This window comes from Musca autumnalis, unplaced genomic scaffold (assembly GCF_047663935.1).
Source record: "Musca autumnalis isolate F117 unplaced genomic scaffold, ASM4766393v1 scaffold_1, whole genome shotgun sequence".
Taxonomy (NCBI): Eukaryota; Metazoa; Arthropoda; class Insecta; order Diptera; family Muscidae; genus Musca; species Musca autumnalis.
This window is the reverse complement of record NW_027411644.1, coordinates 34633895-34778073: the sequence shown is the minus strand read 5'-3', so window position 1 is coordinate 34778073 and position 144179 is coordinate 34633895. Positions and strand designations below refer to the sequence as shown.

The following is a 144179-nucleotide window of genomic DNA, read 5'->3' as shown; positions in this document are numbered from 1 at the left end:
ACTCATCACCCTTGAACTTTTCTATAGAAAAATTCATCACCAATAAACTTTTCTATAGAAAGATTCATCACCAATGAACTTTTCTATAGAAAAACTCATCACCCTTGAACTTTTCTATAGAACAATTCATCACCAATGAACTTTTCTATAGAAAAATTCATCACCAATGAACTTTTCTATAGAAAACTTCATCACCAATGAACTTTTCTATAGAAAACTTCATCACCAATGAACTTTTCTATAGAAAACTTCATCACCAATGAACTTTTCTATAGAAAAATTCATCACCAATGAACTTTTCTATAGAAAAATTCATCACCAATGAACTTTTCTATAGAAAAATTCATCACCAATGAACTTTTCTATAGAAAAATTCATCACCAATGAACTTTTCTATAGAAAACTTCATCACCAATGAACTTTTCTATAGAAAACTTCATCACCAATGAACTTTTCTATAGAAAACTTCATCACCAATGAACTTTTCTATAGAAAACTTCATCACCAATGAACTTTTCTATAGAAAACTTCATCACCAATGAACTTTTCTATAGAAAACTTCATCACCAATGAACTTTTCTATAGAAAACTTCATCACCAATGAACTTTTCTATAGAAAAATCCATCACCAATGAACTTTTCTATAGAAAACTTCATCACCAATGAACTTTTCTATAGAAAAATGCATCACCAATGAACTTTTCTATAGAAAAATTCATCACCAATGTACTTTTCTATAGAAAAATTCATCACCAATGAACTTTCCTATAGAAAAATTCATCACCAATGTACTTTTCTATAGAAAAATTCATCACCAATGAACTTTCCTATAGAAAAATTCATCACCAATGAACTTTTCTATAGAAAAATTCATCACCAATAAACTTTCCTATAGAAAAATTCATTGCCAATGAACTTCTCTATAGAAAAATTCATCACCAATGAACTTTTCTATAGAAAACTTCATCACCAATGAACTTTTCTATAGAAAACTTCATCACCAATGAACTTTTCTATAGAAAAATTCATCACCAATGAACTTTTCTATAGAAAACTTCATCACCAATGAACTTTTCTATAGAAAAATTCATCACCAATGAACTTTTCTATAGAAAAACTCATCACCCTTGAACTTTTCTATAGAAAAATTCATCACCAATGAACTTTTCTATAGAAAAATTCATCACCAATGAACTTTTCTATAGAAAAATTCATCACCAATGAACTTTTCTATAGAAAAATTCATCACCAATGAACTTTTCTATAGAAAAATTCATCACCAATGAACTTTTCTATAGAAAAAATTCATCACCAATGAACTTTTCTATAGAAAACTTCATCACCAATGAACTTTTCTATAGAAAACTTCATCACCAATGAACTTTTCTATAGAAAACTTCATCACCAATGAACTTTTCTATAGAAAAATCCATCACCAATGAACTTTTCTATAGAAAACTTCATCACCAATGAACTTTTCTATAGAAAAATGCATCACCAATGAACTTTTCTATAGAAAAATTCATCACCAATGTACTTTTCTATAGAAAAATTCATCACCAATGAACTTTCCTATAGAAAAATTCATCACCAATGAACTTTTCTATAGAAAACTTCATCACCAATGAACTTTTCTATAGAAAAATGCATCACCAATGAACTTTTCTATAGAAAAATTCATCACCAATAAACTTTTCTATAGAAAACTTCATCACCAATGAACTTTTCTATAGAAAAATGCATCACCAATGAACTTTTCTATAGAAAAATTCATCACCAATGTACTTTTCTATAGAAAAATTCATCACCAATGAACTTCTCTATAGAAAAATTCATCACCAATGAACTTTTCTATAGAAAACTTCATCACCAATGAACTTTTCTATAGAAAACTTCATCACCAATGAACTTTTCTATAGAAAAATTCATCACCAATGAACTTTTCTATAGAAAAACTCATCACCCTTGAACTTTTCTATAGAACAATTCATCACCAATGAACTTTTCTATAGAAAAATTCATCACCAATGAACTTTTCTATAGAAAACTTCATCACCAATGAACTTTTCTATAGAAAACTTCATCACCAATGAACTTTTCTATAGAAAACTTCATCACCAATGAACTTTTCTATAGAAAACTTCATCACCAATGAACTTTTCTATAGAAAAATTCATCACCAATGAACTTTTCTATAGAAAACTTCATCACCAATGAACTTTTCTATAGAAAAATTCATCACCAATGAACTTTCCTATAGAAAAATTCATCACCAATGAACTTTCCTATAGAAAAATTCATCACCAATGAACTTTTCTGTAGAAAAATTCATTGCCAATGATGTTTGCTGTAGGAAACTTCATCACCGAATAATTTTTCTTTGAAAAAATTGTCATCGATGAACTTTTCTATGAAAAAATTCATCACTGATGAACTTATCTATAGAAAAATTCATCACCAATGAACTTTTCTATAGAAAAATTCATCACCAATGAACTTTTCTATAGAAAACTTCATCACCAATGAACTTTTCTATAGAAAACTTCATCACCAATGAACTTTTCTATAGAAAACTTCATCACCAATGAACTTTTCTATAGAAAACTTCATCACCAATGAACTTTTCTATAGAAAACTTCATCACCAATGAACTTTTCTATAGAAAACTTCATCACCAATGAACTTTTCTATAGAAAACTTCATCACCAATGAACTTTTCTATAGAAAAATTCATCACCAATGAACTTTTCTATAGAAAAATTCATCACCAATGAACTTTTCTATAGAAAAATTCATCACCAATGAACTTTTCTATAGAAAAATTCATCACCAATGAACTTTTCTATAGAAAAATTCATCACCAATGAACTTTTCTATAGAAAAATTCATCACCAATGTACTTTTCTATAGAAAAATTCATCACCAATGAACTTTCCTATAGAAAAATTCATCACCAATGAACTTTTCTATAGAAAAATTCATCACCAATGAACTTTTCTATAGAAAAATTCATCACCAATGAACTTTTCTGTAGAAAACTTCATCACCAATGAACTTTTCTATAGAAAAATTCATCACCAATGAACTTTTCTATAGAAAAATTCATCACCAATGAACTTTTCTATAGAAAAATTCATCACCAATGAACTTTTCTATAGAAAAATTCATCACCAATGAACTTTTCTATAGAAAAATTCATCACCAATGAACTTTTCTATAGAAAAATTCATCACCAATGAACTTTTCTATAGAAAAACTCATCACCCTTGAACTTTTCTATAGAAAAATTCATCACCAATGAACTTTTCTATAGAAAAATTCATCACCAATGAACTTTTCTATAGAAAACTTCATCACCAATGAACTTTTCTATAGAAAAATTCATCACCAATGAACTTTTCTATAGAAAACTTCATCACCAATGAACTTTTCTATAGAAAAATTCATCACCAATGAACTTTCCTATAGAAAAATTCATCACCAATGAACTTTTCTATAGAAAAATTCATCACCAATGAACTTTTCTATAGAAAAATTCATCACCAATGAACTTTTCTATAGAACAATTCATCACCAATGAACTTTTCTATAGAAAAACTCATCACCCTTGAACTTTTCTATAGAACAATTCATCACCAATGAACTTTTCTATAGAAAAATTCATCACCAATGAACTTTTCTATAGAAAAATTCATCACCAATGAACTTTTCTATAGAAAACTTCATCACCAATGAACTTTTCTATAGAAAACTTCATCACCAATGAACTTTTCTATAGAAAACTTCATCACCAATGAACTTTTCTATAGAAAAATTCATCACCAATGAACTTTTCTATAGAAAAATTCATCACCAATGAACTTTTCTATAGAAAACTTCATCACCAATGAACTTTTCTATAGAAAAATTCATCACCAATGAACTTTTCTATAGAAAACTTCATCACCAATGAACTTTTCTATAGAAAAATTCATCACCAATGAACTTTTCTATAGAAAACTTCATCACTAATGAACTTTTCTATAGAAAAATTCATCACCAATGAACTTTTCTATAGAAAACTTCATCACCAATGAACTTTTCTATAGAAAACTTCATCACCAATGAACTTTTCTTTAGAAAAATTCATCACCAATGAACTTTTCTATAGAAAAATTCATCACCAATGAACTTTTCTATAGAAAAATTCATCACCAATGAACTTTTCTATACAAAAATTAATCACCAATGAACTTTTCTATAGAAAAATTCATCACCAATGAACTTTTCTATACAAAAATTAATCACCAATGAACTTTTCTATAGAAAAATTCATCACCAATGTACTTTTCTATAGAAAAATTCATCACCAATGAACTTTTCTATAGAAAACTTCATCACCAATGAACTTTTCTATAGAAAACTTCATCACCAATGAACTTTTCTATAGAAAACTTCATCACCAATGAACTTTTCTATAGAAAAATTCATCACCAATGAACTTTTCTATAGAAAAATTCATCACCAATGAACTTTTCTATAGAAAAATTCATCACCAATGTACTTTTCTATAGAAAAATTCATCACCAATGAACTTTCCTATAGAAAAATTCATCACCAATGAACTTTTCTATAGAAAAATCCATCACCAATGAACTTTTCTATAGAAAAATTCATCACCAATGAACTTTTCTATAGAAAAATTCATCACCAATGAACTTTTCTATTGAAAAATTCATCACCAATGAACTTTTCTATAGAAAAATTCATCACCAATGAACTTTCCTATAGAAAAATTCATCACCAATGAACTTTTCTGTAGAAAAATTCATCACCAATGAACTTTTCTAAAGAAAAATTCATCACCAATGAACTTTCCTATAGAAAAATTCATCACCAATGAACTTTTCTATTGAAAAATTCATCACCAATGAACTTTTCTATAGAAAAATTCATCACCAATGAACTTTCCTATAGAAAAATTCATCACCAATGAACTTTTCTGTAGAAAAATTCATCAACAATGAACTTTTCTAGAGAAAAATTCATCAACAGTGAACTTTTCTATAGAAAAAATCATCAACAATTAACTTTTCTACAGAAAAATTCATCAGCAATGAACTTTTCTATAGAAAAATTCACCAACAATGAACTTTTCTATAGAAAAATTCATCACCAATGAACTTTTCTGTAGAAGAAATCATCAACAATGAACTTTTCTTTAGAAAAATTCATCACTTTTGAACTTTTCTATAAAAAAATCATCACCAATGAATTTTCTATAGAAAAATTCATCACCAATGAACTTTTCTATAGAAAAATGTATCACCAATTAACTTTTCTATAGAAAAATGAATCACCAATGAACTTTTCTATAGAAAAATACATCACCAATGAACTTTTCTATAGAAAAATGCATCACCAATGAACTTTTCTATAGAAAAGTTCATCACCAATAAACTTTTCTATAGAAAAATTCATCACCAATGAACTTTTCTATAGAAAAATTCATCACCAATAAACTTTTCTATAGAAAGATTCATCACCAATGAACTTTTCTATAGAAAAACTCATCACCCTTGAACTTTTCTATAGAAAAATTCAACACCAATGAACTTTTCTATAGAAAAATTAATCGCCTATGATCTTTTCTATAGAAAAATTCATCAACAATGAACTTCTCTAAAGAGAAATTCATCAACAATGAACTTTTCTATAGAAAAATTCATCACCAAAGAACTTTTCTATAGGAAAAAACATCACCAATTAACTATCCTATAGAAAAATGCATCACCAATGAACTTTTCTATAGAAAAATTCATCATCAATGAACTTTTCTATAGAAAAATTCATCACCAATGAACTTTTCTATAGAAAAATTCATCACCAATAAACTTTTCTATAGAAAAATTCATCACCAATGAACTTTTCTATAGAAAAATTCATCACCAATTAACTTTTCTATAGAAAAATTCATCACCAATGAACTTTTCTATAGAAAAATTCATCACCAATGAACTTTTCTATAGAAAAATTCATCATCAATGAACTTTTCTATAGAAAAATTCATCACCAATGAACTTTTCTATAGAAAAATTCATCACCAATGAACTTTTCTATAGAAAAATTCATCACCAATGAACTTTTCTATAGAAAAATTCATCACCAATGAACTTTTCTATAGAAAAATTCATCACCAATGAACTTTCCAATAGAAAAATTCATCACCAATGAACTTTTCTACAGAAAAATTCATCACCAATGAACTTTTCTATAGAAAAATTCATCACCAATGAACTTTTCTATAGAAAGATTCATCACCAATGAACTTTTCTATAGAAAAACTCATCACCCTTGAACATTTCTATAGAAAAATTCATCACCAATAAACTTTTCTATAGAAAGATTCATCACCAATGAGCTTTTCTATAGAAAAACTCATCACCCTTGAACTTTTCTATAGAACAATTCATCACCAATGAACTTTTCTATAGAAAAATTCATCACCAATGAACTTTTCTATAGAAAACTTCATCACCAATGAACTTTTCTATAGAAAACTTCATCACCAATGAACTTTTCTATAGAAAACTTCATCACCAATGAACTTTTCTATAGAAAAATTCATCACCAATGAACTTTTCTATAGAAAAATTCATCACCAATGAACTTTTCTATAGAAAAATTCATCACCAATGAACTTTTCTATAGAAAACTTCATCACCAATCAACTTTTCTATAGAAAACTTCATCACCAATGAACTTTTCTATAGAAAACTTCATCACCAATGAACTTTTCTATAGAAAACTTCATCACCAATGAACTTTTCTATAGAAAACTTCATCACCAATTAACTTTTCTATAGAAAAATTCATCACCAATGAACTTTTCTATAGAAAACTTCATCACCAATGAACTTTTCTATAGAAAAATGCATCACCAATGAACTTTTCTATAGAAAAATGCATCACCAATGAACTTTTCTATAGAAAAATTCATCACCAATGTACTTTTCTATAGAAAAATTCATCACCAATGAACTTTCCTATAGAAAAATTCATCACCAATGAACTTTTCTATAGAAAAATTCATCACCAATGAACTTTTCTATAGAAAAATTCATCACCAATGAACTTCTCTATAGAAAAATTCATCACCAATGAACTTTTCTGTAGAAAACTTCATCACCAATGAACTTTTCTATAGAAAAATTCATCACCAATGAACTTTTCTATAGAAAACTTCATCACCAATGAACTTTTCTATAGAAAACCATCACCAATGAACTTTTCTATAGAAAACTTCATCACCAATGAACTTTTCTATAGAAAAATTCATCACCAATGAACTTTTCTATAGAAAAACTCATCACCCTTGAACTTTTCTATAGAACAATTCATCACCAATGAACTTTTCTATAGAAAAATTCATCACCAATGAACTTTTCTATAGAAAAATTCATCACCAACGAACTTTTCTATAGAAAACTTCATCACCAATGAACTTTTCTATAGAAAACTTCATCACAAATGAACTTTTCTATAGAAAAATTCATCACCAATGAACTTTTCTATAGAAAACTTCATCACCAATGAACTTTTCTATAGAAAACTTCATCACCAATGAACTTTTCTATAGAAAACTTCATCACCAATGAACTTTTCTATAGAAAACTTCATCACCAATGAACTTTTCTATAGAAAAATTCATCACCAATGATCTTTTCTATAGAAAAATTAATCACCAATGAACTTTTCTATAGAAAAATTAATCACCAATGAACTTTTCTATAGAAAAATTCATCACCAATGTACTTTTCTATAGAAAAATTCATCACCAATGAACTTTCCTATAGAAAAATTCATCACCAATGAACTTTTCTATAGAAAAATTCATCACCAATGAACTTTTCTATAGAAAAATTCATCACCAATGAACTTTTCTATAGAAAAATTCATCACCAATGAACTTTTCTATAGAAAAATTCATCACCAATGAACTTTCCTATAGAAAAATTCATCACCAATGAACTTTCCTATAGAAAAATTCATCACCAATGAACTTTTCTGTAGAAAAATTCATTGCCAATGATGTTTGCTGTAGGAAACTTCATCACCGAATAATTTTTCTTTGAAAAAATTGTCATCGATGAACTTTTCTATGAAAAAATTCATCACTGATGAACTTATCTATAGAAAAATTCATCACCAATGAACTTTTCTATAGAAAAATTCATCACCAATGAACTTTTCTATAGAAAACTTCATCACCAATGAACTTTTCTATAGAAAACTTCATCACCAATGAACTTTTCTATAGAAAACTTCATCACCAATGAACTTTTCTATAGAAAACTTCATCACCAATGAACTTTTCTATAGAAAACTTCATCACCAATGAACTTTTCTATAGAAAACTTCATCACCAATGAACTTTTCTATAGAAAACTTCATCACCAATGAACTTTTCTATAGAAAACTTCATCACCAATGAACTTTTCTATAGAAAAATTCATCACCAATGAACTTTTCTATAGAAAAATTCATCATCAATGAACTTTTCTATAGAAAAATTCATCACCAATGAACTTTTCAATAGAAAAATTCATCACCAATGTACTTTTCTATAGAAAAATGCATCACCAATGAACTTTCCTATAGAAAAATTCATCACCAATGAACTTTTCTATAGAAAAATTCATCACCAATGAACGAACTTTTCTATAGAAAAATTCATCACCAATGAACTTTCCTATAGAAAAATTCATCACCAATGAACTTTTCTATAGAAAAATTCATCACCAATGAACTTTTCTATAGAAAAATTCATCACCAATGAACTTTTCTATAGAAAAACTCATCACCCTTGAACTTTTCTATAGAAAAATTCATCACCAATGAACTTTTCTATAGAAAAATTCATCACCAATGAACTTTTCTATAGAAAACTTCATCACCAATGAACTTTTCTATAGAAAAATTCATCACCAATGAACTTTTCTATAGAAAACTTCATCACCAATGAACTTTTCTATAGAAAAATTCATCACCAATGAACTTTTCTATAGAAAACTTCATCACCAATGAACTTTTCTATAGAAAAATTCATCACCAATGAACTTTTCTATAGAAAAATTCATCACCAATGAACTTTTCTATAGAAAAATTCATCACCAATGAACTTTTCTATAGAAAAATTCATCACCAATGAACTTTTCTATAGAAAAATTCATCACCAATGAACTTTTCTATAGAAAAATTCATCACCAATGAACTTTTCTATAGAAAAATTCATCACTAATGAGCTTTTCTATAGAAAACTTCATCACCAATGAACTTTTCTATAGAAAAATTCATCACCAATGAACTTTTCTATAGAAAAATTCATCACCAATGAACTTTTCTATAGAAAAATTCATCACCAATGAACTTTTCTATAGAAAAATTCATCACCAATGAACTTTTCTATAGAAAAATTCATCACCAATGAACTTTTCTATAGAAAAATTCATCACCAATGAACTTTTCTATAGAAAAATTCATCACCAATGAACTTTTCTATAGAAAAATTCATCACCAATGAACTTTTCTATAGAAAAATTCATCACCAATGAACTTTTCTATAGAAAAATTCATCACCAATGAACTTTTCTATAGAAAAATTCATCACCAATGAACTTTTCTATAGAAAAATTCATCACCAATGAACTTTTCTATAGAAAAAATTCATCACCAATGAACTTTTCTATAGAAAACTTCATCACCAATGAACTTTTCTATAGAAAAATGCATCACCAATGAACTTTTCTATAGAAAAATGCATCACCAATGAACTTTTCTATAGAAAAATGCATCACCAATGTACTTTTCTATAGAAAAATGCATCACCAATGAACTTTTCTATAGAAAAATTCATCACCAATGAACTTTTCTATAGAAAAATTCATCACCAATGAACTTTTCTATAGAAACATTCATCACCAATGAACTTCTCTATAGAAAAATTCATCACCAATGAACTTTTCTGTAGAAAACTTCATCACCAATGAACTTTTCTATAGAAAAATTCATCACCAATGAACTTTTCTATAGAAAACTTCATCACCAATGAACTTTTCTATAGAAAAATTCATCACCAATGAACTTTTCTATAGAAAAATTCATCACCAATGAACTTTTCTATAGAAAAACTCATCACCCTTGAACTTTTCTATAGAACAATTCATCACCAATGAACTTTTCTATAGAAAAATTCATCACCAATGAACTTTTCTATAGAAAAATTCATCACCAACGAACTTTTCTATAGAAAACTTCATCACCAATGAACTTTTCTATAGAAAACTTCATCACCAATGAACTTTTCTATAGAAAAATTCATCACCAATGAACTTTTCTATAGAAAACTTCATCACCAATGAACTTTTCTATGAAAACTTCATCACCAATGAACTTTTCTATAGAAAACTTCATCACCAATGAACTTTTCTATAGAAAACTTCATCACCAATGAACTTTTCTATAGAAAAATTCATCACCAATGATCTTTTCTATAGAAAAATTAATCACCAATGAACTTTTCTATAGAAAAATTAATCACCAATGAACTTTTCTATAGAAAAATTCATCACCAATGTACTTTTCTATAGAAAAATTCATCACCAATGAACTTTCCTATAGAAAAATTCATCACCAATGAACTTTTCTATAGAAAAATTCATCACCAATGAACTTTTCTATAGAAAAATTCATCATCAATGAACTTTTCTATAGAAAAATTCATCACCAATGAACTTTTCTATAGAAAAATTCATCACCAATGAACTTTCCTATAGAAAAATTCATCACCAATGAACTTTCCTATAGAAAAATTCATCACCAATGAACTTTTCTGTAGAAAAATTCATTGCCAATGATGTTTGCTGTAGGAAACTTCATCACCGAATAATTTTTCTTTGAAAAAATTGTCATCGATGAACTTTTCTATGAAAAAATTCATCACTGATGAACTTATCTATAGAAAAATTCATCACCAATGAACTTTTCTATAGAAAAATTCATCACCAATGAACTTTTCTATAGAAAACTTCATCACCAATGAACTTTTCTATAGAAAACTTCATCACCAATGAACTTTTCTATAGAAAAATTCATCACCAATGAACTTTTCTATAGAAAACTTCATCACCAATGAACTTTTCTATAGAAAACTTCATCACCAATGAACTTTTCTATAGAAAACTTCATCACCAATGAACTTTTCTATAGAAAACTTCATCACCAATGAACTTTTCTATAGAAAACTTCATCACCAATGAACTTTTCTATAGAAAACTTCATCACCAATGAACTTTTCTATAGAAAAATTCATCACCAATGAACTTTTCTATAGAAAAATTCATCACCAATGAACTTTTCTATAGAAAAATTCATCACCAATGAACTTTTCAATAGAAAAATTCATCACCAATGTACTTTTCTATAGAAAAATGCATCACCAATGAACTTTCCTATAGAAAAATTCATCACCAATGAACTTTTCTATAGAAAAATTCATCACCAATGAACGAACTTTTCTATAGAAAAATTCATCACCAATGAACTTTCCTATAGAAAAATTCATCACCAATGAACTTTTCTATAGAAAAATTCATCACCAATGAACTTTTCTATAGAAAAATTCATCACCAATGAACTTTTCTATAGAAAAATTCATCACCAATGAACTTTTCTATAGAAAAATTCATCACCAATGAACTTTTCTATAGAAAAACTCATCACCCTTGAACTTTTCTATAGAAAAATTCATCAGCAATGAACTTTTCTATAGAAAAATTCATTAACAATGAACTTTTCTATAGAAAAATTCATTACCAATGAAGTTTTCTATAGAAAAATTCATTACCAATGAAGTTTTCTATAGAAAAATTCATTACCAATGAACTTTTCTATAGAAAAATTCATTACCAATGAACTTTTCTATAGAAAAATTCATCACCAATGAACTTTTCTATAGAAAAATTCATCACCAATGAACTTTTCTATAGAAAAATTCATCAACAATGAACTTTTCTATAGAAAAATTCATCAACAATGAACTTTTCTATAGAAAAATTCGTCACCAATGAACTTTTCTACAGAAAAATTCATCACCAATGAACTTTTCTATAGAAAAATTCATCACCAATGAACTTTTCTATAGAAAAATTCATCACCAATGAACTTTTCTATAGAAAAATTCATCACCAATGAACTTTTCTATAGAAAAATTCATCACCAATGAACTTTTCTATAGAAAAATTCTTCACCAATGAACTTTTCTATAGAAAAATTCTTCACCAATGAACATTCTTGGTAGAAAAATTCATCACAAATTCACTTTTCTATAGAAAAATTAATCACCAATGAACTTTTCTAAAGAAAAATTCATCACCAATGAACTTTTCTGTAGAAAAATTCATCACTTATGAACTTTTCTATAGTAAAAATCATCACTAATGAATTTTTCTATAGAAAAATCCACCACCAATGAACATTCTTGGTAGAAAAATTCATCACAAATTCACTTTTCTATAGAAAAATTCATCACCAATGAACTTTTCTATAGAAAAATTCATCACCAATGAACTTTTCTATAGAAAAATTCACCACAAATGCACTTTTCTATAGGAAAAAAATCACCAATCAACTTTTTCTGTATGAAAATTTATCACCAATGAACTTTTATATAGAAAAATTCATATCTGCGAATATGTTTCCTATAGGAAAATTATTTTCTGATTACATTTTCTGCAGGAAAAGCAATCCCCAATGATTTTTTCTATACGAACGATGACTTTTTCCTACAGGAAAATTTATCTTCGATTACATTATCTTTGTGAAAAGTAATCTCCTATGACATTTTCTATCAAAAATTCATTCCACTCCACCTTAATATTCCGCTTGTGGCAATCCAATATTGCAACTAAAAGAAAACAAAGCAAGGAAAAGACAAAACGGAACAATTATTGGGAGTTTTCCGCATTTGATGCTTGGTTATTGTAAGCGCCAAGCTGGCTTTTTTTCTTAGCCACCAAAAAACAAAAATTTGGATTAACTTCCGAAACAACATTTCGTGAGCAGCATTGCTGCTGGCGTTTACAATCGACATTATTTTATTTTTTGGTCATATCGCGTGTCGGTACTGGACGGAAGTATTTAATGGGTAAAATTTCAAGTTGGAATTATTTAATTGTAACACAAATAACAAAAACAATGAGAATACATATATAATTTGTACATATTAAATATTAATATGTTTACGCCAAAAGGCGTTTAATGGCTATTAAGAAACATAACCTCACTTTTGGAAATCTTTAATTAATTAGTTACAAATTTGTATCTTTTCAAAAAGGAAAGGAGTAGAATGTAATGAAGGGATGCATTATAATCTAATTTAATGAGAAACATTTTAATTTTCATTCATATTATATAAGGTTTCGGTGCTAAAATACCCACAATCTGTCAAGGAGAAATATTTATTGTAAAAGATTTCTTTTATCTTCCTCTTCTTTTCTCACTGAAAATAAGGAATTATCAGGTAGAAATTCCGCATCATTGTATTAATTAATTGGCTCCATTTAACAGATCAGTTCCTCAACAAGTTGTTTAATGGCTAATTAAAATAAAAATAAACTGCAATTAATTTAAGATATTTCAAAACTTTATTGAAATTAAAAACAAATATTTACAACATGGAAAATGAGGAAAATTGTTATTAGATTTCCATTGCCTCGTTTTTACTTCTTCTTATTCATGGCTGCCCAGTAGCATTCAAGTTCATTACCCTCCCAGTTGAGTGACTTGGTAAAAACACTTCTCGGCAACATTGAAGCAACAAGGAAGACCGCCGATAAGAAATAAATGAGAAAAGAAAGAAGGAAACAAATTTATTATTACAGCACAAAATAAACATAACAACAACAATGTTTTTGATATAATACTTTTTTTCAGTTTAGCATTGATAATGATCGTGAAATTTGTTAATAATGGAGATGTTAATGAAAGATTGCAAAAAAAAAACAAAAAGCGTTTATGGGCTACTGATCCGATCACACCAACGCCATAAAATGGTTGTAATTTGCAACAAGTTTGGTGTTTTTACAATGTAAACTGGCTGAAGTAGGGGTGGTCAAGGCTTGTAAAGAAGACTATAGTTGGAGAGTATGCATTTCAAGGATAAAGTGATTAAAACAATTTTTAAAAATTTCATCCTAGAATTTTTCCATTGAAAAAATCATTACGATTTATTTTTCTCGTACGAGATGACTTTTTCTGTAGAACAGTTCATCGGTGATGACTTTTTCTATAGAAAAGTTCATTTGTGATGACTTTTTCTATAGAAAAGTTCATTTGTGATGACTTTTTCTATAGAATAGTTCATCGGTGATGACTTTTTCTATAGAAAAGTTTATCGGTGATGACTTTTTCTATAGAATAGTTCATCGGTGATGACTTTTCCTATAGAAAAGTTCATTGGTGATGGCTTTTCCTATAGAAAAGTTCATCAGTAATGACTCTTTCTATAGAAAAGTTCATCTGTGATGACGTTTTCTATAGAAAAGTTCATCTGTAATGAATTTTTCCATAGAAAAGTTGATCGGTGATGAATTTTTCTATAGAAAAGTTCATCGGAGATGACTTTTCCTATAGAAAAGTTCATCGGTGATGACTTTTCCTATAGAAAAGTTCATCGGTGATGACTTTTCCTATAGAAAAGTTCATCGGTGATGACTTTTCCTATAGAAAAGTTCATCGGTGATGACTTTTCCTATAGAAAAGTTCATCGGTGATGACTTTTCCTATAGAAAAGTTCATCGGTGATGACTTTTTCTATAGAAAAGTTCATCGGTGATGACTTTTCCTATAGAAAAGTTCATCGGTGATGACTTTTTCTATAGAAAAGTTCATCGGTGATGACTTTTTCTATAGAAAAGTTCATCGGTGATGACTTTCCCTATAGAAAAGTTCATCGGTGATGACTTTTTCTATAGAAAAGTTCATCGGTGATGACTTTTTCTATAGAAAAGTTCATCGGTGATGACTTTTTCTATAGAAAAGTTCATCGATGATGACTTTTTCTATAGAAAAGTTCATCGGTGATGACTTTTTCTATAGAAAAGTTCATCGGTGATGACTTTTTCTATTGAAAAGTTCATCGATGATGACTTTTTCTATAGAAAAGTTCATCGGTGATGACTTTTCCTATAGAAAAGTTCATCGGTGATGACTTTTTCTATAGAAAAGTTCATCGGTGATGACTTTTTCTATAGAAAAGTTCATCGGTGATGACTTTTTCTATAGAAAAGTTCATCGATGATGACTTTTTCTATAGAAAAGTTCATCGGTGATGACTTTTCCTATAGAAAAGTTCATCGGTGACGACTTTTTCTATTGAAAAGTTCATCGATGATGACTTTTTCTATCGAAAAGTTCATCGGTGATGACTTTTTCTATAGAAAAGTTCATCGGTGACGACTTTTTCTATTGAAAAGTTCATCGATGATGACTTTTTCTATAGAAAAGTTCATCGGTGATGACTTTTCCTATAGAAAAGTTCATCGGTGATGACTTTTTCTATAGAAAAGTTCATCGGTGATGACTTTTTCTATAGAAAAGTTCATCGGTGATGACTTTTCCTATAGAAAAGTTCATCGGTGACGACTTTTTCTATTGAAAAGTTCTTCGGTGATGACTTTTTCTATTGAAAAGTTCATCGGGGATGACTTTTTCTATAGAAAAGTTCATCGGTGATGACTTCCCATAGAAAAGTTCATCGATGATGACTTTTTCTATAGAAAGTTCATCGGTGATGACTTTTTCTATAGAAAAGTTCATCGGTGATGACTTTTACTATAGTAAAGTTCATCGGGATGACTTTTTCTATAGAAAAGTTGATCGGTGATGACTTTTTCTAAAAAAAAGTTGATCGGTGATGACTTTTTCTATAGAAAGTTCATCGATGATGATTTTTTCTATAGAAAAGTTCATCGGTGACGACTTTTTCTATTGAAAAGTTCATCGGTGATGACTTTTTCTAAAAAAAAGTTCATCGGTGATGACTTTTCCTATAGAAAAGTTCATCGGTGACGACTTTTTCTATTGAAAAGTTCATCGATGATGACTTTTTCTATAGAAAAGTTCATCGGTGATGACTTTTTCTATAGAAAAGTTCATCGGTGACGACTTTTTCTATTGAAAAGTTCATCGATGATGACTTTTTCTATAGAAAAGTTCATCGGTGATGACTTTTCCTATAGAAAAGTTCATCGGTGATGACTTTTTCTATAGAAAAGTTCATCGGTGATGACTTTTTCTATAGAAAAGTTCATCGGTGATGACTTTTTCTATAGAAAAGTTCATCGGTGACGACTTTTTCTATTGAAAAGTTCATCGGTGATGACTTTTTCTATAGAAAAGTTCATCGGTGATGACTTTTTCTATAGAAAGGTTCATCGATGATGACTTTTTCTATAGAAAAGTTCATCGGTGATGACTTTTCCTATAGAAAAGTTCATCGGTGATGACTTTTTCTATAGAAAAGTTCATCGGTGATGACTTTTCCTATAGAAAAGTTCATCGGTGATGACTTTTTCTATAGAAAAGTTCATCGGTGACGGCTTTTTCTATTGAAAAGTTCATCGGTGACGACTTTTTCTATTGAAAAGTTCTTCGGTGATGACTTTTTCTATTGAAAAGTTCATCGGGGATGACTTTTTCTATAGAAAAGTTCATCGGTGATGACTTCCTATAGAAAAGTTCATCGATGATGACTTTTTCTATAGAAAGTTCATCGGTGATGACTTTTTCTATAGAAAAGTTCATCGGTGATGACTTTTACTATAGTAAAGTTCATCGGGATGACTTTTTCTATAGAAAAGTTGATCGGTGATGACTTTTTCTAAAAAAAAGTTGATCGGTGATGACTTTTCCTAAAGAAAAGTTGATCGGTGATGGCTTTCTTATAGAAAAGTTCGTCGGTGATGACATTTTCTATAGAAAAGTCCATTGGTAATGACTTTTTCTATAGAAAACACCATCGGTAATGACTTTTTCTATAAAAAGTTGATCAGTGATGACTTTTCCTATAGAGAAGTTCATCGGTGATGACTTTTTCTATAGAAAAGTTCATCGGTGATGACTTTTCCTTTAGAAAAGTTCATCGGTGATGACTTTTCCTTTAGAAAAGTTCATCGGTGATGACTTTTCCTATAGAAAAGTTCATCGGTGATGACTTTTTCTATAGAAAAATTCATCGGTGACGACTTTTCCTATAGAAAAGTTCATCGGTGATGACTTTTCCTATAGAAAAGGTCATCGGTGATGACTTTTCCTATAGAAAAGTTGATCGGTGATGACTTTTCTTATAAAAAAGTTCGTTGGTGATGACTTTTCCTATAGAGAAGTTCATCGGTGATGACTTTTTCTATAGAAAAGTTCATCGGTGATGACTTTTCCCTTAGAAAAGTTCATCGGTGATGACTTTTCCTTTAGAAAAGTTCATCGGTGATGACTTTTCCTTTAGAAAAGTTCATCGGTGATGACTTTTCCTATAGAAAAGTTCATCGGTGATGACTTTTTCTATAGAAAAATTCATCGGTGATGACTTTTCCTATAGAGAAGTTCATCGGTGATGACTTTTTCTATAGAAAAGTTCATCGGTGATGACTTTTCCCTTAGAAAAGTTCATCGGTGATGACTTTTCCTTTAGAAAAGTTAATCGGTGATGACTTTTCCTTTAGAAAAGTTCATCGGTGATGACTTTTCCTATAGAAAAGTTCATCGGTGATGACTTTTTCTATAGAAAAATTCATCGGTGACGACTTTTCCTATAGAAAAGTTCATCGGTGATGACTTTTCCTATAGAAAAGGTCATCGGTGATGACTTTTCCTATAGAATTGTTCTTCGGTGTTGACTTTTCTTATAGAAAGGTTCATCGTCGATAACTTTTCCTATAGAAAATTTCATCGTCGATAACTTTCCCTATCGAAAAGTTCATCGTCGATAACTTTTCCTATCGTCGATAATTTTTCCTATAGAAAAGTTCATCGTCGATAACTTTTCCTATAGAAAACTTCATCGTCGATAACTTTTCCTATAGAAAACTTCATCGTCGATAACTTTTTCTATAGAAAACTTCATCGTCGATAACTTTTTCTATAGAAAACTTCATCATCGACAACTTTTCCTATAGAAAACTTCATTGTCGATAACTATTCCTATCGAAGAGTTCATCGTCGATAACTTTTCCTATGAAAAAGTTCATCGTCGATAACTTTTCCTATAAAAAAGTTCATCGTCGATATATTTTCCTATAGAAAAGTTCATCGTCGATAACTTTTCCTATAGAAAAGTTCATCGTCGACAACTTATCCAATAGAAAAGTTCCTCGTCGATAACTTTTTCTATAGAAAAGTTCATCGTCGATAACTTTTCCTATAGAAAAGTTCATCGTCGATAACTTTTCCTATAGAAAAGTTCATCGTCGATAACTTTTCCTATAGAAAATTCATCGTTGATAACTTTTCCTATAGAAAAGTTCATCGTCCATAACTTTTCCTATAGAAAAGTTCATCGTCGATAACTTTTCCTATAGAAAAGTTCATCGTCGATAACTTTTCCTATAGAAAAGTTCATCGTCGATAACTTTTCCTATAAAAAGTTCATCGTCGATAACTTTTCCTATAGAAAAGTTCATCGTCGATAACTTTTCCTATAGAAAAGTTCATCGTCGATAACTTTTCCTATAGAAAAGTTCATCGTCGATAACTTTTCCTATAGAAAAGTTCAGCGTCGATAACTTTTCCTATAGAAAAGTTCATCGTCAATAACTTTTCCTATAGAAAAGTTCATCGTCGATAACTTTTCCTATAAAAAAGTTCATCGTCGATAACTTTTCCTATAGAAAAGTTCATCGTCGATAACTTTTCCTATAGAAAAGTTCATCGTCAATAACTTTTCCTATAGAAAAGTTCATCGTCAATAACTTTTCCTATAGAAAAGTTCATAGTCGATAATTTATCCTTAAGAAAATTCAATGTCGATAATTGTTCATATAGAAAAGTTCATTGTCGATAATTTCTCCTTTAGAAAAGTTCATCGTCGATAACTTTTCCTATAGAAAAGTTCATCGTCGATAACTTTTCCTAAAGAAAAGTTCATTGTCGATAACTTTTCCTATAGAAAAGTTCATCGTCGATAAATTTTTTTTATAGAAAATTTTATCGGAGATAACTTTTCCTGTAAAAACATTTTGCACCCATGGACTTGACCTCTTTCCTAACCATAACCATGCAAAACTGAATTTGTGACAAACAAAACATATTCCGACCCCAAAGTGAGTGGACACATGATGTGATGACAATGATAAAAAACGACACATATTATGCAATTGACAATGACAGGCATTACTAGCCTAGCTAGGCTAGGACAGTTTGTCTGTCTAGTTCAAACCAGTAACCATTTTAGCCATTTATGTTGACTTGTTTCATCTTCCTGGCAACACGTTTACATGGTACCCGAATTGCACAATTTCTTTGGCCATAGACATCGTGTCATTAGTGTGGTAAATGGTAATACTGAATGTTGTATATGACGGCCAGTGGTGGTGATCGTGATGGTGATGATGGTATTAAAGCATAAACCCGTTATATGACTACAGACTACTTTTCCCAATTTTCAATGTTTGTTGTTCGACTTACGTATCTTTTAGCAGCTGATACACTTCCTGTTCCTTTTTGTTAAGGCCACTGTAATGGGCATTCAAATTCGTGTCCAACAAGTGACGCGTCTGCATACCGACCAAAAACGTCGATGGTCCATCTAATTGCATAAAATGATACATGGCCAGTTTTCCAAGTTCGATATTTGACTCTTTACAAATGTTGGCCGCTTTCCGGCATAGCTGTTTAATTTCATCACTAGCCGGATGCCAGGGTTGAGGACCATGATTGGTTAGCAGGCCAACGCCGTGTCCAGCAGCACAAACAATGGCCAAATTTTGTTTTTGAAAGAATTCAATGTAAGATTTGAGGCTATCGTCGAGGAGGGTGTTGCGGGCGTATGAGAGAACGACCTATCAAAAATTCACATACATAAGTAATAGTTGGGAAATAAGTAAAGAAAAATTAACAAACGGTGACTTTTTCTCCAGAAACAATTATCTGAGAGGACTTTCCCTATAGAAAAGTTCAACCAGATTATTTTTCCACCAGAAAAGTTCACAGCAGATGTCTTTTCCTACAGAAAGGTTCGACGGATATTATATTTCATATAGAATAATCCAATGGAGTTGGTATTTCCTATATAAAAGTTCAACGGATATGATCTTTACTATAGGAAAAGCTCACTATCGATAACTTTTCCTATAGTAAAGTTAATCGTCGATAACTTTTCCTAAATGAAAGATCATCGTCAGTAGTTTTTCCTATAAAAAAGTTCATCGTCAATAACTTTGCCTGTAGAAAAGTTCACCGTCTATAATTTTTCCTATAGAAAAGTTCACCATCGATAACTTTTCCTGTAGAAAAGTTCATCGTCGATAACTTTCCCTCTAGATAAGTTCATCGTCGATAACGTTAGAAAATATCATCATCGATAACTTGTCCTATAGAAAATTCATCTTCGATAACTTTTCCTTTTGAAAACGTAATCGTCTTTTATCCTGTAGAAATGTTCATTGTCGATAACGTTTCCTCCTATAAAAAACTTCATCGTCGATAACTTTTCCTATAGAAAAGTTCATCGTCTATAACTTTTCTTATATAAAAGTTCATCGTCTATAACTTTTCCTCTAAATAAGTGCATCGTTGATAGAAAATATCATCAACGATAACTTTTCCTATAGAAAATTCATCTTCGATAACTTTTCCTTTTGAAAACGTAATCGTCGATCATCCTATAGCAAAGTTCATTGTCTATAAGTTTTCCTCCTAGAAAAAAATCATCGTCGATAACTTTTTCTATAAAAAAGGTCATCGTCGATAACTTTTTCAATAGAAAAATTCATGGTCGATAACTTTTGCTATAGGAAAGTTCATCGTCGACAACTTTTCCTGTAAAAAAATCATCGTCGATGACCACTCCTGTAAAACGGTTCATTGTCGATAACTTTTCCTATAGAGAAGTTCATCGTAGATAACTTTTTCTGTAGAAAATTTCTTAGTCGATAGCTTATCCTATAGAAAAATTCATAGTCGATCATTTCTCCTTTAGAGAAGTTCATCGTAGATAACTTTTTCTGTAGAAAAGTTCATCGTCGATAACTTTTTCTGTAGAAAAGTTCATCGTCGATAAATTTTTCTGTAGAAAAGTTCATCTTCGATAACTTTTCTGTAGAAAAGTTCATCGCCGATAACTTTTTCTGTAGAAAAGTTCATCGTCGATAACTTTTTCTGTAGAAAAGTTCATCTTCGATAACTTTTTCTGTAGAAAAGTTCATCTTCGATAACTTTTTCTGTAGAAAAGTTCATCGTCGATAACTTTTTCTGTAGAAAAGTTCATCGTCGATAACTTTTTCTGTAGAAAATATCTTCGTCGATATCTTTTTCTGTAGAATAGTTCATCGTCTATAACTTTTTTCTGCAGAAAAGTTCATCTTCAATAACCTTTCCTATAGAAAATTTTATAGTCGATAATTTATCCTTAAGAAGATTCATCGTCCATAATTTTCCTATAGAAAAGTTCATCGTCGATAACTTTTCCTATAGAAAAGTTCGTCGTCGATAACTTTTCTTGTAGAAAAGTTCATCGTCGATACCTTTTTTTATAAAAAAGGCCATCGTCGATAACTTTTCCTATAGAAAAGTTCATCGTCGATAACTTTTCCTATAGAAATGTTCATCGTTGATAACTTTTCTCATAGAAAAGTTCATCATTGATGACTTTTTCGGTAGAAATATTCATCGTCGATAATTTCTCCTTTAGAAAAGTTTATCGTCGATAACTTTTTCTGTAGAAAAGTTCATCGTCGATAGAAAAGTTCATCGTCGATAACATTTTCTGTAGAAAAGTTCATCGTCGGTAACTTTCCCTATAGAAAATTCATCTTCGATAACTTTTCCTATAGAAAATTCATCTTCGATAACTTTTCCTATAGAAAATTCATCTTCGATAACTTTTCCTATAGAAAATTCACCGTCGATAATTTTTTCTATAGAAAAGTTCGTCATCGATAACTTTTCTTATAGAAAAGTTCGTCATCGATAACTTTTCTTATAGAAAAGTTCATCGTCGATAACTTTTCTTATAGAAAAGTTCATCGTCGATAACTTTTCTTATAGAAAAGTTCATCGTCGATAACTTTTCTTATAGAAAAGTTCATCGTCGATAAATTTTCCTATAGAAAAGTTCATCGTCGATAAATTTTCCTATAGAAAAGTTCATCGTCGATAACTTTTCCTATAGAAAAGTTCATCGCCGATAACTTTTCCTATAGAAAAGTTCATCGTCGATAACTTTTCCTATAGAAAAGTTCATCGTCGATAACTTTTTCTGTAGAAAATTTCATCGCCGATAACTTTTCCTATAGAAAAGTTCATCGTCGATAACTTTTCCTATAGAAAAGTTCATCGTCGATAAATTTTTCTGTAGAAAAGTTCATCCTTGATAGAAAATATCATCAACGATAACTTTTCCTATAGAAAATTCATCTTCGATAACTTTCTCTTTTGAAAACATAATCGTCGTCCTTCCTATAGAAAAGTTTATTGTCGATATGTTTTCCTCCTATAAAAAAATTATCGTCGATAACTTTACCTATAGAAAAGTTCATCGTCGATAACTTTTTCTGTAGAAAAGTTCATCTTCGGTAACTTTTCCTCTTATAAAAAATACACCGTCAATAATTTTTCCTATAGAAATTTCGTCATCGATAACTTTTCTTATAAAAAAGTTCACCGTCGATATCTTTATAGAAAAGTTCATAGTCGATAACTTTTCTTATAGAAAAGTTCATCGTCGATTACTTTTCTTATAGAAAAGTTCATCGTCGATAACTTTTCCTTTTGAAAACGTAATCATCGTTCATCCTATAGAAAAGTTCATTGTCGATAACTTTTCCCCCTATAAAAAATTCATCGTCGATAACTTTTCCTTTAGAAAATTTCATCGTCGATAATTTTTCTTTTAGAAAAGTTAACCGTCGATAACTTTTCCTAAAGAAAAGTTCATTGTCGATAACTTTTCCTATAGAAAAGTTCATCGTCGATAACTTTCCCTGAAGAAAAGTTCATTGTCGATAACTTTTCCTATAGAAAAGTTCATCGTCGATAACTTTTCCTATAGAAAAGTTCATCGTCGATAACTTTTCCTATAGAAACGTTCATCGTCGATAACTTTTCCTATAGAAACGTTCATCGTCGATAACTTTTCTTATAGAAAAGTTCCTCGTCGATAACTTTTTCTTTAGAAAAGTTCATCGTCGATAACTTTTTCTTTAGAAAAGTTCATCGTCGATAACTTTTCCGATAGAAAAGTTCATCGTCGATAACTTTTCCTATAGCAAAAGTTCATCGTCGATAACTTTTCCTATAGAAGAATTCATCGTCGATAACTTTTCCTATAGAAAAGTTCATCGTCGATAGCTTTTCCTATAGAAAAGTTCATCGTCGATAACTTTCCGTTTAGAAAAGTTCATCGTCGATAACTTTTCCTATAGAAAAATTCATCGTCGATAACATTTCCTTTTGAAAACGTAATCATCGTTCATCCTATAGAAAAGTTCATTGTCGATAACTTTTCCCCCTATAAAAAATTCATCGTCGATAACTTTTCCCTTAGAAAATTTCATCGTCGATAATTTTTCTATTAGAAAAGTTAACCATCGATAACTTTCCCTCGTTCATCGTTGATAACTTTCCCTATAGAAAATTCATCTTCGATAACTTTTCCTCTTATAAAAAGTTTATCGTCGATAACTTTTCCTATAGAAAAGTTCATCGTCGATAACTTTCCCTATAGAAAATTCATCTTCGATATTTTTTTTCTATAGAAAATTCATCTTCGATAACTTTTCCTCTTATAAAAAATTCACCGTTGATAATTCTTCCTATAGAAATGTTTATCGTCGATAACTTTTCCTATAGAAAAGTTCATCGTCGATAACTTTTCCTATAGATTCCTATATATATCGTCAATAACTTTTTCTGAAGAAATGTTTATTGTCGTTAACTTTTCCTAGTTCATCGTCGATAACTTTCCCTGAAGAAAAGTTCATCGTCGATAACTTTTTCTGTAGAAAAGTTCATCGTCGATAACTTTTTCTGTAGAAAAGTTCATCGTCGATAACTTTTTCTGTAGAAAAGTTCATCGTCGACAACTTTTCCTATAGAAAGGTTCATCGTCGATAACTTTTCCTATAGAAAAGTTCATCGTCGATAACTTTTCCTATAGAAAAGTAAATCGGAGAGGACTTTTCCTATAGAAAAGTTTATTTTTGTCTTTAAAGGAGCCATTAAACTAGACTTCCACTAAATTCTACTCACATTGAATCTCCCATTGGCACGTTGAACACAATCCTTAAGCACCTTCAACGGATATCCGGTAACACCAATGAATTTGGCCTTTCCTTCTTTGACAATTTTTTCCAATTCCGGTAGGCATTCATTTAAAACAATATCCAAATCTTTGGCAAATTCTATATCATGGATCTATAAAATAACGAATTTCACAATTCCATTAAAAGGTGAAGGAAGTTAAAAAAATTTTCTTTTTAAATTATCCCAGTAAAATGTGATTTATATGATTGTTTTTCTTTTTATGATCAGCTGTGAGAGAGTCTTATGTTTACATTTTGCAATTTATTTTCATTTTAGAGAGACCAAATCAAAGTCTGGCTTAATCTCTTTTTCACACAATAAGTAAATTTCTCAATGGCCGATTTTGTTTATTTTTTCATTAATTTTTGGCTTGAAGAGAGAAAGAGCAGCACCTGATTTACTCTCCCAAAAAATTCAATTGAACAAATTTCAATGGAAAATTACCCTGACTCTTTTTGAAATAAAGTAAGTTCACCCTTCCTTACCTGTATAACATCAACATAATCCAAACCCAATAATTTCAGACTTTTCTCAAAACTCTCCCGGGTCTTTTTGGCCGAGAAATCAAACATCTTATCATAGGTTTTCTCATAACGTCCCACCTTTGTTGCCAAGTAATATGCCGAACGGGGTACAGTTTTCAATGCCTTACCCAATACCTCCTCGGAACGTCCCTGGCCATAATAGGGTGCCGTATCAATATAATTGATACCCACTTTAATTGCTTTATGGATAGTTGCGATAGCTTCCTCTTCATCGAGTTCCCTGTTTGTTCAACAATCAAAAACAGTTTATTTTTTATTTGGACTAATACTTGAGATAAACGAACCGACACTTGTTTACATACCCAAATAGAGCACTCAGTGTTCCACCGCCCAAGGCAACTTTTGACACTTTGATGCCGGTATGACCAAAATCACGATATTCCATTTTCCTACAGGCTTCTTCGTCGTGGAAACCCTTTTTAAAGGTTGCAGGTAATTCCGTGGAAGACATTCTTGTTCTGTTTTGTTAGAAAATATTTCTGTTTAAGCTATTGCAAATCTCTTTACGAACGCTCCGATCAACCAACCTACACTGATAACTAATCGAGAAGGTGTGTTTGTTTAAATATTTTTCATTCTATTTACATGAGAATAATTTGCAAATTTTATCAGCAAAATGCAATGTTTTGAGTGAAAATACTGCACTCTCATTCTAATTCTGTGAGTGGGGGGTAATTGCTAGCTGTGCACATCCACATGCATAACGCCAAAAGATCGATGATACTTAGATGAAGCAGTGGGGAGTGGGGAGGTTAATTCCGAGCACATTTATAGGTATTTGTTGGTATATGTGGTTTCAGTGACAAAGTTAAAATGAACTAAATCAATGTTCAAAGAAAAATTCATTTCATCTTGGATGCATTTTTCCATGGGAAAAGTCATGTCCCCTAAACTTTTCCAAAAGCGATCTACGATGAACTTTTATGTAAGAAAAGTTATCCCAGATTAACTTTTTTATATTAAAAGTTATCCCAGATTAACTTTTCTATAGGAAAAGTTATCGACGATGAACTTTTCTATAGGAAAAGTCATCTCCGATGAACTTTATATATAGGAAAAGTCATCTCCGATGAATCATCTCCGATGAACTTTTCTAAAGGAAAAGTCATCTCCGATAAACTTTTCTATAGGAAAAGTCATCTCCGATGAAATTTTCTATAGGAAAAGACTTTTCTATAGGAAGAGTCATCTCCGATGAACCTTCTAAAGGAAAAGTCATCTCCGATGAACTTTTCTAAAAGAAAAGTCATCTCCGATGAACTTTTCTAAAAGAAAAGTCATCTCCGATGAACTTTTCTAAAAGAAAAGTCATCTCCGATGAACTTTTCTAAAGGAAAAGACTTTTCTATAGGAAAAGACTTTTCTATAGGAGAAGTCATCTCCGATGAAATTTTCTATAGGTAAAATTATCTCCGATGAACTTTTCTATAGGAAGAGTCATCTCCGATGAACTTTTCTATATGAAAAGTCATCTCCGATGAACTTTTCTATATGAAAAGTCATCTCCGATGAACTTTTCTATGGAAAAGTCATCTCCGATAAACTTTTCTATACGAAGAGTCATCTCCGATGAACTTTTCTATAGGAAGAGTCATCTCCGATGAACTTTTCTATAGGAAATTTATCTCCGATGAACTTTTCTATAGGTAATTTATCTCGACGATGAACATTTCTATAGAAAAAGTTATCGACGATGAACTTTTCTATAGGAAAAGTTATCGACGATGAACTTTTCTATAAAAAAAGTTATCGACGATGAACTTTTCTATAAAAAGAGTTATCTCCGATGAACTTTTCTATATAGGAAAAGTCATCTCCGATGAACTTTTCTATATAGGAAAAGTCATCTCCGATGAACTTTTCTATATAGGAAAAGTCATCTCCGATGAACTTTTCTATAGGAAAAGTCATCTCAGATGAACTTTTCATCTCCGATGAACTTTTCTATAGGAAAAGTCATCTCCGATGAACTTTATATATAGGAAAAGTCATCTCCGATGAATCATCTCCGATGAACTTTTCTAAAGGAAAAGTCATCTCCGATGAACTTTTCTATAGGAAAAGTCATCTCCGATGAAATTTTCTATAGGAAAAGACTTTTCTATAGGAAGAGTCATCTCCGATGAACCTTCTAAAGGAAAAGTCATCTCCGATGAACTTTTCTAAAGGAAAAGACTTTTCTATAGGAAAAGACTTTTCTATAGGAGAAGTCATCTCCGATGAAATTTTCTATAGGTAAAATTATCTCCGATGAACTTTTCTATAGGAAGAGTCATCTCCGATGAACTTTTCTATATGAAAAGTCATCTCCGATGAACTTTTCTATGGAAAAGTCATCTCCGATAAACTTTTCTATACGAAGAGTTATCTCCGATGAACTTTTCTATAGGAAGAGTCATCTCCGATGAACTTTTCTATAGGAAATTTATCTCCGATGAACTTTTCTATAGGTAATTTATCTCGACGATGAACATTTCTATAGAAAAAGTTATCGACGATGAACTTTTCTATAGGAAAAGTTATCGACGATGAACTTTTCTATAAAAAAAGTTATCGACGATGAACTTTTCTATAAAAAGAGTCATCTCCGATGAACTTTTCTATATAGGAAAAGTCATCTCCGATGAACTTTTCTATAGGAAAAGTCATCTCCGATGAACTTTTCTATATAGGAAAAGTCATCTCCGATGAACTTTTCTATATAGGAAAAGTCATCTCCGATGAACTTTTCTATATAGGAAAAGTCATCTCCGATGAACTTTTCTATATAGTCATCTCCGATGAACTTTTCTATAGGAAAAGTCATCTCCGATGAACTTTTCTATAGAAAAGTCATCTCCAATGAACTTTTCTATGGGCAAAGTCATCTCCGATGAACTTTTCTATAGGAAAAGTCATCTCCGATGAATTTTTCTTTGGGAAAAGCCATCTCCGATGAACTTTTCTATGGGAAAGTCATCTTCGATGAACTTTTCTATGGGGAAAAGTCATCTCCGATGAACTTTTCTATAGGAAAAGTCATCTCCGATGAACTTTTCTATAGGAAAGTCATCTCCGATGAACTTTTCTATAGGAAAAGTCATCTCCGATGAACTTTTCTATAGGAAAAGTCATCTCCGATGAACTTTTCTATAGGAAAAGTCATCTCCGATTAACTTTTCTATAGGAAAAGTCATCTCCGATGAACCTTTATATAGGAAAAGTCATCTCTGATGAACTTTTCTATATAGGAAAAGTCATCTCCGATAAACTTTTCTATATAGGAAAAGTCATCTCCGATGAACTTTTCTATAGGAAAACTCATCTCCGATGAACTTTTCAACTCCGATGAACTTTTCTATATAGGAAAAGTCATCTCCGATGAACTTTTCTATATAGGAAAAGTCATCTCCGATGAACTTTTCTATATAGGAAAAGTCATCTCCGATGAACTTTTCTATATAGGAAAAGTCATCTCCGATGAACTTTTCTATATAGGAAAAGTCATCTCCGATGAACTTTTCTATGGGAAAAGTCATCTCCGATGAACTTTTCTATAGAAAAGTCATCTCCAATGAACTTTTCTATAGAAAAGTCATCTCCAATGAACTTTTCTATGGGCAAAGTCATCTCCGATGAACTTTTCTATAGGAAAAGTCATCTCCGATGAATTTTTCTTTGGGAAAAGCCATCTCCGATGAACTTTTCTATGGGAAAGTCATCTTCGATGAACTTTTCTATGGGGAAAAGTCATCTCCGATGAACTTTTCTATAGGAAAAGTCATCTCCGATGAACTTTTCTATAGGAAAAGTCATCTCCGATGAACTTTTCTATAGGAAAAGTCATCTCCGATGAACTTTTCTATAGGAAAGTCATCTCCGATGAACTTTTCTATAGGAAAAGTCATCTCCGATGAACTTTTCTATAGGAAAAGTCATCTCCGATGAACTTTTCTATAGGAAAAGTCATCTCCGATTAACTTTTCTATAGGAAAAGTCATCTCCGATGAACCTTTATATAGGAAAAGTCATCTCTGATGAACTTTTCTATATAGGAAAAGTCATCTCCGATAAACTTTTCTATATAGGAAAAGTCATCTCCGATGAACTTTTCTATAGGAAAACTCATCTCCGATGAACTTTTCATCTCCGATGAACTTTTCTATAGGAAAAGTCATCTCCGATGAACTTTTCTATATAGGAAAAGTCATCTCCGATGAACTTTTCTATATAGGAAAAGTCATCTCCGATGAACTTTTCTATATAGGAAAAGTCATCTCCGATGAACTTTTCTATATAGGAAAAGTCATCTCCGATGAACTTTTCTATATAGGAAAAGTCATCTCCGATGAACTTTTCTATATAGGAAAAGTCATCTCCGATGAACTTTTCTATAGGAAAACTCATCTCCGATGAACTTTTCATCTCCGATGAACTTTTCTATAGGAAAAGTCATCTCCGATGAACTTTTCTATATAGGAAAAGTCATCTCCGATGAACTTTTCTATATAGGAAAAGTCATCTCCGATGAACTTTTCTATATAGGAAAAGTCATCTCCGATGAACTTTTCTATATAGGAAAAGTCATCTCCGATGAACTTTTCTATATAGGAAAAGTCATCTCCGATGAACTTTTCTATATAGGAAAAGTCATCTCCGATGAACTTTTCTATATAAGAAAAGTCATCTCCGATGAACTTTTCTATATAGGAAAAGTCATCTCCGATGAACTTTTCTATATAGGAAAAGTCATCTCCGATGAACTTTTCTATATAGGAAAAGTCATCTCCGATGAACTTTTCTATATAGGAAAAGTCATCTCCGATGAACTTTTCTATATAGGAAAAGTCATCTCCGATGAACTTTTCTATGGGAAAAGTCATCTCCGATGAACTTTTCTATAGAAAAGTCATCTCCAATGAACTTTTCTATGGGCAAAGTCATCTCCGATGAACTTTTCTATAGGAAAAGTCATCTCCGATGAATTTTTCTTTGGGAAAAGCCATCTCCGATGAACTTTTCTATGGGAAAGTCATCTTCGATGAACTTTTCTATGGGGAAAAGTCATCTCCGATGAACTTTTCTATAGGAAAAGTCATCTCCGATGAACTTTTCTATAGGAAAAGTCATCTCCGATGAACTTTTCTATAGGAAAGTCATCTCCGATGAACTTTTCTATAGGAAAAGTCATCTCCGATGAACTTTTCTATAGGAAAAGTCATCTCCGATGAACTTTTCTATAGGAAAAGTCATCTCCGATTAACTTTTCTATAGGAAAAGTCATCTCCGATGAACCTTTATATAGGAAAAGTCATCTCTGATGAACTTTTCTATATAGGAAAAGTCATCTCCGATAAACTTTTCTATATAGGAAAAGTCATCTCCGATGAACTTTTCTATAGGAAAACTCATCTCCGATGAACTTTTCATCTCCGATGAACTTTTCTATAGGAAAAGTCATCTCCGATGAACTTTTCTATATAGGAAAAGTCATCTCCGATGAACTTTTCTATATAGGAAAAGTCATCTCCGATGAACTTTTCTATATAGGAAAAGTCATCTCCGATGAACTTTTCTATAGGAAAACTCATCTCCGATGAACTTTTCATCTCCGATGAACTTTTCTATAGGAAAAGTCATCTCCGATGAACTTTTCTATATAGGAAAAGTCATCTCCGATGAACTTTTCTATATAGGAAAAGTCATCTCCGATGAACTTTTCTATATAGGAAAAGTCATCTCCGATGAACTTTTCTATAGGAAAACTCATCTCCGATGAACTTTTCATCTCCGATGAACTTTTCTATAGGAAAAGTCATCTCCGATGAACTTTTCTATATAGGAAAAGTCATCTCCGATGAACTTTTCTATATAGGAAAAGTCATCTCCGATGAACTTTTCTATATAGGAAAAGTCATCTCCGATGAACTTTTCTATATAGGAAAAGTCATCTCCGATGAACTTTTCTATATAGGAAAAGTCATCTCCGATGAACTTTTCTATAGGAAAACTCATCTCCGATGAACTTTTCATCTCCGATGAACTTTTCATCTCCGATGAACTTTTCTATATAGGAAAAGTCATCTCCGATGAACTTTTCTATATAGGAAAAGTCATCTCCGATGAACTTTTCTATATAGGAAAAGTCATCTCCGATGAACTTTTCTATATAGGAAAAGTCATCTCCGATGAACTTTTCTATATAGGAAAAGTCATCTCCGATGAACTTTTCTATATAGGAAAAGTCATCTCCGATGAACTTTTCTATATAGGAAAAGTCATCTCCGATGAACTTTTCTATATAGGAAAAGTCATCTCCGATGAACTTTTCTATGGGAAAAGTCATCTCCGATGAACTTTTCTATAGGAAAAGTCATCTCCGATGAACTTTTCTATAGAAAAGTCATCTCCAATGAACTTTTCTATGGGCAAAGTCATCTCCGATGAACTTTTCTATAGGAAAAGTCATCTCCGATGAATTTTTCTTTGGGAAAAGCCATCTCCGATGAACTTTTCTATGGGAAAGTCATCTTCGATGAACTTTTCTATGGGGAAAAGTCATCTCCGATGAACTTTTCTATAGGAAAAGTCATCTCCGATGAACTTTTCTATAGGAAAAGTCATCTCCGATGAACTTTTCTATAGGAAAGTCATCTCCGATGAACTTTTCTATAGGAAAAGTCATCTCCGATGAACTTTTCTATAGGAAAAGTCATCTCCGATGAACTTTTCTATAGGAAAAGTCATCTCCGATTAACTTTTCTATAGGAAAAGTCATCTCCGATGAACCTTTATATAGGAAAAGTCATCTCTGATGAACTTTTCTATATAGGAAAAGTCATCTCCGATAAACTTTTCTATATAGGAAAAGTCATCTCCGATGAACTTTTCTATAGGAAAACTCATCTCCGATGAACTTTTCATCTCCGATGAACTTTTCTATAGGAAAAGTCATCTCCGATGAACTTTTCTATATAGGAAAAGTCATCTCCGATGAACTTTTCTATATAGGAAAAGTCATCTCCGATGAACTTTTCTATATAGGAAAAGTCATCTCCGATGAACTTTTCTATATAGGAAAAGTCATCTCCGATGAACTTTTCTATATAGGAAAAGTCATCTCCGATGAACTTTTCTATATAGGAAAAGTCATCTCCGATGAACTTTTCTATAGGAAAACTCATCTCCGATGAACTTTTCATCTCCGATGAACTTTTCTATATAGGAAAAGTCATCTCCGATGAACTTTTCTATATAGGAAAAGTCATCTCCGATGAACTTTTCTATATAGGAAAAGTCATCTCCGATGAACTTTTCTATATAGGAAAAGTCATCTCCGATGAACTTTTCTATATAGGAAAAGTCATCTCCGATGAACTTTTCTATATAGGAAAAGTCATCTCCGATGAACTTTTCTATATAGGAAAAGTCATCTCCGATGAACTTTTCTATATAGGAAAAGTCATCTCCGATGAACTTTTCTATATAGGAAAAGTCATCTCCGATGAACTTTTCTATATAGGAAAAGTCATCTCCGATGAACTTTTCTATATAGGAAAAGTCATCTCCGATGAACTTTTCTATATAGGAAAAGTCATCTCCGATGAACTTTTCTATATAGGAAAAGTCATCTCCGATGAACTTTTCTATGGGAAAAGTCATCTCCGATGAACTTTTCTATAGGAAAAGTCATCTCCGATGAACTTTTCTATAGAAAAGTCATCTCCAATGAACTTTTCTATGGGCAAAGTCATCTCCGATGAACTTTTCTATGGGCAAAGTCATCTCCGATGAACTTTTCTATAGGAAAAGTCATCTCCGATGAATTTTTCTTTGGGAAAAGCCATCTCCGATGAACTTTTCTATGGGAAAGTCATCTTCGATGAACTTTTCTATGGGGAAAAGTCATCTCCGATGAACTTTTCTATAGGAAAAGTCATCTCCGATGAACTTTTCTATAGGAAAGTCATCTCCGATGAACTTTTCTATAGGAAAAGTCATCTCCGATGAACTTTTCTATAGGAAAAGTCATCTCCGATGAACTTTTCTATAGGAAAAGTCATCTCCGATGAACTTTTCTATAGGAAAAGTCATCTCCGATGAACCTTTATATAGGAAAAGTCATCTCTGATGAACTTTTCTATATAGGAAAAGTCATCTCCGATAAACTTTTCTATATAGGAAAAGTCATCTCCGATGAACTTTTCTATAGGAAAACTCATCTCCGATGAACTTTTCATCTCCGATGAACTTTTCTATAGGAAAAGTCATCTCCGATGAACTTTTCTATATAGGAAAAGTCATCTCCGATGAACTTTTCTATATAGGAAAAGTCATCTCCGATGAACTTTTCTATATAGGAAAAGTCATCTCCGATGAACTTTTCTATATAGGAAAAGTCATCTCCGATGAACTTTTCTATATAGGAAAAGTCATCTCCGATGAACTTTTCTATATAGGAAAAGTCATCTCCGATGAACTTTTCTATATAGGAAAAGTCATCTCCGATGAACTTTTCTATATAGGAAAAGTCATCTCCGATGAACTTTTCTATAGGAAAACTCATCTCCGATGAACTTTTCATCTCCGATGAACTTTTCTATAGGAAAAGTCATCTCCGATGAACTTTTCTATATAGGAAAAGTCATCTCCGATGAACTTTTCTATATAGGAAAAGTCATCTCCGATGAACTTTTCTATATAGGAAAAGTCATCTCCGATGAACTTTTCTATATAGGAAAAGTCATCTCCGATGAACTTTTCTATATAGGAAAAGTCATCTCCGATGAACTTTTCTATATAGGAAAAGTCATCTCCGATGAACTTTTCTATATAGGAAAAGTCATCTCCGATGAACTTTTCTATATAGGAAAAGTCATCTCCGATGAACTTTTCTATATAGGAAAAGTCATCTCCGATGAACTTTTCTATATAGGAAAAGTCATCTCCGATGAACTTTTCTATATAGGAAAAGTCATCTCCGATGAACTTTTCTATATAGGAAAAGTCATCTCCGATGAACTTTTCTATATAGGAAAAGTCATCTCCGATGAACTTTTCTATATAGGAAAAGTCATCTCCGATGAACTTTTCTATATAGGAAAAGTCATCTCCGATGAACTTTACTATATAGGAAAAGTCATCTCCGATGATTTTTTCTATAGGAAAAGTTATCTCCGATGATTTTTTCTATAGGAAAAGTCATCTCCGATGAACTTTTCATCTCCGATGAACTTTTCTATAGGAAAAGTCATCTCCGATGAACTTTTCTATATAGGAAAAGTCATCTCCGATGAACTTTTCTATATAGGAAAAGTCATCTCCGATGAACTTTTCTATATAGGAAAAGTCATCTCCGATGAACTTTTCTATATAGGAAAAGTCATCTCCGATGAACTTTTCTATATAGGAAAAGTCATCTCCGATGAACTTTTCTATATAGGAAAAGTCATCTCCGATGAACTTTTCTATAGGAAAACTCATCTCCGATGAACTTTTCATCTCCGATGAACTTTTCTATAGGTAAAGTCATCTCCGATGAACTTTTCTAAAGGGAAAGTCATCTCCGATGAACTTTTCGATAGGAAAAGTCATCTCCGATGAACCTGTCTATAGGAAAAGTCATCTCCGATGAACTTTTCTATAGGAAAAGTCATCTCCGATGAACTTTTCTCTAGGAAAAGTCATCTCCGATGAACTTTTCTATAGGAAGAGTCATCTCCGATGAACTTTTCTATAGGAAAAGTCATCTCCGACGAACTTTTCTATAGGAAAAGTCATCTCCGATGAACTTTTCTATAGGAAAAGTCATCTCCGATGAACTTTTCTCTAGGAAAAGTCATCTCCGATGAACTTTTCTCTAGGAAAAGTCACCTCCGATGTACTTTTCTATAGGAAAAGTCACCTCCGATGAACTTTTCTATAGGAAAAGTAATCTCCGATGAACTTTTCTATAGGAAAAGTAATCTCCGATGAACTTTTCTATAGGAAAAGTAATCTCCGATGAACTTTTCTATAGGAAAAGTAATCTCCGATGAACTTTTCTATAGGAAAAGTCATCTCCTATGAACTTTTCGATAGGAAAAGTAATCTCGTATGAAGTTTTCTATAGGAAAAACCATCTCCTATGAAGTTTTCTATATGAAAAGCCATCTGCGATGAAGTTTTCTATATGAAAAGCCATCTCCGATGAACTTTTCTATAGGAAAAGTCATCTCCTATGAACTTTTCTATAGGAAAAGTCATCTCAGATGAACATTTCTATAGGAAAGTTCATCTCCGATGAACATTTCTATAGGAAAAGTCATCTCCGATGAACTTTTGTATTGGAAAAGTCATCTCCGATGATCTTTTGTATAGGAAAAGTCATCTCCGATGATCTTTTCTAAAGGAAAAGTCATCTCCGATGAACTTTTCTATAGGAAAAGTCATCTCCGATGAACGTTTCTAAAGGAAAAGTAATCTCCGATGAACTTTTCTATAGGAAAAGTCATCTCCGATGAACATTTCTATAGGAAAAGTCATCTCCGATGATCTTTTCTATAGGAAAAGTCATCTCCGATGGGTTTTTAAATAGGTAAAATCGTTGTCGTTGATCTCCATCTGTACTTTTAATTGAACCTCCCTCCTTTTTATTAAAAAACGCAACAAAATTACTTTTTTAAGGGTTTGTTTGTATTTTATTTTGGTTTTTCTTTTTCGTTCGCTATAAAATGAATACGTTTCCTTTTTCTCTCAAGTACAATATGTATGTAAATGTGTGTGTGTTTTTTTATTTCGATATTTATATAGCAAATAATCGAATTTATTGTGTTTGTGTTTTCGAAGGACTTAATAAATATTTGTTTTTTATATAAATATAAAATTAGAATATTCGGTTTTTATATATATTTAATTTCAATACGCCTACTGGTGATTTCAAGCTAATGGATTCCACCTTTGGCCAATTTCTTAAAATTTAGAAAAATAAATCACCAAAAATATCATCGGCATTTGGGAAATGTTGTTGGGGTCTTGGAACCTGTTGGCCACCATGCTGATGGTGGGTAAAGTGTGGAACATGTTGATGGTGTTGCTCCACCTGTTGACGTTGTCTCAGTTGGGGTACAATGACATCATTGATTTCATGGATAATGCCATTGGTGGCAATGTTATCACATTTGGTAATGCCGGCATTTTGAATCTTTGGACGTCTGTCGCGGGTAATGCGCAAATGATGACCATTGTAGGATTCAATGGAACGTACAAATGGCCAGTTGGTGGGTATGATGCCAGCACAACATACCACATCATTGACAATGTGGGTCTTGATGAGATTCTCCAATTCTTCTTGGTCTTTGGTCAGGGTATCTTCCAATTCCTCAAAGACATCATTTTTGGGTACCAACAAAGTGAAATCTTCCTCAGCATTGGCTAGGAGATCTGTCAAATTAGCCATGCGTACCAAATCCAAGAATTTACTGTAATTTGGATTGGATTCCAACATTTCCAACAAGTTGCTCTTGGGTGGCGCCAATGGTTTGTCGACTTGATGCAGAACAGAACCACAACTTTCATCATCGAAATGAATGAGACGGGCACAATTGGCCGTGGCACGATTCATAACATTGGAGAACAAGGCATGAGTTGAATAGAGATTAATGCGCACCTTGTCACCGCCAATTGTGGGCAGGAGTTTAACTTCCAAATCACAGGTCTTAATCATGGGGGTGGTTACATGATAGTTCAAGAATTCAATCAATTCCTGGTTATCTTTCAATTGTTCGGGATTTTCTTCCAGCATTTTAGCCCATTTGGTGTTTTGCAAAGCCTTGTCGGTGGGAGCAAATACCGTTACATTGTCCATGTCATCGAATTTATTATCCAAACCGGCAGCTTCCAATAATCTCTTGAAAATGGTAACATTCTTCTCTTGCATCAGCGAAGACATGGGTAGGGCAGATTCGGTGGGCATAATTGTGTCGATGACATGCATAACACCATTGCTACCCATGATATCGGCTTCCATAATCTTGGCAATACCATTGATAATGACCGGTTCTTCAGTCGCCTTGCTATCGTCCGATGACTTGGAACGATTGAAACGCATGGGTTCACCCAACAAGTTGTAGGCAGTTGTCTTGGCACCAGCAACGGATGCAACCGAACAGAAGGTCAAATCCAACATGTGATTCTTGAGAATGTCTGTAAAGAACATAAACGAACAATAAAGTTAGTAAAACGAAAGAAAATAAATGAAGGATAGTGAAATTTTCTATTAAGAAAAATTATCGATAATTGAATTTTTCTGTAAGAAAACTCAACGATAATTGACTTTTCTATAGAAAATATCAACAATAATAAGATTTCCCATTTGAAAAGTAATCGATAACGAGATTTCTTATAAGAAACTTTTTCGATAATGACTTTATGAAAAGTTATCGGTAACGACAATTCCTTAAAAAAATAATCAGCTAAAGAACATAAACAAACAATAAAGATAGTAAAATGAATGAAAATAAAAAAAAGATAGTTAAATTTTCTATTAAGAAAAATGATCGATAATTGAATTTTTCTGAAAGAAAACTCAACGATAATTGACTTTTCTATCGGAAATATCAACAATAATAAGATTTCCCATTTGAAAAGTAATCGATAATGAGATTTCTTATAAGAAACTTTTTCGATAATGACTTTATGAAAAGTTATCGGTAATGACAATTCCTTAAAAAAATAATCAGCTAAAGAACATAAACAAACAATAAAGTTAGTAAAATGAAAGAAAATATAAGAAAGATAGTGAAATTTTCTATTAAGAAAAATTATCGATAATTGATTTTTTCTGTAAGAAAAGTCAACGATAATGGACTTTTCTATAGGAATTGTCAACAATAACAAGATTTCGCATTTGAAAAGTAATCGATAACGAGATTTCCTATAAGAAATTTTATCGATAATGACTTTGAGAAAAGTTATCGATAATGACAATTCCTAAAAAAAAGTAATCGGGTATAATCTTTTGTAAAGGAAAAGTCATCGATAAAACTATAGATAATGTACTTTCTTAACAATCGATAGTGATCGTTATCGCAATTATATTTTTTATGAAAAAAAGTTATCGATAATAAATGTTCCCATAGAAAAAATTATTTGATTACGGAAACAATCGATAATTATATTTTCTGTAGCGAAAGTCATCGACAGTGAAGTTTTCAATAAGACAAATCACCGATAATGAGCTGTGTATATTTATGGCTATAGATAGAGTAATTCCCCTTAAGAAAAGTCTTCGATAACGAAATTTAAAATAAGAAAAGTTATGCATAATTGAATTTTTTTACAAGAAAATTTATCGATACTAAACATAAAAAGTCATCGATAACAAAGTTTTGCATTAGAAAAGGACATATTCTCTGAGAAACATAATCGATAATTATATTATTTATCGGAAAAGTCATCGATTTCAATTTTTGCTACAGAAACGTAATCGATAGAGTTATAATTTATAGTTTTTGCAACCGATAGTATGATTTCTTTAAAGAAAATTAATCGATAATCAAAATTTTTTAAAGAAAATTCATCAAAAAAAAAATTTTGTAAGGGAAAGGTTATCGTTAATGAGATTTTTATTAGAACAATTGATCGATAATGAAATTTCTAATAGGAAAAGTCGCCGATAATACTATATTATATATAAAGTACCACCGATGATAATTATTTGCACAGGAAAAGTCATCGATAATACAGCTTTGCATTAGAAAATCATTCGATAATCATATATCCACTGAGAAATGTTGTCGATAATTATATTATTTATCGGGAAAGTCATTAATTATGAAGTTTGCAGTAGAAAAAACACATTGATAATTACAGAAACATTATCGATAGTTATGTTTTATAGTTATTATAGTCTGTATTTTTAAAGAAAATTCATCAATAATAAGGTTTTCTTTAAGAAAAGTCATCGATAAATAAATTTTATATGGCAAAAGTTATCGATAATGAGATTTTTAATAGAAAAAAATTATCGATAATGCAATTTTTTATAGAAAAAGTCACCGATAATGGTATTTTCTTTAGGAAATGCCATCGATAATAAATTCGTTGCACTGGAAGTCATCCATAATTAGATTTTAGTAGGAAAATTCATAGACAATGAAATTTCCAATAGAAAAGTCACCAATAATAGTCTTTTTTTTAGAAACGCTATCGATAGTCTGATTTTTTAAAGAGAATTTATCAATAATAACATTTTCTATAAGAATAGTCATCGATAAATAAATTTCATATGGGAAAAGTCATCGATAATGAGATTTATAATAGAAAGAAATTATCGATAATGAAATTTTCTATAGAAAAAGTCACCGATAATGGTATTTTCTTTAAGAAATGTCATCGATAATAAATTTGTTGCACTGTTAGTCATCCATAATTAGATTTTTAGTAGGAAAATTCATAGATAATAAAATTTCCAATAGGACAAGTCACCGATAATAGTCTTTACTTTAAAAAACGTTATCGATAATAAATTTTCGCACAGGAAAAGTCATCGATAATAATGTTCTACATTAGAAAAGCGATTATTATATATTCTCTGAGTAACATAATCGATAATTATATTATTTATCGGAGGAGTCATCGATTATGATTTCCTTAAAGCGGAGTACACACGATCTGTTTTGACAAAATATTTTGTGGTTGCCTGATGACTGACGAAAATGAACGGACACACTGGCAAGCAACAGATTATTTGAGCAAAACTGACAGTCAAAACTGATCGTGTTTACCCCACTTTAAGAAAAGTCATCGATAAATAAATTTCATATGGAAAAAGTTATCGATAATGAGATTTTTAATAGAAAAAAATTATCGATAATGAAATTTTCTATAGAACAAGTCACCGATAATGGTATTTTCTTTAAGAAATGTCATCGATAATAAATTTGTTGCACTGGAAGTCATCCATAATTAGATTTTTAGTAGGAAAATTCATAGATAATAAAATTTCCAATAGGAAAAGTCACCGATAATAGTTTTTACTTTTAAAAAAGTTATCGATAAAAAATTTTTGCACATTAGAAAAGTTTTCGCTAATGATATATTCCCTGAGAAACATAATCGACAATTATATTATTTATCGGAAATGTCATCGATTATGATTTCCTTAAAGAAAATTTATCGATAGTGGAATTTTCTATAAGAAATGCCATCGATAAATATATTTCCTATAGAGAAAACCATCGATAATGAGATTTTTAGCAACATAACTTATCGATAAATTAATTTCTAATAGGAAAAAGTCAAGGGTAATCGTTTCTTTAAGAAAGCCACCGATAATAGTATTTGATTTATTTAACGCAATCGATAATAAAGTTCTCCATTAGAAAAGAATTCGATAATAATATATCCTCTAAAAAACGTTATCGATAATTAAATTAATTATCGTAAAAGTCATGAATTTTTGAATTTTTCTATAGAAAAACATATTGATAATTACAGAAACGTTATCGATAGTTATGTTTTCTATAAGAATGGTCATCGATAAATAAATTTCCAATATAGTAAGTCATCGACAATGAGATCTTTATTAGAAAAAATTGTCGATAATGAAATGCCCTATAGAAAAAGTCACCCATAATGGTAAATTTTCAAGACACGTTATCGATAATTACGTTTTTTTTATAGAAAAAGTCACCCACAATGGTATTTTTTCAAGACACGTTATCGATAATTACGTTTTTTATAGAAAAAGTTGCCGCTGAAATGAAATTTTCAGCAGGAAAAATCACCGGTAATAGTCTTTTCTTTAAGAAACGCCATCGATAATAAATTTTTGCACTGGAAAAGTCTTCGATAATAAAGTTTTGGATTCGATAATTATATATCCTCTGGGAAACGTTATCGATAATTATTATTTTTTTATCGGAAAAGCCATTCATTAAGAATTTTGGTATAAAAACACATTGATAATTACAGAAACGTAATCGATAGTTGTGTTTTATAGTTTCGGCTACCGATAACCTGATTTTCTTAAAAAAAATTCTTCGATAATGAAATTTTCTGCAAGAGAAGTAATCGGTAACGGCATTCTCTATAAGTAAACGTCATCCATAAAAATATTACCTATAGGAAAAGTCAGCGATAATGATACGTTTAAAGGCCATGTTATCGATAACCATACGTACTACAGAAAAAGTAACCGATAATCACATTTTCTTTAAAAAAAAACTTTATCGATAATGAAGTTTTTCCGTAGGAAAGTATTTGATAATCATATTTTCTTTGAGAAATGTTATCGATATACATATTTATCGAAATATATTTATCGGAAAAGCCATTCATTAAGAATTTTGGTATAAAAACACATTGATAATTACAGAAACGTAATCGATAGTTGCCTTTTATAGTTTTGGCTACCGATAACCTGATTTTCTTAACAAAAATTCTTCGATAATGAAATTTTCTGCAAGAAAAGTAATCGGTAAAGGCATTCTCTATAAGTAAACGTCATCCATAAAAATATTACCTATGGGAAAAGTCAGCGATAATGATACGTTTAAAGGCAATGTTATCGATAATCAGATGTACTACAGAAGAAGACACCGATAATCACATTTTCTTTAAAAAAAAACTTTATCGTTAATGAAGTTTTTCTGTAGAAAAGTATCGATAATCATATTTTCTTTGAGAAATGTTATCGATATACATATTTATCGAAATATATTTATCGGAAAAGCCATTCATTAAGAATTTTGGTATAAAAACACATTGATATTTACAGAAATGTAATCGATAGTTGTGTTTTATAGTTTTGGCTACCGATAACCTGACTTTCTTAAAAAAAATTCTTCGATAATGAAATTTTCTGCAAGAAAAGTAATCGGTGAAGTCATTTTCTATAAGTAAACGTCATCCATAAAAATATTACCTATACGAAAAGTCAGCGATAATGATACTTTTAAAGGCAATGTTATCGATAATCAGATGTACTACAGAAGAAGACACCGATAATCACATTTTCTTTAAAAAAAACTTTATCGATAATGAAGTTTTTCCGTAGAAAAGTTTTCGGTAATCATATTTTCTTTGAGAAATGTTATCGATAAACATATTTATCGAAAAATCATCCATAATGATTTTTCCTGTATAAAAAGTCATTTATAATGACAGAAGTGTAATCGATAGTTATGTTTTCTATAAGAAAATTATAGGAAACTATCTGTAATTAGTTGTTATCGACAATTTTTATATAAATCGTGATAACCGATAGGCTGTTTTCCTTAAAGAAAATTCTTTGATAATGACATTTTCTTATAGAAATATCGGTAAATAAATTTCTTATGAGAAATATCATCGATTGTGAGGAAAATAATAGGAAAAGTTATCGATAATGAAATGTCCTATAGAAAAGGTCACCGATAATGGTGTTGAATGCATAATTATGTTGAATGCAGGGAATCGATGATAATTATGTTAAATGCAGGGAAAGCCGTTGATAATCAAAGCCATCAACAATGGCGGAATAAGAAGGTGTTACATCGATAACAATAATCGGGCCATTTACCACACCAAACGTCAAAATAACGCATTACTATGTATGTAATTTTATTCACAATAAAGCATTTTGACAACTAATGTGATAATCAGCTGTCTTTGCCGATGTACCTGTATTATTGTGTCATGCCATCAACAATGCTATTTTCTTTGAGAAAGGTTATCGATAATTATATTATTTAGCGAAAATGTTACCCACAATGTATTTTCCAATAGAAAAACTAGTGAAACGGATTATGAGCAAGACGAACGGGAAACGTGAACCATAATGAAGTTTGATATGGAAGTTTTCTGTGAGAAAATTCATCGATAACAAATGTTTCTATACAAAAAGTTATCGTTACTATTTATTTTTTTAATTTTTCCAAAAAATACATTATCAACTTACTTGTAGCACAACCCTTGCCCTCCTTCAAAGCCCGACGCAAATGGGGTTCCAACTTATCGAAAGCACTATCGGTGGGTACAAAAATCGTAATTGGTTTTTCACCTTCCAGCAGTTCACTCAATTTGGTATTTTCCAAGACGGTACGCATGATGGACATATCACTACGTTCACGAATCATATCCATAACATTTTTGCTAACCGATGGCATAACTCCGGCCAATGTATGGACCATACCCTGTTCGGAAAGTTTATCACGTCTTACAATGGGCACACAATTGGCGGTATAGCGATAGGGTTCTCGACTCAAAGTCAAAGGCATTTGATAGCTATTGACGCGCACGGTTTGGCCATCGGCATGGGTTTTCAACACCTGTTCATTGCTGACATCTTCCAAATTGATTTCACCATCCACCACATGACGCAAGAATAATTGTTTTACACCATCATCGGATTTCATTTCCACCACATTCTATGAAAAAAACAAAAACAAAGATATAAAGATTAAATGAAAACGTGATTGAGATCACCATGGTGTTATTCTTACATTTTCACTTTGTGCTGCATCGCCATATGCATTGAAAGCCTCATCGAGTGGCAAGAAGACGGTTACATTTTTACTTGAGCTGATCATATCGGCTAAGCCGCTGTTTTTAGCTTTTGCCACAAACTCTTTGGCACCCATATCGCCAGCCGTTGTCTCAATATCTTTGATATCGATTTTCTCACACGGGGTTGCATAAGCGGCATTACGTGGACGGGCATAGCCATGACAGCACTGACGTGAAATAGTCAAAGTTTTCTTTTTGCCATTTTTGTTTACACTGCAAAAACAAAACAACAACAACAAACAATAATTAGATATTTTGATTTCAATTTTGTAGCCGTTTATTTTGGAACAGTGTTGGCTCATATGTGTTACCAAAACAAAAAAGACACCAAGTCAAGCCATCACTTTTCTAGTTCTTTTTCTTCGTCTTCGTTCAAGCCTGACATACTTACACTCGTGTACAGACATATTTGTTGGGCTTTTCAACGCATGAATTCAAACTGAAATGGAATTGTCCATAGGAGGGTTGTTTAACAATTTCAGTGCCCTCAGCTGTTTGGGTTTCTTCAGTTTCATCGGAGGCTTCCATGTCCTTTTCGTCTTCCTCCTTTTCGGTGCATACATTGGGTCTGAAATATAAAATAGAATAAAAAAATAATTAGAAATGTTGTGCAAGTGGGGAAGGTGTATAACAGTCATCGGAGTAGCTGAAGTTAGTCGTATAACAATTAATTTTAAAGTATAACACTTTTAGAAACCCTTAAAAATTTTCAATAATGAATTATCCGCAAATTAATAAAACTTTAAAAAACAAATTTTGCTGTATAACAGTTGATTTACGATGTATAACAGTTACACAAAACTGTTATACACTTACAAAATTCGAAAAAAAAACATATATTGCCAAAAATTAACACCCTATAACTGTATTTGAGAATATAACAGTTTAGCAAAAACTGTTATACTCACAAAAAAAGTAACAGTTTAGCAGAAACTGTTATACTGAAAAAAAATCGATATACTACAAACATAACATTGTACTTTATGAATTACCGATTTAATAACAAAAATTTAATTCTGAATACTAATGAGAATTTTCAAAAATTTTATTGAGAAAATATGGACACTTACAAAACCTGTTAGGCACCCAAAAGCAGTGCAAAAGGATCGGATATAATTTACGCTTAAAGCCTAAAAATTCTAAATCAACACATAATTTTAAGGTTCCAAGTGAATAGGGAATTATAACAGTTAATTTTGAAAAATAACACCTTCAGCTAAGTGTTATAATCTTCGAATAAATATTCAAATATTCAAAAATTCATATAATCAACAAATTTAATAAAAATGCTAAACAAATTGTTTAGTTATAGCATTTTTTTAGTAGTATAACAGTTCACTGAGTAGTATAACACTTATACAAAACTGTTATACACTAGAAAAAATGTTTAAAAATTCACAAAACGCAAATTTAGTTGTAACACCCTATAACTGTATTTGAGAATGTAACAGTTTAGCAAAAACTGTTATACTCACAACAAAACTAACAGTTTAGCAGAAACTTGTATACTAGCGAAAAAACCAACAGTTTACCAGAAACTGTTATACTGAAAAAAATTGATAACTACAACCATAACATTGTACTTTATGAATTACCGATTTAATAACAAAAAATTAATTCTGAATACTAATGAGAATTTTCAAAAATTTTATTGAGAAAATATGGGCATTTATAAAAACCTCTTAGACACCCAAAAGCAATGCAAAAGGATCGGATATAAATTACGTTAAAAGCCTCAAAATATTAAACCAACACATAATTTTAAGGTTCCAAGTGAATAGGGAATTATAACAGTTAATTTTGAAAAATAACACCTTCAGCTAAGTGTTATAACCATCGAATAAATATACAAAAATTCATATACATAATCAACAAATTTAATAAAAATACTAAACAAATTGTTTAGTTTTAACATTTTTTAGTAGTATAACAGTTTACTGAGTAGTATAACACTTATACAAAACTGTTATACACTTGAAAAAATGTTTAAAAATACACAAAAACGCAAATTTAGATGTACAACAGTATAGAAAAGTCTGTTGGCCTGTTAAATTAAAAAAATTAAACTGTTATAGACTCCAAAAATATTAAAAAAAAACTTATGATCAACAATTTTGTTTAAATTTAAAAAAATAGCGTAGTGTAAAATGTTTTTGGTAGTATAACAGTTATATTTATAGTATAACAGTTATATATGTATGTAGTATAACAGTTATGCAAATTTGGTTGTATAACAGTTTACCAAAATCTTTTAGACTGTCAGAAAAAATTCCAAATTTTAATAGGGAATTATAAACTTTTATACACTCAGAACTATTCATAGTCAACGCATAAATAACTAAATAATTCTAATTGATTTGAGAAATATAGCAAATCATTTTAAGGAATAACGTTTTGATAAACTGTTATAACCATCGAAAAATATTCAAAAATTAATTTTCAACTAATTTATTAAAATTATTAAACAAATTGTTTAGTATAATAATTATTTAGTTAGTATAACAGTTATATGAAACTGTTATACACTTGAAAAAATTGCTAAGCACACATTTAGTTGTACAACAATTTATTAGACTGTCAGATAAAATATTATTAAGAAAATATAAACTGTTATACACTCAGAACTAATGTAATAATGACAATCGAAATATTCAAAAATTAATTTTCAACTAATTTATTAAAATTATTAAACAAATTGTTTAGTATAATAATTATTTAGGTAGTATAACAGTTATATGAAACTGTTATACACTTGAAAAAATATTAAGCACACATTTAGTTGTATAACAGTTTACAACAATTTATCAGACTGTCAGATAAAATATTATTAAGAAAAAATATAAACTGTTATACACTTGGAACTAATGTAATAATGACAATGTAAATATTCAAAAATTAATTTTCAATTAATTTATTAAAATTATTAAACAAATTGTTTAGGATAATAATTATTTAGCTAGTATAACAGCTATATAAAACCGTTATACACTTGAAAAAATTATTAAGCACACATTTAGTTGTATAACAGTTTACAACAATTTATTGGACTGTCAGATAAAATATTATTAAGAAAATATATACTGTTATACACTCAGAACTAATGTAATATTGACAATCTAAATTATGTTTAAATATCAAATATTCATAATTAACGCATAAATGATAAATTTTAAATTAATTTCACAGTTAATTTTAAGGAATAAAATGTTGACAAACTGTTATAACCATCGAAAAAATATTAAAATATTTTTTATCAACAAATTTACTAAAATTGTTAAACAAATTCCTTAGTATAAGAATTATTTAAGTTGTATAACAGATGGTCAGGTAGTATAACAGTTATAGAAAACTGTTATAACTTGAAAATTTTTGAAAAATCCACAAATACAGTTGTAAAACAATTTATCAAAAACATATAAATGGTACATTTTGAGGAATAATACCCTTAGCGAACTGTTATAACACTCGAAAATATAAACAAATCTAATGAAAAAAATATTTTTAAACATATTATATAACACTTATTTAATTAGCAAAACAGTTGGCTATGCAGCATAACAGTTATAGAAAACTGTTATACACTTGAAAAAAAGTTTAAAAATCGACAAAATACAAATATTGTTCTATAACAGTTTACCAAAAATACTTGAAAGATGCATTTTGAGGAATAATAGTGTTATTCCGAACTGTCATGACCTTTGAAAAATATTTTATAAAATAATCAACAATAATTATTTACGTAATATAAAAGTTATAGACAACTGTTATATACCAGAAAACATGTTGAAAATTCTACAAAACACAAATTTGGTTGTATAACAGTCTACCAAAGACATATAAATGATACATTTTAGAGAATAACATCCTTGGAAAACTGTTATAAACTTCGAAAACTATAATCAACAATAATTTTAAACAAATTGTGTAATATAACAATTATTTAAGTTGTATAACACTTACTTATCTGGTATAACAGTTATTCAGAAATTTTATATACTTAAAAAATGTTTAAGAACAAAACTTTTGTTGTATAACAAATTAGCAAAAACTGTTATACTCAAAGAAATTATTGAGAAAAATTACAAATCTAATAAATATTTACATTTAGAAGCGATTTTGGTGTCAAATTATAAAATTCCATGGCATTATCGGCAAGTTATGTATGTAAATATGTGTATATTGTGTAATCTTAGATAGTGTCTCATCTAAGATCACGAGCCATTTTCGAATAAACCATGATGCTAAACACATAAATGTACATCGATATGATTATGTTTATTATTATAGATTATATGTTCGTATTTGTTTAATAAGCATAATAAAAGTTCATTGAACGTTTGAATTTTGTATGTAAAGAATGGAAAAAAATAATCGAAACCATTGTAAATATACATTATCTGATAATGGATTATGTCAACATTCAACTAATGTACATATTAATGTATACGAAATAAATATCTGTATGTATGTCATACAAAAATATTTCCTACACAGATGCTTGGCAGATGTGATTCTAAAGAAAATTGAAGAAAACAAAGCTTCCAGAACAAACCGCCGCTGAATAAAGCTGCTGATACGACTGACGGGTAATTATGGCAAATTGTTTGCGCTAGACAAGCAAGCAAGTAGCAGCCAACAAACAGCTTTGAAAGTGTTGAAAGATCAGGGTTAGCGGTCAGTGGCTTGTAGAGAAAGAGGTCTGATAATTGTATGTACCCCTACATACATACACACTTATATATTATAGTGGTACTTCTCTTTGTACATAGCAATTCCATTTAGTCATAGAATACTGCGAAATTGTAAGTTTGCACTACATTGCTGAATACATACAAAGATGAATTGCCAGTATATCCTCCCCAGTATAGTATTGGATGGATGGAAAGACTCACGGCAATGTAGTTTTTTTTTCTTCAAACACAGCGCAATACAATAAAATACAACACAAATGCTGGTGTTTGTCCAACCAGCATTTGCTTTATTTGCTCTCTTTCATCATTTAATTTAATTGAATTGGAGGGGAACTATTCAATTAAATAAATTTCAACCAGTTGAGTGATATCTGCTGATTTACTTACTATAAACTATGGCGACAGATCATATATGTGAATATGGTGATCACAAAAATATGGAAATATTTTATTTATTCCTTTTATTTATTCCATAGAAGCCTCTTACGGAGCTCTTCTATTCTATGAAAGCCTGCTATGGATACTTTCTATTCTATAGGCAACCTCCCACGGAGACCATCTTTTCTATAGAAGTCTCCTATGGATGCCTTCTTTCCTATAGAAGCCTCCTACGGAGCTCTTCTATTCTATAGAAATCTCCTACGGAGCTGTTCTATTCTATAGAAGTCTCCTACGAAGCTCTTCTATTCTATAGAAGTCTCCTACGGAGCTCTTCTATTCTATAGAAATCTCCTACAGAGCTCTTCTATTCTATAGAAGTCTCCGACGGAGCTCTTCTATTCTATAGAAGTCTTCTACGAAGCTCTTCTATTCTATAGAAGTCTCCTACGGAGCTCTACTATGCTATACAAGTCTCCTACGGAGCTCTACTATGCTATAAACTTCTCCTACGGAGCTCTACTATTCTATAGAAGTCTCCTACGGAGCTCTTCTAATCTATAGAAGTCTCCTACGGAGCTCTTCTAATCTATAGAAGTCTCCTACCTATCTCTACTATTCTATAGAAGTCTCCAACGAATCTCTACTATTCCATAGTAGTTTCCTACGGAGCTCTTTTAATCTATAGAAGCCTCCTACGGAGCTCTTCTATTCTATAGAAGTCTCCTACGGAGTTCTACTATTCTATAGAAGTCTCCTACGGAGCTCTTCCATTCTAATGAAGTCTCCTTCGGACCTCTTCTATTCTATAGAAGTCTCCAACGGAGCTCTACTTTTCTATAGAAGTCTCCTACGGAGTTCTACTATTTATCGAAGTCTCCTACGGAGTTCTACTATTCTATAGAAGTCTCCTACGGAGTTCTACTATTCTATAGAAGTCTCCTACGGAGCTCTACTGTTCTATGGAAGTCTCCTTCGGAGCTCTTCTATTCTATTGACGTGTCCAACGCAGCTCTTTTATTCTATAGAAATCTCCTACGGAGATCTTTTATTCTATAGAAGTCTCCTATGGATGCCTTCTTTCCTATAGAAGTCTCCTACGAAGCTCTTGAACTCTATAGAAGTCTCCTACGGAGCTCTACTATTCTATGGAAGTCTCCTACGGAGCTCTTCATTTCTATAGAAGTCTCCTATGGATGCCTTCTTTCCTATAGAAGTCTCCTACGGAGCTCTTCTATTCTACAGAAGTCTCATACTGAGCTCTTCAATTCTTTAAAAGTATCCTACGAAGCTCTTGAAATCTATAGAAGTCTCCTACGGAGCTCTTCTATACTATAGAAGTCTCCTACGGAGTTCTACTATTCAATAGTAGTCTCCTACGGAGCTCTTCTAGTCTCCTCTTCTATTCTATTGAAGTCTACAACGGAACTCGACTATTTTATAGAAGTCTCCTACGGAGCCCTTTTAATCTATAGAAGTCTCCAGCTCCGTAGTTCTATTCTATTGAAGTCTCCAACGGAGCTCTACTATTCTATAGAATTTCCTACAGAGCTCTACTATGCTATGGAAGTCTCCTACGGAGTTCTACTATTCTATAGTAGTCTCCTACGGAGCTCTTCAATTCTATAGAAGTCTCCTACGAAGCTCTTGAATTCTATAGAAGCCTCCTACGGAGCTCTTCTATTCTGTAGAAGTCTCCTATGGATGCCTTCTTTCCTATAGAAGTCTCCTACGGAGTTCTACTATTCAATAGTAGTCTCCTACGGAGCTCTTCTATTCTACTATTCTAGAGCTCTACTATTCTATAGAAGTATCCTAAGGAGCTCTTCTATTCTATAGTAGTTTCCTACGGAGCTCTACTATTCTATAAAAGTCTCCTATGGATCTCTTTTATATAGAAGTCTCCTACGGAGCTCTTCTATTCTATAGAAGTCTCCTACCGAGTTCTACTATTCAATAGTAGTTTCCTACGGAGCTCTTCTATTCTATAGAAGTCTCCAACGGAGATCTACAATTATATAGAAGTCTTCTATTGAGCTCTTTTATTCTAAGAAGTCTCTTATGGATGCCTTCTTTCCTATAGAAGTCTCCTAAGGGGCTCTTCAGTTCTATAGAAGTCTCCTACGGAGCTCTTCTATTCTATAGAAGTCTCCTACGGAGCTCTTCTATTCTATAGAAGTCTCTTACGAAGCTCTAATATGCTATAAAAGTCTCCTACGGAGCTCTACTATTCTATAGAAGTCCCCTACGGTGCTCTTCTTATCCATAAAAGTCTCCTACGGAGCTCTTCTATTCTATATAAGTCTCCTACGAAGCTCTTGAATTCTATAGAAGTCTCCTACGTCCTACGGAGCTGTACTATTCTATAGAAGTCTCCTACGGAGCTCTTCTATTCTATTGAAGTGTCCAACGGAGCTCTTTTATTCTATAGAAGTCTCCTACGGAGCTCTACTATTCTATAGAAGTCTCCTACGGAGCTCTTTTATTCTATAGAAGTCTCCTACGGAGCTCTACTGTGGTGTATTTCAATATATATTAATAGTTGATGGCAACCCTGTACTGTTAATATCTTCTACTCAATGCAAATGTATCTTTTGTACTAAATCGTTAATCGTTACTTTCAAGTAACAGCTTTTTGCTTTCTAGTTATTGTTAGCATAACTCACTGCCATTCTAACTATCAACCAGTACAAACCGTTCAACCTCCATTTTTGATTAATATTAAGATTTGTTGTGTTAAGTATTTAATAAAGAATTATTGAATTAAATCTTATTCATCGCGTGCTTCTTTTTATTTCAAAATACACAACAAAGATTGGCGACGAGTGTAAAGTCAATTTCAATAAACTTTGAATAAGAATCTGTGCATAAATTCAATAAATTTCTTCAACGTTTGCAACGCAAAATGGAGTCAGCTCAATTGGCGCAACTTCTAGAAGCCATTAATACAATGGCAACAGCTATGAAGAACCAACAAGCGTCGTCCACAACGTCTACCAGTGTCAACATTATTACAAACTTCGATCAATTTGAACCTACAAAAGAAAGCTTCAAAACGTATAAAGAGCGTTTAGAATTGCATCTGCAGTTAAAAGGTGTATTCGACGATAAAATAACTAGTGCTAAATTGTTGTTGCAATACATTGGGTCATCAACATATTCAACGCTAGCAACATTAGCAGCCCCAAGAAACATAAGTGATTTAAGTTATGATGACATAATTCAACTTCTAAATACACATTTTTGTCCGAAAAAGAATGTTTTGGTTGAACAACATAGATTCCTTTGTGAAGTTCAAAATGAGAACCAAAACATATCTGAATTTGTAGCAGTTCTACAACAACGTTCAAATTCATGTAAGTTTGAGTGCGAATGCAAAAAATCTGTGGCGGATATATTTTTGCGCTCTCAATTTATAAGAGGCTTGCGAGATACACATATACGTGAGCAGCTACTACAAACGCCGAATGCATCGTTTAAAGAAATAGTAGATAAAGCAACAACAATGGAAGCGGCAAAACTTGACAGCCAGGCTATTTCGCATAATACCCCATCATCAACAGAAATTAATCAACTTCATCAAAGCCGACAAAAGAAAAATCGAAGTCGCAGTCAACACCGTTCAAAATCAGCAACGAGAATAAACTACGGCGAATTAGGCTTGGAAGGGATGTGTCTGCGTTGCGGTCGTTCAAATCATATTGCAAATGAATGCAAAGTAAAAAAATCAATGTTAAAGTGTCGTGAATGTGGGAAAAGTGGTCACGTACGACAAGTATGTATACAAATGAAGATGAGGCAAAAGAAATCAACAACTGGTAAACACACACACACAGTCGATCAGTGCAATCAGCTGTTTGACTCTCAAGGCAGTTCAAGTGGATCTCACGGAACATACCCCATAAACGATTATTTTGGCATAAACAAAATTATCGATATTTATCAAAACAATCAACAAATGTCAAAAAGGGATACACAAAAATTTTATGCAAAAATACAAATAGAAGGAAAAGTGCAAAAGTTCGAAATTGATTCTGGTGCAGGATTTACGTTAATCCCTCAAAACGAATACGATAAATTGCAATTAAAAAACCCTGTGAGAAAAGCAGATATGGCATTTCGGTCATATACCGGAGATGTTTTTGTTCCAGTTGGTGTCGTTGATGTGGAAGTCAAATATAAAAACAAAACATCAACAGAAGAGATGTACATAGTAAATTCAAAACATTCTGCGCTGCTGGGTAGAGTGTGGATACGTCATTTACATATAAATCTAACGGATGTCGATTTAGAATGTGAAAAAGGTGAGCATGGTGCAATTTTCGAGGTGCGACCAGTGGAAGAAATTCTTAAAAATTATCCAGAAATTTTCAAGCAACAAGTTGGCTGTATACCTGATGCTATGTGCTGTTTGAAGTTGCAGAAAGGGGCAAAGCCAATGTTTGTGCGTGAGAGGCAAGTTCCTTTTGCTCTGCGAGAAAAGGTGGAGCGTGAATTGGACAGCTTAGAGCGAGATGGAATAATTTCAAAAATAAATACCAGCAATTGGGGATCGCCGTTGGTCGTCATTCCGAAGTCAGATGGTAATGTGCGTTTGTGTGTAGATTACAAAATTGGTGTAAATCCACAATTGGAACCTGCACACTACCCAATCAAAAGAATTGATGAAATTTTCAATACACTTAAAAATTCAACGTATTTTTGCAAGCTCGACCTATACAAAGCGTACTTACATGTGAGAGTGGATGAAGAGAGCAGGGATATACAAACAATTTCGACACATAGAGGTGTATATCGAATGAATAGATTGTCTTTTGGTATAAAAACTGCACCAAGTGAATTCAATCGGATTTTGGATCAAATTTTACAAGGCCTTGACGGCACAATATCGTATTTCGACGACATTATTATACATGGTGGTACAATATACGAATGCGAGACGCGATTAATCAAATGTTTGGAAGTTTTAAAAGCAAATCAACTACACGTCAACAAAAATAAGTGCGAATTTTTCAAAACCGAGCTGCAGTATTTAGGATATATTGTCAGCCACAACAAAATATCAAAGTGCCCAAGTAAAATCGAAGCCATAATAAATTTGCCAAGACCACAGAACGTTAATGAGGTGCGAACATTTCTTGGCATGATTACATATTATTCAAGGTTCATTCCGAATGCATCAACTTTAACACATCCGTTGCGACAATTGTTAGAAGAGGGGAAAAAGTTTGTGTGGACATCAAATTGTGAAAACGCTTTCAAAAATCTCAAAAAAGAAATTGTTGCTGATAGGGTACTTACACCCTACAACGAAACCTTACCTGTGACCTTGGCTTGTGACGCAAGTCCCACAGGTATTGGTGCTGTTTTATCTCATATTATAAACGGAGTAGAGCGCCCCGTAGCATTTGCATCCAGAGCCTTAACAAAGGCAGAACAAAATTACAGTCAATTGGACCGTGAGGCGTTGGCTATTGTGTATGCTGTTGACAAGTTTTTTTACGTATTTAATGGGAAGAGAATTCACCCTTATTACGGACAACCGTCCACTTTCAAGAATTTTTCACCAAAGTGCAAAGACACCAGCGATGACGTCAGCAAGATTACTCAGGTATGCGTCTTTTCTACAAAATTTTAATTACAAAGTTGTCCATCGTAGAGGCATCGACAATTCAAATGCAGATTGTTTGTCCAGAGCTCCAATGGAGGCTAATATCAAATTTCAACATTTTTTGGACGAAGAAGTCAAAAACATTCAAGATCAAATCATCAATCAAATATCGTCATCAACGGTTACCGCTGCAACAATAGCAAAGGAGACGGAAAGGGATCCCGAATTAGCAACTTTGAAAATAGACCTTCTGAGCGGGAAAAACTTGGATCCAAGCTATTCTTTGCAAGATGGAGTTATATTTCGTGGCGATCGGGTGGTCATCCCTCTAAACCTACGTCCGTATATTCTCAATGAACTACATCATACACACAGCGGCGTTGTCAAAATGAAGCAGTTAGCACGAAGATTTTGTTACTGGAAAAACATAGATTCCGACATTGAACATTTGGTAAGAGCCTGCCAAAATTGCGCACAGGTGAGGAAAAATCCTACGAAAGTAATAACACACCAATGGGAAGAACCAAGTGGAAATTTTCAAAGGGTCCATATCGACTACGCAGGACCATTTCAAAATCATTATTTTTTCGTGTTGGTGGACGCAAAATCAAAATGGCCAGAAGTTCGAGTGATTCGAGAGGCCCCAACCACTGAAAAAACTATACTTCTACTTCAAAACATTTTTTCGACTCATGGTCTTCCTCAAATCTTGGTTTCCGACAACGCCACAATTTTTCAAAGCAGCCATTTTAAACGATTTTGTATGGAAAATGGAATAATTCAAAAGTTTATCGCCCCAGGTCATCCAGCCACAAATGGGTTAGCCGAAAGGTACATTCAAACATTAAAGTGCAAGCTCAAGGCAATGGAAGGTGAAAAAGGTAACGTTTGTGAAAAAGTTCAAGATATTGTTTTACGTTACAGAGCAACGCCATTAGCAAACGGGAAGAGCCCCGCAGAAATGTATCTTGGTCGTGTTTTAAGAATTAAATTGGATGCAATTCGCCCAACGAAGCAGCGTTCAGATTCTCCAACTCGGTTTAAAGTACGCCAGTTAAGCCTGGGAGAGAGGGTACAGGTCCGTTGGTACGACAGAAATAAGCCTACGTGGAAGTTTGGAGTTGTCATACGTAAATTTGGAAATTTACATTATCAAATTAAGCTTGATAATGGATACGAGCTGAAACGTCATATTAATCAACTTTACAAATCCGAGGTGCCAAAGCCACAAAAATCTGTTACATTCGCTGAGGATGTGCAACCGAAAAAGAAACCTGCCTTTGATGAAATCAGAATTGAACAGACAATTGCAAATCCAGTCACCAATCCAGTCGTTACTCAGCCGCAAGTGTCTACACCAGAAACACCAACAGCGTTAAGGCGTTCGAATCGGATAAGAAGACCTCCTGCTCATTTGTCAGACCATGTCCAATTTTAGCCTGGGAGATTGTGGTGTATTTCAATATATATTAATAGTTGATGGCAACCCTGTACTGTTAATATTTTCTACTCAATGCAAATGTATCTTTTGTACTAAATCGTTAATCGTTACTTTCAAGTAACAGCTTTTTGCTTTCTAGTTATTGTTAGCATAACTCACTGCCATTCTAACTATCAACCAGTACAAACCGTTCAACCTCCATTTTTGATTAATATTAAGATTTGTTGTGTTAAGTATTTAATAAAGAATTATTGAATTAAATCTTATTCATCGCGTGCTTCTTTTTATTTCAAAATACACAACACTCTACTATTCTATAGAAGTCTCCTACGGAGCTCTACAATTCTATAGAAGTCTCCTACGGAGCTCTTTTATTCTATAGAAGTCTCCTACGGAGCTCTACTATTCTATAGAAGTCCCCTACGGATCTCTACTATGCTATAGAAGTCTCCTTCGGAGCTCTACTATTCTATAGAAGTCTCCTACGGACGATGACGACGCCTTTCTTATAGTAACCCTCTTAAAAAGCTAAAAAAAATATTCCCGCTTAAAGTTCCCTATTCTTCAATAATACCAAAATTTACTTACCCTTTCCACCAGGGTTCTTCCTGGGTGCCAATACCGAAACCGCCAAAACTATTGAAGAAATTGTTGCCCAAGAAGGGGAAGGATTGATGGAAGAATAGGCCAGGTTGGGCTTGGCCATTGCCGCCATTGACATCCGTGGTTATGACATCGACATCTGGAAAAGGGAGGAAGAGGAAATTAGTATGTTGCGAATTGACGAAGGGCAAAGGAAAGAATTAAGACGACGGGTATGACATTCATGGTTAAAGGCCTCGTAACATAAGAAGCATGGCATTCTTGCTTAAGCCACCTCTGGTAAAAGAATAAAGAACGGCCGAGCCATATTCGAACTTGTGTGCCCTTTGCCTTTTATACGTTTATCAGATATGACTTAAGCAAGAAACCCAGCCGCTTAGGTACCGAAACCTTGAGTCATTTCTCTGGTAAAGTGATAAAGAATTGTCGGAAACACATTTGAATTAGGTCGTACTTGTCATTTATGCATTTAGTAGAAATGACTTGAGCAAGAGTACCATGCTGCTTATGTACTAGAGCTGGCAAACCATCGATATTCCCAACATCGATTGATATCGATATTATCGTTAAGTTGTCATCGCCATTAATTTGGAGATGAAAATGGCGGAAATGTCAATGATTTTCTTGAAATTATGCAATAGTTCACAGAAATGTAAAGGAGAATAAACAATTGGTTTTATTTTTTAAAAATATTAAAAAAAAATGCATTTTACTTTTCCGAAAAATGTGTACGTGTAACTACGGACTTATACTATGTTTACATTTTCGAAATCCAATCGATTTCAGATGAGTTTTCATTTGACGTATACACAAAGGAATTGGCAGATGAAATCGAGTGGATTTCGTAAATGTAAACATAGTATTACTTTCTCACACACACATAACCGAAAAGCAGCGAAATTTCTATTTATTTCAATGGATTTCAGGTTAGGGGTTTTAATTCCGATAATATCGATAGACAAAACTATCTATCGATATTGAATTTTTAAATAATAATCGATATTATCAATAGTGCCATCGATTTTTTGCCAGCTCTATTATGTACCCTTCACCTGAAGATCGTCGAAAAAATTTTAAATTAAAAAGTCTTCACTTACCAAAAGGTTTCTCCTCGCTAGCACCATTGCTGGATGTTGCTGTCGTTGTCGAGGTTGATGTACGACCATGTGGATTATGAGGATTCTCGGCAGCTTCTAGTGGCACAAATTCCGCCTCAGGTTCATAGCTATTAAAAGCCGTATTAATTGGTAATAAAGTATTAAACAATTGTGGCCAAATGTAGCTTTGTCTTGAGGTAGTTGCTTGTGATTGATATGCTTGTTGTTGTTGTTGCTGATGGTGTTGTTGTGGTGATGGTTGTGTATAAAATGTTGTTGTTAGGGGTGGTGTTAGGGGTTCAAGAATGTGAAAACTTGGCGTTTGTAGGTGAGACATTAAACTACAAAAAAAGAAATGAAAACAAAACAAGCAAAACAAACAGATTTTTGACGGGGCATGCAAAACAGACAAACAAACAAAAAAACAATAATTTCAAATGCCAATTTAAAACAAAAACAAAACAATGTCATGCTTTGAAGATTTTCTGGTTGCCATTTTTTTGTTTGACATGATACTGAAAAATGCAAATGAGGAGGTTGATCCACATAAACACCAAATAAAACAGCAGCAGCACCAACACCAAATTCCAAATTAGCACCCAACTCCAAAAAAACACCAACGTTTTTTTAACTTTCCGCCTGGTTTAGCTTAAAATGACGGAATCCCAAAGTTTATGGTTCTTATTTTTCTTAAGAACAATTATTAAAAGTTGGAAATATTTGCCACATTACTTAATGTGTGTGTGTAGGGACAAGCTCCCGCTTTGAATACAAAGTGTATGGCATTTGAATGCGTAATAACACCCGCCGCAACTATGACAATTATGATGATGAAGCGATTCCATTACGGAAGCAGAATAACAAACGAACCGTTTTTGGCTATTAGTTTGTGGGGGGTTTCAACTTCGTTAGCTATTAATTTTCCTTAACTTGAAATCTTTAAAAAGCTGATAACAAGAAATCAGTGTCAGAATCACCATTTGGCAGGTTAAATAAAATCTTTTGATTTTAATTAGAATTCTGAAATGTTTCAATTACTTGTCACAAATTAGGCTTTACGTGGTATATTTTCAAAATTGTTAGTATTTTTTGAGAGATCCAAAGATTGGGAGAGAAAATATTTTTGGAATTCAGGTAAATCCATTATAGAAGTGTGTAATGGAAAATCGAAGGTATCTAAAACACTGTTGGGCAGAAATGCTCGGTCTCATACACAAAAGTGTAAAAAATACACGAGTCTCTCGCAATTTTCCCACCATTGATCTAAAAACACTTTAGTGCTTATGGAGAAGAATTTTTTGGGTCTTCTCTAGCAGACAAAAGACATTTTAATGTATTCAATAGTAGGCGGAAAACCTTTTAAAGTTTTCCCTAGTACACAGAAGACCTTGTAAGGTCTTCTATAGTATAAAGAAGTTCTTTTACAGTCATCTCTAGTAGGCCGAACACCCTTTAAAATCATTGCTACTAGACAGAAGACCTTTTGAGGGCTTCACTAGTAGACAGCAGACCTTATATAGTAGAAATAAGTTCTTTTATGGTCATACCTAGTACACCGAACACCTTTTAAGATCTTCCTTTGTAGATAGGCCTTTTGAGGTCTTTACTAGACTTTTAAGGTCTTCTATAGTAGACAGAAGACCTTTTAAGGTCCTCTATAGTAGACAGAAGACCTTTAGCGTCTTCTCCTGTAGATAAAAGACCTTTAAAGGTCCACCCTAGTAGTCAGAAGTCCTTTTAAGGTCTTCTATAGAATACAGAAGTCGTGTTAAGGTTTTCTCTAGTAGACAGAAGATCTTTTAAGGTCTTCCCTAGTAGACAGAAAACCTTGCAAGGTCTCCTACAGTATAAAGAAGTTCTTTTAGAGTCATCTCTAGTAGACCGAACACCCTTTAAAATCTTTCCTACTAGACAGAAGACCTTTTGAGGGCTTCACTAGTAGACAACAGACCTTGTAAGGTCTTCTACAGTAGAAAAATTTCTTTTAGGGTCATGCCAAGTAGACCGAACACCTTTTAAGATCTTCCTTTGTAGATACGAGTAGAAGGCCTTTTGAGGTCTTTACTAGACTTTTAAGGTCTTCTATAGTAGACAGAAGATCTTCTCTAGTAGACAGAAGACCTTTAGCGTCTTCTCTTGCAGATAGAAGACCTTTTAAGGTCCTCCCTAGTTCTTGTTTTTGTAACAGTGTTTTATTATTATGTTTGTATGTTCGTTCTCCTGTTCAATCTGGCTCTGGGTCTATATCCAGTTCCAGGAAGTTGGCTACTTCGATGGGATGTAACCACAGATCCACTGGAGTCAGATGAGTAGGCTTAGCGGGGCAGTTGAATAGGTGCATAGTATCGTGCGGGCCTATACCGCATACTGGGCAAATGTCTTGCACGGCGCGATCGATTCCCGCCCAATAGGAATTTAGGCGACTGCAATATCCCGAGCGTAATTGAGCCAAAACTACTCTGGTTTGTCGTGGCAGCTGACGCTCTTCAGCTGCGATAGATGGGGGATGTGCTCCGATGACTGCATTCACACAATAATTGCTTATGGTCTTAGCAACTGTGTCCGTGTGAATGCTGTTCAAACCTGCCTGATATGCCTGTTGATCTAGAGGTTCTCTCCTATATTGTTGGACCGTCGTCTCTAGAGCATGAATATCCTTCTTGATATGCCTGGGTGTATCGGTGGCCAGCAGATGGTGATTGGGATGGCTCTCACGGTAACACCCGAGCAAGTACTGCAACGATAGCATCTCATTATGTTGTCGTACTGGAAGAATCTTTGCCTCCTCATGTAGATGGTCCACTGAAGATTTGAGGAGGCACCCTGTCGCTGTTCTCAGGGCGGCATTCTGGCAAGTTTGAATCTTTTTCCAGTTCGAATCACACAATCTCGGGGACCAGACTGGAGCCGCATGGCTTACCACAGACCGAACTATCGCGTTATACGTGGCCAACAAGGTTTCGTTATCTGCACCCCAAGTGCTGCCGGCTAGGGACTTGAGGAGCTTGTTTCTAGTTCTCAGTTTATCGCAGATAGCTGTGGCATGCGCGGACGACGTGAAAGTGGTGTCGAATGTGACCCCTAGAATTTTGGGGCAGTTTGTGGTCGGATATCTGTTACCATCGACCCTGATATTCAACTCTCTTCCAAACTGCGCTGTCCATGTGGTGAACAGAGTGGCTGTTGATTTTGTGGCGGAAATCTGCATATTCCTCGAATGGAAAAAGGTGGTAAAATCGGTTAAATAGTTGTTCAATTTCTCACAGATGTCATCAGGATAGGTACCCGACGCCAGGATCGTGCAATCATCCGCATACGTTACGATCTCGATGCCGTCTGGAGGGGGCGGAATACAGGAGAGGTAGAGGTTAAACAGTTCCGGAGATATCACCCCACCTTGGGGAACTCGCAGTTTCACTCTACGGGGTTTGGACATCTTGTTCCTGAATTCCACGTACGACTGGCGTCCACACATATAATTGACTATCCAACGTTTCAAGCTTGGCCGGGGGGTTGTCTGCTCAATGTCCTCAAACAGCGTGGAGTGCCTGACTGTATCAAACGCTTTTGATAAGTCAAGCGCCACCATCACTGTTCTATCGCACGGCCGTCTCTGGTTGAGTCCTTGACAAATATGCGTGGTAATGGCGTGCAGCGTAGTTGTCGTGCTGTGCTGCTTACGGAATCCATGCTGATGATCAGCAACTTGATAGCAATTCTTGACACTGGGGAGGACTAAGGCCTCAAGGGTCTTTGCTACGGGCGACAGAAGCGAAATCGGCCTGTACGATTCACTTTTGCTGGCATGCTTGCCGGGCTTCCGTAGTGGGACCACCCTGCCAATTTTCCAGACTTCGGGAACAACGATGGTGGCTAGCGACAAGTTGAGAACTTTAGTGAGATACTCCACTCCCGGCTCATCCAGCATTACCATGGAGATTCCATCAGGGCCCAACGCTTTGGATGATTTAGCGTTCCTGATGGCATTGGCAACATCATCCATCGTGAACTGTGGTGGTTCCTCCTCGGCAGGAAGAGATCTGATGCGACGTAATACTCTTCTCTTCGCCCTGTCACTCTCGGGGTGCTCGACAAACTGTCGATTGAAATAACTTGCGCACCTTTTTGGGTCAGTCAACGTAACGTCGCCAAACGTGACTGAGGTCCTATCTTTCCTTCTTCCAGGGTTCGAGAGTGACTTAACCGTTGCCCACAATTCACCTATACCAGCTCCAATGTTGCAACTCTTCAGATGATTTAACCACTTGTTCCGCTTATGCTCGCCGACCAGCCTGTTAACTTCCAGTGTCAGCTCCCTGACTCTGGGGTCATTGGGGTTGGTTCGGCGAAGCTCATCACGCTCATTTGCTAATCCCGTCGCCCCTGCCGGGAGGTTTGGTCTTACTTCGGGTATTCGACCACAGGGACCAGCTCGCCATGGCTGCAGCATTGATGATGTCTCGGAACGTCCTTTCGCTACCCGAACATCAGAAGGATTGGGCAGTTCTCTGAAGCGGTGATTGGTGAACTCTCTGAAACCCGGCCAATCAGGTTTCTTATGATTGACGAATGTGCGGCGTTCAGAGGTAATGAAATCGGGTGGTTTGCTAATGGAGACAATTATGGGGAGATGGTCTGATCCAAGGGAAATGACGGGTCGCCAGGTAACGTCATTTGTCAGACCAGGTGACACGATGGTTATGTCTGGTGAGCTGTGATACTCTCCTCTAATTCTGGTAGGGGCGTCCTCATTGACCGTGCAAAACGAAGAGCTGTCAATCTGCTCATCCAGCGCATTAAAGTCCCCCAGGACCAGGCGATTATAACCTTCCAAACGCGGGCTAATATTAGGCACGTAATCTGAGATACAGCTATTTCTCGGCGGGATGTATACGTTCAACAACTCTATCTCGACAGTTCCACACCTGACTGCTACCCCCATACATCCCATGTACGGGTCATTAGAGACAGTCTCAAGCGAGATAGGTCTGTATTGGACAGACTGGTGCAATAGGAAAGCTAATCCCCCACCTCCACTTCTGGTGCGATCTTTTCTTAGCACATTGTAACCATCACAACGTTGTAAGCTACAGTTGTGGTTGAGCTTGGTTTCTTGAACCGCCGCGACCTTGATTTTCTTCCGACTCATGAAATCTACTATTTCCTCGATCTTACCTCGGAGTCCATTGCAATTAAATTGCAAAAAGGATGCATTATCTGGGATTGGGACAACAACAGCTGGTGTTAAAGGCTGCGTATGCGGTTGTTGTCGAGGGGACTGCGGGGGAGTTTCGTAGTCAGACGACGAGGGAGTTTCGTAATCCGACGACGACTCACTGGGGACTGTGTTCACGCAGCATGCAGCAACATAGTCCCTGTCGTAGTCCCTCACGCAGATAAGTCCAGAGCAACCCCTTAGATGCACCCACTCCTGACATCTATTGCATCTCACCGAAGGTTGGATGTGGGTGAAGATGCTGATGTGACAAACTGATCACAGATATAATGGTACTGGCTTTTCCTCCCTCCCGGCACAGACCAAAAGAATTCAGAGCAGGCATTCCGGGATATGCTGCTCCCAACACAGAAAAACGAAACAAATACAAACACATGTACACGAAAGAACCCGCTTCTGTCTACTACAGAAGACCTTAAAAAGTCTAGTAAAGACTTCAAAAGGTCTTCTGTGTACTAGGGAAGATCTTAAAAGGTTTTCGGTCTACTAAAAGGTCTTCTGTCTTCTAGAGAAGGCCTCAATAGGTCTTCTTTCTTCTAGAGAAGACCTTAAAAGGTCTGGTAAAGACCTCAAAAGTCCTTCTGTCTATTAGGGAAAACAAAAGGTGTGGTCTACTAGGAATGAGCCTAAAGGATCTTATTTCTAGTATAGAAGACTCTGCAAGCTCTTCTGTTTTCTAGAGACGACCTTGCAAGCTCTTCTGTTTTCTAGAAAATGCCTTAAAAGGTTTTCTGTCCACTAGGGAAAACTTTGAATGGCCTTCTGTCTACTAAATATTTGGAGATTTCGAAATATATGCCTCAGGATCTGCTTTTAAAATTTAAACATGCTCCCTTAAACTGGTGCAATGGTGTTGAACTTTTGTTGTGTAGGTACCTGAAGAACCAATTTTGGCAGTCATTCTTTACGATAGATACCTTGTCCATTTTTGGTCAACGTATTTCAAAACAAGGATTTTGTTTAAAGCTTATGGTTCATTATGGCCGAAAGCAGGGACTTGCCCACAACAAAAATTATATCGCTGTATGTAGAATCGAAAGAGCTACTTTCGGTAAAAAGTTCGACACTATCCTCGAACAGCCCTTAAAGTCAATTTAAGCGAAAAATTTTAACTTTTTTTTTTGAAGAGATGTCCGAATGTTTTTGTTTAAAATAGACCTTCTTAGAACTTGAAGTTTTTTTTGACGAAATTTTACTACCTGCAAAGCAATTGAAACCTCGGATAGAGCACTCTATTCGGGGTTGTTGAAAATGTCAGCCCTGTCCGAAAGTTGCCCCGAAACTTCACTTGTTCAAAGCGGTTTGGAAACACGTGTTGTTTAGGGGCACCTCTCGGATTGGGTTGAAATTTCCCCCACAAGTAGCCCTTGTTATCCTGATCACAACGATATATAGTTTTCCGGATGTAGGGGGGAAGTTCACACTTCCCGAGATACGGGTTATGATTTTTCGGAAATGTTTCACCTTAACACCATTCGTATTATGTTGTTCAAGGGAAGCCCTGAAATTTTGATAGGGACAAAAAGGCCTACTTGTGATTGAAAAAAAATTAAACCGATCCGAGGAGTGCCCATAAAAACCGTAATGGTGATAAAATAAAACATTTCCGAAAAATTCAAGACCCATATCCCGCGAAGTATGGACTTCCCCCGGTAAACAACATATCTTTGTGATCAGGATAATAAGGACAATCAATGATCAAAATTTCAAAGTGATCCGAGAGGTGCCTCCAGACGAGACTTGTTCCGAAAATTCCCCTTTTTAAAAGAAGCGATGAATTTCCCGACAAAATTTATTAGTACCAACATTAGGTCTGTCTGGTTACCCTAAAATTTGTACCAATTGTTGCTGGAAGTCGTCTGTTAACACAAAAAACCAGCAAAAGAGAGCAATTCGAGAGAGACATTTTGACAGTTCTTTCACTGAGAGTTTGCAAATTCTTGCTGGACAAATTGCTTCTAGCAAACATTTGCAACTCTTCTTCTTCCTAAAAACAATCAATCAGCAGTTTTTAATTATTCGTTGATTTATGTTTGTGCAAATTGAAAACAATTTTATTGTAGAAATAAGCAAGTCAATTGTTTTGTTTTTTTGGAGAAACAAGTTGCGAGGTGGAAAAATCCATTTTTGGGTCATTTTCTTTTTTTATTTTTAATAAAATACACATTTTTGCTTCAGTTGGTTCCTTCATTGGCCGACAAATTGTTCTGTTTTGACAAGTCAGCTGATTGCTTGCTGGTTCTTGCTGGGAAGGTGTCTGTTTACTTTTTATAATTTTCTAGCAAAGAGAATATAAAGTTCTTGCTGGACAATACTTGCTGGAAAAGTAACCAGACAGACTTAATGTTGTGTCAACTGGCCATAATTCTATTTTATTTATTGTCATCGTAAAATAAATACGAAAATTTCAACGATTCAAAAAGTTAGCGGTGCATTGAGCACGACTGCGCCACTGCGTTTTATTGGCAAAAGCAATGATTTCAACGGAAACCAAAATAAAAGGCGAATAAATATAATAACCGACAACAAAGAAAGACCCAATGGCAAATAGACTTGAAAATATATAAGAGAGTGTCATGACTCACATCTGACGAGGGTGGAATGTTTAGAAATGATTTGTTGTGGTTTGGTTTAAAAATATGTAATTCTCCAGCAACGATAAGCAATTGAAACCGCTGAATATGACCACGTTGGGTGTAAACGTAGGCTAAATACGAACTTACACCAATAGAGTTTTTAATAAATTGCCTCGATTCCGAAAATTTGACTTCTTCATAATTGAATTTTGATCTTCTTTGCAAACTTTTAATTTTCATTTCACCATCCTCTCTCTCCCTCTCTCTCTGTAAATTTGTTGCACATGGTTATTATTTTTATGTTTTGTTAATGTGTCAAACACAATTCTGAATCACCTCACCGTTTTGACAATGAAATTTGCCATTAATCCGCTTACAATGGCATTATCTCTTATTTCAAGCACGTCCATCTGTATGTAGGTGAAAACAAATTCCCATTGTTTTTATTTTACATTTTTGGAGAATATTCTTTATGCAATGACAGCATTGAATTTCATGCCTTGCTGTGTTGCACATTGTTTAGGTTTCAATTCTTTTCACTGTGATTTATTAAAAATATTATAATGTTGTAGTCATGACCGCAGCGACAAAGAAAAGTGCCCTTAAACTGTGGATTAAAGCGCAAACGGTTTGAACTTTTACGTGGGAGTTACTAGTACCGACATGATCCATCTTGGATAACAGGCGTGAATTTTAAAGATTTTTAGCACCTCATCCGAAGAGGACAATGGCGTGGATTTTTAAAGATTTTTAGCACCCCATCCAAAGAGGATAATAGGCGTGGATTTTTAAAGATTTTTGGCACCCCATCCAAAGAGGATAATAGGCGTGGATTTTTAAAGATTTTTGGCACCCCATCCAAAGAGGATAATAGGCGTGGATTTTTAAAGATTTTTGGCACCCCATCCAAAGAGGATAATAGGCGTGGATTTTTAAAGATTTTTAGAGCCCATCCAAAGAGGCCAATAGGCGTGGATTTTTAAAGATTTTTAGAGCCCATCCAAAGAGGCCAATAGGCGTGGATTTTTAAAGATTTTAAGAGCCCATCCAAAGTGGACATTAGGCGTGGATTTTTAAAGATTTTTAGCACCCCATCCAAAGTGGACAATAGGCGTGGATTTTTAAAGATTTTTAGAGCCCATCCAAAGTGGACATTAGGCGTGGATTTTTAAAGATTTTTAGCACCCCATCTAAAGTGGACAATAGGCGTGGATTTTTAAAGATTTTTAGCACCCCATCCAAAGTGGACAATAGGCGTGGATTTTTAAAGATTTTTAGCACCCCATCCAAAGTGGACAATAGGCGTGGATTTTTAAAGAATTTTAGCACCCCATCCAAAGTGGACAATAGGCGTGGATTTTTAAAGATTTTTAGCACCCCATCCAAAGTGGACAATAGGCGTGGATTTTTAAAGATTTTTAGCACCCCATCCAAAGTGGACAATAGGCGTGGATTTTTAAAGATTTTTAGCACCCCATCCAAAGTGGACAATAGGCGTGGATTTTTAAAGATTTTTAGCACCCCATCCAAAGTGGACATTAGGCGTGGATTTTTAAAGATTTTTAGCACCCCATCCAAAGTGGACAATAGGCGTGGATTTTTAAAGATTTTTAGAGCCCATCCAAAGTGGACATTAGGCGTGGATTTTTAAAGATTTTTAGCACCCCATCCAAAGTGGACAATAGGCGTGGATTTTTAAAGATTTTTAGAGCCCATCCCATCGAACTAATCATTTGCGACCATATAAAGTATATATATTCTTGCTCAGGATAAAGTTCTAAGACGATCTAGCCCTGTCCGTCTATCCGTCTGTCCGTCTGTTGTAATCACTGTAGCGTTTGCAATAATTGAGCTAGAGCGCTACATTTTTGCACCCGGAAGGCTTTTTTCCATAGGCTGGTCAGGTTCGAAGATTGGCTATATCGGACCACTTTTTGGTATAGCCCCCATATAACGGTACCTTCCATTTGTTGACCGAACTGCCTGTAATTTGACAGTTCACATAGGTCAATGTTTTGGTATAGCCCGCATATAACGGTACCTCCCGATTTTCGGTATTTTGGTGATTTTAGCTACATTTTTTGTCCGAACTGCCTGTAATTTGGAAGTTAAGGTTCCTAGTGGTCACAAAATATCTCCACCAAAAATTGTCAACATTGGTCCATGTTTTGGTATAGCCGACATATAGCGGTACCTCCCGATTTTCGGTATTTGAGGAGTTTAGCAAACATTTTACACCGAACTGCCTGTAATTTGACAGTTGAGGTTCTTAGTGGTCACAAAACATCTCCACCAAAAACTGTCAACATAGGTCAATGTTTTGGTATAGCCCGCATATAACGGTACCTCCCGATTTTCGGTATTTTGGTGATTTTAGCTACATTCTTTGTCCGAACTGCCTGTAATTTGGAAGTTAAGGTTCCTAGTGGTCACAAAATATCTCCACCAACAATTGTCAAAATAGGTCCATGTTTTGGTATAGCCCCCATATAGCGGTACCTCCCGATTTTCGGTATTTTAGCTACATTTTTTGACCGAACTGCCTGTAATTTGGCAGTTAAGGTTCCTAGTGGTCACAAAATATCTCTACCAACAATTGTCAAAATAGGTCCATGTTTTGGTATAGCCCCCATATAGCGGTACCTCCCGATTTTCGGTATTTTGGCATAGTACACTGGGCAAAATCATTGGTCGAGCACGGTGTTAAATTGCAACCCATATCCCGATAAACATGGACTTCTCCCCCAGAAATTTATATAAAGTTGAGATAATGATATCAACATCTGCCTATGGTAAAAATTTCAAACCGATCCAACAGATGCCACCAAACCAACATAAACAATCCCACGACGGCCGGTTCTATGTACCGGATTGAACCGAGGAACCATCTTCTCGGCCAGGGGCCGTCACCTCAGCAACTACTTGTTCGTGTTCGTCTTTATTTTTATCTTGGGAGCGGCATGTCCCGGAATGCCTGCTCCGGATTCTTTTGGTCCGTGCCGGGATTGAAAGTAACCCCAGGCCATGGTTCTGCACCGTTTGTCAACGTCTCATCCACTATAGGTCGGTGTCAATGAGATGCAACGGGTGCCAAGGATGGGTGCATTTTAGGAACTGTTCAGGCCTGACCTAACTGAGGGAGTAATACGACAGGGTTTATGTTGCCTCGTGCTGCGCCAATATGGAACTCCCCCGCAATCTCCCAGACAGCAGTATCAGCAGCAGCCATTAACACCGCGTATTGCTGTCCCAGTTCCTGAGGATGTAACATTCTTGCAGTTTAACTGCGATGGTCTTCGAACCAAGATCAATGAGATCGTGGACTTTATGAGTCGGAGAAATATTATGGTCGCGGCGATTCAGGAAACGAAGCTGAGCAACAACTGCAGTCTTCGGAGTTGTGATGGATACAACGTTCTTCGCCAGGATCGTACGAGAAGTGGGGGTGGAGGGCTTGCATTCCTACTGCACCAGTCTGTCCAGTACAGACCTATCTCGCCTGAGCTAGACTCTAGGGACCCGTACTTGGAGTGTATGGGGGGTAGCGGTAAGGTGTGGATCCGCCGAGATAGAACTGCTGAATGTGTATATCCCGCCGGTCAATAGCTGTGTCCCGCGTTATTTGCCTAACATCAGATCTCTGTTGCGAGGTGATAACCGGCTGGTCCTAGGGGATTTCAATGCACATCACGAGTTATGGCATTCAGCTCTAGGTAATGACCAGAGAGGTACAGATCTGGCTGAGCAAATAGATAGCTCCACATTCTGCACTGCGAACGAGGACGCACCCACCAGGATTAGAGGAGACTGCCACAGTTTACCTGACATATCCATCGTGGCAACCCGTCATTTCCCTTGGGTCGGATCATCTCCCAATCCTCATCTCCATAAACAGACCACCAGACTTCATAACCTCTGAACGCAGCACTTTCATTAATCATGGAAAAGCGGATTGGCAAGGTTTCAGAGAGTTCACTAATCAACGCTTCAGAGAACTGCCGAGTCCCTCCGATGTTCGGGTAGCAGAGGAAGTTCCGAGACATAATCACTGCTGCAGCCGCTCGCTTTATCCCTGCTGGTCGAATACCTGAAATAAGACCCAATTTCCCAGCAGAGGCGACGGGATTACCTAATGAGCGTGATGAGCTTCGCCTCACGAACCCTAACGACCCCATAGTCAGGGAACTGACAATGGTAGTCAATACATTAGTCAGTGAACACAAGCGGAAAAAGTGGCTAGAACATCTGAAGTGCTGCAACATTGGAGCCGGCTGTAATAAATTGTGGACAAAGGTTAAGGCGCTATCGAACCCTGGTAGGAGAGACGATCAGACATCTGTCACGTTTAACGGCGTGGCTGTGACAGATCCGAAGAGGTGCGCTGGCTATTTCTGACGACAATTTATCGAGCACCCCGATAGCGACCGGGCGAAGAGAAGTGTTTTGCATAGTTTGCGATCTCTTCCAGCCGAGGAAGAACCGCCACAATTTACGATGGATGATGTTGCAGATGTTATCCGAGGCGCAAAGTCATCCAAAGCGCTTGGACCTGACGGAATTTCTATGGTGATGCTAAAACAGCTGGATGACCCAGGAGTCGAGTATTTAAGTAAGGTCCTCAACTTATCGCTAGCCACCCTAATTGTTCCCGATGCCTGGAAGATGGGCAAGGTGGTCCCGCTGCTGAAACCTGGCAAAGATGCCAGTAAAGGTGAGTCGTACCGGCCGATTTCACTTCTATCACCAGTAGCAAAGATACTCGAGGCATTACTCCTTCCCAACATCAGAACGTGTTATCCAGTTGCAGATCATCAACACGGGTTCCGGAAGCAGCACAGTACCACAACAGCACTGCACGCCATTTCCACATATATTGGACGGGGACTCAACCAGGACAAACCATGTCACAGAACAGTGATGGTAGCATTGGATCTGACAAAAGCGTTTGATACGGTCAGCCATGCTAGGCTGTTCGAGGATATCGAGAATACTACCCTCCGGCCTTGTCTGAAACGCTGGGTCATCAACTATTTGTGTGGACGCCAGTCATACGTGGAATTCAGAGACAGGAAATCCAAACCCCGTACAGTGAAACAGGGAGTTCCCCAAGGAGGGGTGATATCACCGGAACTGTTCAACCTCTACCTTTCTGAAATTCCACACCCTCCCGACGGCATTGAGTTAATTACGTACGCGGATGACTGTACACTCATGGCATCAGGTCCCAATATCGGTAACGTTTGTGACAGACTAAATGCCTATCTCATTGATCTTGTAGAGTTTTTCCACGCGAGGAATATGAAAATATCCACCACTAAGTCAACAGCCACACTGTTCACCACATGGACGGCGCAAATGAAGCTCCCACTAAATGTGCAGGTCGATGGTGCAATTATTCCGACCACAAACTACCCCAAGGTACTAGGGGTCACATTCGATAGCATGTATAAGTCGTCCCAGCATACTACAGTTATCTGCGATAAGCTGAGAAACAGGAACAAGGTCCTCAAGTCCCTAGCCGGCAGCACTTGGAGTGCAGATAAAGAAACCTTGTTAACCACATACAACGCGATAGGTCGGTCTGTGTTAAGCTATGCGGCGCCAGCGTGGTTTGCTAACGTAAGTGATACGCAATGGGATAAACTACAAATCTGTCAGAATGCTGCCCTGAGAACAGCTACAGGGTGTCACCTCATGTCTGCGGTGGACCATTTACATGAGGAGACAAAGATCCTTCCTGTGCGTCGTCACAACAGGATGTTGACGATGCAGTACTTGCTTGGATGCTGTAGGCAAGACCACCCAAATCACCATCTGGTGGATATGCCTGAACTCCCAGGGAGGATTATAGAGATCTAGAGAAAGAGGTCCAAAGATATAAAAGAGAACCTCTAGATCAACGTGCATACCAAGCAGGTTTAAGAGACATTCATACTGATGCAGTCGCAGAGGCTCTGGCAGCCTACAGTGTGAATATCGTCCTCGAAGATCATCCACCACCCGTGGCAGCGGAAGAACCACAGTTGCAAGACAAACGAGCGTCGACTTAGATCTGGTTGGTGCAGCCGCCTCAATTCTTACTGGGCCAGGATTGATGGCACGCGGAATATCTGCCCGGCATGTGGCACCGGTCTGCATACTACGCAGCACCTATTTAACTGCCCAGCCAACCCGACTGACTTAACTCCTCTCTCTCTCTCTCTCTCTCATTGGACTAATCCTATTCAGGTGGCGTCCTTTCTGAACTTGGAGCTGGAGGCAGAGCCGAATCAATAAAATAAAGATGTACATGCACTTGTGGAAGCTGCTACAACAACAACAACAAACCAACATAAAGTAACATTTTTCTAAGAAGACGAAACACCTTTGGCATGACGGTATTGAGATAGAGAAGTTTTGATTGGTATAAGATTTTAATTTTGTTTGTATTGATTTCAGAAAATAAAACCTGGGTAAGGGCCAGTGTTTTAAATTGCGACCCATATCATGGGGACTATGGACTTCCCCCGGAAAACTAAATATCGTTGTGATCAGGATCAGAACTCCGCCTGGTCATATTTTATATGACCTTCCGGTCCCCAGCCCGGATAAAGGAGGAGGGGGACACGTCAGTGAAACCCTGAATGGCCTTAGCGCGTCTCAGGAACTAGGAGGATGTCAGCACATATTCCCTCTGAAACACGGTGTTCAAAACAAAACAAAAAGGTACCCTCACCTAGAGAAACAGGTTTTGATGTAGGCCAATAACCCACACAAGTAAAAAACATTATTACAGGAACGATTACAAATTCATATCAAACAACCTCTCTTACGATGACGACCTTTGGTTTTAAAAAACGGATAATGATTGATACATGGAACGTTAGAACTCTCTCGGAACCATCCAGACTACAACAAGTATACAGGGAGAATTGTTCATCTCATAAATTGGATATTCTTGATCTGAGTGAGACAAGACTGATACAAAGTGGGAGCATCCCACTGTCTAATGGCTATAAATTCCTTTATTCTGGCAACGTATCACACCGAATTCATGGGGTAGGACTACTCCTAACACGACAAGCTAGCGAGTGTTTGATTGTTTATCGTGCAATTTCAGACCGTATAATCACAGCTACATTCAATTCTCGCTTTCGGAAGATTTTCATAATTCAATGCTATGCACCCACACAACCTGACAACGATTCTGTAAAGGACGAGTTCTATTCACAGCTTGACGCCACCATGATCACAATCCCAGACGGATATATCAAAATTATAATCGGTGACTTCAATGCAAAAGTCGGGAACAATAACACCGTCATTCAAACGGTAATGGGGCCACATGGCCTAGGTGACCGACTCGTAGACTTTTGCTCACGACATAGCTTATATATTGGAGGCACTAGATTCAAGCATAAAGATATTCACAAATATACGTGGCAATCCCCTGACGGCAGAACTCGAAATCAAATTGATCACATCATTACGAGCAAACTTTTCGTGGGTTCATTAATGTATGTGAAGGCGAGACGAGGAGCAGACATGGATAGTGACCACCAACTGTTGGTTGGAACCTTCAGGCTTCGCCCTGCCGCCATCAAGGAGAAAAAGAAACCCCGCAAATACAACATAGAAAGACTGCAAAACCAAACCACGCGTGAAGCATACAACTCCGCATTGCGATCATATGAAGGAATAACATGGGAAACCATAGCACATGCCTGTAAGCAATGCGCTCAGTCTGTCCTTGGCTGTGCAACAGAACGCAGAAAACCATGGATAAGCGACTTAACATGGACTGAAATAAATAACAAAAAAGCACTAAAAACACGCATGGACTCTGTACGCACCGACGTCGAAAAAGCTGCATCAAAGGCGGAGTAGAGAAGATCAGCCGCAAGCGTCAAACATCTTGCACGCATCGACAGAGAACAATATTACAGCAACATCGCAGACGAAGCTGAGCAAGCCTCAAATATTGGAAACATGCGTCAAGTCTACTCGGCAATAAAAAAATTGGGTGGTAATAACATCAGAAGCACTGCCTCTATTAAGGATAAAAACGGGATTGAACTCACCACACCAACCGAACAGCTAAATCGTTGGCGCGAATTCTTTATGGAAAATCAACCAGCACACCACCAAAACGAATATCAAATAATCTCCTTGCTGTCGAGACGGAACCCAAGACGTGATATCCCAACTCATCCACCAACTTACGGGGAGATTAAAACAGCACTTGAAGCTTTGAGAAACGGCAGATCCAGCGGCCCAGACGATATACCGGCTGAACTAAGAAAATATGGTGCACCAACTCTGGCGGATATACTAACTCCCATCATTCGAAACGTTTGGGTAACCGGGCAAATACCAGACGATTGGAAAAAGGGGGTCATAATAACAATCCCAAAAAGGCGATCTAAAAGAGTGCAAAAACTGGAGAGGTATCACTCTATTAAACTCCATTGCCAAACTCATGGCAACATTGATCCTGCATAGGATACGCCCAGCTGTGGAAAATATGCTACGAGCTGGTTTTCGCCCAGGAAGATCTTGTGCTGACCACATAAACACTTTGCTCATTATAATTGAGCAGTCCAGAGAATACAACTCGCCATTATATTTAGTTTTTGTTGACTTCGAAAGAGCCTTTGACACTGTGTCACGAGACGCGCTATAGAACATCCTGGCTCTCAATGGTATTCCCAACAAAATAGTGGAACTTATTCGGGAGCTCTATGGAAACTCTAGCAGCTGCGTACGTTTTTATGGTGAAGAAAGCCCACCTTTTTCTCCTACTGCCGGTGTTAAACAAGGATGCATACTATCACCAACCTTATTCCTTATAATGCTCGATTATGTGATGCAAACAACAAATATAGAAGCTCCTTATGGCATTAGATGGAACCTCAACGACATTGACTACGCTGACGAAATTTGTCTGATGGCCCACCGTTTTGTGGACATTCAGGAAATACTAAACAAACTGGTAACAAACGCAGCAAGCATAGGTCTCAAGGTAAACATCAAGAAGACAAAAATGATGAGGATTGACACAAATGTAAGGATTCCTCTGACCGTAAATGGAACTGCTATAGAAAATGTCGAAACCTTCAGCTATCTCGGAAGCATAATATCAGCGAACGGCAGATCTGAAGAAGATATATTGGCTCGCATCAACAAAGCCCGAGTAGCCTTTCAAGCGCTCCATAAAATATGGCAATCCAATAACATAAGCCGCAAAACTAAACTCAGAATTTTCGACAGCAGTGTGAAGTCGGTACTGCTTTATGGCTCCACCACGTGGGGATACACACAATCCAATATAAAGAAGCTCCAAACGTTCATAATCCGATGTCTTAAAAAAATACTAAGCATATATTGGCCCAACGCAATAACAACATTCGAACTGCTAGAATGCACCAACAATGTACCAGTTGAGAAAGAAATAAAGAAGCGCAAATGGACATGGATCGGTCATGTTCTCCGAAGGCCTGACGATGATGTGACAAAATCAGCATTACACTGGAATCCTCAAGGCCAGCGAAGACCAGGAAGGCCACGAACCACTTGGATAAGATCGGTCAAACAGGAATACGAAGCCCACAACAAGACATGAAACCAAGTCAAGAATATCGCTAATGACAGAAGAAGGTGGAGAGAATTCGTAATCGCCCTATGTTCAACATGAACCTTTGTTAAATATATTTATTTTATATTAACAGGATAACAACGAATACCTATGGAAAAGATTTCGTGCGGTGCTGCTAAACGATACTTGTTTCGTTTTAGTTTTCCTTAGTCAATATTTATATTAGGCAATTTTCCTTGCGGCAATTGTCAGTTTGATGGAGAAAGAGGTGAGGTATATGGTAACCCTTTGCCTCTCAACACCCTCTCTCACCCACAAACTGACAATTGCAGCAAGTAAAATGGCCTAATGTAAATTGGGACTTAAAGAAACTACAGCCTATTCGAGGTTAATGCCATTTCAATTCAGTTTGTTTGTATAGAAATCTCTTTTTCGCAACTATATAATAATATGGGCGTATTGTACTTTATGCTACAATGCCATGAAGATAGCACCACCTTCTTCCATCCATCCATCCATCAACAACATCAGCATAAACTGATAAACGGCAATGAGACAAAACTTTCTTTTCTTTGGAAATTGGTATTGACACCTTACAAATTTGTAGCTGGAAATGGGGGATTTACTCCGAAGTTTCTGTGCAAATGAAATTTGTTTATTCTCATTTATTTACATAGTCGAGTGAAATTACCATCAATGGTTGATGATGAATGCTGGCTGGTGGTTGATGGCGGGTGCAAAAAAAAGAGAGATTTTTCAAAACAGAAACAATTTCTTTCTTTCTTTTCTGATAATTTTTTTTGTTTACTTTTTTAAGTTTTGAAATGACACTTTGGTCATAAAAAACAACATTTGTGTTGGAGTTGTTGTCAGCTGTTTATTTGACCTTAATTAATGATTAGCGGAATACTAAAAAGAAGAGGAGGGGAAATTAAAGTTTTATTGGAAGATAAGGAAACTCTTTCAAAAAAAAAAAAAAAACAATGAGGAAAATAACTGCACAAAAAACCAAGATGTTGCAATTTATTTTGCTTAAGACATTCTTCTGTTAAACCTTTTTTTTGTAAAATAACCGTTTTTTTCTGCACCAACAACAACAATATTTTTTGTTGTTACTGCTTCAATGATAGCATTAAACAACAAATCGTGCAAAACTTTACAATGTTTTGAAAAAAAATAAGCAAAAACCCTCCAAAAAGTAGAATGCTGAAGTCGAGGTTTTTGTGTTTTTTTTCCACTACCTAACCTACTACCCACCTCACTCACCTCTTTGGAATTTGTTTTTCTTTTTTTTTATTCTTTCATTTTTTTCAATTGTTTTTGTTTTTATTATTGTTGCAGTTGAATGTTTCATCTTCATGGCACAATGATTTTAACTGACGTTGCACAAAACTCCAAAATAAAGGCCGGCCAGCCAAGCCAAGCCAACACTCAGTCATCCATCCAGCTAACTCAGCTTAGTTCAGTTGAAAGAAAATTTCAGTTACCCAGCAGTTCTATGTAGGTTAGCGCAAAACATTGCTTTGCAATAAGAAACACACACATACAAAGCCAACAGATGATCGTGACAAGAAGTTGTGAGGTTGTTTAAATGATTATTGCAGAGTGGGGTCCCATCTTTTTTGGGTTATTTTACAAATGAAACAAAAAAAGGCAATTGGGATGGATACACAAGCAAATTGGGATAGCCTTTCCAATGGATTATAAATTTAGTCAACATTGACAGTCTTCAGTGGAAGGTTTGTTGTTGATTTTTTTTCCAGCAAACTAATTTAATACCGATCTTGCCGGGAAGCCACCGTCACAATTCTTTCTATCCATTCAAAAGGGTAAAGGCCAACACGAACAGCCAAAAAGTTACTGTCTTAAATTGCAACCCGAACAGCATGGACTTTCACCGGGGAACTACATATATAACTTTGTGATTTGGGGTACCAAGGACTTCCTATGGTAACAATTTCAAATGGATCACGCGATCAACATAGCCACGTTGATAAGTGGACACGCCTCAAAGAGTAACTGGCTTACCCTGCGTTTACAAATGCCAGTATTGGCAAGACAATAGCAAAAATACAAACCTTTTTCAGAAATACATTTATAAATTTTTAAATATGTATAGAGAAAAATATGAATGTATTGGTGAAAATGGTTTGTAACTTTGCTATTGTCTTGCCAATACTGTCTGTGTGTAAACGCCTGGTTAGTTACCAAGTACCTGTCATGCCAGTGGTGGACTGTGTCATGACTTCCTCTGTTCCCTTAAATACAAAATTCTCATGGAATTAAAACAAACAGGGCAATCATGAATATTATCCTCGGAATTTTTCCGCACGGAAAATAATTTAAAAAAGGTGAAATTCTTTAAAAATCAATATTTTTATTTAAAGCGTGGAAAACTACTAGAATCGCCTAATTATGAAATATTCTCGCCTAATCGACAAAAATATTCCCTTTTTGTACATAAATAGGGAAATAAAAAAAGTGTCAGTCGGCTTTGCTGACAGATATATACCCTCAGCCAATGTGAAGCGAAACTTTCACCTCCGGACAGATCGAATGTATTTAAGGTCTCTTCAGCATGTTGTGGCCCTTTTTGGACATTTGAACTGGCCGACAAAAATGTGGATTAGGAATTAACTGCACTAAGGCACAAAAGTTGAACTATAGTAGGGAGGACCGACATGGGCCATTTTAGAAGTTAAACTAAATTTTGATAAAATATTAGGAGATCCAAAGTTTGGCCCAAATTGGTGCCCCATTCAAGTGATATCGTCCTAGCATTTTAGTGACATTTTTTAAATATTGGGGAGAAGTACCGAAAGTTGTGGACCGGTATTGCCCATGAAACTAAGTTTGGATAGAATATGACGAAGACCAAATGTAGGACCAAATCGGTTGAACAGTTCGAGAGTTATCGTGCGCTCCGACCGCCACATATGGTGACATAGGGGTTTTTTACACCTTTCGGGCTGTTTTCCCAAGAAATATGGACTTGCCCCTGAAAAAACTTTTACCGTCGTAATGAAGGTAGCGAATGCAAATCGCTTCAACAAAAATCAAATTATGCGAAATTTCGTGTGAGAGGTACCAGAAGGAGTAGACAAATATAGTCCATATTCGAACCTGATCTATATCTGGTAGATATATTAGGATGTGCAAAGTATGGATTACATCGGTCACTCTCTTCAAGAGTTGTCGTGCGCAACATTTTCCAAAACATTTTTGAAGTTTTGTGGGGGAGGTACCTGAAGGAGAGGACCGATATGGCTTATCTTCGAATTTAAACTATGTTTGGACAAAGTATTACGAACGCCAAATTTTGGACCAAATCGGCAGATCCGTTCGAGAGTTATCTTGCGCTCCATCCACTACATACGGTGTCAAAGGGGCTTTTTGCATCTTTCAGGCTATTTTCTCGGGAAGTATGGACTTTGCCTTGATGAAACTTGTACCGTGGTATGGGGGGCAATGAATACAAGTTGTTGCGATTCGAGAGCAGGTCCTAAACTGAACATATCCGAAATTTTGTGTGGGAGGTACCCGAAGGAGTGGATCGATTGTGTCCATATTGGAACCTTATCTAAGTCTGGTAGAAATTTCACGATGTGCAAAGTATGGGTCAAATCGGTTACTCCCTTCAATAGTTATCGTGCCCACAAATTTTCCGAAAATTTTCGAACTTTTGGTGGGGAGGAGTGGACCGATATAGCTCATCTTCGAACTTAAACTAAGTTTGGACAAAATATTACGAAAGCCAAAATTTGAACCGAATCGGTTCATCCGTTCGAGAGTTGTCGTGCGCACCAGACAGACGGACGGACGGACATGGCTAAATCGACTCCAAATTGTCTGAAACGAATTTCTTCCAAACATACTTGAGGTCTAAAACCGTTATTTCCATGAGGCACATTTTTGGTCGTATCAAAGTGTATATACCCTTTCTAGCCTAAAGGCTGAAGTTATAATATACCCTTTCTAGCCTAAAGGCTGAGTGTATAAAAAAAATCTACGTTTAATATTCCTTAAAAATCCACGTTTATTGCCCGGAGAGTCCTTGAAAAAATATTCTTTAAAGATCCACGTTTATTGCCCGGAGAGTCCTTGAAAAAATATTCTTTAAAAATCCACGTTTAATGCTCTGAGGGTCCTTGAAAAAATATTCTTGAAAAATCCACGTTTATTGCTGGGAGGGTCCTAAGAAATATTCTTTAAAAAATCCACGTTTATTGCTGGGAGGGTCCTAAGAAATATTCTTTAAAAAATCCACGTTTATTGCTGGGAGGGTCCTAAGAAATATTCTTTAAAAAATTAACCAGGTTTATTGCCCTGAGGGTCATTGAAAAAATATTATTTAAAAATCCACGTTTATTGACCGGAGGATCCTTGAAAAAATATTCTTTAAAAATCCAAGTCTATTGCCCGGAGGGTCCTTGAAAAATTAGTTTCAAAAAAATCAACGTTTATTGCTCGAAGATTCCTTGAAAAAAATTCTTTAAAAAATCCACGTTTATTGCTCGGAGATTCCTTGAAAAAATTCTTTAAAAAATCCACGTTTATTGTCCATAGGCTTCTTGAAAAAATATTCATTAAAAAACTCCACGTTTATTGCTCGGAGATTTCTTGAAAAAATATTCCTTGACAAAAACTCTTTAAAAAGTCCACGTATATTGCTCGGAGGGTCCTTGAAAAAAAATTCTTTAAAAAATCCACGTTTATTGCCCGGAGATTCCACGAAAAATTTTTTTTTTAAATCGACTTTCAGAGGGTACTTAAATTTCTCTATAGAAAAGTCATTATCGATTAAATTTTCTATAGGAAAAGTCATCACCGATGAATTTTTCTTTGGGAAAAGTCATCTCCGATGAACTTTTCTTTGGGAAAAGTCATCTCCGATGAACATTTCTTTGGGAAAAGTCATCTCCGATGAACTTTTCTTTGGGAAAAGTCATCTCCGATGAACATTTCTTTGGGAAAAGTCATCTCCGATGAACTTTTCTATGGGAAAAGTCATCTCCGATGATCTTTTCTATGGGAAAAGTCATCTCCGATGATCTTTTCTATGGGAAAAGTCATCTCCGATGATCTTTTCTATGGGAAAAGTCATCTCCGATGATCTTTTCTATAGGAAAAGTCATCTCCGATGAACTTTTCTATAGGAAAAGTCATCTCCGATGAACTTTTCTATGGGAAAAGTCATCTCCGATGAACTTTTCTATGGGAAAAGTCATCTCCGATGAGCTTTTCTATGGGAAAAGTCATCTCCGATGAACTTTTCTATGGGAAAAGTCATCTCCGATGAACTTTTCTATGGGAAAAGTCATCTCCGATGAACTTTTCTATGGGAAAAGTCATCTCCGATGAACTTTTCTATGGGAAAAGTCATCTCCGATGAACTTTTCTATGGGAAAAGTCATCTCCGATGAACTTTTCTGTGGGAAAAGTCATCTCTGATGAACTTTTCTATGGGAAAAGTCATCTCCGATGAACTTTTCCATAGGAAAAGTCATCTCCAATGAACTTTTCTATAGGAAAAAATCATCTCCAATGAACTTTTCTATAGGAAAAAATCATCTCCAATGAACTTTTCTATAAGAAAAACATTTCCGATGAACTTTTCTATAGGAAAAGTCATCTCCAATGAACTTTTATATAGGAAAAGTCATCTCCGCTGTACTTTTCTATAGGAAAAGTCATCTCCTATGAACTTTTCTATAGGAAAAGTCATCTCCGATGAACTTCTCTATGGGAAAAGTCATCTCCGATGAACTTTTCTATGGGAAAAGTCATCTCCGATGAACTTTTCTATGGGAAAAGTCATCTCCAATGAACTTTTCTATGAGAAAAGTCATCTCCGATGAACTTTTCTATGGGAAAGTCATCTCCGATGAACTTTTCTATGGGAAAAGTCATCTCCGATGAACTTTTTTATGGGAAAAGTCATCTCCGACGAACTTTTCTATGGGAAAAGTCATCTCCGATGAACTTTTCTATGGGAAAAGTCATCTCCGATGAACTTTTCTATGGGAAAAGTCATCTCCGATGAACTTTTCTATGGGAAAAGTCATCTCCGATGAACTTTTCTATGGGAAAAGTCATCTCCGATGAACTTTTCTATGGGAAAAGTCATCTCCGATGAACTTTTCTATGGGAAAAGTCATCTCCGATGAACTTTTCTATGGGAAAAGTCATCTCCGATGAACTTTTCTATGGGAAAAGTCATCTCCGATGAACTTTTCTATGGGAAAAGTCATCTCCGATGAACTTTTCTATGGGAAAAGTCATCTCCGATGAACTTTTCTGTGGGAAAAGTCATCTCTGATGAACTTTTCTGTGGGAAAAGTCATCTCTGATGAACTTTTCTATGGGAAAAGTCATCTCCGATGAACTTTTCTATGGGAAAAGTCATCTCCGATGAACTTTTCTATGGGAAAAGTCATCTCCGATGAACTTTTCTATGGGAAAAGTCATCTCCGATGAACTTTTCTATGGGAAAAGTCATCTCCGATGAACTTTTCTGTGGGAAAAGTCATCTCCGATGAACTTTTCCATAGGAAAAGTCATCTTCAATGAACTTTTCTATAGGAAAACATCATCTCCAATGAACTTTTCTATAGGAAAAAATCATCTCCAATGAACTTTTCTATAAGAAAAACATATCCGATGAACTTTTCTATAGGAAAAGTCATCTCCAATGAACTTTTATATAGGAAAAGTCATCTCCGCTGTACTTTTCTATAGGAAAAGTCATCTCCGCTGTACTTTTCTATAGGAAAAGTCATCTCCTATGAACTTTTCTATAGGAAAAGTCATCTCCGATGAACTTTTCTATGGGAAAAGTCATCTCCGATGGGAAAAGTCATCTCCAATGAACTTTTCTATGGGAAAAGTCATCTCCGATGAACTTTTCTATGGGAAAGTCATCTCCGATGAACTTTTCTATGGGAAAAGTCATCTCCAATGAACTTTTCTATAGGAAAAGTCATCTCCAATGAACTTTTATATAGGAAAAGTCATCTCCGCTGTACTTTTCTATAGGAAAAGTCATCTCCGCTGTACTTTTCTATAGGAAAAGTCATCTCCTATGAACTTTTCTATAGGAAAAGTCATCTCCGATGAACTTTTCTATGGGAAAAGTCATCTCCGATGAACTTTTCTGTGGGAAAAGTCATCTCCGATGAACTTTTCTATGGGAAAAGTCATCTTCGATGAACTTTTCTATGGGAAAATTCATCTCCGATGAACTTTTCTATGGGAAAAGTCATCTCCGATTAAATTTTCTATAGCAAAAGTCATTCCCGATGAACCTTTTTATAAGAAAAGTCATTTCCGATGAACTTTTCTATAGGAAAAGTCTTCACCGATGAACTTTTCTATAGGAAAAGGCATCGCCGATGAAATTTTCCATGGGAAAGCCCATTACCGATGATTTTTTCTAAAGTAAAAGTCTTCACCGAAGAACTTTTCCGTAAACAAGACTTCTCGGATGAACTTTTCTGTAGGAAAAGTCATCTCCGCTGTACTTTTCTAAAGGAAAATTCATCACCGATGAAAATTTTCTATAGAAAAGTCATTATCTACGAAATTTTATATAGGAACAGTCATCTCCGATTAAATTTTCTATAGCAAAAGTCATTCCCGATGAACCTTTTTATAAGAAATGTCATTTCCGATGAACTTTTCTATAGGAAAAGTCTTCACCGAAGTACTTTTCTATAGAAGAAGTCATCTGCAATGAACTTTTGTCTAGAAAAAGTCATCTCCGATGAACTTTTCTATAGGAAAGGTCATCGCCGATGAACTTTTCTAAAGGATAAGTCATCTCCGATGAATTTTTCTTTGGGAAAAGTCATCTCCGATGAACTTTTCTAATGGAAAAGCCATCTCTGAAAAGTCTTGTTTCTCACTTCTTGAACTTTCATTGTGCTTTGTCACGCCTATTTTCCACCTGCTAAGCTTTGCTTTTAAACGGGTTAAGCAACAAGCAAATCGACGATAATTGGCTCCAACAAATCTTGTTTCTCGCTTTCAATTACTTTGTGGACTATAAACCAACCGTTCATTGCAAAATGGATTAGTATTGAAATAATTACAAAAAAATTTACAATTTTATAAAGCGGCATAAAAATGTTGGCGGCATACAAACAATAATGGAAATCACATGGCAAAATTAGTTATTTTTTTATTATTTTGGAAAAGTGTGCTAAATTTTTATGAGTGGTGTGTTGATGATACGAATCGGCGGCGATGGTGTTGTTTGGCATTACTTTGGTGGGTGACTGTTAAGCAAAATGTGCAATTTTTGTTTTCTTCTTTCAAAAGCAGACATACGATACGATGACATATAATTAAATAATTATAAGCATTACAGACAAATGTGATGGCATTGCATTGTTAATAAAAAGAAAAAAATTTTAAACTTACCTTCCAAAATATTGGCCATTAACATTGCTCGTGGCAATCAGCAACACGGCTGATAGTAGAAAACTTAAAGTAAAGCGCTTCATTGCGATAGTGAATGCGTTCAAAACGAGCTTCAAATTAACCGAAAGTTCTGGTACTTCCGTTACAATGCGTCGTGGACTGGGTTTAAAAATAAAATAAGAAAATTTTACGTTAATTTTTTGTTCACAATTTCAATTTGATTTTTTTTAATTTTGATGGCAATTTCTTTTTTCACAACTCACATTTTATTTCAAAAGAAAATTTTAAAAATTTGTGATCACTTGCTTTTTGTTCAGCACTTGTTTTTTTTCGTTAAAAGAAAAACTTTTCGCTTGCCTTTTCTTTTCAGAGATCTCAGTTGTGTACGGAACACAGAGCGAGAGTGTGTAAAATGCGCGTTTGCAAGAGTCTTTTTGTATTGGTTCTTTTTCACAGCACAGTTAAAATATTACTGAAGCCAGAACCTGAATTGAGCCGGTATTTATAATGTGGGCTGTGATGAGGCTCAGCCAGGCAGCCAACTCAACCTCATACCAACACTAACCAACAATACCCCAACCATATCTATCCATCTCACAAACACACTTGTCTGTCCGTCTGTCTTCAATGTTTTTGTTTATGGTTTTTATTTTTATTTCTCATTTTGTGGTGTGGAGTCCCCCATCATCTTCATCATCATAAACAAATGACGTTTTTAACACTCTGACAACCCAAGAGGCCTCTTCTTTTCTTCTTGCTGAGACTAATTCCTACACAAAGAAAAATTACAGGTAGTCAAATGCAACAACAGGTAATTTTATTAATTTGTAACATTTTTCAGGGATAAAATCCCTTAATCCCCTTCAACAGTTCCTTTGTTTTAGAATTTTTGAGGGATTTTCAAAAAAAGAAAATAATAAGTCAATGACGAAATGTTTAGGCCACGTCATTTATGTGAGTGTCCAATGTGTGTTTGGTTGATAAGGAGACAATTTATTGAAAGAAATTTATTTTTGATTAATACATTAACATTAAGCTATGAAGGGAGGAGGGGAACAGACTAAAGATGATTTTTTTCTAAAGAAAAAGTTATCAACGATGACTTTTTCTAAAGAAAAAGTCATCAACAATGATTTTTTCTAAAGAAAAAGTTATCAACGATGATTTTATCTAAAAGAAAAAGTCATCAGCGAAGATTTTTTCTAAAGAAAAAGTCATCAACGATGATGATTTTTTCTTTAGAAAAAGTCATCAACGATGATTTTCTCTAAAGAAAAAAGTCATCAACGATGATTTTCTCTAAAGAAAAAAGTCATCAACGATGATTTTTTCTAAAGAAAAAGTCATCAGCGAAGATTTTTTCCAAAGAAAAAGTCATCAACGATGATTTTTTCTAAAGAAAAGGTCATCAGCGAAGATTTATTCTAAAGAAAAAGTCATCATTTTTTCTAAAGAAAAAGTCATCAACGATGATTTTTTCTAAGGAAAAAGTCATCAACGATTATTTTTTCTATAGAAAAAGTCATCAATGATGATTGTTTCTAAAGAAAAAGTCATCAACGATGATTTTTTTCTAAAGAAAAAGTCATCAACGATGATTTTTTTCTAAAGAAAAAGTCATTAACGATGTTTTTTCTAAAGAAAAAGTCATCAACGATGATTTTTTCTAAAGAAAAAGTCATCAATGATGATTTTTTCTAAAGAAAAACTCATCAATGATGATGATTTTTTCTAAAAAAAAAGTCATCAGCGATGATTTTTCTAAAGAAAAACTCATCAACGATGATTTTTCTAAAGAAAAAGTCATCAGCGAAGATTTTTTCTAAAGAAAAATTCATCAACGATGATTTTTTCTGAAGAAGAAGTCATCAACGATGATTTTTTCTAAAGAAAAAGTAATCAAAGATGATTTTTTCTGAAGAAGAAGTCATCAGCGATGATTTTTTCTAAAGAAAAAGTCTAAAAAAAAGTCATCAGCGATGATTTTTTCTAAAGAAAAAGTCATCAACGATGATTTTTTTCTAAAGAAAAAGTCGTCAACGATGATTTTTTCTAAAGAAAAAGTCATCAACGATGATTTTTTCTAAAGACAAAGTCATCAACGATGATTTTTTCTAAAGAAAAAGTCATCAGCAATGATTTTTTCTAAAGACAAAGTCATCAACGATGATTTTTTCTAAAGAAAAAGTCATCAACGATGATTTTTTCTAAAGACAAAGTCATCAACGATGATTTTTTCTAAAGAAAAAGTCATCAACGATGATTTCAACGATAATTTTTTCTAAAGAAAAAGTCATCAACGATGATTTCAACGATGATTTTTTCTAAAGAAAAAGTCATCAACGATGATTTTTTTCTAAAGAAAAAGTCATCAACGATGATTTTTTCTAAAGAAAAAGTCATCAACGATGATTTTTTCTAAAGAAAAAGTCATCAACTATGATTTTTTTCTAAAGAAAAAGTCATCAACGATGATTATTTCTAAATAAAAAGTCATCAACAATGATGTTTTCCAAAGAAAAAGTCATCAACGATGATTTTTTCCAAAGAAAAAGTCATCAACGATGATTTTTTCTAAAGAAAAAGTCATCAACGATGATTTTTTCTAAAGAAAAAGTCATCAGCGAAGATTTATTCTAAAGAAAGAGTCACCAGCGAAGATTTATTCTAAAGAAAAAGTCATCAACGATGATTTTTTCAAAAGAAAAAGTCATCAACGATGATTTTTTCTAAAAAAAAAGTCATCAACGATGATTTTTTCTAAAGAAAAAGTCATCAAGGATGATTTTTTTCTAAAGAAAAAGTCATCAACGATAATTTTTTTCTAAAGAAAAATTCATCAACGATGATTTTTTTCTAAAGAAAAAGTCATCAACGATGATTCTTTCTAAAGAAAAAGTTATCAACAATGATGTTTTCTAAAGAAAAAGTCATCAACAATGATGTTTTCTAAAGAAAAAGTCATCAACAATGATTTTTTCTAAAGAAAAAGTCATCAACAATGATTTTTTCTAAAGAAAAAGTCATCAACGATGATTTTTTCTAAAGAAAAAGTCATCAATGATGATTTTTTCTAAGTCATCAACGATGATTTTTTCTAAGGAAAAAGTCATCAACGATGATTTTTTCTATAGAAAAACTCATCAACCATTATTTTTTCTAAAGAAAAAGTCATCAACAATGATTTTTTCTAAAGAAAAAGTCATCAACGATGATTTTTTTCTAAAGAAAAAGTCATCAGCGATGATTTTTTCTAAAGAAAAAGTCATCAACGATGATTTTTTCTAAAAAAAAGTCATCAACAATGATTTTTTTTCTAAAGAAAAAGTCGTCAACAATGATGTTTTCTAAAGAAAAAGTCATCAACGATGATTTTTTTCTAAAGAAAAAGTCATCAACGATGATTCTTTCTAAAGAAAAAGTTATCAACAATGATGTTTTCTAAAGAAAAAGTCATCAACAATGATGTTTTCTAAAGAAAAAGTCATCAACAATGATTTTTTCTAAAGAAAAAGTCATCAACGATGATTTTTTCTAAAGAAAAAGTCTTCAATGATGATTTTTTCTAAGTCATCAACGATGATTTTTTCTAAGGAAAAAGTCATCAACGATGATTTTTTCTATAGAAAAACTCATCAACCATTATTTTTTCTAAAGAAAAAGTCATCAACAATGATTTTTTCTAAAGAAAAAGTCATCAACGATGATTTTTTTCTAAAGAAAAAGTCATCAGCGATGATTTTTTCTAAAGAAAAAGTCATCAACGATGATTTTTTCTAAAAAAAAGTCATCAACAATGATTTTTTTTCTAAAGAAAAAGTCGTCAACAATGATGTTTTCTAAAGAAAAAGTCATCAACGATGATTTTTTTCTAAAGAAAAAGTCATCAACGATGATTCTTTCTAAAGAAAAAGTTATCAACAATGATGTTTTCAAAAGAAAAAGTCATCAACAATGATGTTTTCTAAAGAAAAAGTCATCAACAATGATTTTTTCTAAAGAAAAAGTCATCAACGATGATTTTTTCTAAAGAAAAAGTCTTCAATGATGATTTTTTCTAAGTCATCAACGATGATTTTTTCTAAGGAAAAAGTCATCAACGATGATTTTTTCTATAGAAAAACTCATCAACCATTATTTTTTCTAAAGAAAAAGTCATCAACAATGATTTTTTTCTAAAGAAAAAGTCATCAACGATGATTTTTTTCTAAAGAAAAAGTCATCAACGATGATTTTTTTCTAAAGAAAAAGTCATCAGCGATGATTTTTTCTAAAGAAAAAGTCATCAACGATGATTTTTTCTAAAAAAAAGTCATCAACAATGATTTTTTTTCTAAAGAAAAAGTCGTCAACAATGATGTTTTCTAAAGAAAAAGTCATCAACGATGATTTTTTTCTAAAGAAAAAGTCATCAACGATGATTCTTTCTAAAGAAAAAGTTATCAACAATGATGTTTTCTAAAGAAAAAGTCATCAACAATGATGTTTTCTAAAGAAAAAGTCATCAACAATGATTTTTTCTAAAGAAAAAGTCATCAACGATGATTTTTTCTAAAGAAAAAGTTATCAATGATGATTTTTTCTAAGTCATCAACGATGATTTTTTCTAAGGAAAAAGTCATCAACGATGATTTTTTCTATAGAAAAACTCATCAACCATTATTTTTTCTAAAGAAAAAGTCATCAACAATGATTTTTTCTAAAGAAAAAGTCATCAACGATGATTTTTTTCTAAAGAAAAAGTCATCAGCGATGATTTTTTCTAAAGAAAAAGTCATCAACGATGATTTTTTCTAAAAAAAGTCATCAACAATGATTTTTTTTCTAAAGAAAAAGTCGTCAACGATGATTTTTTCTAAAGAAAAAGTCATCAACGATCTTTTTTTCTAAAGAAAAAGTCATCAACGATGATTTTTTTCCTAAAGAAAAAGTCATCAACGATCTTTTTTTCTAAAGAAAAAGTCATCAACGATGATTTTTCCTAAAGAAAAAGTCATCAACGATGATTTTTTTCTAAAGAAAAAGTCATCAACGATGATTTTTTTCTAAAGAAAAAGTCATCAACGATGATTTTTTCTAAAGAAAAAGTCATCAACGATCATTTTTTCTAAAGAAAAAGTCATCAACGATGATTTTTCCTAAAGAAAAAGTCATCAACGATCTTTTTTTCTAAAGAAAAGGTCATCAACGATGATTTTTTCTAAAGAAAAAGTCATCAACGATGATTTTTTTCTAAAGAAAAAGTCATCAACGATGATTTTTTTCTAAAGAAAAAGTCATCAACGATGTTTTTTTCTAAAGAAAAAGTCATCAACGATGTTTCTTCTAAAGAAAAAGTCATCAACGATGTTTTTTCTAAAGAAAAAGTCATCAACGATGATTTTTTCTAAAGAAAAAGTCATCAGCGAAGATTTATTCTAAAGAAAAAGTCATCAACGATGATTTTTTCTAAAGAAAAAGTCATCAACGATGATTTTTTTCTAAAGAAAAAGTCATCAACGATGATTTTTTCCAAAGAAAAAGTCATCAACGATGATTTTTTCTAAAGAAAAAGTCATCAACAATGATTTTTTCTAAAGAAAAAGTCATCAACAATGATTATTTCTAAAGAAAAAGTCATCAACGATGATTTTTTTTTTAAAGAAAAAAGTCATCAACGATGATTTTTTCTAAAAAAAAAGTCATCAACGATGATTTTTTCTAAAGAAAAACTCATCAACGATGATTTTTCTAAAGAAAAAGTCATCAGCGAAGATTTTTTCTAAAGAAAAAGTCATCAACGATGATTTTTTCTAATGAAAAAGTTATCAACGATGATTTTTTCTAAAGAAAAATTCATCAACTATGATTTTTTCTAAAGAAAAGGTCATCAACGATGATTTTTTTCTGAAGAAGAAGTCATCAACAATGATTTTTTCTAAAGAAAAAGTCATCAAAGATGATTTTTTCTGAAGCAGAAGTCGTCAGCGAAGATTTTTTCTAAAGAAAAAGTCATCAACGATGATTTTTTTCTGAAGAAGAAGTCATCAGCGAATGATTTTTTCTAAAGAAAAAGTCATCAACGATGATTTTTTCTAAAGAAAAAGTCATCAACGATGATTTTATCTAAAGAAAAAGTCATCAACGATGATTTTTTTCTGAAGAAGAAGTCATCAGCGAAGATTTTTTCTAAAGAAAAAGTCATCAACGATGATTTTTTCTAAAGAAAAAGTCATCAGCTATGATTTTTTCTAAAAAAAAGTCATCAGCGAAGATTTTTTCTAAAGAAAAATTAATCAACGATGATTTTTTCTAAAGAAAAATTCATCAACGATGATTTTTTCTAAAAAAAAAAAGTCATCAACGATGATTTTTTTCTGAAGAAAAAGTCATCAACGATGATTTTTTCTACAGAAAAAGTCATCAGCGATGATTTTATCTAAAGAAACAGTCATCAACGATGATCTTTTTCTAAAAAACAAGTCATCAACGATGATCTTTTTCTAAATAAAAAGTCATCAACGATGATTTTTTCTAAAGAAAAACTCATCAACGAAGATTTTTTCTAAAGAAAAAGGCATCAGCGATGATTTTTTCTAAAAAAAACGATGATTTTTTTCTAAAGAAAAAGTCATCAACGATGATTTTTTCTAAAGAAAAATTCATCAACGATGATCTTTTCTAAAGAAAAAGTCATCATCGATGATTGTTTCTAAGGAAAAAGTCATCAGCGATGATTTTTTCTAAAAAAAAGTCATCAGCGAAGATTTTTTCTAAAAAAAAGTCATCAGCGAAGATTTTTTCTAAAGAAAGAGTCATCAACGATGATTTTTTCTAAAGAAAAAAGTCATCAACGATGATTTTTTCTAAAGAAAAAGTCATCAACGATGATTCTTTTCTAAAGAAAAAGTCATCAACAATGATTTTTTTCTAAAGAAAAAGTCTCAACGATGATTTTTTCTAAAAAAAAAGTCATCAACGATGATTTTTTCTAATGAAAAAGTCATCAACGATGATTGTTTCTAAAGAAAAAGTCATCAACGATGATTTTTTCTAAAGAAAAAGTCATCAACGATGATTTTTACTAAAGAAAAAGTCATCAACGATGATTTTTTCTAAAGAAAAAGTCATCAACGATGATTTTTTCTAAAGAAAAAGTCATCAACGATGATTCTTTTCTAAAGAAAAAGTCATCAACAATGATTTTTTTCTAAAGAAAAAGTCATCAACGATGATTTTTTCTAAAGAAAAGGTCATCAACGATGATTTTTTCTAAAGATAAAGTCATCAACGATAATTTTTTCTAAAGAAAAAGTCATCAACGATGATTTTTTTCTAAAGAAAAAGTCATCAGCGATGATTTTTTTTTTAAGAAAAAGTCATCAACAATGATTTTTTTCTAAAGAAAATGTCATCAGCGGTGATTTTTTTTTTCTAAAGAAAATGTCATCAGCGATGATTTTTTTTATAGAAAAAGTCAACAAAGATGATTTTTTCTAAAGAAAAAGTCATCAACGATGTTTTTTTCTAAAGAAAAAGTCATCAGCGATGATTTTTTTTAAGAAAAAGTCATCAACAATGATTTTTTTCTAAAGAAAAAGTCGTCAACGATGATTTTTTTTAAATAAAAAGTCATCAACGATTATTTTTTCTAAAGAGAAAATCATCAACGATGATGTTTTCTAAAGAAAAAGTCATCAACGATGATTTTTTCTCAAAAAAAAAGTCATCAACGATGATTTTTTCTAAAGAAAAATCATCAACGATGATTTTTTCTAAAGAAAAAGTCATCAGCGATGATTTTTTCTAAAGAAAAAGTCATCAACGATGATTTTCTAAAGAAAAAGTCATCAACGATGATTTTTTCTAAAGAAAAAAGTCATCAACGATGAGTTTTTCTAAAGAAAAAGTCATCAGCGATGATTTTTTCTAAAGAAAAAGTCATCAGCGATGATTTTTTCTAAAGAAAAAGTCATCAACGATGATTTTTTCTAAAGAAAAAGTCATCAACGATGATTTTTTCTAAAGAAAAAGTCATCAACGATGATTTTTTCTAAAGAAAAAGTCATCAACGATGATTTTTTCTAAAGAAAAAGTCATCAACGATGATTTTTTCTAAAGAAAAAGTCATCAACGATGATTTTTTTTAAAGAAAAGGTCATCAACGATGATTTTATCTAAAGAAAAAGTCATCAACGATGATTTTTTTCTGAAGAAGAAGTCATCAGCGAAGATTTTTTCTAAAGAAAAAGTCATCAACGATGATTTTTTCTAAAGAAAAAGTCATCAGCTATGATTTTTTCTAAAAAAAAGTCATCAGCGAAGATTTTTTCTAAAGAAAAATTAATCAACGATGATTTTTTCTAAAGAAAAATTCATCAACGATGATTTTTTCTAAAAAAAAAAGTCATCAACGATGATTTTTTTCTGAAGAAAAAGTCATCAACGATGATTTTTTCTACAGAAAAAGTCATCAGCGATGATTTTACCTAAGAAACAGTCATCAACGATGATCTTTTTCTAAAAAACAAGTCATCAACGATGATCTTTTTCTAAATAAAAAGTCATCAACGATGATTTTTTCTAAAGAAAAACTCATCAACGAAGATTTTTTCTAAAGAAAAAGGCATCAGCGATGATTTTTTCTAAAAAAACGATGATTTTTTCTAAAGAAAAAGTCATCAACGATGATTTTTTCTAAAGAAAAAGTCATCAACGATGATCTTTTCTAAAGAAAAAGTCATCATCGATGATTGTTTCTAAGGAAAAAGTCATCAGCGATGATTTTTTCTAAAAAAAGTCATCAGCGAAGATTTTTTCTAAAGAAAGAGTCATCAACGATGATTTTTTCTAAAGAAAAAAGTCATCAACGATGATTTTTTCTAAAGAAAAAGTCATCAACGATGATTCTTTTCTAAAGAAAAAGTCATCAACAATGATTTTTTTCTGAAGAAAAAGTCTCAACGATGATTTTTTCTAAAAAAAAGTCATCAACGATGATTTTTTCTAATGAAAAAGTCATCAACGATGATTGTTTCTAAAGAAAAAGTCATCAACGATGATTTTTTCTAAAGAAAAAGTCATCAACGATGATTTTTTCTAATGAAAAAGTCATCAACGATGATTTTTTCTAATGAAAAAGTCATCAACGATGATTGTTTCTAAAGAAAAAGTCATCAACGATGATTTTTTCTAAAGAAAAAGTCATCAACGATGATTCTTTTCTAAAGAAAAAGTCATCAACAATGATTTTTTTCTAAAGAAAAAGTCATCAACGATGATTTTTTCTAAAGAAAAGGTCATCAACGATGATTTTTTCTAAAGATAAAGTCATCAACGATAATTTTTTCTAAAGAAAAAGTCATCAACGATGATTTTTTTCTAAAGAAAAAGTCATCAACAATGATTTTTTTCTAAAGAAAAAGTCATCAGCGGTGATTTTTTTTTTCTAAAGAAAATGTCATCAGCGATGATTTTTTCTATAGAAAAAGTCAACAAAGATGATTTTTTCTAAAGAAAAAGTCATCAACGATGTTTTTTCTAAAGAAAAAGTCATCAGCGATGATTTTTTTTTAAGAAAAAGTCATCAACAATGATTTTTTTCTAAAGAAAAAGTCATCACCGATGATTTTTTCTAAAGAAAAAGTCGTCAACGATGATTTTTTTTAAATAAAAAGTCATCAACGATTATTTTTTCTAAAGAGAAAATCATCAACGATGATGTTTTCTAAAGAAAAAGTCATCAACAATGATTTTTTCTAAAGAAAAAGTCATCACCGATGATTTTTTCTAAAGAAAAAGTCGTCAACGATGATTTTTTTTAAATAAAAAGTCATCAACGATTATTTTTTCTAAAGAAAAAGTCATCAACGATGATTTTTTCTAAAGAAAAAGTCTTCAATGATGATTTTTTCTAAGTCATCAACGATGATTTTTTCTAAGGAAAAAGTCATCAACGATGATTTTTTCTATAGAAAAACTCATCAACCATTATTTTTTCTAAAGAAAAAGTCATCAACAATGATTTTTTCTAAAGAAAAAGTCATCAACGATGATTTTTTTCTAAAGAAAAAGTCATCAACGATGATTTTTTTCTAAAGAAAAAGTCATCAGCGATGATTTTTTCTAAAGAAAAAGTCATCAACGATGATTTTTTCTAAAAAAAAGTCATCAACAATGATTTTTTTTCTAAAGAAAAAGTCGTCAACAATGATGTTTTCTAAAGAAAAAGTCATCAACGATGATTTTTTTCTAAAGAAAAAGTCATCAACGATGATTCTTTCTAAAGAAAAAGTTATCAACAATGATGTTTTCTAAAGAAAAAGTCATCAACAATGATGTTTTCTAAAGAAAAAGTCATCAACAATGATTTTTTCTAAAGAAAAAGTCATCAACGATGATTTTTTCTAAAGAAAAAGTTATCAATGATGATTTTTTCTAAGTCATCAACGATGATTTTTTCTAAGGAAAAAGTCATCAACGATGATTTTTTCTATAGAAAAACTCATCAACCATTATTTTTTCTAAAGAAAAAGTCATCAACAATGATTTTTTCTAAAGAAAAAGTCATCAACGATGATTTTTTTCTAAAGAAAAAGTCATCAGCGATGATTTTTTCTAAAGAAAAAGTCATCAACGATGATTTTTTCTAAAAAAAGTCATCAACAATGATTTTTTTTCTAAAGAAAAAGTCGTCAACGATGATTTTTTCTAAAGAAAAAGTCATCAACGATCTTTTTTTCTAAAGAAAAAGTCATCAACGATGATTTTTTTCCTAAAGAAAAAGTCATCAACGATCTTTTTTTCTAAAGAAAAAGTCATCAACGATGATTTTTCCTAAAGAAAAAGTCATCAACGATGATTTTTTTCTAAAGAAAAAGTCATCAACGATGATTTTTTTCTAAAGAAAAAGTCATCAACGATGATTTTTTCTAAAGAAAAAGTCATCAACGATCATTTTTTCTAAAGAAAAAGTCATCAACGATGATTTTTCCTAAAGAAAAAGTCATCAACGATCTTTTTTTCTAAAGAAAAGGTCATCAACGATGATTTTTTCTAAAGAAAAAGTCATCAACGATGATTTTTTTCTAAAGAAAAAGTCATCAACGATGATTTTTTTCTAAAGAAAAAGTCATCAACGATGTTTTTTTCTAAAGAAAAAGTCATCAACGATGTTTCTTCTAAAGAAAAAGTCATCAACGATGTTTTTTCTAAAGAAAAAGTCATCAACGATGATTTTTTCTAAAGAAAAAGTCATCAGCGAAGATTTATTCTAAAGAAAAAGTCATCAACGATGATTTTTTCTAAAGAAAAAGTCATCAACGATGATTTTTTTCTAAAGAAAAAGTCATCAACGATGATTTTTTCCAAAGAAAAAGTCATCAACGATGATTTTTTCTAAAGAAAAAGTCATCAACAATGATTTTTTCTAAAGAAAAAGTCATCAACAATGATTATTTCTAAAGAAAAAGTCATCAACGATGATTTTTTTTTTAAAGAAAAAAGTCATCAACGATGATTTTTTCTAAAAAAAAAGTCATCAACGATGATTTTTTCTAAAGAAAAACTCATCAACGATGATTTTTCTAAAGAAAAAGTCATCAGCGAAGATTTTTTCTAAAGAAAAAGTCATCAACGATGATTTTTTCTAATGAAAAAGTTATCAACGATGATTTTTTCTAAAGAAAAATTCATCAACTATGATTTTTTCTAAAGAAAAGGTCATCAACGATGATTTTTTTCTGAAGAAGAAGTCATCAACAATGATTTTTTCTAAAGAAAAAGTCATCAAAGATGATTTTTTCTGAAGCAGAAGTCGTCAGCGAAGATTTTTTCTAAAGAAAAAGTCATCAACGATGATTTTTTTCTGAAGAAGAAGTCATCAGCGAATGATTTTTTCTAAAGAAAAAGTCATCAACGATGATTTTTTCTAAAGAAAAAGTCATCAACGATGATTTTATCTAAAGAAAAAGTCATCAACGATGATTTTTTTCTGAAGAAGAAGTCATCAGCGAAGATTTTTTCTAAAGAAAAAGTCATCAACGATGATTTTTTCTAAAGAAAAAGTCATCAGCTATGATTTTTTCTAAAAAAAAGTCATCAGCGAAGATTTTTTCTAAAGAAAAATTAATCAACGATGATTTTTTCTAAAGAAAAATTCATCAACGATGATTTTTTCTAAAAAAAAAAAGTCATCAACGATGATTTTTTTCTGAAGAAAAAGTCATCAACGATGATTTTTTCTACAGAAAAAGTCATCAGCGATGATTTTATCTAAAGAAACAGTCATCAACGATGATCTTTTTCTAAAAAACAAGTCATCAACGATGATCTTTTTCTAAATAAAAAGTCATCAACGATGATTTTTTCTAAAGAAAAACTCATCAACGAAGATTTTTTCTAAAGAAAAAGGCATCAGCGATGATTTTTTCTAAAAAAAACGATGATTTTTTTCTAAAGAAAAAGTCATCAACGATGATTTTTTCTAAAGAAAAATTCATCAACGATGATCTTTTCTAAAGAAAAAGTCATCATCGATGATTGTTTCTAAGGAAAAAGTCATCAGCGATGATTTTTTCTAAAAAAAAGTCATCAGCGAAGATTTTTTCTAAAAAAAAGTCATCAGCGAAGATTTTTTCTAAAGAAAGAGTCATCAACGATGATTTTTTCTAAAGAAAAAAGTCATCAACGATGATTTTTTCTAAAGAAAAAGTCATCAACGATGATTCTTTTCTAAAGAAAAAGTCATCAACAATGATTTTTTTCTAAAGAAAAAGTCTCAACGATGATTTTTTCTAAAAAAAAAGTCATCAACGATGATTTTTTCTAATGAAAAAGTCATCAACGATGATTGTTTCTAAAGAAAAAGTCATCAACGATGATTTTTTCTAAAGAAAAAGTCATCAACGATGATTTTTTCTAAAGAAAAAGTCATCAACGATGATTTTTTCTAAAGAAAAAGTCATCAACGATGATTCTTTTCTAAAGAAAAAGTCATCAACAATGATTTTTTTCTAAAGAAAAAGTCATCAACGATGATTTTTTCTAAAGAAAAGGTCATCAACGATGATTTTTTCTAAAGATAAAGTCATCAACGATAATTTTTTCTAAAGAAAAAGTCATCAACGATGATTTTTTTCTAAAGAAAAAGTCATCAGCGATGATTTTTTTTTTAAGAAAAAGTCATCAACAATGATTTTTTTCTAAAGAAAATGTCATCAGCGGTGATTTTTTTTTTCTAAAGAAAATGTCATCAGCGATGATTTTTTTTATAGAAAAAGTCAACAAAGATGATTTTTTCTAAAGAAAAAGTCATCAACGATGTTTTTTTCTAAAGAAAAAGTCATCAGCGATGATTTTTTTTAAGAAAAAGTCATCAACAATGATTTTTTTCTAAAGAAAAAGTCGTCAACGATGATTTTTTTTTAAATAAAAAGTCATCAACGATTATTTTTTCTAAAGAGAAAATCATCAACGATGATGTTTTCTAAAGAAAAAGTCATCAACGATGATTTTTTCTCAAAAAAAAAGTCATCAACGATGATTTTTTCTAAAGAAAAATCATCAACGATGATTTTTTCTAAAGAAAAAGTCATCAGCGATGATTTTTTCTAAAGAAAAAGTCATCAACGATGATTTTCTAAAGAAAAAGTCATCAACGATGATTTTTTCTAAAGAAAAAAGTCATCAACGATGAGTTTTTCTAAAGAAAAAGTCATCAGCGATGATTTTTTCTAAAGAAAAAGTCATCAGCGATGATTTTTTCTAAAGAAAAAGTCATCAACGATGATTTTTTCTAAAGAAAAAGTCATCAACGATGATTTTTTCTAAAGAAAAAGTCATCAACGATGATTTTTTCTAAAGAAAAAGTCATCAACGATGATTTTTTCTAAAGAAAAAGTCATCAACGATGATTTTTTCTAAAGAAAAAGTCATCAACGATGATTTTTTCTAAAGAAAAGGTCATCAACGATGATTTTATCTAAAGAAAAAGTCATCAACGATGATTTTTTTCTGAAGAAGAAGTCATCAGCGAAGATTTTTTCTAAAGAAAAAGTCATCAACGATGATTTTTTCTAAAGAAAAAGTCATCAGCTATGATTTTTTCTAAAAAAAAGTCATCAGCGAAGATTTTTTCTAAAGAAAAATTAATCAACGATGATTTTTTCTAAAGAAAAATTCATCAACGATGATTTTTTCTAAAAAAAAAAGTCATCAACGATGATTTTTTTCTGAAGAAAAAGTCATCAACGATGATTTTTTCTACAGAAAAAGTCATCAGCGATGATTTTATCTAAAGAAACAGTCATCAACGATGATCTTTTTCTAAAAAACAAGTCATCAACGATGATCTTTTTCTAAATAAAAAGTCATCAACGATGATTTTTTCTAAAGAAAAACTCATCAACGAAGATTTTTTCTAAAGAAAAAGGCATCAGCGATGATTTTTTCTAAAAAAACGATGATTTTTTCTAAAGAAAAAGTCATCAACGATGATTTTTTCTAAAGAAAAAGTCATCAACGATGATTTTTTCTAAAGAAAAAGTCATCAACGATGATCTTTTCTAAAGAAAAAGTCATCATCGATGATTGTTTCTAAGGAAAAAGTCATCAGCGATGATTTTTTCTAAAAAAAGTCATCAGCGAAGATTTTTTCTAAAGAAAGAGTCATCAACGATGATTTTTTCTAAAGAAAAAAGTCATCAACGATGATTTTTTCTAAAGAAAAAGTCATCAACGATGATTCTTTTCTAAAGAAAAAGTCATCAACAATGATTTTTTTCTGAAGAAAAAGTCTCAACGATGATTTTTTCTAAAAAAAAGTCATCAACGATGATTTTTTCTAATGAAAAAGTCATCAACGATGATTGTTTCTAAAGAAAAAGTCATCAACGATGATTTTTTCTAAAGAAAAAGTCATCAACGATGATTTTTTCTAATGAAAAAGTCATCAACGATGATTTTTTCTAATGAAAAAGTCATCAACGATGATTGTTTCTAAAGAAAAAGTCATCAACGATGATTTTTTCTAAAGAAAAAGTCATCAACGATGATTCTTTTCTAAAGAAAAAGTCATCAACAATGATTTTTTTCTAAAGAAAAAGTCATCAACGATGATTTTTTCTAAAGAAAAGGTCATCAACGATGATTTTTTCTAAAGATAAAGTCATCAACGATAATTTTTTCTAAAGAAAAAGTCATCAACGATGATTTTTTTCTAAAGAAAAAGTCATCAACAATGATTTTTTTCTAAAGAAAAAGTCATCAGCGGTGATTTTTTTTTCTAAAGAAAATGTCATCAGCGATGATTTTTTCTATAGAAAAAGTCAACAAAGATGATTTTTTCTAAAGAAAAAGTCATCAACGATGTTTTTTCTAAAGAAAAAGTCATCAGCGATGATTTTTTTTTAAGAAAAAGTCATCAACAATGATTTTTTTCTAAAGAAAAAGTCATCACCGATGATTTTTTCTAAAGAAAAAGTCGTCAACGATGATTTTTTTTAAATAAAAAGTCATCAACGATTATTTTTTCTAAAGAGAAAATCATCAACGATGATGTTTTCTAAAGAAAAAGTCATCAACGATGATTTTTTCTAAAAAAAAAGTCATCAACGATGATTTTTTCTAAAGAAAAATCATCAACGATGATTTTTTCTAAAGAAAAAGTCATCAGCGGTGATTTTTTTTTCTAAAGAAAAAGTCATCACCGATGATTTTTTCTAAAGAAAAAGTCATCAACGATGATTTTCTAAAGAAAAAGTCATCAATGATGATTTTTTTCTAAAGAAAATGTCATCAGCGATGATTTTTTCTAAAGAAAAAGACATCAACGATGATTTTTTCTAAAGAAAAAGTCATCAACGATGATTTTTTCTAAAGAAAAAGTCGTCAACGATGATTTTTTCTACAGAAAAAGTTATCAACGATGATTTTTTCTAAAGAAAAAGTCATCAGCGATGATTTTTTTCTAAAGAAAAAGTCATCAACGATGAATTTTTCTAAAAAAAAGTCATCAACGATGATTTTTTCTAAAGAAAAAGTCATCAACGATGATTTTTTCTAAAGAAAAAGTCGTCAACGATGATTTTTTCTACAGAAAAAGTTATCAACGATGATTTTTACTAAAGAAAAAGTCATCAACGATGATTTTTTCTAAAGAAAAGGTCATCAACGATGATTTTTTCTAAAGAAAAAGTCATCAACGATGATTTTTTTCTAAAGAAAAAGTCATCAGCGATGATTTTTTCTAAAGAAAAAGTCATCAACGATGATTTTCTCTAAAGAAAAAGTCATCAACGATGATTTTTTCTAAAAAAAAAGTCATCAACGATGATTTTTTCTAAAGAAAAAGTCATCAACGATAATTTTTTTCTAAAGAAAAATTCATCAACGATGATTTTTTTCTAAAGAAAAAGTCATCAACGATGATTTTTTTCTAAAGAAAAAGTCATCAACGATGATTTTTTTCTAAAGAAAAAGTCATCAACGATGATTTTTCTAAAGAAAAAGTCATCAAAGATGATTTTTTCTAAAGAAAAAGTCATCAACGATGATTTTTTCTAAAGAAAAAGTCATCAACGATGATTTTATTCTAAAGAGAAAGTCATCAACGATGATTTTTTTTCTAAAGAAAAAGTCATCAACGATGATTTTTTTCTATAGAAAAAGTCATCAACGATGATTTTTTCTAAAGAAAACGTCATCAACGATGATTTTTTTCTAAAGAAAAAGTCATCAGCGATGATTTTTTTCTATAGAAAAAGTCATCAATGATGACTGTTTCTAAAGAAAAAGTCATCAACGATGATTTTTTCAAAAGAAAGGGTCATCAACTATGATTTTTTCTACAGAAAAAGTCATCAACTAAGATTTTTTCTACAGAAAAAGTCATCAACGATGATTTTTTCTATAGAAAAAGTCATCAATGATGATGGTTTCTAAAAAAAAGTCATCAACGATGATTTTTTCTAAAGAAAAAGTCATCAACGATGATTTTTTCTAAAGAAAAAGTCATCAACGATGATTTTTTCTAAAGAAAAAGTCATCAACGATGATTTTTTTCTAAAGAAAAAGTCATCAACGATGATTTTTTTCCTAAAGAAAAAGTCATAAACGATGATTTTTTTCTAAAGAAAAAGTCATCAACGATGATTTTTTTCTAAAGAAAAAGTCATCAACGATGATTTCTTCTAAACAAAAAGTCATCAGCGATGATTTTTTCTAAAGAAAAAAGTCTTCAACGATGATTTTTTTCTGAAGAAAAAGTCATCAACGATGATTTTTTCTAAAGAAAAAGTCATCAACGATGATTTTTTCTATAGAAAAGGTCATCAGCGATGATTTTTTCTAAAGAAAAAGTCATCAACGATGATTTTTGCTAAAGAAAAAGTCATCAGCGATGATTTTTTCTAAAGAAAAAGTCATCAACGATGATTTTTTCTAAAGAAAAAGTCAACAACGATGATTTTTTCTAAAGAAAAAGTCATCAACGATGATATTTTTCTAAAGAAAAAGTCATCAACAATGATTAGTTCTAAAGAAAAAGTCATCAACGATGAACTTTTCTATAAAAAGAGTCATCGACGATGCACTTTCCTATAGGAAAAGTCATAAACTATTAACTTTTCTATAGGAAAAGTCACCTACGATGAACTTTTCTATAGGAAAAGTCATCTCCGATGAAGTTTTCTATAGCAAAAGTAATATCCAATGAACTTTTCTATGTGAAGTGTTCCGATTAACTTTTCTCTATATCCTGGTCCCTAACGTGTTAAATGTGTTTGAAACATTATTTGATTTCAGATATAAAAATGAAGACATCACGGCGTCTATGATCTCAGTGAGAGGCAGGCATTTCCACAATTGGAACAACAATTCAATTAGTTTGTTGAACATCCAAAAAAAAAAAACAAAAACATTTCAAATAAGTTCTAAATTTGAATAGATCGTTTTTTATTACAAATGCGTTGTCGTCGTCTTTTTTATGCGAAAAGATAATCAGCAGTGAATGCACCAATACATAAACATAATAAAGCAAGAGAAAGATCAAAGCCACAGAAGAGAAAGAGCAGTGAAAGTATGTTGCCGATACATATTCATATTTTTTACTGCTGCTATCAACTCTTTCTCTTTGACGATCATTCTCGACCAAACAAAATGAACTACAAAACCAAACAACAACAACTACAATGGATGCACTTCAAATTAATTTGAGGTGCGGACAGACAGAGGCACCTTAATTGGATTACGTGTTTTTTGCATACGCATCAAATTGTTGTTTCTTTTATAAATGAGTCAATGCATTCAAATACCCAGATGCATCAAGAACTTTCAGTTTTGTTTTTTTGCTAGCTATTCCAGAACCTTTAGAATGATGAAAATTTGTTTTAATTATCTTAAAAAGTCTTGTTTATTGTGATTTCTTTTCTGGGAATTTTTCAAAGACCAACAAATGTTTTGCATAATTAATTTTAATACTACCGTTACTCATATACCCCAATCACTCCCGTACTATGATAATTGCCCAAGCACCATCATGGACATGCGATAAGACCAGCCAGACATGTCATCTTTAAATGACAATTAGTTGTTCTGGTGAAAAACATTCTATCTTTGAACAGCCCCACACCTAGGTTATCGCTAATTTCTCGAAGGAGGGAAACTTTTATTAAACAATGTACTTTATTTGTTTGTATTTAAACAACAACACTTATCGCTTGTCGGCAATTAACCATTCTCGAAAAATCAATTGAGGAGATATTTCTTCAATAAGGAAACGGGAATAAGGAAGTGAACCTTCCTATAGAAAAATACATCACCGCTTAACTTTCCTATAGGAAAAGTCATCTCCGATGAACTTTACTATAGGAAAACTCATCTCCGATATGAACTTTTCTATAGGAAAAGTCATCTCCGATGAACGTTTCTATAGGAAAAGTCAACTCCGATGAACTTTTCTATAAGAAAATTCATCTCCGATGAACATTTCTATAAGAAAATTCATCTCCGTTCATCTACGATGAACTTTTCCATAGGAAAAGTCATCTCCGATGAACTTTTCCATTCATCTACGATGAACTTTTCTCTAGGACTTTTCTATAGGAAAAGTCAACCTTTCCATAGGAAAAGTCATCTCCGATGAACTTTTCTATAGGAAAAGTCATCTCCGATGAACTTTTCTATGGGAAAAGTCATCTCCGATGAACTTTTCTATAGGAAAAGTCATCTCCGATGAACTTTTCTATAGGAAAATTCATCTCCGATGAACTTTTCTATAAGAAAAGTCATCTCCGATGAACATTTCTATAAGAAAAGTCATCTCCGATGAACTTTTCTATAAGAAAAGTCATCTCCGATGAACTTTTCTATAAGAAAAGTCATCTCCGATGAACTTTTCTATAAGAAAAGTCATCTCCGATGAACTTTTCTATAAGAAAAGTCATCTCCGATGAACTTTTCTATAAGAAAAGTCATCTCCGATGAACTTTTCTATAAGAAAAGTCATCTCCGATTAACTTTTCTATAAGAAAAGTCATCTCCGATTAACTTTTCTATAAGAAAAGTCATCTCCGATTAACTTTTCTATAAGAAAAGTCATCTCCGATTAACTTTTCTATAAGAAAAGTCATCTCCGATGAACTTTTCTATGGGAAAATTCATATTCATCTCCGATGAACATTTCTATAGGAAGAGTCATCTCCGATGAACTTTTCTATAGGAAAAGTCATCTCCGATGAACTTTTCTATAGGAAAAGTCATCACCGATGAACTTTTCTATAGGAAAAGTCATCACCGATGAACTTTTCTATAGGAAAAGTCATCTCCGATGAACTTTTCTATAGGAAAAGTCATCTCCGATGAACATTTCTATAGGAAAAGTCATCTCCGATGAACTTTTCTATAGGAAAAGTCATCTCCGATGAACTTTTCTATAGGAAAAGTCATCTCCGATGAACTTTTCTATAGGAAAAGTCATCTCCGATGAACTTTTCTATAGGAAAAGTCATCTCCGATGAACTTTTCTATAGGAAAAGTCATCTCCGATGAACTTTTCTATAGGAAAAGTCATCTCCGATGAACTTTTCTATAGGAAAAGTCATCTCCGATGAACTTTTCTATAGGAAAAGTCATCTCCGATGAACTTTTCTATAGGAAAAGTCATCTCCGATGAACTTTTCTATAGGAAAAGTCATCTCCGATGAACTTTTCTATAGGAAAAGTCATCTCCGATGAACTTTTCTATAGGAAAAGTCATCTCCGATGAACTTTTCTATAGGAAAAGTCATCTCCGATGAACTTTTCTATAGGAAAAGTCATCTCCGATGAACTTTTCTATAGGAAAAGTCATCTCCGATGAACTTTTCTATAGGAAAAGTCATCTCCGATGAACTTTTCTATAGGAAAAGTCATCTCCGATGAACTTTTCTATAGGAAAAGTCATCTCCGATGAACTTTTCTATAGGAAAAGTCATCTCCGATGAACTTTTCTATAGGAAAAGTCATCTCCGATGAACTTTTCTATAGGAAAAGTCATCTCCGATGAACTTTTCTATGGGAAAAGTCATCTCCGACTAACTTTTCTATGGGAAAAGACATCTCCGATGAACATTTCTATAGGAAAAGTCATCTACGATGAACTTTTCTATAGGAAAAGTCATCTACGATGAACTTTTCCATGGGAAAAGTCATCTCCGATGAACCTTGCCTTGGGAAAAGTCATCTCCGATGAACTTTTCTATAGAAAAAGTCATCTCCGATATGAACTTTTCTATAGGAAAAGTCATCTCCGATGAACTTTTCTATGGGAAAAATCATCTCCCATGAACTTTTCTATAGAAAGTCATCTCCGATGAACTTTCCTATAGGAAAAGTCATCTCCGATGAGCTTTTCTATGGGAAAAGTCATCTCCGATTAACTTTTCTATAGGAAAATTCATTCCCGATGTACTTTTCCATGGGAAAAGTCAACTCCGATGAACCTTACCTTGGGAAAAGTCATCTCCGATGAACTTTTCTATAGGAAGAGTCATCTCCGATGAACTTTTTTATAGGAAAAGTCATCTCCGATGAACTTTTCTATAGGAAAAGTCATCTCCGATGAACTTTTCTATAGGAAAAGTCATCTCCGATGAACTTTTCTATAGGAAAAGTCATCTCGGATGAACTTTTCTATAGGAAAAGTCATCTCCGATGAACTTTTCTATAGGAAAAGTCATCTCCGATGAACTTTTCTATAGGAAAAGTCATCTCCGATGAACTTTTCTATAGGAAAAGTCATCTCCGATGAACTTTTCTATAGGAAAAGTCATCTCCGATGAACTTTTCTATAAGAAAAGTCATCTCCGAAGAACTTTTCTATAAGAAAAGTCATCTCCGATGAAATTTTCTGTAAGAAAAGTCATCTCCGATGAACTTTTCTATAGGAAAAGTCATCTCCGATGAAGTTTTCTATAGGAAAAGTAATCTCCGATGATCTTTTCTATAGGAAAAGTCATCTCCGAAGAACTTTTCTATAAGAAAAGTCATCTCCGATGAAATTTTCTGTAAGAAAAGTCATCTCCGATGAACTTTTCTATAGGAAAAGTCATCTCCAATGAACTTTTCTATCGGAAAAGTCATCTCCGATGAACGTTTCTATAGGAAAAGTCATCTCCGATGAACGTTTCTATAGGAAAAGTCATCTCCGATGAACGTTTCTATAGGAAAAGTCATCTCCGATGAACGTTTCTATAGGAAAAGTTATTTCCGATGCACTTTTTATATTTTATGAATGTTTATCATTCCTTTATTCCATATGGGGAGTGAATGGCCGACATAACATTAAATTAATCACCCTCTCTTCTTCTCATACTAAAAAAACAAATGAATTTTTTATTGTTCACACATTTTTTTCAAATATTTATCACTTACCCTTATGCAAAATAATTTGTAGTTAAATCCTTTATGTTGTTACTAATCCTTATATGTATCAACGAACAGGAACTTTATATTATTCCGTATGCGACTTTTGCAGTGATAATTATTTACATTTCATTTGTCATAGTTGCCAGATCTGAATGTGCCAAAAACATATGTTTATTGTCAATACAGGCATCCGTTATTTCAAAATCTGAATCTTTACACCATTTCCAGACAATATACTGCAGATTACAAAAAAATAAATCAATTACATATATATTCAATCTTTAAAATAGTAATGAATATAAAACAAAATTGGTGTCCCCATCCATAATTGATACCCATGGGAATTTAAAACACTTTTCTATTTTTAATTTACTTAAATTACATGTGTTTATTTTATTGTTTATTCTTTCATTTTTTATTTACCAACAAATCTGGGTTTTGGCTAAATCAGTTCATAAAACTTATTCCTTTTTTTCATTTGTATTCAAATCATTTAATAATCTAAAATTTATCGCAAATTAGCCAATTTGTTGTGATAAATGCTGCTTTTTTGTTTAGTTTTAAAGTCAAGAGTTGTTGTTGTTGTTATGGTTATAAACTTAAAATGTAAATAGATGCAGAGTATAAAATAAAAGAAGAATTGCATTTGATAAAATTATTTTGTAATTATTTCAAATACAAAAATTGTAAATTAAAACTAAAAACATAGTTGACTACTATTTTGTTTAGTAAGAAGAGTAAGAAGTGAGTGGTTGGGTTCAATGATAAGTGAGGTGGCCCGTTTTATGTATTTCAAGTTGTCTTCCAAGATCAATGCGTGGAGGGTGGTTATGGGTGGTGTCTTTCTCAAGAAGTTGGCATCATTATTTGATATATTTGTATGTGTACATTGGTTGATGATGATGACAAATTAATAATTCCTCCTCCTGCCGCCTTAACATTTATAAAAATTAGTTATTAAATACCAAATAAAATGACTAAGGGTGCTTAAATCTATATTTTCATATCGTTGACATAGGCATCCAATTCGGCATCAAGCTCTTCAGCTGTTGGTGTTGGTTTGTTGGCAGCACGAGGACCACCACCACCAGGTTTACGATTAGCAGGACCACCACGACGTGCACCACCACCAGCGGCTAAAAAAATAAAATTTAAAAGGATTAGATTCATATTTTTAAAATGGGAAAGAAAATGTTAAATGACTTACCGCCTGCTCTTCTATTACCACCAACAGGTTGTCTTCTTCTATTGGGGCTGGGACCAGCATTGTTACGTACAGGTGCTCTAGTAGCAGTAACTGCTGAGGCATCAGTCAAAAATTGTATACTCATTGGTCTACCATCCAGAGGCACACCATTGTATTGTTTGATGGCCTTCAAAGCATCTGAACGTCTTTCGAAGACAACATCAGCTGTGCCTGTAACGGAATATAAAGGGAATAATATTAGTTGAGTTCAACAGAGATGTCCTACAGAAAAGTTCGGAAGTGCTTATCTACTCCCTTCAAAAGATCATCTGTTATGATTTTTCCTATATATACCGGGGATGACTTTTCCGCAGAACAGATCATCAGTGAGTGATGACTTTTCCTATAGAAAAGATCATCAGTGATGACTTTTCCTATAGAAAAGATCATCAGTGATGACTTTTCCTATAGAAAAGATCATCAGTGATGACTTTTCCTATAGAAAAGAACATCGGTGATGACTTTTCCTATAGAAAAGAACATCGGTGATGACTTTTCCTATAGAAAAGAACATCGGTGATGACTTTTCCTATAGAAAAGATCATCGGTGATGACTTTTCCTATAGAAAAGATCATCGGTGATGACTTTTCCTATAGAAAAGATCATCGGTGATGACTTTTCCTATAGAAAAGATCATCGGTGATGACTTTTCCTATAGAAAAGATCATCGGTGATGACTTTTCCTATAGAAAAGATCATCGGTGATGATCATCAGTGAAGATCATCAGTGATGACTTTTCCTATAGAAAAGATCATCAGTGATGACTTTCCTATAGAAAAGATCATCCGTGATGACTTTTCCTATAGAAAAGATCATCAGTGATGACTTTTCCTATAGAAAAGATCATCAGTGATGACATTTCCTATAGAAAAGATCATCGGAGATGCTTTATTCTATAGAAAAGATCGGTGATGATTTTTCTCATAGAAAAGATCATCGGTAGGTAATGACTTTTCTCATAGAAAAGATCATCGGTAGGTAATGACTTTTCTCATAGAAAAGATCATCGGTGATGACTTTTCTCATAGAAAAGATCATCGGTGATGACTTTTCTCATAGAAAAGATCATCGGTGATGACTTTTCCTATAGAAAAGATCATCGGTGATGACTTTTCCTGTAAAAAAGATCATCGGTGATGACTTTTCATATAGAAAAGATCATCGGTGATGACTTTTCTCATAGAAAAGATCATCGGTGATGACTTTTCTCATAGAAAAGATCATCGGTGATGACTTTTCTCATAGAAAAGATCATCGGTGATGACTTTTCTCATAGAAAAGATCATCGGTGATGACTTTTCCTATAGAAAAGATCATCGGTGATGACTTTTCATATAGAAAAGATCATCGGTGATGACTTTTCTCATAGAAAAGATCATCGGTGATGACTTTTCTCATAGAACAGATCATCGGTGATGACTTTTCTCATAGAAAAGATCATCGGTGATGACTTTTCCTATAGAAAAGATCATCGGTGATGACTTTTCCTGTAAAAAAGATCATCGGTGATGACTTTTCATATAGAAAAGATCATCGGTGATGACTTTTCTCATAGAAAAGATCATCGGTGATGACTTTTCTCATAGAAAAGATCATCGGTGATGACTTTTCTCATAGAAAAGATCATCGGTGATGACTTTTCTCATAGAAAAGATCATCGGTGATGACTTTTCTCACAGAAAAGATCATCGGTGATGACTTTTCTCATAGAAAAGATCATCGGTGATGACTTTTCTCATAGAAAAGATCATCAGTGATGACATTTCTCATAGAAAAGATCATCAGTGATGACATTTCTCATAGAAAAGATCATCAGTGATGACTTTTCCTATAGAAAAGATCATCAGTGATGACTTTTCCTATAAAACAGCTGATCAGTGATGATTTTCCTATAGAAAAGATCATCAGTGATGACTTTTTTCTATAGAACAGATCATCAGTGATGACTTTTTTCTATAGAACAGATGATCAGTGATGACTTTTCCTATAGAAAAGATCATCTGTGATGACTTTTCCTATAGAAAAGATCATCAGTGATGACTTTTCCTATAGAAAAGATCATCAGTGATGACTTTTCCTATAGAAAAGATCATCAGTGATGACTTTTCCTATAGAAAAGATCATCAGTGATGACTTTTTTCTATAGAACAGATGATCAGTGATGACTTTTCCTATAGAAAAGGTCATCTGTGATGACTTTTCCTATAGAAAAGATCATCAGTGATGACTTTTCCTATAGAAAAGATCATCAGTGATGACTTTTCCTATAGAAAAGATCATCAGTGATGACTTTTCCTATAGAAAAGATCATCAGTGATGACTTTTCCTATAGAAAAGATCATCAGTGATGACTTTTCCTATAGAAAAGATCATCAGTGATGACTTTTCCTATAGAAAAGATCATCAGTGATGACTTTTCCTATAGAAAAGATCATCAGTGATGACTTTTCCTATAGAAAATATCAGTGATGACTTTTCCTATAGAAAAGATCATCAGCGATGACTTTTCCTATAGAAAAGATCATCAGTGGTGACTTTTCCTATAGAAAAGATCATCAGTGATGACTTTTCCTATAGAAAAGATCATCAGTGATGACTTTTCCTATAGAAAAGATCATCAGTGATGACTTTTCCTATAGAAAAGATCATCAGTGATGACTTTTCCTATAGAAAAGATCATCAGTGATGACTTTTCCTATAGAAAAGATCATCAGTGATGACTTTTCCTATAGAAAAGATCATTAGTGATGACTTTTCCTATAGAAAAGATCATCAGTGATGACTTTTCCTATAGAAAAGATCATCAGTGATGACTTTTCCTATAGAAAAGATCATCAGTGATGACTTTTCCTATAGAAAAGATCATCAGTGATGACTTTTTTTCTATAGAACAGATGATCAGTTATTACTTTTCCTATAGAAAAGATCATCTGTGATGACTTTTCCTATAGAAAAGATCATCAGTGATGACTTTTCCTATAGAAAAGATCATCAGTGATGACTTTTCGTATAGAAAATGTCATCAGTGATGACTTTTCGTATAGAAAATGTCATCAGTGATGACTTTTCGTATAGAAAATGTCATCAGTGATGACTTTTCGTATAGAAAATGTCATCAGTGATGACTTTTCGTATAGAAAATGTCATCAGTGATGACTTTTCGTATAGAAAATGTCATCAGTGATGACTTTTCGTATAGAAAATGTCATCTGTGATGACTTTTCGTATAGAAAATGTCATCTGTGATGACTTTTCGTATAGAAAATGTCATCAGTGATGACTTTTCGTATAGAAAATATCATCAGTGATGACTTTTCGTATAGAAAATGTCATCAGTGATGACTTTTCGTATAGAAAATGTCATCAGTGATGGCTTTTCGTATAGAAAATGTCATCAGTGATGACTTTTCGTATAGAAAATGTCATCAGTGATGACTTTTCGTATAGAGAATGTCATCAGTGATGACTTTTCGTATAGAGAATGTCATCAGTGATGACTATTCGTATAGGAAATGTCATCAGTGATGACTTTTCGTATAGAAAATGTCATCAGTGATGACTCTTCCTATAGAAAATGTCATCAGTGATGACTCTTCCTATAGAAAATGTCATCAGTGATGACTCTTCCTATAGAAAATGTCATCAGTGATGACTTTTCGTATAGAAAATGTCATCAGTGATGACTTTTCGTATAGAAAATGTCATCAGTGATGACTTTTCGTATAGAAAATGTCATCAGTGATGACTTTTCGTATAGAAAATGTCATCAGTGATGACTTTTCGTATAGAAAATGTCATCAGTGATGACTTTTCGTATAGAAAATGTCATCAGTGATGACTTTTCGTATAGAAAATGTCATCTGTGATGACTTTTCGCATAGAAAATGTCATCAGTGATGACTTTTCGCATAGAAAATGTCATCAGTGATGACTTTTCGTATAGAAAATGTCATCAGCGATGACTTTTCGTACAGAAAATGTCATCAGTGATGACTTTTCGTATAGAAAATGTCATCAGTGATGACTTTTCGTATAGAAAATGTCATCAGTGATGACTTTTCGTATAGAAAATGTCATCAGTGATGACTTTTCGTATAGAAAATGTCATCAGTGATGACTTTTCGTATAGAAAATGTCATCAGTGATGACTTTTCGTATAGAGAATGTCATCAGTGATGACTTTTCGTATAGAGAATGTCATCAGTGATGACTTTTCGTATAGAGAATGTCATCAGTGATGACTATTCGTATAGGAAATGTCATCAGTGATGACTTTTCGTATAAAAATGTCATCAGTAATGAATTTTCGTATAGAAAATGTCATCACTGATGTCATTTTCGTATAAAAAATGTCATCAGTTATGACTTTTCGTATAGGAAATGTCATTAGTTATGACTTTTCGTATAGAAAATGCCATCAGTGATGACATTTCGTATAGAAAATGTCATCAGTGATGACTTCTCGTATAGAAAATGTCATCACTGATGTCATTTTCGTATAAAAAATGTCATCAGTTATGACTTTTCGTATAGAAAATGCCATCAGTGATGACTTTTCGTATAGAAAATGTTCATCCGTGAATTTCTATAGAATTTTCGTATAATTATCAAAAATAATCCAAATTGGCACTTACCCAATGATCGTCCCGAACGATCATAATGTACGGCCGCCTTCTTCAGCGGTCCAAATTCGGTGAATAATTCCTTGATATCCGAATCCGATACACCATAATCCAAATTCGATACTAACAGCTTTGCCGAGTCCGTTGATTTCAAAATACCACGTTTAGGTCCATCGTACATGTCGTGTTTCCAAGCGCTGTTTACATCGCCCTAGAGTGGAGTAGGAGTAGGTACAAGTTGCAACAGATGTTCGACTTTTGTGTTTTCATGTTTGTTTGATTTGATTGCTAAAGGATTTTTTTATTTTTGGTTTTGTTGGAGAAGAAAATCTTGTGTACGAGAAACTAAACATTGTTTTGGAGTTGACACACAAAACAGGGAATGCAGCGGTTGCAGATCAGATCAATACAGGAAATGTTTAAAATGTAAAAGTTGTTGGTCGATCATTTGTTTTTGTTTCATTTCGCTAAATAAAACGTTGCGCTAAATTCTAGAGAACGAACCCTCCCCCAACAGTTGGTAGTCGGGGGAGTTTATGATTTTGTTTCAAAAAGAAAATATTATTGCAAAAAATTGTTTTGGGGGGAAATGTTGGTAAATTAGATATGTAGGTACACAATAACAGAGTTTGGTAATTATGAGATTACAAATAATGTTGTAGTCGATGTTCTCGAAACGCAGATTTGTTTTGTGGTAAAGTATTGAAATGCGAATAAGTGGGAGAAACGATGCAAAACAACAGCAACCCATTATTTTTATTGATGCCCGTTTGTCATTTGATTTATGCAGTGTTGCCACATCATTCCGCTGTAGTTCTCTCCGCTCATTCGCTCTTCCTCTTTCTGTATTATTTGCATCTTCTTTTCATTTTACGCTGATGTCCCGTTATGAGGCCATTTTCTTTTTTTGCAAAAGAAAATTTACGAAACGAACGTATACCGTTGCATTATATTTTTGGAGGAAAAAATTTATAAAAATTCTTTAAATTCAATTGTATTATCTGCCACAGCCGTATATGTTGCTCCCTTTGATCTTTATTTCGCCCTCTCTCTCGTCTTATGACTTTTGACAAATTATGGTTTTTTTCTTTCTATCTCGTTAGCAAGCCAGGTGTTGTGAGCCATTTTGTTAAACTTTGTGATTGGTTTTTTAATGAATTTCATCATAGCTTTACCCTTGAGAATTTGGCTTTTTGTATTCCACCAGCTCCACGACCTTTAATAACACCGCCACCGCCAGGTTTACGTGGAGAAATAGGTGCACGACGACCAGCACCACGACGTGCTCCTGGGTTTGCACCACCGCGTCTATTTACTGCACCACGATTGCCACCAACGCTGACTTTTTTATTTTGTCCACGATTGGATTTGATAATGTCGTCCAAACTCATTTCAATTTTATCAACCATTTTGTATTTGTTTTATTTGTTGTTTTCTTGCGTAACTGTACTTAAAATTCGGTGAAAAGTAATTTATTTAAAATTGTCTTTTAATAGTTTTACAACGCGGACAAAAAAATCGTGATTTCACTCGCAAAAACAACTAAACTTCGTCGCGCGTCGGAAATAAATGAAAAGAAGAAAAAAACACGCTTGGATAACATTCAACAATGATTGATAGCAGGGCTAACAGGTATTGAGTACATTTTCGAGTCTTATCGGTTACTTTGTGTTGTTATCGTTTTAAACTTGATTCACACTTGCACATACAATAGGTGTGTTCGTTTACTCAAAATTTGTACAAATTGTTACTGGATGTTGTTCGTGTACTCTACAGTACAATGCAAAATACCTTAGCCGATTACAAGAAGTTACTGAACTTGTACAAATTTGTACAAATTGTTGAGTAAACGAACACACCTAATCAGTCATAGTCCATATTTACATTAGGCAATTGTCAGCTTGTTGGTGAGAGAGGATGTTGAGTGGCAAGGGGTTAACATCAGGGGTGCCAAGTTGGTGGTTTTCCCACTACTTTGGTGATTTTTGACGTACAAATACCACTGTTTAAGTAAGAATGTCGAATGTTTTAAGGTAAAAATCGTTACAGACCAATGGTGCGTATGTGGCTGTAGCGATTTTTGCCTCGGAACAGTTGGCATCCCTGGTTAACATATGCCTCACCCCTCTCTCCTTCAAATTGACAATTGCCGCAAGGAAAATGGCCTAATGTAAATTGGGACTAAATTGGGACATATTTTCATAGAAACAGAAGTTTCGACTATAGCCATGGCAGAACTACCAGGTAGTGGTATCACACCAGCTGATCGAATATGAAAAGTCAAATCCCTTTATAAAAAAAATATTTTTGTTGTAATTTCTCCAACAACATAAAAAAAGTTTTGACATAACATATTCAAAATTTTACGATGCCGATGTGGTAATTGGACATGACTATAGCTTTGTGTCGAAAAGTGTCGAAATTTCTCAAAATTACTCTATCATGAACATTTTTACCAGAAAAGTAAAGAAACGGAAAAATGGTAGATCTGGTAGCAATGTCAAAAAGAAAGATAAAAAATCAATTCCCGTCTTTTATTTCACAGTTGTTAATTTAGTTTTGTCAGCGTTCGACTTTTTCTTCTGTTTTTCGTCCATTTTTTCTTCATTGTGAAATAATCGTCAAACAAAAGTCGAAAAATCAGTCCTACCATTTTTTACCTGCAGAAATTTTGCTGGTAGCCTGTGGTAGAAGAGAAAGACACATGTGCTCTCTCACTCTCTTAAAAATTGCTGCCAGTTTTACCACTTTTTGGGGTTAAGGAACGCTTTGCAGGTAAGTAAAGGAACACAGCTTGTAACATGTAGACACAACTGTCTGCAAGTTACTTGCATGTGCAATCATTGGTTAAAAGAGAAATGAGAAATACTTGCAAGTAGTTGCAAGTACTTTATATGGCCATGTTCATACCGGCGTTTGGATTACGTTGTTCGCTCACACAATTATATACTTATATAATTCATAGTAACAAAGTTAGTTTTTATTATTTTTTGTTAACTGTTTTTAATAGATATTTAAGACAAAAACTACTTAATATGATTTGGTGTCGGCAGGAAAAAGTATTATCTTTCCTTCAAATATGTATTGTGTACAAAATTGTACAATTTTCATTCATGTTTTCTATTTCTTCTTCAAATATTTCAATTCGTTTTTTATTTCTCTATTTTCAAAGGCAACCAACGAGAGACATGTCAACATTACTTTTTGGTATACAGCAGCCAAGATCACCCATATACAGTGGCTCCAAGCGAAAGTCGTACACCTAATGAAATTTTTTTTAATTGACTTATATATCCGATACGAAAAGGGATATGAAGAAAGTATTTACGCAGCTTTGTCCCGGCCCACACTACAGTAATTTCATTGAAATTTTAATATGAAATTATGCGTCTCTAGATCGACGTCCATAGTAGAGTAAAATCATAAAGTTGCTGTAGTGGGGAATTCGATTTATGAACACCTAATTTCATGAAATTTTTTAATGAAATTCACACTAGTGTGGACCGGGACCTTATAGTGTATTTAGTCGACAATTTAGAAACACGATATAATAAAATAATTACGTACGTAATTTCGCCAGTTCTCCTTATACATTTAAACGAAATTATTTAATGTACCTTCGTCGACATCACTCTGGTTCTTGAAATTAAATTTTAGGGTCAGCATTTTAACTATGAGTCTTTTTTTATTTTTATTTTCATATATATCTTATTGGCTGGGGAGCCAAAGTTTTTCCAATGTTACATTTATATACATATATATATATATATATATATATATATATATATATATATATATATATATATATATATCGCACCTGTTCAACAAAAGGGTAGTAACTCAAAATTTTTAAATTTTCACTTTTAATAAAAAACGATAGATAATGATCAACTCCATCCACTGTAAAAATCTCCCATTGTTTTGTCTACTCTTTCGTCAAAAAATACAGTTATTCCACTCTTCGTGTCCTCAGAGTTACTAGTTATGTATGAACAGGTTTTTGTCTCTACTGAAAAGTAAGAAATTTTGAGTTGCTTCTCTTTTTTTGATCAGGTGCGATATATATATATTTGATATTTTTATCATAATTTTTTTTTTCAATAATAAGTATAATCTAAATAATTTTCCTTAAAGAATTATATTTGGTCATGTACATATGCTGAATTTTTGTATTCTATGTAATGCTAAATTTGGTCTGAAAGACTTATGCCAAGTTTACACTTGCGCTCTAAAATCCACTGGATTTCACGAAATCCTGAAATACATCCCGGTGTTTACACTTATTTTTTTGTTGATTTCAAACATATCACAATGACAAAGGTAGATGCATATGCGCAGCAGATCGAACATGAATTTTCAAAACAAGTTGTTGCAAATTGAATTAGTCATCAAAAATATACGACAATATAAAACTTTACAACTTTATTTCGAAAATTATCGTAAAACTATCTATATATCGTATTAATTGTGTATAGAACCAGTTCCCGTACTCCAAAGTCTAGCAAGACTTACACTTCTCTTTAAACAAAAATAGCGCCGAATAACACCCTATTCTCCTGTTTTCTGCCATACAATTTTGGCATTGTAGAAACTAGCAACATGTTCATTATCATCTAAATACGATAGCTGATACGTTGATTTGCTGCAGTTTTTGCAATTTCCGTCATTTTCGGTTCGGTTCCCGTATTTTTTAAGAAATTTGTATGGGGAAGCATTTTTAGACATTTCGCTCTTTTTTCTAACATTACCATTAAAAAAAGTACGAGAACGCAATGAAAAATAGCATTGTAACAAAGTAATCTAATATTTTTTTCACATTGTTTAAAAATTTTGATTCTAAAATTTTTTGTTGCAGCAATTGACCATCTACCTTGTTTATTGTGATACGTGAAAAGTGTTGCAACTTTTGGTACTTTTTCAGTCACAAACAGGGTTGTATATCATGTGTACTGTGATTTCGATGTTGATTTCGCTGAAATCACGAAATGAGATGATTTCATTTTTGTATGCGAAATCATGATAATTTTTGCTTGATTCCGCGCGAAATCACGAAACGCCTTCGAAATCACGAAAAGACGCCGAATGTAAACCAAACATTACTGGCATTGTAATGTATGAATAATAAATGAAATCAGCACGGCCTTGTTGACCAATGCGTAATGCAAAAACAACTTTCTTGTTGTTTTTACCCCCGCTTATTGAAGCAACAATCCTATGTTCGTATTCTTTGCGAAGCAAAGACGACATAAAAACAGTGGTGGATATGAAATTCTTTAGTTCGACTCATGGTACAACAAGAAAGGTAGTTTCATGCTAACATATGTTCAAAATTTTTTTTAAATTTTGAAGTTGATGTACATTCATTGTCAATTTGAATTTGACACTAAATGAATGTATACCTACATATGTATTTGTGTGTATATGCACAAATGTCATTTGGATATAAAAATTAAACTACAAAATGTTTTTTTGTTCAACATTTTCTTTATATCTTATCATCAAAACGTGCAGTCAATACTAAAAATGGATGCCATTGATATATATGTACTGTCAGCTCTTGGTGTTGAAGTCTTTAAAATCTCCCATGGCTATGAAATGCAAACATTTGAGAAACGACAAACCATTTTGTGCATCTTGGGCTAGTCATTTGAGAACCCCAACTACAGGAAGCTTTAAAATCTCATGAATATTCATATGTATGTACATATTGTCCCGGTCCACACTAACGTGAATTTCATTAAAAAGTTTCATGAAATTAGGTGTTCTTAAATCGAATTGCCAACTACAGCAATTTTATGATTTTACTCTATTATGGAGGTCGATCTAGAGACACATAATTTCATGCAATTCACTCTAGTGTGGACCGGGACATGTCGATTTCTACAAGAAATTGGGTGAAATATACAGAACAACACTAGCAGGTCCTGTAACGGTAACTTGTAAAAGAAACTGCAACAGCTTCTGAAAGATCTACCCAAACCAAAATATATGCTAATAATAATCAAAATAAATTCAATGTTGGTTGCTACAGTCACTGTCACAGGACGGTGAATGTTGTGCAAATGTTATTGGTGATGATGGTACACGTTCCATTCCTGCTTCTGTATCATACACCTAATTTGTGCATGTCCCGAAACATAAGGTGCCAGTGCCGGTAGTTAAACCGATATTGAAAAATACGCCGGCGGTAAGTAATGTAAAGAATGCAGATAATAAATAATGTATGTATGTAATGAATTGCGTTTTCTTTCTTTAGGTACAGGGGCAGCTGCATGCACAGATAAAATAACTATGAGAACGGATTATGAATGGCTAATTAAAAATAGAAACTATTTGTATGTCTAACTTGTTTAATAAACATTTACGGTTTTAGTAATAAAAAATTAACAAAAGCACTAAAAATAGATCTTTCAGATATCCAGATCCAAAACAACGTCAAAATGCGGTTAAGTTAAGGAACTTACACAAACATATGTTCACACATATGTTGGCATATCAATGAGTTCACGCCTATACATATTAGCTCAATTATATTGGCTCTATTTTTTATCGCCGAGTCCGAACGGCGTGTCTTACAACACCACTTTGTAGAGAAGTTTTTCATGCTTAAAATACTCTGGAAATGTAATCAAGGATTACACTGATTTGTCACCTCTGTCAGGGATTTAACCGCAGACCTTCTGGGCGGACGTGTTTCCCACTGCACCACGATGACTCCCAAGGAATATGTAGTTCTTAAAGAATCTCCCGCTGATGTTGTTGGTTTTCTGGTGGATGCAACTGTTCTTGTTTTTGTTGGGGGTGAACTTTGTTGAAATTGTTGCTACAGCAGCTGATTAATGTTAATGTGGATCCCAAACTATTGAAATGAAACAACAGTCGTTGACCGGTTGATGCTCGGAACGTTTTGGATAGATTATACCCACTCCGTATAGTCGCGGAATCGAAATACATAAAAAATTGCTTGGCATACAAACTTTATACCTTCTTGTTGTTGTGGCATAATTTTATTGCAAATCAAAAATCACATTAATCTGTGAGGCAATCTGACGTTGTTAATGCGATTCTGGTGAATGCAATGAGCTATTATGCAGGAAAAATGTCCGTTAGCCAAAGAAAGCAGTTGCAAATACCGCCAATTGCGCCAATTGCAGCTACTGTTATTGTGATTGCTGCTCCACATCTATAAAGGGTTTGTTGTGGCGAAAGTAGTTGCTTTCTAGTCTCATACCAGCCGAAAAATTCGTTATGTTGATATTTATTTGTTCACAAACTCGAAAATTAATAACAATCTTTATTTATTTTTTTTGTAATGAAATGTCATGCCCTATTATTGTTGTTCTGTATTTGACACGCTCCCGTACAGATATACAGGGTTGTATTTAACTGAATTTGACAGATGCGACTACCTTTTATCATTCTACCATGATTTTACACTGCGTTTACAAATGACAGGACAGCTGACTTCATGTATTGATTGTCAAAATCCCACAACTTGCCTGTGTGACGTAGGCGTCCCGACAACTGCAAAAACAGTTGTAAAATTTTGAATGAAAATCATCGATTTATTTTTGTTTTCCGTTCTCATATTTTGTTTTTGTTCATGTTCCTTTGTTTTCAACACATTTTAATTATTATCTCACTTATTTTTACAAAAATGCCAAAAATTTGTCTTCCTTACTGTCTGTGAAAAAATGATGGACAGCTGAGAGACAAACGACAAATGTATGCATGTGTTAGTAAATCAGAGTTGTATTTGAAGACAAACTGTCTGGTGTAAACGCCTTACAAATTTTTGACATTTTTTTGAAAAAGAAGTGAGATGATAATTCAAATGTGCTGAAAACAAAGGAATATGTACAGAACAAAATATGTAAACGCAAAACAAAAAGAAATCGGTGATTTTCATTCATAATTTTACAACTGTTTTCGCAGTTGTCTGGACGCCTACGTCACACAGGCAAGTTGTGGGATTTTGACAATCAATACATGAAGTCAACTGTCCTGTCATTTGTAAACGCAGGGTTAGTTAGCTTCGTTCCAGAACTAAAAAGTTTTTACACATTTTTGCCCGAAATGCGTTCCCGTACACCAAAAAAGTTGCAAAATGTTCACTTCTCTTTGAACAAAAATGGCGCTGAATGGCTCTCTCTTTAGAAACTTTTTAGACGACAAATTTTTAGCGAGCAAAAATGTGCAACATGTTTGCCGGCTTCCGATTCGCTGACACGCCGACTTTGACATTTGTTCCAGATTTTTTGACGTTTCTGCCATTTTTCCGTTCCCGTACATTTTGGAAAAATGTGTGCCTTAGACTCATTTTTGACGAAAAAAACGTGGCAACACTGAAACAAATTGGACGTATTGTTTTTGAGCGGAAAGAAAATCAAATTTTAAATTAAAATTTCATTGGAAATTTCAACCTTGTGGGCATCAGAATTGCATCACCGTGCATGAATGATGCCTGCATCTTTACCAGATATGGAGTATGACGTGGCGGAAGAGGAGGCGTCAACTTCCAACAACACCGATTTTGTTGCTCAGCCATATGAAGCAATAACAAATGCCAGCATTGCAAATGAACGCAAGAGACTACGAATTGAAAGGAAGATCCCACCTTTAAACATCGGCATTTCTGAACTAAAGGAAAAGCTTGCAAATCATGATCCACAGGATAATAACAGATTTGGTATTCTGAGCGTATTGACTGATGTTAATATACAATGCCCCACTGCTCCCAATAAAGCGCAAATCAAACCTAACCAACCAAAAGATAAAAACCAATCACAACCAAAAACAAAATGGTGTCCGCCCATTTTTGTATTCAATGTAAACATCAAGACACTTGTTGATACCCTTAGGGAAACTGTCCCAGAATCTGGGATTAGAGTGAAAAATGTTAACAAAAACAAAAGCAAATTGTACTTTGCAGATCCCAAGGTACATACTTCTATGATGGCCCTTTTGAGAGAAAAAGGTATCCATTCATATTCTTTCACTCCAAAAGAATTGAAACAGGTTGGCTTGATCTTAAGAGGCCTGTATTCTTACAAAGACGGTGATGAAATTAAAGCTGAACTAGACTTATTGGTCCCAGACACTGTGGCATCAGTTACAAATTTCACCACTCCACATTCCAAAAAAACGGGTAAAGACACTGGCTTATTTTTGGTCTCATTGTTACCAGGCAAAAAGCTTGGGGATGTCTCCCATATTAAGAGAATATGGTTTCAGGATGTCTTTTGGGAAAAACCCAAGAGAAACAACAGCGAAACTCAGTGCCATAGGTGTCAACGGTGGGGACATACTTCCCGCAATTGCAACTCCGCATTTAAATGCGTAAAATGTGATAAACTTCACGAGCCAGGGAATTGTCAGAGAGTACGAAATGACACTGAAAAACCATTTTGTATAAATTGCCAAGCTTATGGTCACCCGGCGAATTTTAAAGGCCTGCGTACATAAGCTGCCTAGCCTGCTTACCTTGCTTGCTTCTGATAAAAGAATAAAAAAGAAAAGGGCAACCCATTCTGAAATTTGCTCGGCCTTATTTATTCTTTTATTTTTATTATTTCAGAAATGAAGTAGGAAAGCAAGGCAACCAGGCAAGGCAGCTTATGTACGCAGGCCTTAAAGGCCTGCGTACATAAGCCGCTCGGCTTTCTTGCTTAATTCATTTCTGGTAAAAGACCAAAGACCAAGTTCGACCTAATTGAAATGCGGTTCTGACATTTCTTTATTCCTTTACCAGAAATGAATTAAGTAAGAAAGCCGAGCGGCTTATGTACGCAGGCCTTAAGGGCTGTCCAGTATATAAAAAGTACATTGCAGCAAAAAAAGCAAAATAAATAAAATGCAGGAAGAAAAAAAACACTGCCATCAGAAATGTTAAAGCTGTTAGTATGGGTATTACATCACCACACAAATCTTTTGCTAGTCATTTTAGACATAATTACAATCACTCAACCATCCAAAAACCATCTATAGTGGATGATTTCCTAAAACTGGCCAACTTTTTCTTGGAACCAGAAGAAATGTCGCTGGAGCAAGAAATTTCTGCTTTTTTAAATGAATTTAGAAACATGGATAAATCAAAAGCCAAGGCAGAATTCCTGCGAATTCTTAAAAAAGTTAAGCAACAATATGATCCATAGATTGCTTAATTTATTAACATTCAACGTCAGATCGCTTAATGACAAAAGTAGGCAAATAGATCTGCAAAAAACGCTTTCTATCAATAACATCGATGTGGGATTCATCCAAGAGTGCCACCTAAGACGGAACAGGAAAGTTAGAATAGATGGATATGATATTATTAATGATCTCTCACCTATTGGCGTAGCAGTACTAATAAAAAAATCCATACTATACTCAAAAATTGTCATCAGTGATGTCGGCATAAATACATGCATGATTCAAATTGAAATATTACAAAACGCAATTCGGAAGAAAATTGTGTTGGGATCTTTATACGTTCCTTGCAATTATCCTGCGCAGCGGCTGGAAGCTGACCTAGATAAAATCTTACAAGAATGTAGTAGTTATGACGGCTTCATTTTTGGTGGAGACCTAAACTCAAGAAATCCGGATTGGGGTGATATTGCAGAGAATTCCAACGGAAGATCATTGAAATCCTGGTTGCAGTCCAATATTTTAGATGTGGTTAGAGTGTGTGATGCCTCACCATCATATCCTAATGGGCCATCTTATTTGGATCATTTCCTTATCAGCTCCAAGTTAATTGACCATACCACATCAAATTTTTCAATATCGTCTCTACCATCATTTTCTGATCATTTTCCGCTGAAGTTGTCAGTTCAAATAGATTGTTCCGAGTTAATTTTGAATGCTCCTCAATCATATACTTCCTACAAGAACACAAACTGGGAGAATTTTAGCAGAGATTTTGGATACGCTTGCCAACATATGTTACCTTTGTCAGAAACTAATCTCAATAACGATGATATCGATGGATTAATTGATTCCTTCAACAGCTGTTTCAACTCTGTTCATGATGATCATTCACAGAAAATCACCATCAGCAATGGCCTGTTTCCTCTCTCAGAAAGATCAAAGCGGTTGTATAAGGTAAAATATCAATGGCAGAAAGAGCTAAAAAAGTTATTTCATCGAACGGGAAATAGAATGAGCAGTGAGTATCGTATATTGTCCAAACAAATTCAGCTTCTAAAAGTTATTATAAAAGAATCCATTAATATTGAGCAAGCCAATATATTCAATAATCGTCTACAAAATATCAAACCTGGTCCAACAGCGTTTAAAGAGATTTATAAGTTCAGCGGTAAAAAGAAGTCCCCATTCTGCCAGCAATTGCAAGTCAATAATAGCACTATTACCAACAGCTCCGAAATTGCAAATCATTTCCACCAATACTATTCCTCTTCTTTTCGAGAAACGATTCCAGAATTTCCACAGGATATTCTGCAATCTAGAATTTCGTCAATTCTCACATCAACTCCAAGTATCTATTCATTTGACAGTCAATTCAACTCAATCTTAAATCCCGATGATTACCATTTCACCAATCCTGAAAAAATTAAGGAAATTGTTCAAAGAATCAATAATAAAAAATCAAGTGGCGTTGATGGAATCTCAAATTTCGTTATACGCAAATTTCCTGAAACCGATTTGCGAATTATAACATGTATTTGCAACAATTCCATCAACAATGGTTACTTTCCCAAAATATGGAAGCTAGCGAAAATTTTTCCAATCCAGAAGAAACCCAATAGTGAGTCTGTTGCTGACTATCGTCCGATATCCCTTCTATCAAATCTTGGAAAAATTCTGGAACATGTCCTGAAGGAGAAAATAGAAAATGAGTTTATAACCAACCCAATATCCAACTTTCAATTTGGTTTTCAACAAAGACATTCTTTATGCCGATGATTGCCTTATCTACGCGCACAGTGGTTCGCCAGAGCTGGCACTGCATCACGCAGAGGAACATTTACATGTAATACACCAATATTACAAAAAGTGGGGTATACGGATTAATGCAGCTAAATCCCAGGCTATTTGCATACGGAACGCATCGGGGAAATGTCCAAAACATGTGGTACCACAAAGTAAGATGCTGCAAACTGCATTAGACGGTGTTCAAATTCCGTTTAATTCATCCATAAAATATCTCGGAGTTACGTTTAATAATCTACTTAAATTTAACTCACACGTGAGAACAACAATAGAAAGAGCAAAGAAAGTAGTTGGCTCGTTTTCATACTTATTCAACAGCAAATACTTGCCGCAGAAGACTAAAATACTTCTATACAAGGTTGCCATCCGCTCAGTGCTGTTGTACGGATTCCCAATTTGGTTTTCCATTTCACCGTCCGTTATGAAAGAGTTGGAGATCTTTGAGCGGAAAATTCTACGAAGGTGTATAAACAAGAAATTTGAAAATCCCACGAAAATGTTTTCTAATACTTACATTTACGACACTGCAGGAATAGAACCACTGTCTCTATACGCCCTCAACCTCCAAAAGCGATTCGTCGAAAAGCTCCCAACTCATGATAACATATTCATGAATGAAATTTATGACAGAGATAAAGATATCTCGTGGTCATCAACCCAGTACCTGTCCATAATTGGCATCGTCAACGAAATAATTGACGCCGTTCCAGGCAATACAACCCCATAGTTTTATACCAAAACCAGCCCAGGCACCCATAGGGGATGATATTTTATTCTAGAATAAGTTAAACAATTTTACACTTATATTATTTTCTCTACAGCAGAGAATTCGTTTCAACTGTGATATTTTAACCACTAACACTTCTTTTATAACATCCAAATTATGTTTATTTGGAATAATCGCTTTCCTGTGATAAATATTTAAATTCTTATATACTTTACTATTTTATCTAGTCATAATTGACCATTCATTGTTTTTTTACATTTGTAAATGCTCTGTTTGACAACTCAAAACAGACACACTCGAATTGTTTTTGTTATTTAGTTTTAAGAAATTATTTATTTTGGCAGACGTCAAATGCTCTGTCAGCAACTGTTCAGGCCGGGAGCAAGCCTTTCTCACTTTATCGTTTATGTTTACACATATATATATCTTCAAATTTTTTACTTGCAAGTAGCATCTCACATCACAAACGTGTTAGAATAAGACAATCATGGTACAATAATTCATAGGTAGGCCAGGTATGAGAATCGCCAAAAAAATACAACCCTGTCGCTATGGCGTAAAACGTCAAAATTGTTTTGATGAATGATAACGGATGAGTAAACAAAGAAGAAGAAGAACGAAATGTTGAAATGAAAACAAAACAGAGTTGAATTTTTTGATCAATAATAAATATCAACTCTGCATGTCAACACGGTTTTGACAGATTAAGCCATAACAAAAAAAAAAAAAAAATTGTAATCAGCTGTTAGCTGTGGCCTACCTAAGAATTATTGTACCATGAAGACAATCATAGTTCTAAATTAAGCTAATCATTCCCTGTACATTTCATGTGTCATCGAAAAGAAAATAAGTCTCAATAAATTGATTACTACTACTACTACTCATTTTTGACAGTTTTCTCTTTTGAACATTTTACCATTAAAAAAGTACTGGAACGAAGCTTTTTTGTTTTGGGCTGTCATAATTTGTGGCCTGTTCCTGAACTGCAAGAATCTACTATTTTTTACTATTTTTTCCGATAACATAAAGGAAAAAATGTTATCGTAGTAAAAAATAGTAGCTTCTTGCAGGTTCTGGAACAGAGCATTCCAAAACTGCAAGAATCCACTAATTTTTACTATTTTTTTCGATAACATAAAGGAAAGATGTTATCGTAGTAAAAATTAGTAGCTTCTTGCGGGTATTTATTTTATTCCGATAAATTCTCTAATTTTTTGTGGTTGCTTGATGACTGACAAAAATTGGCGGCCACACTGGCAAGCAACCGATTATTTGAGCAAAACTGACCGTCAAAACTGATCTTGTGTACCACTCTTAATGTATACCTTCAATCTAGAGCTGGCAAAAAATCGATGGCACTATCAAAAAAATCGATTATTTTTTAAAAATTAAATATCGATAGATAGTTTTGCCTATCGATATTATCGGAACAAAAATCCCCAACCTAAAATTAATTGAAATATAGCTCTCTTCCAGAACTAAAAAGTTTTTACAATTTTTACCACTTTTACACATTTTGCGTTCCCGTACACAAAATTAATATGAAAATCGTTTACGACTTTTAGGACTTTTACCACTTTATAAAGTACGGGAACAGGCCAATGGTCTGTTTCAGAGCTTGCCAGAAGCTACTATTTTTTACTACGATAACATTTTTTCCTTTATGTTATCGGAAAAACAGTAAAAATTAGTAGATTCTTGCAGTTCTGGAACAAACCAATAAATAGAAATTTCGCTGCTTTTCGATTTTTGGTCTGTTCCAGAACCTGCAATAAGCTACTATGTTTTACTACGATAACATTTTTTCCTTTATGTTATCGAAAAAAATTGTAAACAATAGTAGATTCTTGCACTTCCGTAACAGACCATTTGTGTGTGTGTGAGAAAGTAAGTCCGTAGTTACATGTACACATTTTTCGGAAAAGTAAAATGCATTTTTTTAAATATTTTTATAAACTAAAAGCAATTGTTTATTCTCTTTTACTTTTCTGTGAACTAGTTGTGCAAAATATCAACAGAAGCATTGACATTTCCGCCATTTTCATCTCCAAGTTAATGGTGTTGACAACTTAACGATAATATCGATAGTAACCGATATTTTAAAATATTATTGGTCTGTTCCAGAACTGCAAGAATCTTCTAATTTTTACTATTTTTTCCGATAACATAAAGGAAAAAATGTTATCGCAGTGAAAAATAGTAGCTTCTTGCAGGTTCTGGAACAGAGCATATATCGAAAATATCTAATGTTGGGAATATCGATGGTTTGCCAGCTCTACTTCAATCACACTTATAGTATGTTTACATTTACGAAATCCACTCGATTTCTACTGCCAAATCCATTGCTTATGCTTGGTTTACATTTACGAAATCCACTCGATTTCAACTTTCAATTCCATTGCTCAAACGTCAAATGAAATCCAATCGATTTCAGATGAGTTTTCATTTGACGTATACTCAAAGGAATTGACAGTTGAAATCGAGTGGATTTCGTAAATGTAAACAAAGTATTAAACGTCAAATGAAATCCAATTAATTTCAGATGAGTTTTCATTAGACGTATACGCAATGGGTTTCGTAAATGTAAACCATGGTACAAATACACAGGTAGCCGCATAGGTAATTTTTGGCAACATAAGATGTCAAAATTTGACATCAATTCAATGCAACTGACACATTATGTTACCATCAGCTGGCATGATAATGATACCTGTATTATTGTACCATGATGTAAACAAAGCAATAGCCAATTTCACCAACCCAAGGTGTTGCCATGTTTCTTCAATTTAGATTTCGATAACTCTCAAGTGTTTTCAAGTGCATTGGAACACGCAATTGATATCGTGTTATCATCATTCGTGAGTTATCATTAAGGTTCTAAGTGGTTTTTCGTCCTAAAGTTGAAGATTTACTTTAGAGAAAAATTAAATATAAATAATTAAGACAAAATGTTTATAGTTGCAATAACAGGTGGTATTGCCAGTGGCAAGAGCACAGTTAGTAAAGTTTTTCAAGACAATGGTATTCCCGTTATTGATGCTGATAAAATTGCAAGACAAAGTAAGATTTTTTACTCGAGATAAATGATAATTAGGAAATGACCTACATTTTTAATTATTACGTTGTTATAGTTGTGGAGCCAAACACACCTTGCTGGCACAAAATTAAAGAAGTCTTTGGAGATGAAGTGTTTTTGCCCACACGAGAAATAAATAGGGTGGCATTGGGCAAGGCAATCTTCAATGACAAGGAGCTGAGAGGAAAATTGAATAAAATTACTCATCCTGTGATACATCGTACAATATTTAAAGAAGTATTTAAACATTTTATGAGTGGGAAGGCATGGATCGTCCTGGATTTGCCTCTGCTCTTTGAAACGGGAATTTTAATGGATTTTATTCACAAGATTATTTGTGTTACTTGGTAAGGTGGAGAAATACAAATACATAGCTAACTTTGAATTTATATCATTTCATATCGTCTTCTAGTGATGCCGACAAACAATTGCAACGTTTAATTGAGCGCAATGAGTTATCCGAAGAAGATGCCAAGAAACGCATCGAGTCCCAAATGCCATTGGAAAAGAAATGTGAAAAGTCACACTTTGTTATTGACAATAATGGATCGATTGAAGACACCCAGGCTGCAGCACTACGCATTTGTAATATGATGAAGGAAAGCAAACAACACTGGCGCAATCGTCTCAGTTTGCTGGGATTTGTTTTTGCCATAGTATTTGTTTTATACTACATTAACAAGATTTTTAGCATTTTTCCAAGCTTAGGTAGCATAAAAAGCTAAATAAATTACAAATAAATTACTGTTATTGCATTTTCAAAGCAAATGTGATTTTGCCTAACCAAAGAAAAAGTAACAAGCTAGCCAACAATTAGAAAAAGACATTCTGTTTATTATGCTATAAATTAATGATTATTATTTAGCAGTCCATCCACAATCCAATAATACACAATAATAAATTATTTATGACTCTATTCTGTTTGTTCCTTATTAAATTAGTTTGTGTTTTTAATACTTTTCCTATTAGTTAGTTGACTCTGTCGGTATTTCCTTTTCCATTTCCTCCTTTTTGTTTTGCTGCAATCGTTCCTCCACCGCTTCAAGACGTTTGTTCATGGCTCCCAAAGAATCCAAGAGTCCCTTTTGTATTTCACCATAACGTTTCATGGCCAGAATGAGACTTTCCTCTATTAGCTCTGCTTGTTGGGCAAATTCCTTATTATCCTCATTTATTTGCTTCAACTTATCTACACATCCCCCTGGAATGTTGCGAAAATATTCTGCACCCAATGTAGGCTCCAGCTCTTTAATGCGTTCTAATTGTTGGAATTGTGTATGTAAATCATTGGCCACAGCATTTAGATAGACTTCTTTGGCTCGAACTTGTTGATTCTCTTCCAGAAAGTGTGGATCCAAATAGGTTTCTAGTTCTTCACTACGATCTACGATGGTCTTGATTTTTTCACGCCCTAAAATTGCTTCTTTAACAATATTGTTGGCCGAGATTAGAGAGTCAACAACATTTTCAGCAGGGGCTTTAGATGATTCACCGGAATTACCATCTTGGGGTGGTGGCACTCCTAATATGCGTGTCAAAGTGTCGATGCGTTTTTCTAAAATATCAAGAGCCTCCATGTTGCAAGGAAAATGTAATATTGCGATTTTGTGTAAAATAAATATTTTTCTATTCTGAAATGATGTCAACAAATGCGATGTTCCTACTTTGCAAATACACTAAATTTTACAACTGTTCAATGTTGTGCCATTAAGAAGCGCAACCTAAATAAAATTCGTTAAATTTTTCGATAACTTATCAAATAAATGGTCTGTTCCAGTACTGCAAGAATCTACTAATTTTTACTATTTTTTCGATAACGTAAAGGAAAAAATGTTATCTTAGTAAAAAGTGGTAGCCTCTTGCTGCAAGAGTCTTGCAGGTTCTGGAACATAGCGTTTAGTTTTGTTCCTTTACATTAAAGTTTTGCCATTTTTGACTCGAAAAGCGTTCTTTAAGTAGTATAACTTGAAGCAAAATTTAAGAGAGAGCATGTCAAAATGGCTTTCTCTATTACTACTTTCTACTCGATAAATTTCGTGGTTTCAAAAGTGGAAAATCTGTCAAACTTCTGATTTGACATGTATTTGAAAATTAAGGGAAAAGAAAACAATAGAGCAAAATAAAAAGAAATAAAATAAATATAAGTAATAAAAAAATTTAAACCAGATAAATAAAAAATAATGACATTTATTTTGTTTGTTGTTATTTTTTAAGCAGTCATGTTTGTTTTTTGACATTGCTACCAGATCTACTATTCCTTTAACTTTGTGAAAAACTTGTTAATTGATGGCAAGTTTGACCGTTATCTCTTTTGCTACTTTTACTATTAAAAAAGTAAAAGAACAAAGCTATTACTCAGTCCATATTACCATGGTATAATAAGAAAGGTGTGGCCATGACACAATGAACAGGTAAATGCATCAGCCAACAACTACAACAAAAAGCAGTTCAGAACTGTGAAATGTCAAAAATATTTTCCGAAAATAAAGCGATTTACACGATTTTTTTTGCATCCATAAAAAATTCACCATTTTTCTTTTAATTTTTTTTTTAATTTTGTGTTTTCAATTACAACAATTTGTTTAACAGCTTGCAGTACATCAGCTGGGCTGATGCGGGTACCTGTATTATTGTACCATGCTGTTAACGTAATAGCTCATTTATAGTACGTTTATATATAACCGGATTTAACAAACCCACTGGGTTTCAAATGTCAACTCTTTGGCGTATATGTCAAATAAATCCTCATTAAGAAGGTTAACCCTGCAAAAGGTTATAATATAAACATGACCTTATAGTGCGGTTACACTACAGTTTTTTGCCGGGTTAACCCACTTTATGAGGATTTATTGCTTAATCTGGTCAAATCTGACCGGGGTATAATACCCCGGTTACACTATTGAAGGTTAACCCACTGGGTTTAATAGATCCAGTGGGTTAATCTTTGCTGGTTACACTTAGCTTTTCGAGGATATAAACTGTCAGCTGATGTTTGTTTACGTATACATACAAAATAACTAATAAAGTCGTGTTTTACACTTTTGCAATTTCTCGTATGAGATATCGTCCCCTCTTTGCTCATATTGGTATATTTTACACACAGGGATACATTTTTGTATCATGGTATCAAGCGTACTTTTCGTTAAAAAAGTGTCTAATGTAAAAAAATAAATAATTTTATGATTTTCAAATAACTTTAGATTTATTAACTCCATAAAATCTCATGCGACCAATCGTAAACGTGTAAAACACGACAAACTCTGTTGCAAAAACAGTTGCAACTTTTGGTACTTTTTGAGTAGAGTTGGATTTTTTTGCACAAATACCGAATACAACACTGTATTTTTGGTGGATTTGTGCCGGATTTAAAATAAACCCAGTCGTGAGAGGATTTAATTTTTGTATGGCAAATCTGGTCAGATTTGACCAGATTAAGCAATAAATCCTAATAAAGTGGGTTAACCCGGCAAAAAACTGTAGTGTAACCGCACTATAACCGGGGTATTAGACTAGCCATAAATCCTCGACAGGATTTAATAAATCCAGTACAAATCTCATTGAATTTAGATATACATTTTGGAGGATTTAAATGGCAGTCAGCTGATTTTTGTTCATAGCACAATTACCAAGGTAGATGCATCAGCCCATCTGAAAGAATTTGAAACGTCAACAGAAATTTTTGTAAATTGAATTCGTCTAAAAAACATACGTCAAATTACAAATTTATTTATTGTTTAATACTTAAAATGTTAGCACATTATGCTACTAATGCAAACAAAAGAGCAAATAAAGAATTATTTTATCGCAGTTTGCCCATCTAAAATAAATAAACGAATTATTTTTTATCGTTTACACATCATAAATAGGTGTGTTCGTTTACTCAACAATTCGTACAAATTTGTACAAGTTCAGTAACTTCTTGTAACCGGCTAAGGTCTTTTGCATTGTACTGTAGAGTAAACGAACAACATCCAGTAACAATTTGTACAAATTTTTAGTAAACGAACACACATAATATTAGTCTTGGTTGATTAAAATCAACTTTGTACGTCAAAACAAATTTAAATTTTTCCGCCTTGTTTACAAATTTTTACATTTTAAATTATTTTAAGTGTAGCAATTCACCGATGCATCTACCTTGTTTCTTGTGCCAGCTTCCAACTTTTTGTTTTTTCTAGCAACATGTTGCAAAAAACAGAGTTGTATACGAGGATTTATGCCAGATTTAAAACAAATCCACTCAATAGGAGGATTTATTTTTGTATGGGAAAATCTGGTAGATTTTGGCTGGATTTAGCAAATAAAACCTGATAATGGGCTAAATCCGGCTAATGGTGTCATATCTAAATGGCATATATGGGAAATCTGGTAGATTTTGACCGGATTTAGCAAATAAAACCTCATAATGCACTAAATCCGGCTAATGAAGTCATATCTAAATGACTTATAAAACATTATATTTTAAAAACTCTTGTTTCTTTTTGTTTACAGCAAAACAACTGATTATTCAACAGCTGATCGAACTTACGAATTCTTACTGGACACATTTTCCCAGCAAGAATTTGTAAGTTCTCAGTCACACAACTGTCAAAAGTGCTCTCTCAATACGCTCTCTTTTGCTGGATAATTGTGTAAACGAACAACATCTCGTAACAATTTGTACAAATTTGCACAAATTATCGCGTAAACGAACACACCTATAGTCGAGGTCATACTAGCACGATTTCAACATGGCGACGTCCAGTTTATAGGTCCCGGTCCACACTAGCGTGAATTTCATTAAAAAATTTCATGAAATTAGGAGTTCTTAAATCGAGTTCCCCACTACAGCAATTTTATGATTTTACTCTACTATGGAAGTCGATCTAGAGACGCATAATTTCATGCAATTTTTTCAATGAAATCACTCTAGTGTGGACCGGGACTAGGCGGTTTTCTGTGTTTGTTGTGTTGACTCTTCTAGTTATTCATTGCAATTCCATTTTCTTTCATTTTTATTTTCTCAAGCAAACGTTAACAACAAAACAAGCATAAAAAGATTTAATAAAAACAATTAATTAATGAAATAGTGAAAATTTAACTATTAATATTAATTTAATTATTAATGTTAATTATTTTGTGTCGTTTTTAGTTTATTTATGTTTGTCTTGCTTTTATTGGCATGAGAAACAAAACAAACGCGAATGGTAAAATAAAGAGGACCCGAAAAAATCTTAAATTTCCCGTTACTAGGCGTTTACACCAGACACTTTGTCTTCAAATACAACTCTGATTTACTAACACATACATACATTTGTCGTTTGTCTTCCAGCTGTCCATCATTTTTTCACAGACAGTAGGGAAGACAAATTTTTGACATTTTTGTAAAAATAAGTGAGATAATAGTTGTGTCTTTTTACTTTTTCAGTAATAATTATTCAGCAACTTCTTTTCAGAGAGTAAAGGCCTGCGTACATAAGCTGCTCTGCCTGATTACCTTGCTTTGCTGCTTCAATAAAAAATAAAAGAACAATGAAGGCCGACCCAATTTCCAACTGATGGCAACCCAGTTCGAAATTTCGTCTTTATTCTATTATCTTTATTACGTCAGAAATGAAGCAGGTAAGCAAGGCAATCAGGCAAGCAAGGCCTTAAGGCCTGCGTACATAAGCTGCTTTGCCTGATTGCCTTGCTTTGCTGCTTCAATAAAAAATAAAAGAACAAAGAAGGCCGACCCAATTTCCAACTGATGGCAACCCAGTTCGAAATTTCGTCTTTATTCTATTATTTTTATTACGTCAGAAATGAAGCAGGTAAGCAAGGCAATCAGGCAAAGCAGCTTATGTACGCAGGCCTTTAAGAGAGATTTTACTCTTTGATACGAAAATAGAGAAAAAAGTAAAAAGACAGTATTTAGTAAACATTAGCAAGATAACAGTTGATAACCAAAACAAAAACATTGGCGCCAATGCATGAAAGAAAAAATAACTCCAAAGCAATGAAAAAGTTCTTCAATTTTAAGCAAAATAAATAAAAAAATAATTAATATATAAATAAAATAATCAATAAATAAACCTGAGTCGTAATATTTATAGTATTTTTCCACAAAAAAATAAGATAAACATTGAGCAGCTGACCATTTCCAGATGATTAAAAAACAGCTGATCGAACTTGCTAAAGGTTGCTGGGAAAATTCTTTCAGCAACTTTTAGCAATTTCTCAGCAAACAACTGTCAAACTTGTTCTCTCACTTCGCTCTCTTTTACTGAACTTTTGTGTAAAAAGACAGCATTTAGTAACATTTCGTAATAATTATTACAAATTATCACGTAAAAAGACACACCTAATAATTGAAATGTGTTGAAAACAAAAGAACATGAACAAAAACAAAATATGTGAACGGAAAACAAAAAGAAATCGACGATTTGCATTCAAAATTTTACAACTGTTTTTGCAGTTGTCGGGACGCCTACGTCACACATGCAAGTTGTGGGATTTTGACAATCAATACATGAACTCAACTGTCCTATCATTTGTAAACGCAGGGTTAACGTGAGTGGAAACTAATGGGTACTTTACACGATATGTTTTTTGCATATGAGTTGTCACTTCTCCCATACAAAATGTATATGCAAAGTGACAACTCATATGTAAAAAACTTATCGTGTAAAGTACCCATAACGAAACTTGAAAAGAAACTTTAACGAAATTGGTTTCAAGAAACCTTGCTAGTCTGACCATCGACAAACCCCCTGTTTTTGTAAAAATTTTTGTTTTTCTCACACCAATTGTCAAATTTTGTAGATCGATTTACTCGCCTTAGCGCAAATGTAGAGCTCTGATTTTTAAAAGAGGAATTCTTAAAAGAGGAACGCGTCTACGAAAAATTAGGTCAGTATGTCATCTGGGGACTGAGCAGTGGATGCCTAAATTATTACGAATATAGACGAACGAACAAAAATAAGTTAAGGCCTGCGTACATAAGCTGCCTTGCCTGCTTACCTTGCTTACATCTGATAAAAGAATAAAAAAGAAAAGGGCAACCCAGTTCGAAATTTCCTCGGCCTTCTTTATTCTTTTATTTTTATTATGTCAAAAATGAAGCAGGAAAGCAAGGCAATCAGGCAGAGCAGCTTAAAGGGGTGAGTACATAAGCTGCCTTGCCTGCTTACCTTGCTTACTTCTGATAAAAGAATAAAAAAGGAAAGGGCAACCCAGTTCGAAATCTCCTCGGCCTTCTTTATTCTTTTATTTTTATTAATAAAATAATAATAAAATTAATAGCTCTGTTCCAGAACTAAAAAGTTTTTACAATTTTTACCACTTTTACACATTTTGCGTTCCCGTACACAAAATTTATATGAAAATCGTTTACGACTTTTAAAACTTTTACTTTATAAAGTACGGGAACAGGCCAAATGTTTTTGTTCCGTTTGGTTTAAAATATCAAAGTCCCAATTTACATTAGGCGAGTTTACTTGCGGCAATTGTCAGTTTGTAGGTGAGAGAGGGTGCTGAGAGGCAAAGGGTTACCATATGCCTCACCTCTCTCTCCTACAAAATGACAATTGCCGCAAGTAAACTCGCCCAATGTAAATTGGGACATAAGAAACAAAAACAAATTTCATACATCAGCTGTTTCCTTTTACGTGATAATAGGTGTGTTCGTTTACTCAACAATTCGTACAAATTTGTACAAGTTCAGTAACTTCTTGTAATCGGCTAAGGTCTTTTGCATTGTACTGTAGAGTAAACGAACATCCAGTAAAAATTTGTACAAATTTTGAGTAAACGAACACACATAATTTATAATATGCCTGTCTGCGTACTCGATAATTTGTAATAATTTTTACTAATGTTTCTAAAAATGACAGTTGTTCAATGGAAAAGTTGCTGAAAAAAGTGTTTCGGCAACATTTAGTAAGTACGAAGACAAACCTAATAATTATTACTAATGTTGCAGATTTTGACAGTTGTATAAAGGAAAAGTTGCTGAAAAAAATGTTTCAGCAACATTTAGTAAGTAAAAAGACACCCCTATTTTCGGAAACAACGGCTGACTTTCTTGCAAGCTTTTGCAAAATGCTGAGAGTAAAATTCACTGAGAGGTTGTTGGCACTGATTGAGTAATTATTGCTGGGAAAGTTATCGTATACACCTTATAATGAACACACGAAGAGACCCCATTTTGACGACAAGACACAGTTCTCACCACTTATGAAATGTTTTTTATTAGTATAATATATATTATCATTATTATAATATCCTATTATTATTTTCTTATAACATAAATCATACATATGTTTTATTCGTAGTCATTTTAATAAATATGTTATTGTTTTAAACGATATAACCAATGCCTATAAACTGTGGATAAAACAATCAATTCAATTTCTTTTTTTTCTGTAGTAGTGAAACAAAAAAGCCATTCTGGCTTTAAAACAAACCTGAGAGTTCGCTAAAGTATTTAGTGATTTAATAAGTTCATTGATTTCCATTCTTTTGTTTTTGTTTCCATTGCCATTTCAAATCGTAAATGTACATTTTGAATGTATTTTCAGCTTTGCGATAAGCTTGTAGATCTTCTGCTGTATTAGTTTTATAATATTTCGTACGAGCTTGATTTCTTTCATTAACAAGATGTGTAGCTAACTCCGTCCACCATGGTTTAGGTATAAAGCGATTTTGAGATGTGTCACCATCGAAAATATTCTCTTTTAAACTTTGCTGTTTATTGTCCTCTAAATCATTATTGATATTTGACTGAATTTTACACATTTCCAATTGTCCGGCAATTTTGTCAAATGCATCTTCCTCTTCATTATTCTTCAGTTCCTCATTGTTATTATTAGACTCTAATTTTGTCAACTCCCCTAGTTCTTTATTGCTGGAATTAGATCTTTGATCCTTGCGAAATTGTCCTGCAACCTTGCCTTTTTCTTCTTCCTCTTCGTTAGATTCCGAACTTCCTCTATTGGAATTTCTGCATTCTAACTTTGTTTTTGTATTATTAGTACACTTTTCCATACGTTCCCAATCTCTTTTCTTCCTTTCCATGTATCTTTTAAATGTCCTGTCCGCGTCCCCATACGCTAAAGCATCTACAAACTTTTTGGTTATATTATATTGTTGTCTAGCCTTATTACGCAGATCAAAGAGTCGAGAAGCTTCTTCACACCACCATGGTTTAGGTACATAACGATTTTGGTGGGTATCTTTCCCATTGTTTTTATTTAAATTTTCCAGTTCATTCGCGTCAATATTTTGTAATGGGTGCTGACTTAAAGGATTCTTTTGTTTCCATTCCCACTTTAGCTCCTTTAGTCGCGTATGAAACGCATCCCCTACCTCCTTGTATGCCTTAAGATCTTCTTTAGTACTCGACTTAAAATGTTTCCTCTTTGCCTCTTCTTTGAATTTGAAAAGTTGGGCAGCCTCCTCGCACCACCATGGCAAAGAAACATATCGGCTATCTGGGATAATCTTCGCCTCCTCATTCTTCTTACGATTACGTTTTTTCTCTGCCCACTCGAACTTCAAGTCATTAATGCATAATTTGAATGCCTTTTCGGCTTGAGTGACCTCCTGAAAATCCTCTGTTTTCAAAGTGTTGCGATATATTAGTTTTGCTTGTTTTATGGCGTTGTAGAGTTGGGCAGCTTCTTCGCACCACCATGGCTCACGTACATATCTATTAGGGCCATCCAATCTTTTATGCTGGGCTGCAGGAGGATCATTTTCTTTATTTTGAAACTCTTCAGTATCGGAATTGATTTCTGCCATTTCGAGGTAAATTTTGGATTTGAGAAATCTAAGAATATACACAAATGTAGTATGAGGTGATATCTGTAATGTCAAATAGGCAAACCTTGGATAGATTATGGAAAAGAACCAAAACGTTTACGAAATGATTTAAATACCTTTTACTTAGCCGCGAAAAAATAGCAACTTTCATAATTTTCTAATCAGTGTCCATGGCACAATTAGGAAGGTAGATGCATCAGCCCAGCTGATCGAATCTAAAACGTCAAAAAACTAGGAATTCGCCATGAAAAATCAAAACAAATAACCATATGATTGGGTAAGTAAGAGATAGCATGTCATCACTTTAAAGACAAACACAAGCGATAAAAAGAGACAACAAGAGACCATTCGGCGAAAATTTTGACAGTTTACATTACAAAAAAAGTTGCTTTGTTGTAGCAATTCGCCGATGCATCTACCTTCCTAATTGTATCATGTCAGTGTCGTAAAAAGTTTTTCGCTTTTCTAGAACTTAAAAAGCACGTTCAATCGATTATTGATTACTCACATTGGCTTTGTTCCTTTACGTGCAAGAATCTTTAAGTTTTACAATTTTTAATACAAAAGCGTTCCTAAAAATAATTTAAAATGTAAAAATTTGCAAACAAGGCAGAAAAATTAAATTTGTTTTGATATACAAAGTTGATTTTAATCAACCAAGACTAATATTTAGCATGATGTGCTAACATTTTCAATATTAAACAATAAATTTTTAATTTGCCGTATGTTTTTGGGGTCCAAGGTGTAGGGATGCGTACATATCTCATATGATAATATAAAGCCTCTCCTACATTAATGTCAACCTCCCCGACCACTGGCGGACCCTGTTGTTTTGCAGAAGAGGCTCTGACGTCCGATTATTGGCGGAATAACCATAACATCTGTTTCTAAGAGGAAATGTTTAGAAATCGCATCATAATTATGGCAGGTTCGGAGGCCTGAAATTATAAACAACAAATCCAAATACAAGATAGCAGCCCTATCACCGAACTAGGTATCGTTGGTCTAATCTACCATCGACTGCCGAATAAATCTGGATTCGAGTATTTACAAAGAAGAAAAATAACGAACGGAACTATTTGATGACGAACAAAGGCTATGTTAAAAGGATAAGATTTGCACAATGGAATGTCAGAACGCTCTATCAATCTGGAAAATTTGCTGAACTGTCAAAAGAATGTGATCGATTGAATATCAGTGTATGTGGTCTCAGCGAAGTCAGATGGAATGGATGTGGCGAAGTACGCAATAGAAAAGGTGATATACTACTGTACTCCGGAATGCCGAACCAAGATGATAACCACATAAGAGACGTAGGGATATTTTTGACAAGGTCATCTCAAAAAGCCCTCGTAGACTGGAAGGCAATATCGGAAAGGATTATTACTGCCAACTTAAGAACTAAGCGTAATATAATTACTGTAATACAGTGCTACGGTCCCACAGAAGAAAGCGATCTAACGGAAAAAGAGTCATTTTACAGTCAGTTGAGCAACCTACTTTCCCATATACCAAAGAAAAATGTTGTACTACTGCTCGGAGATTTTAATGCTCAAGTGGGATGTGACAATGATGGGTACGAGAGTGTCTTAGGAACCCACGCAATTGGAAATCGCAACACTAATGGCGAACTACTAATAGAACTGTGCTGTAACTTTGATCTCAAGATAGGTGGTTCGCTTTTCCCTCACAAGCGAAACCATAAAACTACGTGTAGAGCTCCCTCTGGCAATTATGAGAACCAAATTGACCATATTTGTATATCAAGAAAGTGGAGCAGTATGCTATGTGATGTACGCAACAAAAGAAGTGCAGAAATCGGAAGTGACCATTATCTCGTTTTAGCAGAGGTAAAACTAAAACTATCCCAGCAGAAAAAGAAGAATGTCGACTCACAAAGAAAAACCTTTTATATTGAGAAACTAAAAAACAGCACAACCAAAAATATGTTCATAGACAAAGTATGTAATATCAACATAAACTCCCTTGATACACTAGAAGAGAAATGGAAACAATTTAAGGACAACATAACGGAAATATGCACGACAGTTTTAGGATTGAAGCGAAAACAACAAGATGCCGATTGGATAACGAGCGAAACATGGGAACTAATTGAAGAAAGGAAAATCGTCAAGGGCAAAATGCTTTCTGAAAATGCTGAAGACAAGTTGGAACTTTTCAGAGAGAAGCACAAACAGTTATCCAAAGATTTTAAAAAGCAGGTAAAAAAGGACAAAAAGACTTACTATGGTAAAATGGGGAATGAGGCTCAGACAGCTGCTAACAAGGGGAACTCAAAAGAACTCTATAAAATTATAAGGAAATTGAGTGGCAAGGATACACTCATAAGTAACACGCCTGTAGAAGATGAAACAGGGTCTCTCGTGACATCAAAAGACGAACAAACAAAAGTTTGGAAAAGACATTTTGAAAAAACGCTGAACATCAGCCAAAACCACCAAGCACAATTCCTCATCTCAAAAATACATCCCACAAATGCAGAGGTGAAAACAGAAAATCCTTCAATTGCTGAAATAGAAGAACCCAGCAAAATAAATTGGAAGTAGTGCAATGTAGACTAGTTCTTTCACGGCATGTTTTTATGCAGTTCAAACGGAGTCGTGAAAAAGGCACTCCATTCCCCACATTTTAACCGCATTTGGAAGCAATCCAAAGAATCACATCCATTTGTCACATTTTAACAACATCCGGAGGCAGTTCAACGGAGTCGTGAAAAAGGCACTCCAATTCCTCACAATTTAACAGCATCCGGATGCAGTGCAAACGGAGTCGTGAAAAAGGCACTCCGTTCACAACATTTTATTAGCAGTTGTTAGAGATCCCTACATGTACATAAATCAGTTTGTACATCTCTACAGGCACCGGAATACATTTCCAAAAGGAGATAATCGTGTTAACATTTCCAAACATTTGTTAATACAAACTAAATAATATTTAATTTGTGAACATTTTTCCGGTAACTCACGAGAAGAAACTTTCCCAATGGAGTGCTGTTGGAGTACATGTCGAAATCTTAACTGGTGATGGGAAGACAATATCGAACCCATTTAGCAGATGAAGCAAAAGCACTTAAGCTTGGATTAAACGAAGAGCACACACATGTTAGCGATTGAATTCAATAGAGAATTTTCATAACTTGTGTTAATTTAATAAAGTTATTAATATTTTTGTTTTACACAATTAATAAATGCATTTTATTTTGTTATTCAAAACACGTGCTCTGGACTGCCTCATATTCTAGCCCAATGGGTCAGTTAAAATGCAATGCCAAAGGGTCAGTTAAAATGCAGTGCCAAAGGTTCAGTTAAAATGCAATGCCAAAGGGTCAGTTAAAATGCGGTGCAATGGAGTGCCTCTTTCAGTAGTCACTCCCTTGTAAAAATCATGAGTGAAAATGCATAATTTGATGCACTTCCAAATCACTTGTACATATCATTTAACTGCCTCTTTGGAGGCAAACTTTTCGCTGGGAAGCGATTAATACCCTAAAACCCTGTAAAGCCCCAGGCAACGACGGTATTCCAGCAGAATGCTTTAAAGTCTGTAGCAATATAATGGCTGAAAAACTACACCCGTTATTCAAACAGATATGGGAGGAGGAAACTATCCCACAAGACTGGAAAGAGTCAATTATAGTGAAACTTCCTAAAAAGGGTAACAGAACAAAATGTGGCAACTGGAGAGGCATATCCTTACTGCCATCAACACTACAAATTTTCAACAAAATAATTTTAAATAGAATAGCCGAACCATTAAAAAAATTGTTGCGAAAAAACCAAGCTGCTTTCCGAGCAAGGAGTTCATGCATCGACCACATATGCACAACAAGAATCATCATTGAACAATCCGTAGAGTATAACGCAAGTTTATATCTAGCATTTGTGGACTATGAAAAAGCGTTCGATGCCCTAAACAGAAAATACATATGGAGCTCACTTCTATCAAAAGGAATACCCAAGAAACTAGTGACACTTATAGAAAATAGCTATATTGGTACGACTTCCAGAGTGTTGCACGAAGGAGTCCTCAGCGAAGCGTTTTTTACAACCAGCGGAGTGCGACAAGGCTGCACATTATCACCGCTATTATTCGTCACAGTTCTTGACGCAGTGTTTGAAAATCTAGACTCAACACCATCTGGTCTAAATTGGAATTTGTTCGACAAACTTGGGGATCTGTAGTGGGATTCTGTAACTCATTTTTGCTGTTATCGATAATCGTCGGTAAAATAAATATGCTTATAATTTCGATAATTAACGAAATATTTCGGTAAGTTAACGATGAGTAGAAAGTAGTCGCTAGCCTCTACCGACACAAACAGTGATGCCAACTTTTCTTTATGTTTTTAGTCATAATTTTGCGATATTATTTTACCGATTTTTGTCGGTAACAGCAAAAATGAGTTACAGAATCCCACTACTGGAGTATGCAGACGATGCCGTTTTACTTACAACAACATACTCAGATATGCAAAACAAATTACTCAACCTATCAGAGGAATCATTAAAAGTTGGTCTGAAGATAAACTGCGATAAATGATAAATGAGGATAAATGCCAATAATAACAACCCGTTTATGATATATGGAGAAGCAATACAGAATGTGGGCCGTTTTGAATATCTTGGTACCATTTTATCAACAAAAGGAGGTACCACGGAGGACGTTGATAACCGTATTAGAAAAACCCAAGGAACGTTTGCGTCGCTGAAAAACATTTGGTCATCTGAGACATTAAATATAAAAACAAAAATCAATATCTTCAATTCTTGCGTGAAATCTACGCTACTGTATGGATCCGAGACATGGCTTACCAATACCACAATAACCAATAAACTTCAAGTATTTATAAACAGATGTCTTCGCAACATATTAAAAATATGGTGGCCACAAAGTATATCTAACGAACGTCTCTGGAATATAACAAATCAACAGGAAATAAAATCTGCAATCACTCAAAGGAAATATGGCTGGCTCGGCCACACTCTTAGAAAAAGCGAAACTGATATTTCCCACTCAGCTCTCCATTGGAATCCCCAAGGACGACGCAATAGAGGCAGGCCGAAAACAACATGGAGAAGAACACTAACAACAGAAACCAACTTATCAATCGATCAATTAAAATATATAGCAAATGATAGAAATGAATGGAGAATCTTTGTAAATAGACTAATACCCCGTTTATATATAATCGGATTTAACAAACCGACTGGGTTTTAAATGTCAATTCCATTGCTTATATTTCAAACAAATCCTCATAAAGAAGGTTAACCCTGCAAAAAGCTCTAATATAAACAGCATATTAGTTTATAATATGTTACACGTTTATAAACATGTCATAATACCCCGGTTACACTATTGAAGGTTAACCCACTGGGTTTAATAGATCCAGTGGGTTAATCTTTGCTGGTTACACTTAGCTTTTCGAGGATATAAACTGTCAGCTGATGTTTGTTTACGTATACATAGAAAATAACTAATAAAGTCGTGTTTGACACTTTTACAATTTCTCGTATGACAATTTCTCATATTGGTATATTTTACGCACAGGGATACATTTTTGTATCATGGTATCAAGCGTACTTTTTGTTTTAAAAAGTGTCTAAAGTTTAAAAAATAACTAATTTTATGATTTTCAAATAACTTTAGATTTATTAACTCCATAAAATCTCATGCGACCAATCGTAAACGTGTAAAACACGACTAACTCTGTTGCAGAAACAGTTGCAACTTTTGGTACTTTTTGAGTAGAGTTGGATTTTTTTGCACAAATACCGAATACAACACTGTATTTTTGGTAGATTTGTGCCGGATTTAAAATAAACCCAGTCGTGAGTGGATTTAATTTTTGTATGGCAAATCTGGTCAGATTTGACCAGATTAAGCAATAAATCCTCATGAAGTGGGTTAACCCGGCAAAAAGCTGTAGTGTAACCGTGCTGTAATAAAATAAAAAAATGTTTTTGAGACGAATTTAATTCTGATTCATCTACCTTCTTAATTGTGCTATGAACAAAAATCAGCTGACAGCAATGCAATGAGATTTATACTGGATTTATTAAATCCAGTTGAGGATTTATGGCTAGTCCAAATGAACTATAAAACTTGTACAACCATTTTCAAAAGTAATAGCCCGTTTATATTATAGCGTTTTACAGGGTTAACCTTCTTTATGAGGACTTGTTTGACGTATACCCAATGGAAATGACATTTGAAACCCAGTGAGTTTATTAAATCCGGTTATATAAACGTACTTTAAAGGAACATACCAATTATTATACAGTTCACACGAGACAACTTAGCTCAATGTCAAAATAAACATTAAACTGGGTGCACATTGTTATTTCTACAATTTCGTAAAACAAAATCATATAAAGTACAAATCTAAAAAGCTTCAAGTCGGAGAAATTTAGGGGTCGATTATGGATAGCAACCCAACTTCAGTTGCGTTGCCGATAGCAAATTTAATGATAATAAATCCAATTTTTACATTGAAATTCTTACTTTTTTACAATTAAATTAGTGGCTGAAGGTTCAAAACACTGATATTGAATGAATTTTTCAAACATTTCTGTCTTTTCACATATTTTAATTGTATGATTATATTTTCTGGCAACGCAACTACAGTTGAGTTGCTATCCATAATCGACCCCTTAATTTGCTATGATATACCAAGACTAAAGGGGTGTTTACACTATCTATGAATGTCATATGAGATGTCAATTTCACCAAAAAATGAAGGAAATAGGTAAAGAAAACGAAAATGTGAGTGCGATTAAAGTTTTTAACAATATAAATTGCGTTATTTGCGTGATTTCTATTTTGTGGTCATATGAAATTGTATGCTAGTGAGATAGATAGTGTAAACACCCCTTAATATTAACGATTTGTCTGTTCCAGAACTGCAAGAATCTACTAATTTTTACTATTTTTTCCGATAACATAAAAAAAAAAATGTTATCGTAGTAAAAAATAGTAGCTTCTTGCAGGTTCTGGAACAGACCAGATGTCTAAACAATAATGATCTGTTCCAGTACTGCAAGAATCTACTAATTTTTATAATTTTTTTCGATAACATAAAGGAAAAAAATGTTATCGTAGTAAAAAGTAGTAGCTTCTTGCAGGTTCTGGAACAAAGCAAATAATAACCAATATTTGCTCACAAGACTATGGTGGATTTAGCAAATCCAGTCGATTTAATTTGTCACTTTCATACAATATCTGTCAAATAAATCGAGATAATGCACTTAAACATGTTGTAAGTATATAGTCTAATGCCAAGTCTATACTTGTGCTCCAAAATCCACTGGATTTCACGAAATCCTGAAATACACCTCGGTGTTTACACTCATTTTTTTGATGATTTCAAACATATCACAATAATCAAGGTAGATGCATATGCGCAGCTGAATTTTCAAAACAAGTTGTTGTAAATTGAATTAGTCATCAAAATATACGACAATATAAAACTTTACAACTTTTTTTTCGAAAATTATCGTAAAACTATCTATATACGATATATATTCACCCTTATTACGGTTGGCGTTGTCGTATCCAAAATTGCAAGCTGACGTGTCGTAACGTCTAATTGGTATTATGTATGTTTTTGAACAAAAAAGCAAAAATTTCAATTTTTAAAGAATTCTTTTGT

The 144179-nt window shown here is 33.5% G+C and overlaps 6 protein-coding genes and 1 long non-coding RNA gene across 15 annotated transcripts; 1 reads left to right on the top strand and 6 right to left on the bottom strand.

Annotated features, from left to right (window-relative positions):
• Positions 1–13131: 13131 nt before the first annotated feature.
• Positions 13132–25679, bottom strand: LOC141396694 (uncharacterized). Of its 2 annotated transcripts, XM_073972333.1 has the most exons (6): positions 25403–25679; positions 25041–25320; positions 24502–24666; positions 19720–20093; positions 13710–13833; positions 13132–13633 (listed from the first exon to the last, which is right to left on the bottom strand). In XM_073972333.1, the coding sequence occupies exons 1-5, from the start codon at positions 25549–25551 to the stop codon at positions 13758–13760; spliced, it is 1044 nt and encodes a 347-aa protein (XP_073828434.1). In that variant the 5' UTR covers positions 25552–25679; the 3' UTR covers positions 13132–13633; positions 13710–13757. The 2 variants fall into 2 exon arrangements, with proteins under 2 accessions (XP_073828434.1, XP_073828431.1); XM_073972330.1 differs by lacking the exon at positions 13132–13633 and having other exon boundaries at positions 13660–13833.
• Positions 25680–35731: 10052 nt separating this feature from the next.
• On the bottom strand, positions 35732–105278 carry mfas (midline fasciclin). 8 transcript variants are annotated; one of them, XM_073972501.1, is made up of 8 exons: positions 105124–105278; positions 83236–83394; positions 57429–57556; positions 56317–56470; positions 43999–44175; positions 43544–43820; positions 43000–43468; positions 35732–37262 (listed from the first exon to the last, which is right to left on the bottom strand). In XM_073972501.1, the coding sequence occupies exons 2-8, from the start codon at positions 83316–83318 to the stop codon at positions 36037–36039; spliced, it is 2514 nt and encodes an 837-aa protein (XP_073828602.1). In that variant the 5' UTR covers positions 83319–83394; positions 105124–105278; the 3' UTR covers positions 35732–36036. The 8 variants fall into 8 exon arrangements, with proteins under 8 accessions (XP_073828602.1, XP_073828577.1, XP_073828597.1 ...); XM_073972476.1 differs by having other exon boundaries at positions 57429–57769; positions 105124–105243; XM_073972496.1 differs by lacking the exon at positions 105124–105278 and adding an exon at positions 83542–83858.
• A 193-nt stretch (positions 105279–105471) lies between these two features.
• On the bottom strand, positions 105472–112602 carry Ref1 (RNA and export factor binding protein 1). The gene is made up of 4 exons (XM_073972898.1): positions 112163–112602; positions 111000–111198; positions 106325–106534; positions 105472–106253 (listed from the first exon to the last, which is right to left on the bottom strand). Exons 1-4 carry the CDS (start codon positions 112394–112396, stop codon positions 106111–106113), a joined length of 786 nt encoding a protein of 261 aa, XP_073828999.1. The 5' UTR covers positions 112397–112602; the 3' UTR covers positions 105472–106110.
• An 8540-nt stretch (positions 112603–121142) lies between these two features.
• Positions 121143–122535, bottom strand: LOC141390480 (uncharacterized). The gene is made up of 3 exons (XR_012409365.1): positions 122251–122535; positions 121318–122174; positions 121143–121259 (listed from the first exon to the last, which is right to left on the bottom strand). It is a non-coding gene; the product is annotated as an uncharacterized lncRNA (long non-coding RNA).
• A 3962-nt stretch (positions 122536–126497) lies between these two features.
• Dpck (Dephospho-CoA kinase) lies at positions 126498–127664 on the top strand. Its single transcript, XM_073963438.1, has 3 exons — positions 126498–126711; positions 126783–127074; positions 127140–127664. Exons 1-3 carry the CDS (start codon positions 126600–126602, stop codon positions 127450–127452), a joined length of 717 nt encoding a protein of 238 aa, XP_073819539.1. The 5' UTR covers positions 126498–126599; the 3' UTR covers positions 127453–127664.
• Positions 127541–128439, bottom strand: DCTN3-p24 (Dynactin 3, p24 subunit). Its single transcript, XM_073963439.1, has one exon. It carries the CDS (start codon positions 128302–128304, stop codon positions 127693–127695), a length of 612 nt encoding a protein of 203 aa, XP_073819540.1. The 5' UTR covers positions 128305–128439; the 3' UTR covers positions 127541–127692.
• A 6751-nt stretch (positions 128440–135190) lies between these two features.
• Positions 135191–136943, bottom strand: LOC141390347 (uncharacterized). The gene is made up of 2 exons (XM_073963261.1): positions 136627–136943; positions 135191–136517 (listed from the first exon to the last, which is right to left on the bottom strand). The coding sequence occupies exons 1-2, from the start codon at positions 136659–136661 to the stop codon at positions 135191–135193; spliced, it is 1362 nt and encodes a 453-aa protein (XP_073819362.1). The 5' UTR covers positions 136662–136943.
• Positions 136944–144179: the final 7236 nt, after the last annotated feature.

Excerpts from the sequence above, each read along its gene's own strand:
- LOC141396694 (XM_073972333.1), bottom strand. The coding sequence starts at position 25,551 with ATGTCTTCCACGGAATTACCTGCAACCTTTAAAAAGGGTTTCCACGAC. Across the intron at positions 25,321-25,402 it reads ACACTGAGTGCTCTATTTGG|GGAACTCGATGAAGAGGAAG; the intron begins GTATGTAAACAA and ends TTGAACAAACAG. Across the intron at positions 24,667-25,040 it reads ATTATGTTGATGTTATACAG|ATCCATGATATAGAATTTGC; the intron begins GTAAGGAAGGGT and ends GTTATTTTATAG.
- DCTN3-p24 (XM_073963439.1), bottom strand. The coding sequence starts at position 128,304 with ATGGAGGCTCTTGATATTTTAGAAAAACGCATCGACACTTTGACACGC.
- mfas (XM_073972476.1), bottom strand. The coding sequence starts at position 83,318 with ATGAAGCGCTTTACTTTAAGTTTTCTACTATCAGCCGTGTTGCTGATT. Across the intron at positions 56,471-57,428 it reads TAGCGAGGAGAAACCTTTTG|ATGTCGATGTCATAACCACG; the intron begins GTAAGTGAAGAC and ends TCCCTTTTCCAG. Across the intron at positions 44,176-56,316 it reads GAAGAACCCTGGTGGAAAGG|ACCCAATGTATGCACCGAAA; the intron begins GTAAGTAAATTT and ends TTTATATTTCAG.
- LOC141390347 (XM_073963261.1), bottom strand. The coding sequence starts at position 136,661 with ATGAAAGTTGCTATTTTTTCGCGGCTAAGTAAAAG. Across the intron at positions 136,518-136,626 it reads TTTTCGCGGCTAAGTAAAAG|ATTTCTCAAATCCAAAATTT; the intron begins GTATTTAAATCA and ends GTATATTCTTAG.
- Dpck (XM_073963438.1), top strand. The coding sequence starts at position 126,600 with ATGTTTATAGTTGCAATAACAGGTGGTATTGCCAGTGGCAAGAGCACA. Across the intron at positions 126,712-126,782 it reads TGATAAAATTGCAAGACAAA|TTGTGGAGCCAAACACACCT; the intron begins GTAAGATTTTTT and ends ACGTTGTTATAG. Across the intron at positions 127,075-127,139 it reads AAGATTATTTGTGTTACTTG|TGATGCCGACAAACAATTGC; the intron begins GTAAGGTGGAGA and ends ATCGTCTTCTAG.
- Ref1 (XM_073972898.1), bottom strand. The coding sequence starts at position 112,396 with ATGGTTGATAAAATTGAAATGAGTTTGGACGACATTATCAAATCCAAT. Across the intron at positions 106,535-110,999 it reads TCGTTCGGGACGATCATTGG|GCACAGCTGATGTTGTCTTC; the intron begins GTAAGTGCCAAT and ends ATTCCGTTACAG. Across the intron at positions 106,254-106,324 it reads TGGTAATAGAAGAGCAGGCG|CCGCTGGTGGTGGTGCACGT; the intron begins GTAAGTCATTTA and ends TTATTTTTTTAG.